This window comes from Ctenocephalides felis, unplaced genomic scaffold (assembly GCF_003426905.1).
Source record: "Ctenocephalides felis isolate EL2017-DRISC unplaced genomic scaffold, ASM342690v1 CF-g0.4_SCAFFOLD_01604, whole genome shotgun sequence".
NCBI classification, from domain to species: domain Eukaryota; kingdom Metazoa; phylum Arthropoda; class Insecta; order Siphonaptera; family Pulicidae; genus Ctenocephalides; species Ctenocephalides felis.
The window spans coordinates 7,729,270-7,868,881 of NW_020537758.1; the positions used below are offsets into that span (position 1 = coordinate 7,729,270).

Genomic DNA, 139,612 nt, shown 5'->3' on the forward strand with positions numbered 1-139,612 from the left:
CTACCAGGCGAATTTTTCACAACTAAAGAACTGTCATCCGATCCACAAGCATTTCTGGACTACCACAGAAGAATAATGCGGGATATTAAACCTACAGCCACAGCTCATCATAATAAAGCCAATATGTTTGTGCTTAAGGACATAAATACATGCACTCATGTATTTGTAAGATCTGATCATATTAGAAAACCACTTGAGCCTCCATATAGTGGACCATATGAAATTATAGAAAGAATTTCAGACAAAGTGTTCAAAATTTCTATGGATGGTACTGATAAGAACATATCGGTTGACAGACTAAAACCAGCATACACAGTTAAAATAGATAACAGTCAACCAAGCTCATCTCAAGAATTTAAATCACATAACTTGGAGTTATCGATTGACCCTCCAAAAAAGATGAAGCCTAAAAAAGTCTCCTTCAAATTTTAATAATCAAATTCATTTATTTTTACCGGATACCTCTTTTTCTTTTGAAGGGGAGTTATATGGCGGAATGAACACCATATGAAGTTGAAGGACGTCAATTGATGACAATGGCGGAATGAACACCATATGACAGATGTCAGTTGAATAACGTCAATTGATGACAAAACTAAATTATATTGGGCTACGTTGATTCGGATCTGGCATCAAGCAAGCTATAACGATCTGATTGTTTTTATACGATCGAATATTATTGTCGCGCTTTTTAAAACGATCGAAAATATTGTATCGAGTTTTTTGCCAACGAGCGTTTTCTCGTGATCGAAATTTAGATTTGATTTAATGTAATATCAACATCTTTATCAATTGAGACATTAATAAACAGTCATTATCGAGTTGAAATAAAATTATTGCGATTTCATTCAAGAATTAATTAATTAATAATATATGGCCCACTAGCGCCATATATATATATATATATATATATATATATATATTATGAAGATGAGTTCTATAAAATTTAATTAAACAATATTATATGAACATTTTATGAATCTTTTTTATTACGGATTTAATTAAAATGTTCTTTGTCTAAAAATCCATTAAGTTTAAAAAGAAATAAAATATATTTCGTACCGAATACCCTAGAAAACTTTAAACGTTTTTAATATTAAATTAATAAAGAATACATGATTATTATTGAAGAAGTAATCATTAAGTTTGCAATTTAAATAGATAGTTGCACCATTGCCAAATAATTCATATAGATGGTAAATTTTCAGTGGCTTATATAAATATATATATATAAATATTTATATGTATTTATATGTATATATATTTATATACACATGCGTATGAATAATATATTAAAATTCCTACCTTGAAATCCTGGTTAAAATTTATTTATATTTGAAAAAGGATATGGATTAGTAATGAGTTTCAAACACCAACTTCTAGGCCTCGAATCTTGTGTAAGATATCTAAAAAAAATTAAAAATATAATTTATATATTTATATATATATATATATATATATATAGATATATATATATATATATATATATATAGATATATATATATATAGTAGTCTACAGTAATTTACAGTAGACATAATTGTTTCAGAGAGTAAAAATTTTATTTTATATGAAAAGTTTCAAAATTATTCTGTACAGAAACTGCAAGCAAAATTTATATTAAAATTTATACTGTTTATATTTAATTTCATTTACACTAATTATTTTTTCAAGCTATTAATTATGTGTTCAATATTGTAATAAAATTACTATTATTTCTAAAAAACATCAAATTTGTAAATAATCAATATTATTCAAATTAATGTGGAATATATATCAAATAATTATCCCATTCATAAAATTATTATTTATAATGTTAATTAATATTTATATAAAAAATTAGGTTTTGTGCAAATATCATTTTTATATTAATAATTTATACTAATTGTTTTTTTTTAATATTTGTAATAAAATTTATAAAAATAAATGAAACATCTTCGAATCAAATATGTATATGATAATTATACTAGTTAATTTGATATATAATATAATATTTTGAATTACTTCTACAATTTGATTCTAACAATCCAAATTTGAAGTTTGAGGATTATTAGAATCAATAAAATATCCTCATTAGAAAAAATAAAATTTTGATTTGATTTTTCCATATTATAATTTTAGGAATATTTATGTATAATTTTTATTAATATTCTAATCAATTTTTTATGTATTTACAAGTTTTTATTATATATATATATATATATATATATATAATATTTAAAATTGTGTAAACTAAAAAGATGGAACATATTGTTTACACCAATTGAAAATAAAGGTAAAATAAAATAACGATGAAAAATTTAAATGAAAAAATAAATACAGTAACTATAATTCTTATATGCTGTCATGTATGTCATGATATTTGATATATAATATTTATTTTATAAATAAGTAATATTTGGAAGATTTACAATTTTTTAAAATATTGCCATTTATTTTTAATTTTGGAACATAATAAATAATGTCATCATAATGAAATCAAATTTAAATTCTCTGCTAAATATAATTATTTTTATAGTTTGCAGAATAAAAATAAAATAAAAAAAAATAAAATCAAATGTACTATAAAACTATTATTTTCAAACAATTATCAAGCAATGAAAAAATTATTTATTAATTTAATAATTTATATTTATAATTATACATAAATGTAATAATAAAAACATACAAATTTAAGTAATTTAAAATGTAATTTATCTAATGAGCCATAACTTTTATTCAATATTAGAATATTTATACATTTTTTAGAAACTGCTTACTTAATTTAAAAAAAAAATTAGAAATGAATAAATATTGAAAAAAAAACGTTTGTTTTAAATGCTCCTGAAGAAGTAGATATCCCATTTCACCGAAACGTAGAAAAATAATTGTAAATAAAAATTTTTTGAGCAAAAAGAGAATTTTATGACAGAAAATTAAAATTGTTCTAAATATGAATCTTGGTAAATAGATTAAAAATATTAAATTTGATTTCAAATTATGTATTATTATGTATATATTATATATATATATATATATATTATATATATATATATATAAAATTTTACCTCAGGGCGACAGGTGCAAATCCCGGATACGGCAAATCCAGGGAACCTTCGGAAGAAGTTCCGGTGGAGGAACCCTCGGAGCTTCCTCCAGAGCCGTCAGAGGAGCCACTGACGGAGGTTCCGTACCTGGAACCATCCTCAGAACCCATCGGCGAATCCGGAGCACGATATTGGCAGGCTGAGGACATAGTTGGCCTGGGAAAAAAATAATAAAAAAAAATTTATTTGGTATAAATAATTTATATTATTAATTATTTTTCAGTTATTCTACACTTAAATTTAATTTTCTGTTAAATTCGCCTATTTTACTTATGTCCTGTAACTTTAACTTAATTAATAATGAAATAGATATTCACAACACTTCACTTAATCAAATAATCTCCATCTGCACAAGTTAACCTTTTTATTTTCCTTACAAATATCTCATTATTTTATCTTATTCTGTTTATAAATAATATTGTTACATTCTGCATTATATGTAACTTTATGTAAGCATTTTATGTTAATAACTATATATTGTAATTTTGTATATATTTTAATTGTTATTCATTATGTAAAATACTGTATTTTTGAGTCCTCTTGGAGTAATCTGTGGGCTATATATTTAAATAAATAAATAAATAAATATTAAAAATTGTTGTAATTGTATAAGCAAATTTTTATTCCAAGTATCTATTCCCTAATATTTCTTTACCCTATAAAATTTAAAAATTCAAAAGCCCATATATATATTTTATTCCGACAGAGGAAACGCAGCTCGGATATGGTAAAAAAATAAAGGATCCGCCACATTTTCGCTTTCATATCGTTCTATTTTGAATATTTCTGTGTATTTTATATATTCGGGATGGAAGGCAGGAAGCAGGATTTTAAAAACAAACAGAAAAGCTTTTTGAAATTATGCAAATCAAATAAATCGCCGCCATGTAGGTAGGTATAGGTGTACCGGAGGATTCCGGAAAAGGACATGTTAATTGGAAAGGTTTTTCGTAAAAACCGAAGGAAAAGGTGAATGAAATGTATTAATAAAAATTAATATTATCTATTATATTAGTAAAAAATTACACGATTTGAAAATGAATGTTTTTCGTATATATAGCTTTCAAAAGTTGAAATAATCTGGCATTTAAATGTACAAAAATATAATTATTCAGAAATATTCATATGAATTTCAAAAAAGCCAGATTTTAAATTAAACAAATTTTAAATTGTTTCGATTATAAATATGTAGTTTAAATTTTAAATATGTAACTAAAATTTTTATTAATTTAGATTTTAACTTATTTTATTATTTTATACAAAACTTGAAGGACTCAATTTATATGTCTAGGAATTTAAATGTCCAATATTTTGAACATCCTGAAATTCAAATATCCCTAATTTTAAATTTACAAAATTGCAATTGTCCAGGATTCTAATTGACTAGAAATATAAAAATCCAAATTATTAAATGTCTAAAAAAAATTTTATAATAATTACAATATCCAAAAATAAAGAGAACCAAGGATTGTAATATTATTATTAAGCATTTAAATGTCCAGAAATTTAATTATAATTTGAATATTTAAAAATGCTATTATCCACATTTCAAACTAAACAGATATTCAATTAGTCATATATTAAATTATCCAAAAATTAAACAATCAGATTAATTAAAAATTATTAAAATATCTAAAAATTTAAATACCCTAAAATTTTAAATATCCAGAAATTTAAGTACCCAGAACATTCAAATATTATTTTTAAATGTCAACAGTTTTTAATTATTCAGGAATTTAAATGCCTAGAATTTTTAAATATCCAGAGTTTAGATAATTGATTTGCATGAATTTAAATGTCCATATTTCAATAATCCAAAATTAATAATATCTCAATTTTTAAATTTCTTCAAATATTGCAAATGTCCATAATTTCAAATGACCAAAAATGTAAAAGTCCAAATTATTAAATGTCTAAAAATTTTAATAAAAATTAGAATATTGAAAAATTAAGAGATTCAAAAATTGAGCATTTAAATGTCCAAAAAATTAAATATTATTTAAATTTCTAAAACTACTATTATTTAGATTTTACTTGGCTACAAATTAAATTATGAAGAAATATATTAAAGAAATTATTTAAAACCCAAAATTTTAAATGTCTACAAATTTACAAATGAATCTAGAAAGTTGAGTTTATATAACAATGAACAAATAATTATTTAAATAATAAGCAATATAAAAATTACTTATTATTTGAATATTTTAAAATACTATTATTCAGATACTATTATTTACTTGGCTACATATTAAATTATAAAAAAATTAAATAAAGAAATTATTTAAAAAACCAGAAATTTAAATGTCAACAAGTTTCCAAATGATTATCTAGAAATTTGAATAATCAGATTATTTAATACAACCAGAAATTAATTCTATTTATTTTTAATTTGTTTTGAAAGCCAAGAACTTTAAATATGTAGGATTTTAAATATCCAGAAATTTCAATGTCTAGAAAATTAAAGGTCCAGACATATAAAAGTCTAGAAATTTAAATGACTAAAAATTTAAATGTCTAGAAATGTAAATATCTATAATTTTAAATACCCGGAAATTTAAATGCCTAGAAATTTAAATGTCCAGATATTTAAAAGTCTAAAAATTTAAATGTCCAGAAATTTAAATGTTCAGAAATTTAAATATCTAGAATTTTAAATAATCTAATATTCAAAAGTATATAGATTTACTTATTCACATATTTAAGATAAAAATCCAAATATCCAAAGATATTAAATAATCTAGAATTTAAATCGTCGGTTTTTCATATCATATTTAGATTATAAATTCTCCATATTTAAAATTTTCTAGAAATCAAATTATAGAAAAATTTACGCAAACAAAAATTTTGCATATAGAAATTTAAATATTTAGCAATTCAAATTTTAAGCAGAATTAAAATATTTAGGAATATAATTATTCTAAAATTTGAATATCCAAATATCAAACATCCAAATTATAATTATGTTAAAATTTAAAAATCAGAAGTTCAAAGATGCAAAAATTTAAATATAAATAAATAAATAAAAATTCAGTATTTTTAAATAATTTTTAAATAAAAAATTAAGTATCCAGAAATTTAAAATTCGAAAATCTTAGAATGTGCAATTTTAAGTTACCAGAAAATCAAGATACTAGAAAATAAAAAACCCAGAAAATAAAGATCACAGAAAATGAATAAGTCAAAGAATCAAGAAACAGTAAGGACCAATATCTAGAAAAGCAATAATCTAGAAAATCCAAAGTCTTGAAATTCAAAAAATCGTGAAAAGTCAGTAACTCAGAAAATTGAGATATTAAAAATTAAAAATCAAGATCAAAATTGTTTCCACGAAATAAGAAACTTAAAAAATAAAATCACGAAATCTAAAAAATCTGGATTCCAGCAAATCAGAAATACAAAAAATCAATAATTCGGAAAATCAAGAATTCCAAAAATCATACATCCAAATAATCTAGAACCCAGAAAAACAAGAAACCAAAAATTTAGGAATCCAAAAAATAAACAATCAAAAAATACAACAATTCCAAAAATAATAAATCCTGAAAATTATGACTTCAGGAAATTATGAAAGTGGAAATTCAAAAATGCAAAAATGAACAATCAAAAAATCAAGAATCCCAAACTACAGAACTCTGAAATTCTACAAATTTTATCTGAAATTCTACAGCATTAAATCATATATTGAGAAAATCATAAGACTAGCAATTCAAGAATGCAAAAAATCAGGAATCTGGTAAATCATGTATTCAGAAATTTCAAAAATCGAGAAAATCAAGAATCTTCGAAATCAATATTCCGGAAAATCATGAAACTGAACAATCAGAAATCAAAAAAATCAGGAATCCGGTTAATAAATAATCCAAAAAATACCGAAAGATAAATATTAAAATACAAGATTTTGAGAAAGCATTCGTGAATGTTTCACGAAAAATAATATTCTGAAAAAAAACGATTTGCTGAACTCGTACAAAATTTAAATGTATATTATATATATATATATATATATATATATATATATATATGCAAAAATTGTATATTTTAATATTTCAAGCATTTTTGTGATGTCGTATATATAATTCGCGCTAGAATAATTTCCGTCCCAGGATTTCGCCGGAATTAATTGTTGACGGGATATGTCATGGCTTTTGTGAAATGAAAGGGCGAAATTTTGACAAACGAAAGGTCACTTGTTAATTAAGAAGAATTAACATAAATAAATATTAAATTAAATATATATATATATATATATATATATATATATATATAGTATATAGTGACTTACTTTTGTTTCAAAGTTGATTCCTCAGAGAGTCACCAAACATCCTCAACATATAAAATGAGGCATATTTCCAATAAGAAACCACTTTTGTCAATCTTGCAAATAAACTTCTTCAATACACTTTAACAAAAACAATAATAAAACACTTTTATCAACACTCGAGTTTAATATTAAAAGTTTTTGTTTTGTTTTAGACATTTTATTTATTTCGATGGTTTTAGTAGAATCAGGTCCTGAAAGGAAATGAAAAATGAATAAATTTTTTAGAAAAAATTATGACTTTATCTTTAAACAAATCAATATATTTAAGGGGCACAACTAGTGTAACCGCCTAAAAAAGGTGATTTTTGGGAATTTATATTAAAAAAACTACTTCATGAATCATTTCAAAATTTTAGGTATATATTTATACATGTTTTAAAAATACATAGTAAAATTTTTTAAGAAAAAAATTAAATATTTTTTAAGTTATCGTCGATTTCCAACGGCGCGACAAAAAAAGGCGCTTCACTGCTGCAGTGATTCCGGTCTTCTACGTGGATGAAATTTAAAAAAAAAAATTCTCGTTAAACTAGATAGTATTGTCTGTAAAATGAACTACTATAAAGAAAAAAATCAAAAATTGACAGAATGACGGCGTTTTTCAAAAAAAAAGTCGAATTTTAATCAAAATTTTGGTCGTTTTTGGACTGCCAAAATTCGATTTTTGATCCGATTAAAAAATCGATAGTTTATTTCACGGAGAACTATATATAGAACATATAAAAAAAATTCGATAGTGATCTTATCATTTGTTTTTGAGTTATCACTGCAGCAAATTCGGAAAATGCTGTTTCCAGAAAAACGCGTTTAAAGATTAAATAATCGTTGTACTATATACTATATATATACTCTTTAAATGGCTGTAACTCAAAAACTATTTAAGATATCGATTTAAAATTTTGGTATGTTATTTTTAAAGGTATAACCTATCGAAATATGGAAAAATTGAAAATTCGATTTTTTTAAAATTTCACACTAGTTGTGCCCCTTAACCGTCCGGTCAATAACCAAACTTTCACCGTTCGTTCTATAACCGGGTACCCGGGTACCCACGTATAGTGTGGTAGAATTATAAGTCATTAGTACACTAAATTGCATTTTTTTTATGTGTAAGCTTGCTATGTTGCATATGAAATTGCTATAGTGATACAGTTTATAGCCCTCATAGAAATAATAATAGCAGAACACCTGGTCAAACGATATTTCTGAAAATCTGACAATTGATGAGCAAGGTTATCCATACGGAAATCCAACCAGATTTACTCAGTAAATTCCGTCAAAACCAGCAAAATACGGAATTAAACTATGGTGGATATGTGATTCTGAAAATTCGTATCCACTTACTGGACAGCTTTACACTGGAAGATCAAAAGATGGTCGTGAGAAATACGTTGATGAAAGAGTCGTCAAAGACTTAGTGGCGCCTTATAAAGGATGGGGTAGAAACATCACAATGGATAATTACTTCACTAGTCTTTCACTGGCAAAATTTTTACTATCTTGGGACTTGATAATTGTTGGCACTTTGAAGAAAAATAAAGCTTATATTCCACCAGAAATGGCTGTATCAAAAACGCGAGAAGAATTATCTGCGGCGTTTTCACGAAATAGTTACCCTTTGTAGCTATGTGCCAAAAAAAAACAAAGTGGTCCTTATGCTATTACCAATGCATCATGAAGCAAAAATTAATGATAGTGCAAAGAAAAAAACAGAAATTATTGAGTTTTATAACTGGTCTAAGGCTGGAGTAGACAAGATGGTTAAAATGCTTGGTAGATATACCACAAAAAGATCTACCAAAAGGTGGCCTTTGGCGTTTTTCTACAATATTCTCGACATTGCCTGCCTTGCAACGTATATTTTGAATTATAAGAATAACAAAATGCTTATTAAAAATCGTATGAACTACGATTCTTTTGTAGACTACGTTTCTCTAGTTTACTATAATTGCAATTGTTTATAATTATTGTTTAAATAAAAAGAAATCACAAACTATCTTGTTAAAAATGAAATTATCTAAATACTATAATAAACAGTCTTTCCAATGTGTATAAACATGTTATTTACAGGTATTAATCGCAGTGGGTACCCGGGTACCCGGTTATTGAACGGAGGGGGTATCAAATTGGATAGTTAATAACTTTTATTAAATAATTTATTTGAATTTTTTTTTACGAAAAATAAGTGTTAAATTACTTTAACTTTGGGGATCTGGATGGCCATACAAATTTTTCAAGTAGTAGTTGATATATTTTACCTGCAACTTCAAATGGATACCCGGGTACCCGGTTATTGACCGGACGGTTAATAAAACAATTTTTCATCAAAATTAAAAAATCCCTCGCATATTTCTTTATTTTCCCTAGTTTTTTCCTCAAAAAATCTCGACAGTAAAATATTTCCCTAACATATTATTACTCCGGCGGAATTCTTCGTGTACACGATATTTTTTTTATTCGATCCGGGAATTTTTTATACGACGTTCTTTATTAACTCCGGAATATTTTCCGGGTGCGCTCTTCTAGTACGGTGGAGGAATGAGAGCATCATCTGTTGCACAAAGGCAACTGTTAGGAGCCACTTCTACGAAAAGGCCATTCAACAGATGAAAGATGGAACTAACTTTTGTAAAAGATACATAGACATACACACACACACATATATATATATATATATATATATATATATATATAATATAACCAGTCATACATTTCATATAAAATATATATAGAATAAAATTTGATTTATTTTTAGATTTTGATAATTTTCTCAAATAATTTGTTCAAACGTGTACATATAATAATATATCAATGAAAAGCTAATAAAATTATCTATAAATTTATGTGTAACAAATTAAGTCGTCTAGAACAAAATTATATTTAAATTTTTTTTAAACTTTCATTTTCAATTCAAGCCATGTCATTTTCGTGAACAAATATCACAGGTTATCTTGGTGCATTTTTTAATGGTATGATAATTTTCTCAAATAATTTGTTCAAACGTTTATATATATATATATATATATAATGGTACATCAATAAAATGTCAATGTATTGTCAATTCACTTGAAATTTAAATTTCGCTGAAATAATGAGCCTAGATAATATTAGATTATAATTTACAAGAAAAATTGAAAGTCTACCAGAAATTAAAATAAAATAAGATACAGTCAACAGTATATGTTTGGCAGATGAAATTATATACTTCAGTTCAATAGTAAGATATTAAAAATATAGAACTTTTGAATTGTAGTCGTGGTTACAGGACTACGTCTGCCGGGTCATCCAGTATATATACATATATATATAAATATATATATATATATACGCCGAATATTTCTGAAGGTCGCACATAATTTTACCCAAAAAAATAAGTTCATTTTGTCTTAATTGGATGTATTTTTTATATACGGTTTCTCCCCAAAATAACATCAAGTTAGTTTATCGATTTATACTAAAATAGTACACTAAAAGGTTTATTTAAATTAAAAAAATGGCTCGGCTGATGATCACACAAACTTATGATATCAAAAGAGATTCATATAATTTTTCAAGAAATTTCGTCTAATAATTCACAATGACCGTAAGCATCGAAAAATATAATATTAAATTTCGAGTGATTAATTAATGAAATTAATAATTATAATGTGTTCCCAAAATTTAAAAAAATCTTTGACTTTTTCAACCTGTTTTAATTTCTATGTTAGTCATATCCAATTTTAGAATCAAACAGTATAAATTTTATTGCTACGAGCAATAAACTAGAAATAATGTTTTATTATCGATTTTATTTTTACAATAATAAATTTTATTCGGTCAGGTGCTAGAAATACTTGCGCACTAAAGGTAATAAAATTATAAAAAAAACATATAATATATGTATAAACTGATGTTAAATTTATAAGCTTTTAAATAGTATAATTGTTTGCTTGAAATGAATTTTTAGAGATTTTATTATCAAACTAATTTTTAATGATTATTTAACCTAATAATTTTTAAATATTTAGATATTGATAATTTGAATTATAATAAATTATCGTTGTTATGTTAAATAAATATATATATATATATATATATATATATATATATATATATATATATATATATATGTGTGTGTATATATATATATATATATATATATATTCAACATAACAACGATGCTTTATTATAATTCAAATTATCAATATCTAAATATTCAAAAATTATTAGGTTAAATAATCATTAAAAATTTGTTTGATAGTAAAATCTTTAAAGATTCATTTCAAGCAAACAATTATACTATTTAAAAGCTTATAAATTTAACATCAGTTTTATTTTTGATTTAAGGTTTAGTAGAAATCTAAAAAACGGCTTGATTGATTATTGCGTAAAACTAAACATTTCTAGTCTAAATTTTGTACACACATATAAGCAAAGACTTTTCCCAATTTTGTAGCCAAACGATTCAGATTAACTTGAAACCTAAAGCAATCTCAGGCAAAAACAAAGTTCGAGATGTCAAAGTTCAAAATCATTCAAAATCCCATAAACTAAAAACAATCAGCAATTTTTTCCAACCTTTTTAATTAAAATGATTCAAACTATGCCAAACGATTTATTTATTAAAGACCCAGTTCCATACACTACTAGTTACTTTTATCTAACCCAATTGATATTGAAGATTTTAATAAAATAATTAAAAAATCTACCATATATAGTAATTTAAATATGTATCGTTATTTTTTTTATAAATACAATCTTTAAAAAAATTCAGAATTCACAAATCCGACGGTAGAATTTAATAGAACTTGAAGGTTTCTAAAAGTAACAAATCATATATATATATATATATATATATATGTATATATAATAAAACTATGTATATATATATATATATATATAATATAATAAATATTATATATTTACCAAATTTTATTATTTATTCCACTTGCTTTTGGTGTGAAAAGTACTCGTAATCGTGTCAGAAAATAGACTTTAAATTATATATTAACGATATTAAAATATATTTATTTATCATTTTTGAATTGGTTCTTAACGTCGAATCCATATTTAAATTAACACTTCATCAAAAAGGCCTAAATTTTGTTCAAACTATCGAAAAGTCGCAAAAACATTTTTTTAATTTACGCACATTAGTTTATTAGTTTAATTAGTATTTATTAATTACTAGATATATGTACAAGTTTTTATAATTAGTCACAACACCAATTATTAGACCTCCATTAGATTTTATTCTTAGTTCAAGCACTTTTACTACACAAAAACTGTAATAATTATTTTTAACTGTATCAAATGCATTTTTTATCCAATTTATAATAAATTGAACTAATGTCTTCGATCACTAAGTTATGTAATAAATTTATATAAATTTTAAACTAAAAATACAAAAAAATGAAAATAATATCAAAATAAATATTAGGTTTTTAATTGCAAATCAAACTTGTTAGTCACATTAAAGATAACTTTAACTAAATATTTAATGCAGAAGTATTTCGGGTGTTTCAAAATTTAATTCGTGGATTTTTTAAATTGAAGCACAATTTTTTAATTTTTTGATGAAATTTACCTAAGGAATAATATATTTTGTATACGATTTTCACTTGGCAAAATTCGACTTTACTAAAATTCACTAAAATTTTAACTAAACTCATAATTTTAATGAATTTTGGTATGTTTTGAATTCAATTTAGATACATCGCGTTGGGAAATTTGTTTTGCACTTAGAAACAATATTTAAATTGCTATTTTGAACCTAATCACAAAATTTTATATAAACTAAGTCTATTGTAGGCGTCATCTAAGTTTTATGTTTATCTGATGAAATTTTCACTAAAACCAACGGTTAAAGAAATTTTTCAGAACCAAAATAATTTAATTATTTACTGGTGTCTTTTATAGAAAATAGAAACACAAAATTTCATCCGAAATTCAATAAATGTTCACAAGATTTTTCCATCCAAGAAAAATAGCAGTAGAGTAGGATTAAATTTGAATCAAATTATAAACTTTTGTTATAATTCACAAAAGGTCTAATTCTAGACCTTAGTAAATGTTTGAACACACTGGATTCACTAAAACTTAATTGTTCAAATTATTTGAAATTTGTGTCAAGGGTAGGTCCAAATTAGGCCACTTGGTTTAAACCTGAACTCGAGGTCTATTGAAGGTATAATTTAAGTCTAAAATTCGTTCACTCAAACATTTTTAGAAATTTTGGACAATATTAAAACCAAATTAGACCAAGAGTAACGAAAACACAGTTTATACACATGGATTAAATTTGAGCTCAATCACAAAATTTTATATTATTTACAACAGGTCTAACAATAGAACTTGCCGAATGCAAAATTACTGAAGTCACTAAAACCTGTTTAATCCAATTTTTGCAATTTCTGCTTAATAATGAAATCGTATTAGACTAGGTGGTAACCCAATATTTGTTATAAAATAAGAAATAATCGCAGAAGATTTATTATAGGCTTCACTCATGTTTAAGCACAAAAAATGTGCAAAAAAAATGACCACTAAAACCCGATTATAAAAGTAGAAAACAAAAATTCATATGCAATTCACTAGAAGTCTATCGCAACCTTATTTAGGTCAACGCAAGGTTTAAATTCCAAAATTGCGGAAATCGTTTGTTCACAGAAACATTTATAAATTCTGGACAAAATTAGGATTAAAATAATAGGTTTAATTTACACACTCGAACCAAATCACAAAAATTGATGTTAAAATTTACAAGAGATTTATTCAGACCTAAAAGATGTTATAACACATAATTTCACTAAAAATTTCAGTGGAAACTGCTTTCTAGTTAGCCGTAGGTCCAAACTGGATTAAACTTGAACTACATTAGTTTAGGCTTATTTAGGTCTTCCAAAAGTTCAAACCCAAAAATTAATTGTCGAATTAATTTGTTCACTCAAATATTTATCTAATTGACAAAATTAGGCCAACAGGAGATCGTAACGGAAAAATGTGTTCTTTTCACAAATTTTCACAAATTTTAAGCCTGATCACAAATTTTAAGCAATTATTTACACTAAAAATCTTGTTTATATCACTCAGAGTCCACAAGAGGTCACAATAAGTCAAAACCAAAATTTTCATCCTTTCACAAAATCCACTTTTTTTTCCACTCAGGGGTCTTATAGGGACCTCCGACCGCCAGTCGAGGTCACCAGGTGAAAAAAATCGATCGAATCATTTTTCACCATCCATCTCGCCCCACCACTTAGGTAGTATATGGCATGTTTCTGTTTTTTTTTTTCGCGCGATTATTATTAATTTTCGACAAAGGCAGCCGTTTCGGATGTTGACTGCGCGGCCCGCGCACTAATACTAAAAGGCGACGGGAAAAATTTTGCATCTGGGACGTTACGGCGAGATTTGAACCCGGGCCTGCGCAGACAGGGATAAATGGTAGAGAAGATACATACTAGTATATGAATAAATGTATATATATATATATATATATATATATATATATATATATACAGGGGATAAGAGAAAAGGATAGATAGAGTGGTGCCCCTTGTTCCAGAATGCGTGTTCAACAGGAATGGAACACAAGGTGCAACCGGCATAGACTTTGTTAAGTTCTAGATGGACCATATAAAATTATATATGTATATGTATATGTATATATATATATATATATATAATATAACAATAAACAAAGATCTATTCAGCAATTCAGCAATTTTTATTTAAATTTTTACAGTATCTAAAAGAATTTTTACAAAGTTTAAAAAAAATAATTTAAATATAGATTAAAAGATAAAATGACAAGTAAAAAATTAATATATACCACAGCAGGAAATTTTTTACTTGTCATTTTGTCTTTTAATCTATAATATAATTTAAATTATACTTTTTTGAAAACTTTGTAAAAATTCTTTTATATACTTAAACTATTTGAATTTTATTACATTTTTTTCTTCTAGTTATTGTATTAGATATTACTAATGTTAGGCGTATTATTGTTTAATAGTTGTATTTTACTATACTTAATTCAATTAGGATAATTTATTTTCTGTAATTATTAAATTTATTCCTGTATCCGTAAATAAATATAAATATAAATATAAATTAATGAGTCAAAGGCAGACTGATACGAAATGGTTTTGTAGAAGATGTTAACGTGAAAGTACCAAAAAGTAAGTAATAACTTGTTAGAAAAATATTAAATAAAAAATTTAGTAACTAAATTATATATATTTTATATCATTTGAATTAAATAGTTCTCTAAAATGTATGAATGCATTTATGTATTAACAGAAAAAAATACTGTAGAAATTTCAAAAAAAATTGTTGAACGATGACACACAACCGTGTCGATATGTATAAATAAATAGTTCTTTAATTATTGTTTCTTTTATTTCGACGATAGGCTGCAAATTAACACTCAGTATTGTATATATATATATATATATATATATATATATATACTAGCTGACCTAGCCACAATACATCAAATCATTTTTTTTACTAATTCTTCGGTACAATCAAATTAACCTATTTTTGACCTTTGCTAGGCTTGTCAACCTAAAATAACTATTATTATTCATACGCAAAAGTGCTGAAAGAGGCTTGAAAGTCAAATAAATCATAAATACCAAAAAATTGTGTTTAAACATTTTTTTGGTTTTCATTTGCATATAATAGGCATATTACTGATTATCTGTACCCCTATTTTTTTGGATGTCATTCGAAAATTCGACCCATATTAAGTTAATATTTACTAAAAAAAATAATTTAATATATCATATAATACAAATTTTATAGAACTCACAAATACCGTGTGATAAATACTAATTTTACAATAATGAATGTTGTGATTAGATAATTAAGATAAATCTTTTGAGTTAGATCAAATTTTCAAATGAAATTTTGTCAAAATCCGTCCGTTTATCGCAAACTTAAATTCTATTTCAAATTGTAATTTTTTTACATTAGTAAAAACTAGATAAAATTAACTAAAATCTAATGGAAACAATTACCTACACTCCGTAGTTGAAAGGCGGATTTGATTACATTAGTAAAAACTAGATAAAATTTACTAAAATCTAGTATAAACAAATATTCACACTCCGATATTGGAATCTGTAATAATTCGTAGTTGAAATGCGGATTTGGTATTCTGATTATTTATAATAATATATGGGCAAGGACCATTTTTTTACATTTTTTCAAATAACTTTTAAGTTTCTTTTAGGAGATTACAATTTGAATTGGTAGAAACTAGATAAAATTCAGTAAAATCTAGTAAAAACTCTTATATAAATTTGTGTATTAAAATTTTGACTAATTAATAAGTTGAATGACGAACTTTAGTATTTCCATAATTTGCAATATATGTATCTAGAACATTTCTTACTTATCTTCCAAGAACTTTTTATTGAAGTAAAACTTCTTTAGGCGCGATATGGGTGTAAAAATTTTTAGGCGCTACACGGGTGTAAATCCGTACAAATGCAACGAAAATGCCAACGTGTAGTTGAACACTACGACGCCGTAAGCGCTGATGTCGCGAGTATCCACTCCCGTCATGTCATGCGTAAGTCGAGCGCTAAACCCGCTAAACCCTATATGAACTTGCATTAATTGAATCACGTTTTTTTTACAAAAGAAGAGGTTGCTGTATTATGTCCTCATGGAATAAGACTTTTCTTAGAGAATAAATGTGCCATGGAATATAATAAATTTATATTGAATCTCGTTGAAGACAAAATAATATCTACTGCCACGGATATTTATGTAGGTTGCCATGCGACAGATCAACAATCATACATTCGTCAGCAGTTTCAAAAAATCGGTTATTGATACCGGGGCTTTGCCGTATGAAATAATTTTAGTTCTGAATAAATTTTACATAATAACAACTAATATTGATGTAAGTGATGGCTTAGCTAATGGTTGTGTGGGAAAATTAGTGTACATAGAACGTGGCGATGATGATGAACTTCTACGTTTATGGTTTGAATTTCCCGGTAAGATAGGTAACAAAATTAGGAAGAAAGCTTCACATCATATTCAAACTCTTAATATCAGTAGGACAGCTGTGCCGATGCTCAGGAGATCTTATTATTATTGATGTTATATGATTATTAAAAGATGATTTTTAAAATTCAAATATGTTTTTTTTATTTTTATCAATTGCCTACTCATACAATATTAAAAGTTTTACTTCAATCGCGTGTGATCCTTACGCGCACTCTTTTTTTTTTCAAAATCAATTATTTTGTTAAAACGAGCAGAAAGTTCTTTGAACCATTTAAATCGGACGCTTAGTTCTCTCAAAAACTACCATTTTTTGCACATTTAGCTCTCGATCTTCGAAATGGCTGGGCCTGCCTTTGCCAAAAACTAATAACCACTTCTCCCAATCTTACTAATTGAATGTTTTTTAGATCATTCAAATCGGATGCTCCGTTCTTTCAAAAACTCGATTTGTATTTTCTGCACTCTTTGCTCTTTATCTCTGTACCTGCTGGACTTGCCTGTGCCAAAAACTAATCAGCACATCTCCCTACCAATAGAAATCAAATGTTTTTTGAACCATTCAAGTCGGTTGATCCATGCGGAGGAAAACGTGGACGAAAATTTGCATCCATACATAACACACAAAATATTGAACAAAATATACATACATACACACACAAATTGAAACAAAATATATAAAAATAAAAATACAAAGTTCGTGTTTAAGCTGCATAACTTCCTTCATTGTTTATAATTGTTGGATTAATTATAAGTCCTTATAAATCAATGCAAGTAATGCAATATCTTGAAATTATTAATTAATAATTGACTATTGGAAATTCGAGAGTTTAGCCTTGCAGGTCACATTTTTTTCTTTTCGAACATTATAATTTGTTTACATTGGTAAAAACTAGATAAAATTCACTAAAATCTAGTATAAACTATTATTTGCACTCTCATATTGAAATGTTGAATAATTCTTTGCTGAAAACTGTTATTTACACTTTAATATCAAAATTTGTAGTAAACAATTGTATGAATGGCATCTGGCCTCATGATGTATGTACAAAGCTAAAAAATAGAAAAAAATCAAAATTTTAAATAAAATGATGAGATAAATGAGTCATGAAATTTAGACTGTACTGTACAATTTTCTTGTTAATTTTGTGTTGCCTATAAATTTCCAAATAAACTTTTGAATAATAACGTAAATCCCTTAGCTTTTATTAAAATTAAAACGTTCACGGACGTAAATGCTATAGCAATAATTTTGTGATGCAGAATGACATAAATGCTATAATCAATACGAATTATCATATTTCAATCGGTATATATGATCTGATTACTTTGAATTAAAGTTTTCAGATTATAATTTTATAATTATAATCTTATAAACGGGTTAATAAAATTTTGGATATCTCAATCAATTCTGGACTTTGCTCAAACTTTTACCACACCGAAATGTGTTAACGATGTATAAATTAAATTTAGAAAGGCTTATATTTCCTGCAGCTCAATTTAATAATCCATCAGCAAGAGTTATAAATTTTTAAAATTGATTCAGAATTGTTTGTAAAATCATTGCTAAAAAAATTTCATATTAGGTTGTCAAATATCTCCCTTCCGCTTTTTTGCTCTTGGTTTATAGTACAAAAAGGCGGAAGGGAGATATTTGACAACCTTATATTTCATATCAATCTACACGATTTTCCCCAAAGTCTACACCTCCTCCGGCTGCATAACTCCGGTTACGACTCCGGGGGCGACTAGGACGATGTTCCGGGAAATCGAATTCTTCGTCCTTTTCCGAATAGAAATAATAAGGACGAATTTATACGTCGGAAAGAGACGGGCGAGAGAGAGCTAACAAGTGTTTGGGAAAAGCAACAGGCTACGGTACGGTGGAGAGCGTAGAGAAATCGTAGGCGGAGGACGAAATTGAAATGTATATGTAGATATATATATATATATACTAGCTGACCCGGCAAACGTTGTTTTGCCATCAAAAATATTTTGCCGCTTTGCAGAAGTTTTTATAATATACATGATATATTAATAATAATGTTATATTTTTATTACACAAATTTCTTTACATTTCGATAATTAATTCCATCGTGCCATAGTGTTTTGTTCATTTTAATTTTATTTATATCAAATAGTAAAATATTTTTTTTAATCAATGAATAAATTAGATTTTAGTCGGAATCAACGCAGTACCATTATCTAAATATATAATTTTTTATATAAATATCAGATTTTTTACTTTTGCATTTAATTTAAATATGTCAATTTCATATATCCAATATGCACTAAATTTTTAAATACCAAAATATTTCCTTCTTGGTTGAAATTTAATATAATGTGATATAATTTATATCTATAATTTGATTGGCAATATTGCTTATAACATAATAACTTAATATAATAAAATATTATTAAATATATTATTTATTAATATTTTATTATATCGAGTTATTATGTTAAATAATTAATTTATTTGTTTCTTATTGAAGTCATTAAAAATTCTTTTTTTTTGAACTGTCAAAATTTTGTTTATGATTAATGTTAAATTCAATATGTCGCTTTTTTATTGTGATCTATAATGTTTTAATGTCTTATCATATAAATTTTCGACTATAAATTGATATTCATGCTATCCCTGAAACTCGTGGATAAAGCTGTGAGGAATCCGAGTCCAAATCTATTAAATGTTTAATTTTTGGCACTTTTATTAATTTTTTATCAATTTTCGTACTGTAAAATATTGGATGATTATCAAAATTGTAATATATATATATATATATATATATATATATATATATATATATATCAGGGTGGTCCTTAATATGGACATTTTCGAATTTTCTTGCTCCCAAGGGCTCAAATGGTTCCAAATTGATAAAAAACAATTCTCTGTAAGTTTTAGTTCTTAATATTAACTTATAGATAGAGCGCAATTCAATTTTGTCTCATTCCTGAGACCAAGGAAATTCGAAAATGACCATTTTAAGGACCACCCTAATATATATATATATATATATATATATATAGATTTATTTAAGTTTAACATTTTTCGGCAATTTATTATATATATTTTCTATAGTTTATTCGTTTTATATTTTACGAATGAGTCGATCATATTATAAGCCGAAATTTATGGGCCAATTCTGCCATAAAATAAATCAATATGAAAGGCAAAAGTTTTCATACATAATTATAAAACTGTACAAAGCCGATTGGCGTATAAATAAATAAATAAATAAATAAATAAACTAGTTGGTTTGGTATTTATCCTTGAGGCAAGTTACATGAACTTCCCGATATGTGTAAATAATCGACTTAATCAAAAAAAATGTGTAAATAATATACTTCATCAATCCTGCTTTAAAAAAAAAACGATAATAATTTTAGCAAAGTTTGACGAATTTTCAAAATTAAACTACTTGTCGTAAGGCCGTAATATTACAGTAAGTTCTATAAGACCATGATGTATCTCGCTATGAAAATCGGCTTAAATTTTTTTTCAACAGTTCATTACAAGAAAACGGCTCGGTAGATTTTCACCTAAAATTAATCAGTATCATTCCCAACTAATATCTTTCGAACAGTTTTTGATTTTTTGAAATCGGTTCGGTAGAATGAGCTTAAATGTGCACGAAAAGTTTAACACTTTTTTTCAACAGTTAATTACAAGAAAACGGCTCGGTAGATTTTCATCTAAAACTAATCAGTACCATTCCAAACTAATATCTTTCGAACAGGTTTTGATTTTATAAAATCGGTTCGGTAGGATGAGCTTAAATGTAAACGAAAAGTTTAACACTTTTTTTCAAATTGCAAAGAAACGGCTTGACAGATCGTCGCACAAAACTGACAAACGATAGTCCTCACCGAAATACATCAAATGGCTTTTAAATTTCTAAAATCGGTTCAGGCGTTTTTGAGAAAACGTCGATCAAAAGTCTAATTTTGACAAATGCCAAAAAGACCATACTGATTTTTGCAAACTTTGACGAATTGTTAAAGCTGAACCAGTTGTCGTAGGGCCGTGATATTTCAGTATGATCTAAAAGACTATGGTATCTACCGTCAAAAAAATAATCATAAAAATCGTCAATTTTTTTTTTTTAATTATTACAAGAAAACGGCCCGGCCGATCTCTACCAAAAACTAATCAGCACGATTCCCAACCAATATCTTTCGAACGGTTTTTGAATTTTCAAAATCGATTCAGCAATGCGGGCTAAAACGTAGACGAAAATTTTTTCACTTTTCTGCGATTTATAAAGAAACGGCTTGGCCGATCGTCGCACAAAACTGACAAACTATAGTCCTCGTCGAGGTACATCGAAGGGCTTTTAAATTTTTGAAATCGGTCCACCGGTTTTCGAGAAAACGTCGATTTACGGCAAAAAATCTGTTCACATACACGCACACGCACACACACATACACACACACACACACACACATACTTTTTCCAAATTTGGTCTCATTCGATTCAGAATGGCTTGAAACGTCGAGAAAACATAAAATTAGCAATTCGGATTTTTTTATGAAAACATAAACTTCTCCTTCGGGAAGTTAATAAATAAATAAATAATGCTATTGAATACTGTCAAAATGCCATGTATTTATGTGGAATTAGGCATTTTACACATATTCTGCAAATTCATTTATATGTTATCAAGCCATAACTCAAAGATCCAGTTATAATAACATAGTTTAAGTAAGAATTTTTTTCTAAAACGTCTGACTACAAAGCAGCCACATAGAAGTTTAATAGTTTTTAGTACAACTTTATATGAAAACTTATATAACATTGATCTATTTTACGGCAGAATCGACTCCTTAATATTTTTCCACTTAGTTCTTTCGTGCACTTGTAAATCTCTCGAGATTCTAATATATTTTGGCTTTTTAATAATTTTTACTGTAATATCCAATTATCAACATACGAAATTTTTAATGAAAAAAATTTAAAAAAAATTAAAGAACAAAACAACGATGTTTTGCGTATTCTGATACGATAGCACAATTTTTAAATTTGCAATAACATCGTCAAATTTTGAAAAAACCATAGATTTTATACGGCATGATAATTTTGATAATAAATAATAATTTACTAGGTAGTTATTCTTCATTCCACTGTTTCTAATTATTTTCCCATAACAGTAACTTATCTCTAAATACACTTATTCAGGGTGATCCTTGATAGGAATATTTTCGAATTTTTTTGCTCCCAGGAGCTCAAATGCTTTCAAATTGATTAAGGACAATTCTCTGAAAGTTTTAGTTCTTAATATTAACTTTAAGGGGGTATTCTAGTGTAGAGCGATGAATTTTAGGTAATTTTTAAAGCGTCGTAAAAGAAAGCAATGAATGTTTTTACTATCCATTTTTTGCAACTTGTTCATCAATATTATTAAAATACAAAACAAAAATTAAAAAAGTTGAAAATTGTATAAAGTGGCAGCTGATGAAGTGGGTGGTCTCAAAAAATTGGCACCTCAGTTTTGACATGATTTCAGCCCTCCTAGCCATCGAAAATGCAAAAAATAAAAAAATTATTAATCTACAATGATGTAGCAATCGCCCGAACTAGTGATGAGTAAAAAAAATATTTTTTTACAAATTGGCGACTGTTTGAATAAAAAAGTGTTTTTTTGAATTTCTAGAATTTTTTAAAAATAGTAAAAATTGGAATTTGCGGATAATCCTAGTTCGGGCTAGAGATAGGTCTATAAATAAAACTCTCTGATCATTTCAAGTAAATCGGTCGATTAAAACTCGAGAAATCGTGTCAACAGTACTGAAAAAGTCTGTTCTGAGAAAAACGCATTTAAAGTTTTGCGTGAAGCCAAACCAGTATGGTGACCGAGTCAGTAAAATGCCTATATCTCCGAAAATAATTCAAATTTTCAAAAACTTCCTCGTACCCATATTCTTAGATAGATAAACTTTGAAAATATTAAATAAAAAAAATGTTTTTTTTAATTTCTACACTAGAATACTCCCTTAAGATAGTCCGCAATTCAATCAAATGTTCTTGGTAAGTAAATACTTATTTTATAAAATATATCAAATCTTTGTTGTAAATTTTTAATTCATGATCAAAATAAGCAAATACAATGTTATTTTCAAAATTTTGATTCACTTGTTATGTTATAATATTCTAAAAAAACAAATGCAATGCAAAATGCACTACCTAACGTCAATATTAAGAGCTAAAACTTTCAGAAAATTTTCTTTCATCAATTTGGAAGGATTAGAGCCCCTCAGAGCAAGGAAATTCAAAAACATCCATATTAAGGACCACCCTAACATATATATATATATATATATATATATATATATAATTTGTTTATAATTTAATAAAAGTCTTAAATCTAAATTATTACGTCTATTTGTCGCAATTTCTCAATATTAAAACAATAAATTCGTCATCGGACTGTTCGAAACAAAAGACGTTTATTGCCCTCATTTCATATTGGCCCACGAATGCTAAATTCTGATTGGAATCGTGTGCATGTATATAAAATCATAAAAATCATATATGAAATACAACCGATCAAGGTTGAATCGGTAATAAATTTATTATATATATATATATATATATATATATATATATATATATATATTATATTTGTATACATATGTAAACATCTCCAGAATATCTGTTTTATATGAGCTATCACTTAAGAGGCATTAGTTCATAAAATCTAATTTTAATATTCGTTGGCGAATTGCCAGAATAAGTTTTCAAGAATGAAATGAAACAGCTAAAGTTAAAGGCATTTCGGTGATTCGATTGTTTTGGGAAAAAAGTATTATTCATACGCAAAAATGGACAACTTCTTCCAGCATGTTCTACTAAAATTTCTTTTCTCCCTACCTTGGCAAATTTATTTATTTTCGCCAAGATCGATGATGTGTTTTTACAACCGGCGGAGACTTCGGAATTCCGGTCTGTCGTTCCGTTTTGTCCGGCGATAAACTTCCGGAGGGATTAATACCTTTGTTTGTTTCTAACCGGAGTATTTGGGACGCGGAAAATATAGTAATAACGGCCAAAAAGAAAAAGAAAGGTTTTCCACTTATTGTAGAACACACATGTTATGAAGCTGCGAAATGAATATATATACATGTATATATTAGGGTGGTCCTTAATTTGGACATTTTCGAATTTCCATGCTCCCAGGAGCATGTTTAATTATCAATCAATTATCAATTTTCAAATAGATAAACAACAATTCTCTGAAAGTTTTAGCTCTTCATATTAACTTTTAGATAGTGCACAATTCAATCAAACTTCGTATGGAAAGAGCATGAAAAAAATTTTAAAAATTAAAAAAATGTTTTTAGATATAATTTAGCGAACAAATGAATAGGTTTTATTCAAAATTTGTCGCTAAGTTATACCTAAAAATTTGTTCTTTTAATTTTCAAAAAAATTTCTATGCTATTTCCATACAAAACTTTGATTGAATTGCGCAAAATAAAGTAAAACAACATTATATTTAAATAGGATTTTTACTAAATAGGATAGTAAAATAGGACCCAAATTTTTAAAAAGAAAAAAGAAAATTAGGAAAAAGCAGCCCATGAGTTTGAAAATGAAGAAAAAGAATATTATATTTAAATAGGATTTAAGATCAATTTATTATTATTATTAAATATTTAATATTGTATTTTTCAAAGTCGCACACAAAATCACGAAATCAAGAAATTTGGAAAAAATAGCCCAAGAGTTTGAAAATAAAGAAAAAAAACATTAAATAGGATTAATTTAAGATATCTATTAAACATGATGGCCCAAATTGTTACAAAGAAATCAAAAAAATTGTAAGAGTTTGAAAAAGAAAAGGAACATTTTTAAATAATATTTAATCAATCAATTTATTATTATTGATAAATAATAAATATTATATATTGCTTAAAAATTAAGTATTAAGTTTTGTTTAATTAGTAATTTAGTTGTTAATAAATTAATTTTTTATTGGTAAATTTAAAATTATTGAAAAAAATGAAAACTTATTCTGTAGAAGATAATAGGCAAAAATAAATATGACGCATCTGTTCTTCATTTTAAAATAAAATTTTTATTAAATATTTTAAATGTGCTCAATATTAATTTTTATTTTATTCTCAAGACGTATAAAAAAGATAAATTTAAAAGCATTTAAATGAAATTGCCATAAAAATACAATGTTTTTAGTGGCACAAAAATAGAAAAATAATTAAATGACGAATTTAACCGAGAATCGTTTCTAATATTTTTTAAATTAAATAGTCATTTTAAACTAAAACAAGTCTTTATAAAAAAAATTATAAACTATTTCACTAAATAAAATCCATAAACTTCCACTTACGTTTTTATTTACGTTACCATTTTAAATATATCCTATATAAATGTTATAAACAATATTAACAATTTTAATAAGCTCTTAAACTACCCTTAATATAAACTTGTACATGTTTAATATAAATATTTAAATAAATAAATATATTTAAAATTTTAAACACCAATTTATAGAGACGTAGCAAAAATATAACCATTTTATAATAAACAATTTATAAATTTATAACACATACAAAAATAAATATATATATATATATATATATATATATATATAAATTTATATACGTATTTATATTTGTATCTTAAATTTTGTTTTATATAAAAAATAATGATTTTAATTTTAGTTTATATAAATTTTGAATGGTTTAAAAATATTGAAGCAACGATTTAATTTTTTTGTTAAAAAATATTCGAACTGACGTAATTGTTTAATTAACTAAATAATTTTACCCGAATAGTTTGAAATAAAGTTTGTAGTTTAAAATCAGAAACACATATATGTAATAGAAATGAAAAAAATGTGAAAATAGAAGAAGGAACCGTAGAAAAAAAATAAATATAAATTTATAAATGTATTGAAAATTAATTTTAGATGTATGTAAGATTAATTTTAGTTTCAAAAATAAACTAAAATATAATAATCCATATATAATTTATACCAAACTATATATTCAAATATTTATAAAAAAAATTCAATAACCACTAAAAATAATAATTTGACTCTACAAAATAAATGTTTTGCATGTGTTTCTTATAGAAACAATTATGAAAGACAGGAAAGTCACCCCAGATAGAAAGCCAAAGAGTATTCCACCTGTATCAAAATCAAAAAAAAAATCACTTACGCCATTTTTGCACTTATAAATAAATATTTAACCAATTTTTAATCGATTAAATTAATTTATTCGCCACGGGCATGACTACCGGCTCTTTCTTGCTGCCTTTGTTGACCGTGATCCTAAAAAAATAATAAAAAAATTAAAAATAATTAATAAATACGGGAAATATTTAATAGGAGAAAAATAGAATTTGTGCAAAAGGATTAAATTTTGTTTATAAAATATTTTGTAAAATTTTCTCACATGATCTCGGTCAGTTTCATCAATAAGTTTAGATAAATCTTCAGGTTCTGTGACTGGCAAAGCACAACGTCTACCCCTACACACATAAGCTGCAGATCTCTGTCAAATTAAAAAAAAATACATTAAAAAACATAAACCTATATTAATCTTATTTTCTTGTATTATTTTTACCCCATTGATTGGTTTTATCCTAGAAGTCAAAGGACATTCTTCCTGCGTCGATGTCGAACTGCAAGATTCACTGTCCAAGGCAGGATCTGCTAAAGCAAGTACTCGTCCTGTTAAAAAATAATTTAAAAAAATAAATTAATTTTGTATGATGATTAATCAGATGGTTCGGTGGTTAAGTACCCGGTATTAATTTGGATCTGACTACTTTGAGGAGCGCTTTCGTTCTGGGGTCATCTTTTCGACCAGCTATCAAAATCTGTAAAAAAAAAGAAATTTATTATATGCATATTCATTGGGGTGGTTCTTAATATGGATATTTTAAAATTTTTTCGCTCCCAAGGGTTCAAATTTTAAAAAAATCTAGTGGTGTATGGCGTCGGCGCTTAATGCAAATTGCTCGAACTTCCCGTACCGCAATGAAATATTCGAGAAATTTAAACGTTTTCAAATATAATATTACAAATACTGTAACTTTCATTATTTTTTTGCTATCTTGTTATATCTGAGCACATCAAAAGTAAATCATAAATCAATTTATCTCCAGAACATTAATATTCGTCATTTCATTTCGAAATCAATTTCAAAAAAAATAGTTGCCTAATTTGCACAAAATTGAAAAAGTGCTCCCGTATAGTCACAGTGTAAACGCATTTGCAAATAATTCTGTGCGACATTTTCACTTATACTGTGTTTAGCTTGACGGCATTTCCACATTTTTCAATAGTTTTCACAAAATTGGAAAATCTCTCCAGTACGTGAACAGTCTAAATGCACTTGGGTAAACATTTGTACCAGATTGGCGCTTAGACTGTGCTTAGCCTGGGTAATTTTTTGAATTTCTAATCCAAAATTACAAAAATATTTTATGCAAAATAAAAAGAGGTGTAATAATTTTTTATCCTCAAAAGCAATTGTTTTGTCAATACAAGCACAGAGTTTATCACATCATTCAAATCGGACGTTTAGTTCATTCAAAAACTGCCATCTTTTGTACATTTAGCTCTGTATCTTCGAAATGGCGGGGCCTGCCTTTGCCAAAAACTAATCACCTCTTCTTCCAAATATTACAAATTGAATGTTTTTTAGATCATTACAATTCGATACTCCGTTCTCTCAAAAACTCGATTTGTATTTTCTATACTCTTTGCTCCGTATCTCCGTAACGGCTGGGCCTGCCTTTGCCAAAAACTAATCAGCATATCTCCTTATCAATAGGAATCGAATGTTTTTTGAACCATTCAAATCGGTTGATCCGTGCGCCCGAAAACGTGGACGAAAAAATGCGGACATACAAAACACACACACACACATCCATTTAGTTTCTGAGGTATGCAAAAATGTTCAGAAACCTTCAAAACGTCGAGAAATGCAAAATTTTCATTTTCGATTTTCGGCCCATTACTATAACTACCCTACAGGAAGTTAATAAATATACGAAACTTTGAATTGAAAAATTAAATAAGAAATATCCATATTAAGGACCACCCTAATATACATTGCCATTGGCAATTTACTAAGAGCTTCTTCCGTGTGACATATCAAAAAATATCAAAATTAAAAAAAAACATTTCTTACAAAAATTTGAGAATATTTAGAAATTTTCAAAAACAAACGAAATTTTGAGAAGTTTCAATAAGTATGAAAATTTAAAAAAAAGCGATTTCTTACAAAAATTTGAAAATATTTCGAAATTTTCAAAAAAAAAATCGAATATTTTCGATTTGAAAATAAACGAAATTTTGAGAAAGTTCAGAAAATATTAATATTTAAAAAAAAATTATTTCTTGCAGAAATTTGAAAATATTTCGAAATTTAAAAAAAAAAAACGAAATTTTGAGAAATTTCAAAAATATCTAAATTATCAAAAAAAAAATCAATTTAAAAAAAAAAACAGAACAAATTTCCTATATACATACACAAAGTTGTTTGTATATACGCTCGTTGCCCAATTTAAAAAGCACTTATAACTTTACAGTATGTATTTAAAATAACTAATCTATTTGAAAATATTCAAAACAATTATCGATTATTTTCATTTCTCGAATGTTTAAATAGGGTACGGGAAGTTCCAGCAATTTGCCTTAAGGCACGATTAAATCAAAAAAATCGGCGGAGTGGAAATTTAATAAGGCTCACATATTTATAAATAATTCTGAAATGGAATGTGCGTTTCTAACGAAATATATTTTAGAGAGAGGGTTGCACACCTGATTTTTTATTCTGAGGTAGTAAGTCAATAGAATGAAATAGAGTAGGTAAATATAGGTAAAGTAAATATAAATTTATATAATCAGGTCTTTTATTTTAGAGTTTTTATGTTTTTGTGTTGAGATGTTATGTTTTTATCTGTCTTATTAGTTATTTATTTAAATATTAAATTGAGTAAATAAAATAATATTGTTATGCCATACACCCCACTAGTTATTCAATCATTTCTCCTGTATCCTTTATTACCAATAGAATGTAATAGAGTAGGTAAATATAGGCAAAGTAAATATATATTTATATAATCAGGTCTTTTATTTTAGAGTTTTTATGTTTTTGTGTTGAGATGTTATGTTTTTATCTGTCTTATTAGTTATGTTTTTATCTGTCTTATTATTCAATCATTTCCCATGTTTCCTTTATTTTTATTACCTGAGTGTGTGAATCGTGCGCCAAAGCCAAGGCGCTCGTCATCTCCGGAAGGGCGACAGGCGCCCTTTCCAATCTGTGTGAAAAGGCGGCCAAAATCTTTCTGGCTTTGATGGCCTCCGGTTCCCCGATTGTGACTCTTTTGCCTCCTGAAGAACTGCTCCTGTGTCTCTGTTGGGGCGACAATTGTTCGTGGGAGGCTCCAGAATGTGCCGCCAGACGGGAAAGATTATGGGCCGAAACAGAGTTGCCGGAAGGCTCGGCACCATCTTGATCTGGGGGAAAAAATTGATATATATATATATATATATATATATATATACTAGAACTAGATGACCCTACAGACGTTGTCCTGTACCCACGTCTACAATTCAAAAGTTCCAAATTGTTTAATATCCTATCCTATACTTTTTATTATCCCATTTGATGTCATGCATGATGTGATTCATTTATGGTCTTAGCATAAGCAGTATAAGAAATTCAGAAAAAATAATATAGTGTCTGCGGTAAAAAAACAATATCACACTTGATTTTACAACACATCTTTTCATAGTCACGTAAGATATATTAGTTGCTTTTTGGCAATTATAATCGGTTGTAAAGTACATTTTTCTTATTATTAATTTAATAAACAGAATTGTTCACGTTCAAATTTTCGGTAAATTAATTTGTAAAATCTAGTTCTTCAATCTAAGATCAATTTGCTAAATATTCCATATCCAACGCCAAACAAATCAATTTTTGACACATGAAACGAAATTCTAAATCATTTCAACATCAATAAGCAGAAATATTTTTTGTATTGTTAAATAATTTAGTAAAGTAAACCAAAATGCGACATGCAGAAGTTTAAAAAAATAATGTATATGCAATTTTGAACGTATGGTGTTATTTATTAAACTGAATTATATAATTTCATCTGCCAAACATATACTGTTTGTATATGTATCTTATATTATTTTAATTTCTGGCACACCTCAGCTGCTTTTCTACTGATGTTAATAATCTTGATCTATTTCTCAACACGTGTAATCTTTCTGACAATAGAAATTATTAGAACTTTATTGATGTCCAAAATTTTAATAAATTGTATAGCAATGGTGCACTATATATATAAATCACATATAGGCCACAATGTTTGTCCAGAATAAACTCCTAAACTACTGAACCGATTTTCAATTTTATTTGCTCACTGTATGCATTTATATCCAACTTAGGTTATAGGTAATAATAAAAATCTAACTTCATTTTCGATATTAAAATTTTGGTAAATTCAAAAAATTTTCAATAAAACAAAACTGTGAAATGGCAGTTGTCAATTTTACTGGAAACTTCGAGATAAATTTATTTGTGAATTACATTGGATCGAAAGTTCACATTTATATAAGTTCTATAAATCGAGTATTTTTGCCATAAAAAAATCATATATTCTAATGTTGGATTGGAAAAGATTGAAAATTTTACGAGTTGCGGTTTAAAAATTTGAAAATAAATTTTATACACTTTCTATCTGCTTGAACAGAAGATTCCTATATATATTTCCTATGTAATGTAATTTGAACATACAATATCTTGAACACTCAATATCTATCATACAATTTATATTTAAAATATGAAATTCTTAGTAAAAAATGCCCAATATTTCGAAATATTTTTTGTCTACTTTTTTTCCTAAAAAATGTGCTTAAAAACGATGAAGAAAATTGAACCGACAGATTATTTTGGCATTTTTTAAAAAGTCGATCTATTCATGTGTGTGTGTGTTTGAGTATGTATGTACGTACCATGCATATATGTAGGAAAAATAGGTAATCCGATTTGGATGGTTCAAAAAAATATTAAAAATATTCTATTTGTATTTTTAATGTGTTGTCCGAAAAAAAGCTAACAAATGCCACAAAGTGCCCAAAAACTAATAAGATTCATGCAGAATAAATCAACAGATTTTGTATAAAGCTCTTGAAAGTATGTATACATTTAATTGTGTAAATTTAGGGTCAACAAATATTTCAATCATTTGTTGTAATTATTTTCGAATTTCTGAACAAAAGTAGAATTTAAAAAAAAAAACATTTTTTTTATTTTATAGCTAACTATACACAGTACATTCAGCTATTAAAAAAACAACAGTATAAGTCCAATTTTGACTTCAACTTTTGGGATAACAAAATTAGCAAATCGAATTTTTTGGCCTGAACTTAAACAAAAGTTAAAAATAATAAAAAAACATACACAATTTGCCTTAAAACGCAATTATTCACCCAATCATTTTTTTAATCGAATTAGTTATTTTATAAAAAGCTTTCAAACTATTCTTGATCTTCATCAATTACATTTCAATTGGCTTATCGTGTGCGAGTCCGACTCGTTAACCTTAAATCCTTCTTTCCTGTTTACGTTCCAACTTGTTCATTTGGGGAACACATGGCCTGTTCGATAAATCGATAGATTGCAATTAGACGGGGAGCTGGTGAAAGACTCATAAACCCAAAAAATCAACCATTGGGGTAAGATAATTAAAATAATTCCTAGGCAGGAAAATAAAACATGATTGCTCAAATTGACGTGCCTTAAAATGATGTGTTGTACCATTTCTGGTGGACCTTTTTATGGTTGTTTTGTGAAAATAAGAAAGGGAATTATAATCGTAAGAAACTCGGAAAATTTGATATTTTTGAAATTCTGATTTTTTATTTTTAAGAAAATACAAAAAAGGACTCTACTGACGACCACATTTAAAAAACGACATAAAAAATATAAAAAAGGACTCTATTGACGAGCAAATTAAATAAGGACTTGAAAAATACAAAAAAAGAACTCTATTGACGAGCAAATTAAATACCGACACGAAAAATACAAAAAAGGACTCTATCGACAAGCAAATTAAATAAAGACATGGAAAATATGGAAAAGGACTCTACTGACGAGCAAATTAAATAACGACACAAAAAATATAAAAAGGACTCTACTGACGACCAAATTAAATAACGACATGAAAAATTCACAAGAACTCTATTGACGAGCAAATTAAATAACAACATGAAAAATTCACAAGAACTCTATTGACAAGCAAATTAAATAAAGTCATAGAAATACAAAAAGGACTCTACTGACAGGCAAATTAAATAAATACATGGAAAATATGAAATGCAAATTAAATAACGACATGAAAATTTCACAAAAGAACTATATTGACGAGCAAATTAAATAACGACACGAAAAATATAAAATAGGACTCTACTGACAAGCAAATTAAATAAAGACACGAAAAATATAAAAAGGACTCTACTGACGACCAAATTAAATAAAGACACGAAAAATATAAAAAAGACTCTACTGGCGAGCAAATTAAATAACGACACAAAAAATAAAACAAAAATCTGTCGAGCAAATTAAATAAGGACTTGAAAAATACAAAAAGACTCTATTGACGAGCAAATTAAATAACGACACGAATAAATAAAAAGAACATAAAAAAATATAAAAAATGACTCTACTGACGACCAAATTAAATAACGACACGAAAAATATAAAAAGGACTCTACTGGCGAGGCTCTTGGTCTATATCGATGGAAATCAAAGCCAGACATTCCACGTATCAATAATTTTAGCCCGATTGTATATTTTTAGACTTCTCATTAAAATGTTTCGTTTTATGATCGGAACGGAGAATGGACCGATTGCTACGCAACATCTCAAAAATTGCGAACAAAAAAAATAAAATATACATATATATATATATATATATATATATATATATATATATATATATATACATCTTATATCTTAGGTATTCAAATGTAGGTCGAGTCGAATTGAGTGCAAATGTGCATAGGGCGATGCAGTTCCACAATCGAGTTATCACGTTCATTTGAATAATAGACAAAGTTTGAATACGACACCAACTTCCATATGAGACAAACATTTGACGAATGACAGAATTCACATATATATACAACAAAATAAAAGTTATCAAAAACAAACTTCCAGAAAAACAAACTTTGTTTTTGCTCTGAATTTTTTTACTGTGCTCCAATTTGTATCAAATTTTGGAAGTAGGTTTATTTTACTCTCCTTTGCCACTTTGAGTGGGGATGACATCCATTCAAAATGATGTATTTTTTTTTCAAAATGTTTAATGATGTTTTTCAAAAAAGCAGATACTTTTCGAGTTACTGCCTACTAAAAATTCGTTTCTTTTTGACATGAGTGGACGCGGCAATTTTTTATAATATAGATTTAAAGAGCGTTCCAGTTTTCTAGAAGTTTTTGCAAAAAATTATAAAATATGTTATGGAAGTATACATAGTTTTGAAGTCTATATTAAATAAAAAATTATATGCAACAAGTCAGTAAAATGTTTACAAAATGCAAGTAGGTACTCTTATACTAGACTTGAGAGAAATGATTACAATTTAATTTAGTAACTAGCTGTAAGTGGAATTCTGTCTTAAGGCAATTAGGGCATCGTGCCTTAAGGCAAATTGCTGGAACTTCCAGTACCGCAATTCAAAATTCGAGTAATTAAAAATAACCAATAATAATCAATAAGAGTTTATCAATGATTTGAAACTTTTAATAGAATTTCGAACCATATTAAATCATCTTAAATCATTCTATTTTAAATCATTTATTTTGAAATATTTTGGAAATTCTGAACTTTTTTTCAAAGCAATCGTACTGCTTTAACTGCAAAGCGCGTAAGCGCCGGGTCGCCGTCTAACGCGTAAACATTGGTACGGAACCCATAGGAATGTACACAAAATTTATAATTATTGTTAAAATCTCTACAAAATATCTGATAATTTGATGTGCGTATGTCTAATGTTCATTTTTGATCGCCAGATGGCTCATTTTTTTACTTTTTCCTCCATATCTCCGAAGTCGTTGCACCTGCCTTTCCAAAAATTTGAACAGTTCTTCATTCAGTTAATACAAATAAAATTCTTTTTGAATTATTCAAATCGGACGATCCGTTCTCTCAAAAGCTGAGTTACCGTTTTTGGCACTTTTTGCCCCGTACCTTCGGAACGGCTAGACCTGCCTTCGCCAAAAACTAATCAGCACGTCTCCTTATCAATACGAATCGAATGTTTTTTGAATTATTCAAATTGCTTCATCCGTGTTCCCGAAATCGTCGACGAAAATTTGTATCCGCACATACATACACACACACACATACATCCATTTTTTCTAAGGTATGCCAAAATGTTAGAAGGTTTTGAAACGTAAAGATATATAAAAATTTTCATTTTCGATTTTTTTGCGATTACTATAACTTGCCCTACGGGAAGTTAAAAACTTCGTATTGAAACACTTTATAATAAATTATAAGTTACGCCGTTTTATACTAAAATCTATTAATATTATATCCATATTTTACAATTAAGCTATATCTATCTAAAAAAAATGTTACGTCTACAAAAGCAAAAAAATGTAACCTATACCTCGACGATTGTTGGGATTTGCTACAAACCGCAATACAATTTCTGTTTGAAATAAATATTGGAAATTTTACGAGTTGCGGTATAAAAATTCAAAAAATAAATTTTATTTACAATCTATCTGCTTGAACAGAAAATGCCTATATCGATTTAAAAACAAAGTTGTACTCAAAAAATCGAAAAAAAACGACATAACAACAAAAGTTTATGGTCAAAAAAGTAAACCTAGACGTTTCATCTATGGTGCGTTCTATGGGTAGAATAAATCTAAAACATATATATTTCCATGAGTATGTATTATAACTTTATCCTACAATTATCTCGTTTAAAAACCACACATTTCCATATAATCTGCAATACATCAAAAGCCTCAGGTGTCACTCAGAACGAACGCGCGGCGTCTTTCGTACAATTTCAGACAATTTAGAATTTAGACAACAAACCATCATCTCATACTCTACTTTTCTCTGGAGGGGCACACCACAGTCACTGGTTTAAATGTAAATGGATACATGAGAACATCCCTCCTCCATCCCACAGATGTGATATGAGATTGTGGCCCCCTTTTAAGAAAACACATATAATATAGAAGCAGACTAATTGTCTGAAAGAGAAATATTAGACGGAGTTCGCACGAAGGATAATATTTATATTAAAGGATAATATCTTATATATAAAAATGGAGCTCTCGATCGAATGATTCGGTGAAACTCGAAAACGATTAAACCGATTTGGCCAGTCTTAGTCTTGAAAAATTCGTGCTAATCAGTAGGTTGTCGGAAAGGTGAGATATTATTTCAAAATCGCGTAGAAACTTCACATTTTTAATTGGAAATTTTTGTAGAAGCATAATTTGAATAAAACAATGGACGGTGGCTGATACGTCAAATGTCAAACGTTTTTGACAGATGATGTTCAATTACGTTTAATAGGATCATTTACGTGATTATTTAACTATGATTAAATTGTAGTAAATAGTTTGTTTGTGGTTTCAATTTTACACGAAAACGTTATTAAACAGGCCGCAAGTGTTACTAGAAACTCAAAATATCAACTTTTTTGAAATGTTAATATGAAAATGCACTTTTTGGCATATTTTTTCTCAGACACGGTGCTCTGAAAGATCTCATTTTTATAATTGTATACTCATTGGTATTTATAAAACATTTTCTAGGTTATGTTATTTTATATTTATGTTATTTAAATTCAGAACCTAAATTTGGTATCGATCAAAGAGACATTTTGTCTAATAACATTTTCCCAGTTATAATTTCCCAGAATTTAGCGAAGTAATATATGAAGGTCCGGGGTTGAAAGGGTTTACCACAGATGTGTCAAAAACCAGTAAAGTTAGGCATTGTTTAACAAAAATATTTGAAAGTAGAGAGAAAAAGATGTATAAACAGCTATAACCTTGATTCTTATGATTTCGGGAGATAAACGGTATCGGGAGATAAAAGGTAATCTTTGAAAATTCCTAATAAAAGTATTTTCTTCCGTTGGTAGTTTTTTAGCATTAGTTAAAAATGTAATTATTTTAAAAAATACCTTTAAAATTGAAATAAGACATGAAGCCTATTTACCACCTGGCCGTTCCAATTTATCCCTATATGGAGTAAAAAGGTCTAGATAACAAATTTTTGAAAGACATCAAAAAAGCACATTTCTGCAATAATGAAGTAGCTGGTAGTTTTACAGAACGTAGTCATTAATTGTTCGTTTGAATTGTGTTATTTGTTGTGATATAATTAGTTTGGTTTTCACAATATAGTTTATATTTGCTCAAAGTCAAATTTGATCTTTATGCCTCGCCCTGCCATATATTATATATATATATATACTTTTCATTAAATTCACTTTAATTCATCGAATATTACTTGAAACTTTTCAAGAAGCATGTCAAAGAACAAATGCTTTATTCATTTTCTATCTTTCTTCGCAGAAATTTGAAAAATTTGTATAAGCTCAGTAGTATTATTTACAATTATGCACAAAATTCAAAATCCAAAAAGAATCTGAAAAACCAAAAAAGTCGAAAGACCAGAAAAGACTTGGATTGGATTATACCATGTTTTCTATACAAAGTGTATAAAACTTCCAGTATGTACAAAATATAGACAAACTAATGGGATTTATTGTTTTTATAATACATCATTGTATATAGTATTCCAACAACACATCCTGATACACTTAAAGTATTAATATTTTTGATTCTCTAGAAATTGTTTAGAAAATACCTTATTTAGTAAAACAACGTTTGCCGGGTCAGCTAGTATATATATATATATATATATATATATATATAATTTAAAAAAATGCAATCAGCAGTAATTATACTGTAAAAACCAAAAAAAAAATACATCACAGTACATTTCACACAATCGACTATCGAAATAAGTTCAGAAAATTTCTCAGATATTGCTCAAATATAAAAATATGTCTATTGCTTTTTTCTAAAATTTTTCATCAGTTCGCTTTTACTACAAAGGGAGTATACACACCCAATATCTCATTTTTAATTATAAAGAATTTTCCTAATTATAAGCTGCATCAATTACCCAATGCAAAATACAGAATTTCATAAATAAATATTCATCAGCAGAAATTCAAAAAAGTGGAGGGTATCAACCCGTTATAAACATAAATTGTTGATAATATGTTAAATTATAACTTTAAAAAATCTGATTTGAAATTCAGTAAAAAAGTACCACAAAAAGAATATAATTGCCAGTTAAGGATTCTTAAAATTAGAAAGGTGAAAATTTAGGGTTGCAATGCATCAAACTCGCATTTAAAAAAAAGATAATTGATTCAATACATAAAAAATAAATGTTAGAGTTGGATACGCAGTTGCTTGACGAAATTAAATTATTAATCTAAAATTGATCTTTATCATAATACAAAAAACTGAAAATAAATCACAATTAAAATAAAAATGCGTCGAGTTCTAACTTTTTCGTTAAATTCAACGTAAACGAAGCCAAGGGTAAAAAATGCTGCTCACTAACTTTAGCTCAAAAATCGTTAAACAATAGACAAAATATTTGTAGAATCAAACAATGGAATATTTTTAATATTATCCCAATGTGTGTAGAAGTACCCTTAGCCAAAATCATCTCCTAAAACCACATCAATCTACCTGACATCGCTTGTTTAACTTCACCCATCTACCCAACAACCCACAACCCACAACCCACGCAAGGTCTCTGAGTATGGGAATTCCCCCAATTCTTATTCTTGATACAACTCAACTGATTTTAAGATTTACCCCAGACGATGAAGATGAGATTACGTGGAAAAATATGCTCTCGACGAGGTAATTATAAAAAATGCGGGTTAAGCAGTTAATTCTTCAAACTTGTTGAGAGGGTTCGTTTTTTGTGTGCTGATTGAATGAAATATTAAGAAATCGAGATAATGATTTGAAGCTTTATATAAATATTTGATATTTGATACGGGATCAATATTTATACAATTTTGTATTTTAACTCTAAATCGATATTTTCAGACCACTTCCTATAAAATATTTCAATCCATTTTCAAATTCGCAATATTCGCGCACGTAAAAATTGTTACGTAATACAACTAGCGTTTTTCACAACGTCGTCTATCGAAGAGTTCATGAATGCAAAAAATCAAAAAAGAAACGATAGAAAAATAACAGAAAAACGTAGAACAACCCGAACGGCATTTTTCACAGATTCTAAAATAGTATTTTTATTATGACAATATTATTAACATCCCTTAGGGTCAGTTATTGTAATCGTCCAAAAATCGAAAATGAAAATTTTTGCGTATCTTTAGGTTTCAGAGTAAAAAATGCCAAGAATGGTATTTCAGTTTTTGATAGAACGGGGCCTCCGATTTGAATGATTCAAAAAACATTTTATTTGTATTGAGGGAATGAAAATCTGATGAATAAGTGAGATGTGTTCAAAAATTATCTTTATCTAATTATATTAATTATAATTAAAAAAAAAATAAGAATTGAAAAAAAGTCTATATATTTTCATTTATTCAAAAATTCAAAAATAAAATTTATTTTGTCCTTTCTAAGCTTTTATAATTTTTTTAAGTCTTTAAAAATTATCAAAATTTTCAAGAAAAATTATAATATAAAAAGTCGATATTTTTTCTTTTTTTTAATTAGAAAAAATTAATTTGTCCTTTCTAAGCTTTTAGAAATTTTTTAAGTATTCAAAAATTATAAAAATTTTCAAGAAGATCATAATATAAAAAAAACTAGATAAATTTTCATTTTTTCAAAAATTCAAAAATTTTCAAGAAAATCTTAATTAAAAAGAGTTGATATTTTTTATTTTTTTAAAAAATTCAAAAAAAAAATCTTATTTGTCCTTACTAAGCTTTTAGAAATTCTTTAAGCCTTCAAAAATTATCAAAATTTTCAAGAAAATCATAATATAAAAAGTCGATATTTTTTCATTTGTTTAAGATTTCAAATAAAATCTAATTTGTCAATTTCAAAGCTTTTAAATTTTATTAAGTTTTTTAAAATTATCAAAATTTTCAAGAAAATCTTAATATAAAAAGAGTCGATATTTTTTATTTTTTTAAAAAATTCAAAAAAAAATTGTCCTTACTTAAGTTTTTTAAAATTATAATTAACTTGTCCTTACTAAGCTTCTAGAAAATTTTTAAGTTTTCAAAAATTATAGGAAAATTAAAAAAAATCATAATTTTGTCAAAAATTCAAAAAAAAACTAATTTGTACTTACGAAGTTTTCAAAAATTATCAAAATTTCCATAAAAAAATCATGATTTTGAGAAAAAAGTCGATATTTTTTAATTTTTTTTCAAAATTCGAAATGTTCATAAAGAATCTAATTTTTGCTCTCTAAGCTGGAAAATTTTTAATTACGATTCGGAAAGTTCCAGCAATTTGCCTTAAGGCCCCATACACCATTAGTTGATTTATTTTTGCAATTAATATTGCAAATATTGAGTTTTTTTACTTTTTGCCAAAAGTTATTCTTATTTGTAAAAATATTTGTTAAATTGGAAAATGGGAGGCAAAAATTCAGGAATGTATTTATGTTATAAAAAAACCGTCCAGAAATTAAAGCAAAAACATTAAGGCTGAACAACCCTTACCACTTAGGTGTATGAAAAATAGATAATAGCCGATTCTCAGACCAGAATTTTCAAAACAAAAATAATAATTTATAGAAGAAAGTCGATATTTTTTCAATTTTATCAAGAACTCGAAATTCTAAAAAAAAAATCTATTTTTTTCTCTTTAAGCCTATAGAAATTTTAAATTCGGGAAGTTGCAGTAATTTGCCTTAAGGCTCCATGGGTCACTAGTTTTAAAATATTTTTCACAGAAAAAATGATACATGAAAGTTATTTTGGCAACTGAAAAACTTTTTACCTAAAAAATATCGCCAATTTTCTTTTTAGCGTAATAAACCAGTCAAAATCAGCACAAAAGCACCTAAATTTAAAAATACATATATTTTATATTACAAAAGCATGATATATAATATTAAATTGTTGAGAAGAATCATCAATAACTATATATTTCTATTATTATTTTGAGAATCTTTTTCCCTGTATGTTTGTGATATTAAAAATTCTCTATGTATGCATTGTTCGATGGAGGGTGAATTGACTGACTCCACTTTCCCGACGTTTCGAGAAAAAGTTTGAAAAAAAAGAAACTACAGCTAGAGATCGGAAATAAAATAAGCAGAAAAAAAATCGCTAAATGCTTGTATTTAAAACAGTTTCCGATGCTGATGACTGCGCGATATTTCCTTGATGGCTAATTAAGAGAATATTAGTTGGCACTAATTGGCAGAAAGAAAAAATGAAATATGTATATATTTATATATATATATATATATATATATATGTAAATAACTCCTCCTAAACGATTATTAGGATTTTGATAAATTTTTCTAAAGTTTGTTAAGAGAACTTTTTTATGTATGTGATTTTAAAAATATAAAAAATTGTAGAAACAAATGAAAAAATTTCCAAAAAACGACATGTCATTGTTTGGTATTGAAAATATTTGAGACATTGTTTGGCATTGAAAACAAATGAAAATTGTCATCTACAGAAAATTTCAATTTACTTATGAGCCTAGACAATATTAGAATATATATAATAAATTCATGATTATGAATAAGAAAAATGAAATGTCTACATTATTATTTCCAAAAAGCAGCTGCGATGTGCCAGAAATTAAAATAATATAAGATACAGTATAAGTATGGCAGATTGAATGATACATGTATGAACAGGATTTGACAAATTAATTAACCTAAAATGTGAAATTAGGTAATATCACCTTAAATGGCCTTAGGGAGCGCCAACACAAGAATTGAATGAAATTTTCAAAGTAGTTTTTTTTTTCAATATCATTCAAGAAAAATATAATTATAATATAATTATAATTTCAAGCAGAATATTTTTAAAATACGTTAAAAATTTCACTTTAAAACAACAAATGGTTAAGTAAAGATGACTACATACAATTCGGCCCTTACGATATCAATTAGGAAAAGTTTAAGATGCAAGTTTGAATATCTTAAATAATAAAAAATCAACTTAAAATAATCCAACATAAAGTACCAGTGTTACCTTTAATAATGAGAGGCTAAAATTTGTTGCTCTCTGTGATTTGCTCAATACAATAAATCACATAAAATAGTCAAAATAAATAAATAAAATGTTTCAAAAACTAAATTTAATTAATGAAAATAATTTTAATAATAAACTGTTAAAACAGGTAAAATAATAGGGAAGGGGGGCTAGAAAAAAATTGCATGTGGGCGCTAGGACCCCAGGAGCATCCCTGGTAATAATGTAAATTAAATTATTACTAAGAAAAATGAAATTTAGTTAATATAATTACTAAAATATGATACGAGATTATAAAAATTACAGGCAATTTTATTGAAAATTTTAAGATGCATTGTGAACGCACCCTGGTATATTACAAATGACATCCTACATAAAGACTTAAAAATAAAAACTATTAATGAAATGATAAAAAAGGAGCAAAAAATACCACGAAAAACTGCCAGGTCACCCAAACATATATTTAAAAAAATTAAGCGAGGAATATCCCACTCGAAGATTGAAAAAAAAGTGGCCATACGATCTTAAATAAAATGTCAGAGAAATAAAAAAAAGAGATCACATAGGAAATAATCTCTTAAATGCCTTTACACCCAGCATATTGTCTTTAAAAATGTATATTATTTTAATTGGCAATAAAACTATGCAAATAAAAACTTTATTGAAGGAATTATTTTGGTTGGAAAAATCCAAGGTGATATTGTACTTTTACCGCGGGTACTATATATTAATTTTTTCTGAATTTGTTATACCGTTTAAAAGACTTCAATTACCAATAGTTGTGGGAATTGAGACTCATCATTTTATTTAAAGCAGTTAGAACATTTAACAAAGCTCATATTGGTGTGTATGCATTTAGGTGTAAAGATTAATTTAAAAAACAATTATTATTGTTAGGTAAACGGTAAATATTAATATAGGACCACGTCGGCCAGTCATCTAGTATATATAAATATATATATATATATATATATATATATATATATATATATACATATATATATATATACGTGTATATATATATATATATGTATATATGTATATTTATGTGTATATTACTTCTTACCTTCTTTCAGCCTCATGACAACCGTCGGGTCTCCCAAGGCGCTGGTAAAATATCCGCCTCCTGTTCCTGCCCGTCCATGTTCAGGAGCATCATCGTCCCAAAACAATTCATCCTGAACAGCCTGCAATTCCCTGGCCCATCTCAACCAGGACCGGTCTAAAGTGGCCTCATACAAATCCAGCAAAGCCCGAACCATGAACGCGTAGTCGTCCAGGAAACCATTTATAGGATTAGCACTGCAGGAAAAAGATACATTAAGCATTTCTGGAGTTTTGGAGAAAAATGTCTATTTCTACTTACAGTTGTTCTACGCTCCCATCAGCGTTCCTGGTAGCATAACAAGCCCTTAAAAGTCCACCTTGAGCCCCGTCAGCGCCAGTACGAATATACAAGTACTTCTTGACAAACTCTGCGCACAAAATAGCCTTCAGAAGGAAACCTTCAGCTTCAGTTTCAGCTTTTTTAGATGCTGATTCTTTATTAGGTGATCCCCCATCGTTGTTGGTTGGAGCCATTCCTGAAAGTGCCTCAAAAGCTTTGGCACAAGCCGATATCATCAACGCATTCCACGAACAGACCATTTTTGCATCCAAACTAGGCTTCGGTCGTTGTAGACGTTTTGTACGGAGGATAGACAAACATGTTGATAACAACTACAAAAAAAATAGTAGTATGAAATATATATTACAAACTAGGAACCCTACGAACCCCAGACCTTCATATATTAGGTTGTCAAATATCTCCCTTCCGCTTTTTTGCTCTTGGAATATAATACAAAAAGGCGGAAGGGAGATATTTGACAACCTATTACTATCAATTCTTCGATATATTCTGGGAAATTATAACTGGGAAAATGTTATTCAACCAAATTTCCATTTGATCGATACCAAATTTAGGTTCTAAATTTAAATAACATAAATAAAACAAAATATAACATAGAAAATGTTTTATAAATACCATTGAGTATATAATTATACAAATGAGATATTTCAGAGCACCGTGTTTGAGAAAAATATGCCAAAAAGTGCATTTTCATATTTCATTTCAAAAAAGTTGATATTGTTGAGTTTGTAGTAACACTTGCGGCCCTATTACTTGATTTCACTGAATTGCAAATTTATAGCTGTTTTTGTAAAAAACATGTGTGATTTTATATTTTTATAATTTAGTACACATATTAAGAAATAACATACTAAAATTTTGTAACTCTAGTATAACGTTTTATATTTTCAAATATTTTTCAAAATACTCATCAAACCGTGGACTTGCAACTATTGGAGACTAGATATACAAGAGTGCATTTGTTTAAAAAGTTGCGAATTTATAGCTTTTTTTGTTAGAAACATATGTGATTTTATATTTTTATAATTGAGTACAAATATTAGGTAAAAACATACTAAAAGTTTATAGCTCTAGTATAATATTGTATATTTTTAAAACATTTTTCAAAAGTACTTCTCATATCATATCCAACCGTCGATTCGCAACTAAAAAAAATAGAGTATGCAAGTGTGCATTGCAATTTTTTAGTTTCTTCTGTTAGAAACATATCTGATTTTATATTTTTATAATTCAGTACACATATTACGAAATAACATACTATAATTTCATAATTGTATCACAACGCTTTATATTTTAAAATATATTTTAAGCCGCCAACTTGTCTACGTCGAAACGTTTACTAACGTTTTATATATATAACAAAACTACTTACTACAATTTAATCATAATTAAATAATATTCACGTAAAACATCCTATTAAATGTAATTGAACATCATCTGTCAAAAACCTTTGACATTTGACGTATTAGCAACCGTCCATTGTTTTATTTAAATTACGCTTCTACAAAAAATTCAAATTAAAAATGTAAAGTTTCTACGCGATTTTGAAATAATATCTCACCTCTCCGACAACCTACTGATTAGCACCAATTTTTCAAGACTAAGACTGGCCAAATCGGTTCAGCCGTTTTCGAGTTTTAGCGGATCATTTTATCGAGAGCTCCATTTTTATATATAAGAAGAAGATATGTGTCAATTATCTTACTTTTTCGGTTTCCGTCACGCTCAATGCGAATTTTTCAGCAGTGGCTTCCAAACTTCCATTAACAATGAGTACATTTTTGTCCATGAGTTCGCCATGAGGATCTTGTGCAGGAGCCACGTTTCCAGATTCTCGAACATCGAAATGGTGACAAAATACGTCGAAAAATGGTACGCCACTGGCATGATTGCGGTTCTTGAGCAACTCGAAGATTTCTTTCTTCTCCCACACGCAAAACGCACCTGGAAAAAAATAAGATTTATGTTTCAAATCGCGGTAACAGATGTTTTTGTGTTACAGAGATGCATATACAAATAATTATCGGAAAAGTTTACAGAGTTATATAATAATTTCAATTTATGATTTTAATTAATATACGAGCCTTCTTGTTTGCGTTCAGAATCGTGGTCTGGCAAAGAATCAGCATCTTCGGCAGCATAAAAGCCTCCTTCGGGATGTCCCAAGTCTCGTATACAATATTGCAAAGTTGATTTTGCTACACGGGCGTATTTTTCGTTTCCAGTCGCTACATAGGCCTAAAAAATAAAATATAATTATATATATATATATATATATATATATACAGGAAACCCCCGTATAACACGGTAGATACGTTCCAAAAAAGTAGCGTATTAGGCGAGACAAAAAACTAGTAAAAAGAGGGGTTGCGTTCCAAGAATTCAAAAAAACATGTTACATTTCATGATTTTTTAATAAATACTGTTATATTTATTAATTTTATTAAATACGTAATATACATTACATGAATAATATGATTTAGGTATAATTAACGCAAGATATCCCATTCACTGAGCAGTTTTCTGTAAATATGTATTATTTTTTGCAAAAAAATATAGTTGCGATGTCTCGCTTTTAGCAAAAAGATATTTATATATTTACCACATGCAAAGTTATATTCATTAAAATTTTATGTCCATTTTATTTAAAGGATATTTGTTTAAAACTAATTGACTAATTGCTTGGATAAGCCTAGAATTTTTTTTCGATAGAACGTACGCACTCGAATAATAAATATAAAATTAGTTATGTTTAGCATTAGTTTCAACACATTTATTGAGCTATTGTACGGCGATTTTATTAATTTTATATTAAATAAAGATTAATTTTCATAGGTTTTACAAAATTCTATTTTATTAGGTTTTGCTGAATTCTCAAACCGTGTTAGACCAAAATTTAAAAAATACCGCTTTGAAAGTACCGTGTTATAAGGGAGATTGTCTCAATTCTTAAACTGTGTTAAAGTGCATCCGTGTTTTGCCATAAAAAAATTCTAGTATAAAATGTTCAGTATAAAAATGTAGGAGCGTATCCGTGTTTTGCCATAAAAAAATTCTAGTATAAAATGTTTAGTAGAAAAATAACCAACTGATTGCAAATGTGGTATGAAAGGGGCGTCTAACACAAATTTAATTGATGGTTTTCCCACTGCAAAGCATGCCACATTTAAAAATTATTAAAGCTTTGCGCTTTTTATCAATTCGTTAATTTTTGAATTACGAAGCAAAATCCGATAATTCAATTTTAAATTTCATTGTTATGTGACAAGCCCAGGTTATCAACTGAGATTGAAAAAAATTGAGAGTGGAAAATTTTGCAAATCTCAATTTATAAACTATGTAGGCTGTTTGTGATACGTTCGGAAAATATTTGTACCATGAGAAAATGGAAGAGGTGAACAACCCTTGATAAAAATAAATAGTATTTTGAAAACAAAAATTTTATGTATTTTTCAATACAGCATTTAAAAAAATAAAGATAATTAACCACAAAATTTAAAATTATTCATATTAGGGTTGAACGAACGATAAGATTTAGGCTTTTTCTTTAAAATTTAAACTAAAATTATGTAAAAAACATTCAATGACTGAATACGGAATGAAACAGAATTGAGTTACTAAAATGGCTATAAAAAATAAGGATAGATGATAAAAAAGCAAAAATTTAGGATTGTATGTATTTTCTATTGCGACATTTTAATAAAATAAAAACAGAAAAAAATCGTCCAAAAATTTAAAAAAAAATTAAGGGTAAACAACCCTTACCACTTAGTAGTACAAAAAATAGATAGCCGATTCTCAGACCTACTGAGTACGAATATAAAATTTGGTAAAAATCGGTAAAGCCGTTTTGGAAGAGTACTGAAACATTGTGACATAGAATTTATATATATATATATATATATATATATATATATATATATATGATATAAGTAGTCAAAGTACATACCTGGCAATACGAAATTATAAGTTGAGCTTGGTCGTACAACATTTTCTCAAAATGCGGCACATGCCACCTATCATCAACAGAATACCTACAAATAAAAACAAATTCATTTAATATAAATAATAATTATTATTATTATCTTACTATTTCTATTATTGTTATTTTGTTATATTTTATTATTTTTCTAGTATTATTTCATTATTCAGAAATTTTGTTTATATTATTTATTAATTGTATTTTTATGTGTATTATTTGCTTTTATTTTATATTAAATCATCATACTACGGATATCATTTTAATGTAAATTCTATCCTTGGCATTCTTATTTATTTAAATTTATGTTATTATTTATCATTATTGCTAGATGTTAAATTATTTAACAGTTATAATGAATATTGTAATTAAAAAAATAATAATTTATTACAAATAATCAAATAAATATTATCATTTATTACCTAGCAAAGCCTCCACAGACATGATCATGTATACCGCCATCAGCCATCTTATCCAAAGTCCTCAAAGCCATTTCGAGGCAACTTCGTCCTTCTTCAGAAGTAGGATCTCTGGCATAAGCATGAAATAAAAAATTTAAATTCACCGGTTGAGGAAATTTTGGTGCTGGCCCAAAACCTCCATGGACTGGATCGTGGTTCCGTACAAATTGCTGGACGCAACGATCGAAACATTGGGGGGACGGGATTCGAAGATCCCCTGGTAATAGAAAAAAAATTATATATTATAATTATATATATATATATATATATATGTATAAATTATTATATATATATATAATTATTTTATAAAGGTTTACCATTATCAGTTGCTTCCAGTTTTGTGGCTCTTGTTAGAACTTCTAAGACTTTAGTACCGGTTTCCATTAAATCAGAACTGTTCTTACGCCATTGTTCTCCTGAAAAATTAAGTAAGTAAACTAGTGGTGTATGGCATCGTGCCTTAAGGCAAATTGCTGGAACTTCCCGTACCGTAATGAAATATTCGACAAATTTTAAACGTTTTCATATATATTATTACAAATACTGTAACTTTCATTATTTTTGCTATCTTGTTATATCTGAGCAAATCAAATGTAAATCATAAATCATAAATTAATTTATCTCCAGAACATTAACAATCGTCATTTCATTTCGAGTTCAATTTCAAAAAAAATAGTTGCTCAATTTACACAAAATTGAAAAATTGCTCCCGTATAGTCACAGTCTAAACGCATTTGCAAATAATTCTGTGCGACATTTTCTCTTATACTGTGCTTAGCTTGGCGGCATTTCCACATTTTTCAATATAAACAAACAGTCTAAACGCAATTGGGTAAACATTTATACCAGGGTGGCGCTTAGACTGTGCTTAGCCTGGGTAATTTTTTCATTTTTAATCCAAAATTACAAAAATATTTTATGGAAAATAAAAAAGATGTAATAACTTTTTATCCTCGAAAGCAATTGTTTTGTCAATACAAGCAGAAAGTTTTTTAGATCATTCAAATCGGACGCTTAGTTCACTCAAAAACTGTCATTTTTTGTACATTTAGCTCTGCATCTTCGAAATGGCGGGACATGCCTTTGCCAAAAACTAATCACCTCTTCTCCCAATCAAAACAAGTAAAATGTTTTTTAGATCATTCAAATCGGATACTCCGTTCTCTCAAAAAGTCGATTTCTATTTTCTGCACTCGTTGCTCCGTATCTCCGTAACGGGTGGACCTGTCTTTGCCAAAAAGTAATCAGCACATCTCCCTATCAATAGGAATCGAATGTTTTTTGAACCATTCAAATCGGTTGATGCGTGCGCCCGAAAACGTGGACAAAAAATTGTATCCATACATACATACACACACACACACATTCATTTTTTCTAAGGTATGCCAATATGTTCAGAAACCTCTGAAACGTAAATATATATACAAATTTTCACATTCGATTTTTTTGCGATTACTATAACTTCTCCTTCGGGAAGTTAGAAATAACAAACAAATTAATGTAATACACCTGAGTCTGTTTTTACACGGTAGATTGGTTCCAGAAGAAGCCGTGTAAAAAAAGACATTGATCTTATACAAAAATGGGTGATTTGTTCCTAATCTCTAAAACCTATTAAAATTAGAATTAGAATTAGAAAAATAAGAATTTTCAAGAACAAGAATTAAACTAGTGCTATTCACATTTGCTTTGACCAGTAAAAATTGTTTGTACGCGCTAAAGGGGAATTCACTTAAATCTTTAAGCTAGTGTTCGCAAACTATCGATACTATCGATGGTTTCAGACTTTTTTCTTTCATAAATACTTTTTTGTGATATGAACATACTTCGCAAAAATTAAATTTGACAAAAAAAAATTCAAGTACATAAAATTTCAAAACGTGCTAAATGGAATAAAATCGTGTGAAAAAATTAAAAATATTCAATTTTCAAACCGTGTTATATCAAAACCGTGTACAAAAAGACTGTGTAAAAACAGACTTAGGTGTACTAGTAATACAAAAAATATTTCCACTCCTCACCTAAATTTCTCAGTATCGATTTAAACCCAGGTCGTCCCCATTTATCCTCCGGTGGAAAATAAGTCCCGCCAGTAACAGGATTCAAATCAGGCGTCAAAAACACAGACATCGGCCAACCGCCTCCTCCGGTTGTGGCTTGTATAAAAGTCATATAAATCTTATCAATATCCGGCCTTTCCTCTCTGTCGACTTTAACATTAACAAAATACTCGTTCATTATAGCGGCGACTTCTGGATTTTCAAAACTCTCCTTCTCCATAACGTGACACCAGTGGCAAGTCGAATAACCGACCGAAAGGAATATCAATTTGTTTTCGGCTCTGGCTTTTTCGAAAGCCTCCGGGCCCCAAGGGTACCAGTCTACGGGGTTGTGGGCATGTTGGAGAAGATAGGGTGATTTTTCGAGACTCAAACGATTCATTTGATCTGATTTTGAGCCTGTAACTGGAGATTTTGAGCCCATTTTTCTCAAATTTATTGCATTGGATGATACCACAGCACCAGAATGGTGTTTGGGGAAGAGAGGTGGGGTGGGATTTCTGAAAATAGAAAAAATACAAAAATTGTATATATATATATATATATATATATATATTTATTTATTTATTTATATGAGTGAGTTCTTGAGGGCGATACATCAAACAAAAAAAAGGCAAAGATTTATAAAATAATCTTTAATTCCTAACGTTTCGACATTCAATTTAATGTCATCATCAATGGATATTGAACATGGTATTTTATATCTAGAAATGTGTACACATCACAGAATTTTGCACTAACATTGATACAACTAATGTTTCTGTGATTCTGTGATGTGTACACATTTCTAGATATAAAATACCATGTTCAATATCCACTGATGATGACATTAAATTGAATGTCGAAACGTTTGGAATTAAAGATTATTTTATAAATCTTAGCCTTTTCTTTGTTTGATGTATCGCCCTCAAGAACTCACTCATATATATATATATATATATATATATATATATATATATATGTATATATATATATATATATATATATATATACGAGGTCTGTTCAAAAAGTACCCGGAATTTTCGTTTTTTCAAAAAAATATTTATTTATTCGTCTACATTAATGTGGTCCCCTTCAAAGTAGTCCCCCCCAGATATAATACACTTATGCCAGCGTTTTTTCCAATTTTCGAAGCACCCTTGATATTCACTTTTTGATATGTCCTTGAGCACTCTCAGCGATTCGGCCTTTATTTCTTCAATCGAGGAAAACCGCCGTCCTTTCATGGGTCTCTTCAACTTTGGGAATAGGAAAAAGTCACACGGAGCCATATCTGGTGAATTTTTGCACTTTGCAACACTTTATTTCATTTTTTACGCAAAATTTAATACAAATTCTTTGACTTTTCAATTCTTCCATTGTAAAAATCGCCGAGCTCAGAAAAACACGTCGAACCTTAGCGACTACCACAGACAAAGTAAACAGTGAATATAGCTGAAAATTTCATCATACTTTAGGGGCATGTATGCCAACACAATAAAAAAAAATTTGACAATCAGACACTCCAGACCCGCGAAATTTAATTATTAGTAATTCCGGGTACTTTTTGAACAGACCTCGTATATATATATATATATATATATATATATATATATATATATATCTTGATACTTTTTTCGGCGTTGAAATGACAAACACTCAAAAAAATATTTTTTATAAAAAAATAAACTTGTAACATATTAGCAAAGGACATTTTTTGGAAAAATAATGAATAATTAAAAAATTGTTTGTAAAGTGTTTTTAATTTTTTAGTTATTCATTATTTTTCCATAAAATGTCCTTTGCTAATATGTTACAAGTTTAATTTTTCATAAAAAATATTTTTTTGAGTGTTTGTCCTGCTGGTATGTATAATGTTTCTCCATGTTTATAATTATTTTATAATTGTTATAGTAGTAAAATGTTCAAATTTATTGTAGTTGCTGAATGATGACACGCACCTGGTGTCGAATTGTATAAATAAAAGTTTTTAAATGCTTTTTTACATTTTTATTTCGATGAATGGGCTGCTAGTTACTACTTTGAATTATGTTTCAACGTCGAAAAAACTATATATATATATGTATATATATATATATATATATATATATATATATATGTAGATTTTTTATTCAACGTTGAGACATATTCTTGAAATGTTAATTTGCATCCAAAAGAACAATAAGTAATGTTCTATTTCTTTATACGTTTCGACACGGTATGTGTGTCATCATTCAGCAATTTTTTTAAAATATTTAATAACAGTATCTAAAACAATTTTTATAAAGTGTAAAAAGATTAAATTAAAAAAAATATATTTGAGATTAAAATAAATTAAACAAGTAATTACTTTAAAAAAAATGCTGAATGATGACGCACGTAAATAGATCATTATTGATTTTTCCAGTATTACAATTTTTTTGTAATACGTTTCGACACTCGATGTGTGTCATCAAACGAGGAAAAACACAAAAATTCAACATTCAAACCAAGAAAAACAAAAAAATACAAGAAAATATAAAGCACTAAAGTTTTTCAATGTAAACAAGCATAAATAATAATTAAAACAATATCTATAATCGAGGATATAATTTATAGTATATATTTATTATAAAGAGGACATAATTTAGTGTTTTCATTAAACAATTTAGTGTTTTACATTTTTTTCTGAATTGTTTGTGTTTTTCCTGGTTTGACTGCTGAAATGACGACACACATCAAGTGTCGAAACGTATAATAAGGATTGTTTTTCTATATTAACTTTTTTTAATTAGTCGTATGGGCTGGAAATTATATCAAATATGTTATAAATATATGTATATATGTATATAAATAATTTATATAAGATAAAGATTACTAAGTCCTAAATATTAAAACTAAAAAGAAATTAAAAGAAAAAGAATCGCAAACACAGAAATATGAAAGTAGAAGTGTGAGAAGTAAATTGTGATATACACATATATAAACAGACAAGAGCGAAAAGAGAGTTAATAAAATATAGCCCACATAAATATATTTTTTAAATCATTTTTATATTATTTATTTGTTTAATTACTTATTTTAAGTTGTTTGTTATCATTTAAATGGAATTTTATATACAAAAAGGTTTCAAAGTTATAAACATTTTTCTACAAGAAATTCTACACTGCTTCGGCAAGTGGCAAAATATGTTTCAATGTCAAATATATATATATATATATATATATATATATGTATATATATATATATATGTATATATATATATATATATATATATATATATATATATATATATATACGCTTCATATACAAACTATGCAATATATTTGATTCATCCCATATATAGTTGTTATATAGACGTGCATCGATTGCAATCATTGTTATCAAAAGTTTATCAAAATAACTTATTCTGATCTGATTACTAATTCCATTAGGCCTTCCTAAAAATCCTTTCTGCAAAGTATTAACCCACATACCTACACTATACACACAAGTTTACTTGGTCATAAAACCTAACGATATCATAAAATGTATTAAAACTACTCTACTGAGAAATATATGAAGCAATTATAACTTATTCTTATCTGATTACTCGTTCCATTATGCTTTTATAAAAATCCTGAAAGTATAAACCCACATATCTATGCTCACACAAGTAAATTCGTTTGGTCATAAAACTGTACGACATAAAAAGTATTAAGCCTTTGTACTTAAAAATTTTACATAAAGCCTTCTATTAATCGAAAAGGGAACATGTTTAAATTTCGTTCTAATGATAACATCTCAAATATTGTGATGAACTTATAATATCCTCACGATCCTCACGATATTGTGAGGAATATATAATAATCAATATCAATCGAATAGTGTAAGAGAAGTGAGAAATAAATAATAATCAATATGGAAAGTGCTTCGTTTAATTTAGTGCAAAGGATAAGAGAAACACTAATCGATGCTCCTACTTATATACATATATATATATATATATATATATATATATATATATATATATATATATGAATAATTTATATATAAATGTTGACATAAGGACATGTAAGATAAAATCTCCCAGTGTAGAATTTACAACGCAATTATCAAAACTACACAAACCCATTACAAATAAATTATCCTACTAATAAATAATCAAATTCTAATTACCTAATCAATCCAATTTCTCCTGTTTTATTAAAATTACTATAAAAAACCAAGCAAATGACGTTTGAATTGTAGGTTATGAACGACGATCGAGTGTCTCCAAATGTCAATTTTCTAAATAAATGAAATGCGCGTGCACAATGCATATCAATGCATTGATTTGAATAATTTTCTAGGTATTTCCACTAACAGAAACAACTTTTAGCATCAAGAATAAATTTAATAAAACTTGTTATGGTAAATGATCACTTAATGTTGACATAACATTTGACAGTTTTGACAAAGAGCAATGGCGGACGTTACAGTTTACAGTAACCTAGTTTGGGGCACATGGTCACTTTTTTATGCTGTTTTTTATTGTATTTTCAAGGATTAATTGTGATTGTAAGTGAAAAAAATATTATAAATATGTTAATGTTATGGTAAACTCTGAACTGTTACAGGTTTGTACAAAATAATATAAAATACTCTTAATGCGTATGTAGCGAATTATTAATTTAACAAATTGTCAAAAATTTGATTGTTGAATAAATTAAATAACTTAAATTATTGAAAATCTGAAAAATAACGTTCCATCAGGGAAATTGAAAATAACTATCTGAAAACCTTGCCAAAATATTTTTTGTCGATAAGTAAATACATAACTTATATGTAAATTATAATAATAATATTGAAATATGTTCCCTTAGTACCCATTATTTGAAACTAAGGAATTTTCATAATAGAACAACTCTCTGTAAGCCTATATCTTTTTGGGATGTTTGTTTCAATTCATAATATTTAATATTGAATGTTTGACAAAAAAAAAAGAACTGAATATTCTGAAAAAAAAAAAATCCAATAAAGAAAGAATTGAGTATTTAAAAAGACAGCCTGAAAATAAAGTAAAAGAAAGAACTAATGCGATTTGAGATGTCAACTTCACAAATTTTATTTAAAAATGCATTTACGAGACATAAAATAAGAATCTGAAAATAGAGTTCACTTGACACTAACAAGATACGTATATTTTTTAAACTTATTGCCGAAATAGGTAAATTTACAAATGCCTGTAAGATTTTTTGATAAAGTTTAAAAATATTACAAACATTTTGTGAATTACAAATGCATCTCAAAATAATCACAGTAATTTAACTAAAAATAAAAAGTACACCTGGTGAAAGAAGTATTGCATAAGATTACCATTTGAAATTTGAATAGTAAATTTCAGATTATAGAAACAGAAGTTAAATGTAAACAAAGGCACCCTGAAAAAGTAACAGATTTTTAACGACTCACCCTGGAAAACAAAGCTAAAAAACGATTTGACGATTGTGATTTTATTTAATGTATAAAATATACATTTAAAATGTGTATAGCTTAATCTTCCTCTTCCTCGGCAGCTGCACCACCGCCTGATCCCTTTCTCAAGTTCTTCCTCTTTACACGTCCTAGAAAAAAAGAAAAAAAAACTTCAAACACTTCAAAAATAATTATTAATTAAATATAAAAAAAAACTATAAAGAAATTTAAAAAAGAACTGAATATAAAAAAGAACTATGAAGAAATTTAAAAAAGAACTGAATATAAAAAAGAACTATGAAGAAATTTAAAAAAGAACTGAATATAAAAAAGAAATGTAAAGAAACTTAAACTGAATTTAAAAAAGAAATATAAAGAAATTTAAAAAAGAACTGAATACAAAAAAGAAAGAAATTTAAAAAAGAAATGTAAAGAAATTTAAAAAAGAACTAAATATAAAAAATAAATATAATAAAAATAAATATACAAAATAAATAAAAAAAATTCTTTTAAGTGATAAATTGGATAAAAATTGTACATTTATTAAGATTATTTGAGAATTATCTTATTAATTGTTAGCTTGCATGAATCAACAGAGTTTCTACACAATGTTGGGATTAAGACAAGCTTTTTAATCTCGCCACAATAGATTAAAGACTATACAATAAAATTTAAGTACATCTTTTGCCCAGATATAATGGCTGAAGTATATAAAATAAAGTAAATACAAACCTGGACGTCCACCTCCGAAGGGCGATTTGAGGGAGAAGTCGATGTGTTTTTGTGAATCCAAACGCACAATGAAGGAAGGAATATTAACAACTTGCTTGCGAACACTGGAAAAAAATAGTTAAATAAGCCGACAGGAACATAATTGTATGTTTTTATACAAGGTAGTGTTACGGTTGTAGTAATTTACCTTGCACCTTCTCATAATCATGAGAAATTTCAAGACATTGTCTAATTACAATTAGAACAATTGGTCTTTAAGAACTTGACCTTTACAATCAAGTGAGTCTTACCGAATGTGTCTCTGGCGGATCAAAACACGAGCGTGGTGAATGGATTTGGCTAATCCCAGTTTGAAAACTTGGGTTTGCAGACGACGTTCCAAGAAATCTTCTATTTTCAAACCCAACACGTAATCGAGCTTCATTCTGGATTCATCCAACACTCCAATACGTACCAAACGACGCAATAAAGCATTACCTAGAAGAAAAATACAGTTAACACCGCAAACTTCAATTACAAAACAAACTTATATACTATAATATCGTCAGTATATACGATTCAACAATAACAGTTCTGCCAAGAGGTGTCAGAATATCATAACAATGCTCATCATAGTAAATGATGATAAAACATGAGTCTTTTATTACCTTCGAAGAGACGTTTGCCATCCTTTTCGTCCAACGTGAGCAACTCACGGGCAGCTTTACGGATTTTAGCCAAAGTGTATTTGACACGCCATACTTCCCTCTTGTTACGGAGACCATATTCTCCAATGATTTTTAATTCTTGATCCAAACGAGCCTTTTCATAAGGACGACGAGGGGTTACATATGTCTTCGAAAAGACGGACGGGATGCGTCCGTTCACCATGGTTAAGGATCAAAACCTAGGGGTAAAGGACACATTAATATCATAATTGAGAAATTGTATGGAGCAGCCATTTTGTAAAGTGAGGTTATGTTCTTGACCACGTTAATAAAACATTTTTTTTTGCAAAATTGAATGTTTTCTGCTCATGAATCGGCTCTAACAATATAAATTAGGCCGGGATTATAACAGAATATTAATATCGCCTCGATAGATTAGAGAACACATCTACAAACACGTTGTGACTCTTGCCCAGGTAACGAGGCTTATTAAAAAAGCACAATATTTTACCGAAATTAATATTTACACGTACACTAAACGTTCCTCACTATTTTTAAATGTTTTTTGTATATATTTTAAACTATTTTATCGTATATATATGTATTTTTCACATACCTCTTGTGTCCCAAATGAAATCCGAAGAATAAAGACCGACATGAGGTCTCGTTCGATATATGTAGAAGACGGATGTAGTGTTGCCATGTGCATAAAATGAGAAAAGCGCGTTGGCATTGACAAAAATATGCACTCGTGAGAAATACGTAGTACACATTTTGAAAAATTTGCGTTTTGATATAATTAATATATTTTTTTTATTTATTGAAGTTTGTGATTTAATTTATTTATATATACATATCAATTTATGTATCTTTTCGAATCATTTATTAAAAAAAAATATATATGTATACATTCCCCGACGTTTCGGAACTAGATATGTTTCATCGTCAGGTTTTTTGACAAAAACAATATTGATGGATTATTTGTTGATTACAGAATATTATAAAACTTATAAAAATAAATGGATTTTTATATCATTTCTTCATAAAAATAAAAGAAAAAAAATGTATAAAAAATATTGGTACATAAATCTAAATCATATTTTTATAATAGTAATAATATCACATTAATTTGTTTATTTTACGAGAAATAAAATAAAAAAACTGCTAAAGATTGTAAATGTTTAACTCCAATTTAACTCCTACGACGTTTCGGAACCAGATATGTTTCATCATCAGGTTTTTATGCCTAGAACCATTTTTTTTTAATAAAACCAATATTGATGGATAATTTGTTGATTACAGAGTATTAAAAAAAACTTATAAAAATAAATGGATTTTTATATAAAAATATATATCATAAATAATATAAAATATATATCATTTCTTCATAAAAAGTGTAAAAAAAATGTATAAAGAATTTTAAAGAATCAGGAATTTATTCAGATGTAATATTAAGCCATAAATCTAAATCACAATATTCTTTTTCATAATAATAATATTACATTAATTTGTTAATTTTTCGAGCAATGTCTACATGTGTAATTTCGATTAAATTCCTACGACGTTTCGGAACTAGATATGTTTCATCATCAGGTTTTTCTGCCAAAAACAAGTTTTTTTAACCAAAAACATTGATGGATAATTTAACGATTGCAGAATATTCAAAAATAAAAAAAAAGGAATTGATGTATGTACAATTTTTTTAAAAAGAAAAAAAAATTAAAAATTGTAAAGCAAAACTGTGAATATTTCATTAATTTCATATTATAATATTATTAATTTTAATTTATTTTTATTTTTAATTTACTATAATAATTTAATAATAATTTATACACAATAATAAAAAATATAAACAATTAATAAAAAAAAATAAAAAAAATAAGTTCCTTGTAGATGTTTATCTACGACGTTTCGGAACTAAATGTGTTCCATCATCAGCTTTTTTTCTATATATATTAATTGACTAATAAATTATGCTTCGTTTCCGAGAAATCAATCAACAAAAAATTGATGAATCCTAGATTTTTCAATAAATTGATTTATGACAAAAATTCACCAAAAACTATGTCAACTATAAGTTTTTTTGTAGTTTGTAAATTGCGACGTTTTGGAACTAAATATGCTCCATCATTAGATTTTTTCTCTGTCAAAAACAATTTTATTTAAGATAAGAGCAGTATGATTTTTTTTTAAATTCATGGATTGTGTATTTCTTTTCAATAAATTTATTATTTTCCAGAAATTAAAAAAAAATTAAAAAGTGAAAAACTAAATTGTTTTTGTACAAGTTTGATGATATTTTTGTACATCATACTAAAGTTATAATAGTAATTTTCATATTAATTATTTTGTAAATCAATTTAATTTTGTTTAGGTCTGTTCAAAATATATTAATTGAAAATTGCATTTTTTAGTTTCTTGTGAAAGTAAAAATATATTTTTGAAATAAACAATTATATTTTAAAATTTTTATCTAATTGTAAGGGGTTTGAGAAAGAATCACAAAATATCACTTGCGGGAGGGGGGGTGTATAGTAAAATATCACGTGTATTTATTTTTTACCTGATTTTTTTTTAAAAAAAAAAAACAGACATTTTTAAAAAATAAAAAATAAAAAAATTACGTTTTTTTCTCGTTACTAAAAATACACCTGATGTTTAGAGGGGTGAGGGGGGGTAATTTTGATTATCACCACGTATCACCAAGGGGGCATCTAAAAATCCCTATAAATCGCCCTAAATAGCTAAACTCAATTTTTATTCATGAAGTCAATTATGCACACATATCGGAACGTTCAGGCAACTAGAGTAAAAATACAAAATAAAATACAATATATGTCTTTAAATATTTTATTCGTACAAAAAAACTTAAACTATCCCACTTAAAATTTAAATTAAGTCGTCGTGTTAGATCCATACGTTGGATCCCTGGCCCTCAGCTGCATATTCCTCAACAAACACAAATCCCTGGCCGTAGCACTTCTACCAGCCGGTGTATCAATATCATACAACCTTAGAATCAGAGCAGTCGAAAACATTTCAGGCAAAGCTCTCACTAAAGCCGGCACTAATTGATCAGGCAAAGTCCTCAACAATTCCCTAGATCCTTTGCCCTTCATCGGACTTGTCACCAACTTCCTAAGCAGTTGCATTGCGAAATAAGTCTGTCTGGTTGTGCTGACTTTGTCTGTCGCCAATTTCTCTAGGATTTCGAATAAAGCTTTCAAAGCTGTTATTAAAGGAGATTTTTGAGGCTCTGGGGTTCTTGAACCGTCTCCTAAGGTTTGGGGAAATATTGAGGCATTTAGAGCCAATTCAGCAGCTGTGGTACAAGCACCGTTTACGTTGTCATTTAGGCGTCGACTTTTAGACTCTGATGGAGATTCATCACCAAAAGCATCACTTCTTGAACGTTTCAAGCTGGCTGTGGTTGAATGATCCTGTAATAATAACAAAAACTAGCTGTAAGTGGAATTCTGTCTTAAGGCAATTAAGGCATCGTGCCTTAAGGCAAATTGCTGAAACTTCCCGTACCAAAAATTATTATTTTTTTAAAAACGATTGACATTTAAAAAAAAAAATACTTCAAAAAAATAAGATTTTTGAGAAACTATAAATTAAATAAAAAATTACTTTCTTTAGAATTTTTTTTTTTTTTTTTAAATTTTTTTTGTGAAAAAAAAAATGTTTTCTTTATTTTGACATATTTTGGAAGATCTAAACTTTTTTTCAAAGCAATCGTACTGCTTTAACTGCATAAAGACGAAATATCAAAGCGCGTCAGCGCCGCGTCGCCGTCTAACGCGTAAACATTGGTACGGAACCCATAGGACTGTAAACCAAATTCATATTTATTGTTAAAATCTCTACAAAATATCTGATAATTTGATGTGCATATGTCTAATGATCATTTTTGACCGCCAAATGGCATTTTTTTTTACTTTTTTCATTAGATCTCCGAAACCGTTAGACCTGCCTTCACAAAAATTTGATCAATTCTTCATCTTGTCAATACAAGTAAAATATTGTTTGAATTATTAAAATCGAACGCTCCGTTCTCTTAAAAACTGAGTTACCGTTTTTGGCACTTTTTGCCCCGTATGTTCGGAACGGCTAGACCTGCCTTCGCCAAAAACTAATCAGCACGTCTCCTTATCAATACGAATCGAATGTTTTTTGAATTATTCAAATCGGTTGATCCGTGTTCCCGAAATCGTCGACGAAAATTTGTATCCGCACATACATACATACACACACACACACACACATACATCCATTTTTTCTAAGGTATGTTAAAATGTTCAGAAACCTCTGAAACGTAAAGATATATAAAAATTTTCATTTTCGATTTTTTTGCGATTACTATAACTTGCCCTACGGGAAGTTAAAAAGAGTGCACGTAAGGTTCATACGCGATTGAAGTAAAACTTATTTGCTACTGTTCAAGATGACATTTAAGTAAAAATAAATACATCATGTAACAATTTTAAATAATATTTATTAGCAATATGATAACACTCGTGATGCACACATTTACTAGTGTCGTCAATCATTATACACATTTATATTAGGTTGTCCAATATCTCCCTTCCGCCTTTTTGTATTATAAACCAATAGCAAAAAAGCGGAAGGAAGATATTTGACAACCTAATATAATGATAAATTATAAATTATATATTTATAATAGCATTAAAAATATGTATGATATTTAAAAGCGATAAGGTAATCAAAGTCATACTTCAAATATGACATGATCGGTTTGTCATTGTAATTAGCATTTAGTACTTGAACTTTTATTAGAGAAATAAATTAATTACTATTCATTAAACTCTACAATATTCGTTTTCACAACTTCACTCATCATGTAATAAGTGTGTTTGAAGAACTTCATGTAATTAAAATTAACATACATTCATTGACAGCTTGTAATTTTTTGACTTTTTTCCAGACGATATTGAATTTGCACGTCTTTAAAGTCAAGTCTTTTTTTATATTTACGAATTACAAATTTGGTCATCAGTAAAGTCCGTTTTTAAATATTTTATATTAAAATTTAGTTTGCTTGTCAGTAGAGTTCTTTTTTAGAGACATTTCTTAATCATATTTTGCTCGTTAGTAGAGTCCTTTTCTTTTCCTCTAGGTTGAAGTTAAAATTTGCTTGTCAGTAGAGTTCCTTTTACAAACTTCATGTAATTACAATTAACATACATTCATTGACTGCTTGTAATTTTTTGACTTTTTTCCAGACGATATTGAATTTGCACGTCAGTAGAGTCCTTTTTTTATAACTTTGCTCGTCAGTAGAATCCGCTTTTCAAGTCAATAAATATTAATAATTTTGCTCGACAGTAGAGTCTCTTTATCAAGTAATTTAATGTTAATAATTTTGCTCGTTAGTAGAGTCCCTTTCTTGTCTTTTAGATCAATTTTGTACATCTCTATCAAGTTATTTGATCACTTGTCAGTAGAGTCCCTTTCGTTTTTTTTGTCAATTTTTAGTTTGCTCGAAAGTAAAGTCTTTTTTTATATTTACGAATTTCAAATTTGGTCGTCAGTAAAGTCCGTTTTTAAATATTTTATATTAAAATTTAGTTTGCTTGTCAGTAGAGTTCTTTTTTAGAGACATTTGTTATTCATATTTTGCTCGTTAGTAGAGTCCTTTTCTTTTCCTCTAGACTTGATTAAAGTTAAAATTTGCTTGTCAGTAGAGTCCCTTTTACAAAACATTTTTTGTTAATATTTTTGCTTATCAGTAGAGTCCTTTTTCTTTTACTAAGTTGAAATTAAAGTTTGCTCGTCAGTAGTCCTTTGATCTTTTTTGTCAAATTTTAGTAGTCTTTTTTATATTTGCTAGTTACAAATTTGATCGTCAGTAGAGTCCCTTATGTATTTTCTTATCGATCAAAACTTTGTTGGCTCGTCAGTAGAATCCCTTACCAACTATTAGATAAAATTTATGATCATATTTGAACTATTCGATTTTTTATTTGCTCATCAGTAAAGTCCTTTTTAATCTTTTAGATCAAAACTAAAGTTTCCTCGCCAGTAGAGTCCTTTTTTATATGTTTCCTTTCTATATCTTTTATATCTATACCAGTCAGTTTTCATATTTACTAATTTTAAATTTAGTCATCAGTAGAGTCCCTTTTTATCAACTCGATTGTAATTAAAGTTTGCTTGTCAGTAGAGTCCATTTTTATGTCTGGATTAAAATTATGTTCGCTCGTCAGTAGAGTCCTTTTATATTTTGTGTCGATTGATAATTTTTTGAACAGTTTTAGAATCTGTCTTGTCTATAAAAATATTATCTCTTTTAATATAGAAATAATTTCTAATCAATAAACTTACGTTTAGTACAAATGTATAAATTGTTTCATTATTTTCAAGAAACAGAGTAAAATATTCTTCTGATTCAGGCATTTTTCATTAAATCAAGATTTGTACTACAACAATGTTTATTTATTTATGCCGATTTCCTTGTTGATATCGGTACGCACACGCATACAACGACAGATATCTATTCACATACACAACGACTAATCATAATCGACCCGTATAGAAATGCTATCATCGAAAGCGAATGACTCTCACTTGACCTTGCCGTAACAATTACCGTTGCATTTGTACGGATTTACACCCTAGTTACTTCAAAAATCACATCATGCCTTACAAATATTTATTTACTATCCTTTATTACCTGGGCGCTGAGGCAGGCCAAAACGCATCGAGCTGTAAGGGCTGCTAAAGCTCCAGCTCCTGGTTCGGTTAAAGCTTCTTCAGCCCTTTTCTCGCTGCGTAGGGCTCTGGGTAAGACGTCTTCTAACAAAGCAACTGCACAGGATTCGCTGCTTAGAGAAAATGCTGCAAAAGCTGTGTCTACAGCTCTTATTAAGGAATCGTGGGAACGTTGTTGCTCCAGGACTAACCCGACCAGACTCGTTACGAACCAGGAACTACCTGGTAATAGATATTTGGGTATATGTATATGTGTGTATATATATATATATATATATATATATATATATATATATATATATATATATATGGCGGAATGAATTATGTTTCATGACAAATGTCAGGTGATTGACGCCAATGTGATGACTAAACTACACAGCAAACTTGGAGCTACACTGATGCGTATATATATATATACAAAGTTCCTTCCCGTACTCTTCCGAAAAAGCTCCGATCATGATCAAATTTTATATGCGAATTCACCCTTAAATTTTTTTTGTAATTTTTGGAAGGAATTTTTTGTTTTTATTTTTTCATAAAGTGGCATTAAAAAAAACACACAACCTAAAATTTTTATTTTTTTATCACCAACCCCTATTTTTTTATAGTCATTTTAGTAATTCATTCATTCATTTATTTTTTGATTACGAAATTGACAAAATATATACAACTCTTTTTACTTCAAAATACTATTTATTTTTATCAAGGGTTGTCCACCCCTTACGTTTTTTTTAAATTTTAGTGCCAATTTTTTTATTACGAGTTTACTCATTGAATATTTTTGACAAAATTTTTCTTTAAAATACAATTTGTTGTCCTTAAGGGTTGTCCAATCCTAATACTTTTTTTAATTTTCGTGTCAATTTTTTATATTAAGAAAATGCATACAACTCTTTTTACTTCGAAATACTATTTATTTTTCTTTTAGTTCAAATTTGACCTTTATTTGACATAATTTGAGTTAAGATATTTTTGAGTAAATGAAAATAGTTAAATGTTACGTTTTTTAAAAGAATTTTGTTTTATTAAGGGTTGTCTAATCCTAATATTTTTATTAATTTTGGTGTCAACTTTTTTTATTTCAATGTTTTTAATGCGGAATTAACAAAATATATTTACAACTCTTTTTACTTCAAAATACTACTCTTTACTTCGAAAAACTATTTATTTTTATAAAGGGTTGTACACCCCGATTTTTTAAATTTTGTAAACAATTTTCTTTTAGTTTCAATTTGACCTTTATTTGACATAATTTTAGTTGAAATTTTTTTGAGTATATAAAAATGACTAAATGTTACCTTTTTTCAAAAAAATATGTTTATTAAGGGTTGTCCAACCCTTACACATTTTGTCTTTTTTTTTTATTGTAATTTTTTCAATGCGTAATTAAAAAATACATTTAATTATTTTTACTTCAAAACACTATTTATTTTTCTTATGGGTTGTCACCCCTAACATTTTTTTAAAAATTTTATGACCTATTATAAGTTTATGCAATACATTTGCAATCTGTTATTTTCGTACTAAACATTTTATACTAGTACGATAACGTTTGCCGGGTCAGCTAGTATATATATACTAGCTGACCAGGCAAACGTTGTATATATATATACTAGCTGACCCGGCAAACGTTGTTTTACCATAAAAAATATTTCTAGTATAAAATGTTAAACGTTAAATATATATATATATATATATATATATATATATATCTTGATGATTTTTTGTTCGACGTTGAAACATATTGAAATGAATAAAACAGCCAATGCGTCGAATGTAAACAATTTAATTTATTTTTTATACGTTTCGAGACTAGATGTGTCTCATCATTCAGCTAAAAGAAATTTACAATATAAAGAAAAGGTTTCAAAAAAATGAATTTATACAATGGAAAAATTAATTGAAAAAACAACAAATTATACACACCAGATCAGGAAAAACCCACTTTACTAAAACATTTTACAACACCACAATCACATGACACTACTGTAGGAAAACAAAAATAATTTACGAAAAGACCGAAAAAGGTAGATGTAAAAATGTATAAAATACATAATTATTTGTTTTCAAAGCATAGCAACACGAATGGACTAAGAATGCGTCGAGAGACGTGTAGACGGCTATGCGACCAACACGCGTGCATGTGGGAAGGGATATCAGGGGTGTAGTATGGCGTCAGATTTACAGAAATTAATTATATTTTGATAACTTTCTGAGAGTAAGCTAGAAGAACTGCGTTTGTTAACACAATTAGAATGTAAAAAGATGAAACATGATTCGGAAAATCTTCTAAGGTCTACATTTTTTTCTTTATATAAAATTATAGGATGGTCAGTATTAAACGAATGTTTGAAATTAATAATGTGCTCAGAAAACATTGTTTTAAATTGTCTAGGGTTTTTTGAATTATAAATAATTATGTATTACTTTGTAATAATTATGTATTACAAATAATTATGTATTTTATACATTTTTACATCTACCTTTTTCGGTCTTTTCGTAAATTATTTTTGTTTTCCTACAGTAGTGTCATGTGATTGTGGTGTTGTAAAATGTTTTAGTAAAGTGGGTTTTTCCTGATCTGGTGTGTATAATTTGTTGTTTTTTCAATTAATTTTTCCATTGTATAAATTCATTTTTTTGAAACCTTTTCTTTATATTGTAAATTTCTTTTAGCTGAATGATGAGACACATCTAGTCTCGAAACGTATAAAAAATAAATTAAATTGTTTACATTCGACGCATTGGCTGTTTTATTCATTTCAATATATATATATATATATATATATTTTGTAGAGTTTCGAACAAGAATCCAAAAATAATACAAAATAAAAAACAAGAAAAGTTTTTAAAAAAAAACAATTTCTTTATTTAATTATTTGTTTATTGTCGACGTTTCGGAACTAGGTACGTTCCATCTTCAGGACATCTGTCAAGAAACATGATCTTGATGAGATTTTTGCAAACAATATGTTTAGGAAAAGAAAATAGATTTTTCTTAAATAATGAATTAAATTGTAAAAAATATAATAATGTACAGAAATATGATAATATGTTCAAAATAAAAATGATAAAAATAAATGAGTGGATTATCAAAACAGGATATTAAACATAATAGAAATTTTTTTTGAAAGTTATGGAAATTTTTTAAGAAAAGGTTAATGACAAAGTTGAATTAATTACCTGTATGTTTGAATATTTGTTAGCACTTTTTCACTAAACAAGCTTTTTTAACAAAAATGACTTTGTGAGTTAATTTTCCACCGAATAATTAGATTTTGTAAATCAAAATTACTAAAAAACTTTGTCTTTTTTAAAATTATTATTTGAAAACACAAATAATATTGTTCTCTGGATGTTGTTCGATTGGTTTACGAAAATTAACTAAATGAAACTGGTGTGCCCTTTGTAACACGTGTAAACACTTGAACGAGAGATGTGAGATTGTATGTGTGTGTTTTTATATGTCAGGGTGTGAATACTTAAATTGTTGATCTTAAAAGGAAGTCGATATTAATTGTTTGTCAAAAAGTGTAAAAAATTTAAATATGAATCATGTAATAGGTTGTGATCTGATCTAATGTTGACACTGTTAGAAACGTTTATGAGGATGAGACAACTCTCCGCGAATAACCTTCTAAAGATGCAACTTTCGTGATATAAAATCTTTGGAGTGAAATTAAATGAATGGGCGTTTTCTATAGAGTGTTGTACTAGGGTACTTTTGAAATTTTTTTGTTTATGGTGGACCACACTTAGTTCATGTTGTCTCATTCTCTTGTGTACATATTGGGAGGTTTGTCCAATATATTGAAAAGCACAGTCATTACAAGAAACAGAATATATATATATATATAAATATGTTGTATATTTCTTACCTCCGGTGTTTAAGAGACTTTCTAGTGTCAGGGTAGCTTCGACATTTAACCATCCGCGATTTTGAACATCAGCCCACACTGTTTGCAATTGTTCATAAATTGGTTTCGGAGATACTATGCTATGTGATACATTAAGTACCTAAAAGTAGAACCAATTGATCAATGCACCAATTTATTAAATTGAGAATTATGATCTGTTTCATTCTCTTACCTTAGACTTGGATAAAGTCGTCGGATGCACATCATACTGCATCTTCCTAACAATCTGAAACATAAGTCCAGATCGTTCCTTAAAATGCTCTCCTCCACTTTGCAGGATGCTGCTCGATCCACCATTCGATTCGTCACCGCTTGCTGATGAATTTGCAGCATCTGTTCCCGGGTTGACTGCAACCGGGTTCAGCAACTGTTGAACCATGTTCATTGGTTTGAGGAGGGCGTCCTGGTGGGCTACCCTCATATGGGCGCAGAGCCAAGCCGCAGCACAAGCTGCCAAAGAACAAGCCTTCGATCGGAGGGCGTCTAGGATTCTTTTAACGTCTGCAGGGGATAGAGAACCTTGCTCCCAGGCCCTTAACACCTTGGGGAAAAATAAAACATGGACGGGGTGAAATGAGATAATGGTCAAAGATATATGGTGGTTATAAATATAATAGTATTAGATCAAATATCGTGCTGGACGCGAATGGAGAAGACTAAGTGGTCAGAAAAGATTACAAATTAAGGAGTGCAGGAAATAAAAGGAAAGGAAATTGGATCAGGCCCATACTACAAAAAGGGCGCACAGGGTAAATTAGAAGTACTGAAAGGGCTGGGAATAAAAATGCGGATGGGGCAACTGACACGAGAGGAGAAAATACAGAGAAGTAACAAACTGAAGGAGCAGATGGCACGGAGGCAGATGTTTGGAAATGTAAGTAATAACAATATTTATAAACTAGTGGTGTATGGCTTTGTCCCTTAAGGCAAATTGCTGGAACTTCCCGTACCGTAATGAAATATTCGAGAAATTTTAAACGTTTTCATATATATATTATTACAATTACTGCAACTTTTATTATCTTTGCTATCTTGTTATATATGAGCAAATCAAATGTAAATCATAAATAAATCAATTTATCTCCAGAACATTAACAATCGTCATTTCATTTCGAATTCAATAACAAAAAAAATAGTTGCCTAATTTACAAAAAAATTAAAAAATGCTCCCGAATAGTCACAGTCTAAACGCATTTGCAAATAATTCTGTGCGACATTTTCACATTTTTCAATAGTTCTCACAAAATTGGAAAAGTGCTCACACATAAACAGTCTAAACGCACTCGGGTAAACAATTGTACCAGAGTGGCGCTTAGACTGTGCTTAGCCTGGGTAACTTTTTGAATTTTTAATCCAAAAAATTACAAAAATATTTTATGAAAAATAATGAAAAATGTAATAAATTTTTAACCTCAAAAGCAATTGTTTTGTCAATACAAGCAAAAAGTTTTCTAGATCATTCAAATCGGACGCATAGTTCACTCAAAAACTACCATTTTTTGCACATTTAGCTCTGTATCTTCGAAATGGCAGGACCTGTCTTTGCCAAAAACTAATCACCGCTTTTCCCAAACATTACAAATTGAATGTTTCTTAGATCATTCATATTCGATACTCCGTTCTCTCAAAAACTCGATTTCTATTTTCTGCACTTTTTACTCCGTATCACCGTAACGGCTGGACCTGCCTTTGCCAAAAACTAATCAGCACATCTCCCTATCAACAGGAATCGAATGTTTTTTGAATCATTCAAATCGGTTGATCCGTGCGCCCGAAAACGTGGACGAAAAAATGCGGACATACAAAACACTCGCACGCACATCTATTTTTTCTGAGGTATGCCAGTAAAATGTTCAGAAACCTTCAAAACGTCGAGAAATGCAAAAATTTTCATTTTCGATTTTCGTCCCATACGGGAAGTTAACTAATTATTGCATAAGTGTCTAATTGAATTCAAATTAAATGTTTCTTAGATCATTCAAATCGGATACTCCGTTTTCTCAAAAACTCGATTTCTATTTTCTGCACTCTTTGCTCCGTATCACCGTAACGGCTGGACCTGCCTTTGCCAAAAACTAATCAGCACATCTCCCTATCAATAGGAATCGAATAAGAATTGAATCATTCAAATCGGTTGATCCGTGCGCCCGGAAACGTGGACGAAAAAATGCGGACATACACACACACACAAACATCTGTGTTTGTGAGGTATGCCAAAATGTTCAGAAACCTTTAAAACGTCGAGAAATGCAAAAATTTTCATTTTCGATTTTCGACTAATTATTGCATAAGTTTCTATTATCCTTACCTCCTGCACAACTGCTCCAATATGCATACAGGCTTTCGACCAACTGATTTGTGAATTTTTAAAATCGCTCTCGCCTGAATTGAACTGCACCAGTAAAGTCTCTACGGTTGCATGATCGCAACGTGCAACCATTCTATCAGGAGATTTCGGTTTAAACCTGTCAATATACCATAATTTAATAAACAATTGTATAAAAAAATTGTTTATCTTTTACCTTTCCACCATGCAAGTTCTGACCCACTCTTCAAAAAACGAGTCACCGTTGATGTCCAGAACGTTTTCAGAACCGTATGTCTGCACAATGGAGCACAACATGAGAAATGAGACATCGAATAAAAGCATTTTGGTTTGGGCATTCTTTCCGACTTCATCGCATAATTCTTTGGAGCTTTCGTTACATTTTATAAGCTCTGATACGAATTGTTTTAAAGTTCCTTGTACCGTAGCGACTGCCAGGATAAGCTCAAAGCTTTTACCAGTCAAAACCTACAAAAAAATTAAAGTGATTGTGTTACAAATCTTATATATAAAAATGGATCGCAAAATGTGTTGGTATGCGCATAACTCAACAACGCCTGAACAAATTTGGCCAATTTTTTTTAAAATGTTCGTTGAAGTCCAAGGATGGTTACGGCGAGAGAAAATTGAATAATTTACAAACCCTAAAAACAGATCTTTTTTTTCACATACAAACGTATTTTCACTAAATTGTAAAATCAATTTGAGCTTTATTGCTATTATACAAAGTTCATATTAAATTACAAGAACTTTCTGTATACTCCTTCTAAACGATTATTCGGATTTTGATAAATCTTTCTGAAGTTTGTTAAGGAAATTTTCTGGGATGTATGTGATTATAAAGTACTGGGATGTATGTGCAATATTGTAGAAATAAAAGGAAAAAGTTGTAAAAAACAACATGTTATTGTTTGCATTGAAAACAAATGAAAACTATCATCTGCCAAAAATTTCAATTTACTTATGAACCTAGACAATATTAGAATATGTATAATAAATTTATGATTATGAATAAGAAAAATGAAATGTCTACATTATTATTGTCGAAAGGCAGCTGAGATGTGCCTGAAATTAAAATAATATAAGATACAGTATATGTATGGCAGACTGAATGATACACATATGAACAGGATATGACAAATTAATTCACTTGAAATATGAAATTAAATATTAATCAAAAAATTAATCAAAAATACGAGCGCACGCCTTAGGGGGCGCCAACACAAGTTTCGGATATTAAATTTTCAATATAGTTTTTTTTCAATATATACTTTCTTTGCATCTTTTACTAATCTTTCCACAATATTTTTAAAATTCGTAAAAAATTTACTTTATAACAACAAATAAGAAAGTAAAGATAAATACATACAATTCGACCCTCACGATATCGATTAGGAAAAGTTTAAGATGCAATTTTGGATATTTTAAATAATATAAAATTAAATTAATTTAATCCAACATGAAGTACCAGTGTTATGTAATGGTTATGGTTATGTTATAACGTTTAAAAGACTTCAATTTCCAATATAGTGTGGGAATTGAGACTCATCATTTTATTTAAAGCAGTTCTACATTTAACATAATTCATATTATAAATATTTATGCATTTTTGCGTGAAGAGTAATTTAAAAAACAATAATTATTATTTTTAGGTAAACGGCAAATATTAGTATACTATATTAAAAAATTGTAGACATGGGTACAGGACAACACGTCTGTTGGGTCATCTAGTTATTATATAAATGTGTCAACCTATATATTTACCTGACAAAGCATGCACAAAAGAGCATCCGCCAAAGTATCACAACCAACACTCAAAGTCTTCAAAATCCCTGCAAGCGTTGGTTCAGCTCTGGTGATCATTGTAGGTATCGACAAAGTTTTGGAAGTATCTAACTTGATTAAAATCTCAGACCTGGGTGCTCTCATAGCCGCAAAAGTCTTCACATGACTCTCGTTTACTAATCTATGCTTCAACATACCACCGAGTACGTACTCAATAATATTGCACGATGATTTTGTGTCCATTAAATCTAGTAAAGACGTGTATTGTAGGAGTAACTCGAAAGCACTAACCACGTCTTGGGAGTAGTCTTTTTTGTCTTTGTATGGATTGTTTAGGCGTTCTATTATTTCAGGGACTTTTAGGAATGTAAAAGCACCCCACATGGATTCTCTAGCTGCATCGTTTACATCATGAAGTGATATCAAACAAGCCCGTATTAGTTCACAGTATAATCGAGGATTGCTGTAGCCTTTGAAACTTTGTATCATTAATAATTGGTTTACATAAGTTTGTGTGTCGGCACAAGGGTTCACAACAACGTCTACAGTTAGCAAGGCTTGTATACAATACGTAACAGGTTCATCAGGCTCGATTAATTTACTTACAGCATCCAAGTTGCAAAGTTTTTGCAAAGAGTCTTGTATACTTCGATCTAATTCAGCTAAAGTGATCATTGAGTTGATTTCATTGCATTTTTTAATGATTTTTAAATGCAAGTCTTCATCATCGTGTTTTGCTAAGTACATTAAAGCCATTATAAAGTCGCATGATACAAAAGCTTCTAGGATTTTTGTGGGTTTATCCAAAAGTTCAGGAAACTCAATTTTGGTTTGTGTACTGTCTTGGGACGTTGGTATAACAAACGAACACAGCGTGTAATGATATATTTGTAACAACCAGTGCACAATTGATAAAATAGCTGAAGCCAACAAATCCTCTTCAGCTTTGTTTCTACATGTTATACCTGGTTGTATAGTTTCTAAGAACTCTAACAAACTAATCAAGCAATGAGGCTTTTCAAACTCATCGAACTTTGATATCTTTATCAAAACAGCAGCGTATGACACCATTTGGCAACTTAAAGTGTGGTGCAAGTATGATAGCACCAATTGGTTAGCACCTGCCCCGATAACAGCATGTTGTAACATACAATCAGCCAAATTGTAAACGTCTCCACTTACACCTCGAGGAAGTATTGTTTTTATATTTATGCCCCATTGTAGATCAGTCCAACGATCTTTCCAAGCTCGAAGTAAAAGAGCTTTTAGGGAACTAGTTTTGCTTGTGGTTTTAGAGTTCTCCAAAGTCATAATAAATAGTTAATAAAACTAACCTATAAAATAATTATTTACCAGTAGTAGAATGTATCCAGCTTGTACATTTATTAGTATTTCGTCGCTGCCACCATTATTTTAATGAATATAAATAGAAACTTTTATTATTGCACTCAATTGTTCATTTAGATTTAATTTATTATCAATATTTTCACTTAGTTGTTTGACATTTAGATTTTTAGGTTAAGTTGTGTTTACAGTTCAGTGGTGTAGCCGAGGACTAAATAGTAATTCAAATTAGAAAAAAAGAACTAAAAAAAAAAATATTATAAATATATATAATAATTTTAAAGTTTATTTATTATAATAATGAATAAAAATGTATAATATCTTATAATAATATAAATATAAATGCAAGAATAAACAAATTGCAAATGATAAGTGAAGTTGTATACAGATGTATATTCAAATTTGAATTTGAATTATTGTTAAAAGTGAATTTAATTATTATAATGATTTTAACAAAATAGGGTTTGTGATAAGAAGGTATAAATTTAGGGTAATATGTGTGTTTCAATAACGTAATATAAAAAAATAAAATAAAAATAATTTGGCCAAAATTTAAAAAAAATCTTAGATGTGACAAATTTTTATTACTTGATTTTAATAAAAATTTGATACAATAAATTTAAAACTCTAGTATAATTTACTATTAATTAGATATAATCTTATTGTAAGAATAGATTTTATTACTATAATGATTTGATTTGATTATTGATTATTAAAATTGATATTGTCAGTAAAAAACACGTGGTTAAATGTCAAACATTTGGTGTTTGACAGTTAGAGGTCAGATGACTTTGACAGCTGTCAAAATTTGATAAAAATAATAAAATTTAAAAATAACCGCTGAAAAATATTTTATATAAATATAATTATTATATGATTAATTATTAATATTTTTAATATAACAAAAAACAAACAGTATATAACCAATATACTGTTATACTAATTTTAAATATATTAGAGCTTTAGATAAATTAAGAAACTGTTATCATTTTTTTCTTTTATCAAATAATTTATTTACTTCATTACTTGTGCATGATTTTTATGTATTTCTTTAAATTGATATTATCAATAAAAAACACGTGGATGTTAAATGTCAAAGCTGTGAAAATTTGACAAATTTGATAAAATTTAAAAATAACCGTTAATGAGGCAAAGAGAATTATCAAAAATATATTATATAAATATAGTTATTAATTTTATTTTTTATATATACAGTTTGTAAGATATTTTTAATATAACAAAAACGTCCCAAGTATTAATTTTTGTAAATAATAATAATTCTTTTAGATTTGGTTTTTGCGATTCATAATAATATTGTATAGTTTTATACATTAACTTAAAATATTACTAAGTCATAAGTGATATTTGTATCTTAAAATAAATATAAGGGACATTTGCTGTTTATTTATATCTATTTATTTTTAAATCATAAATATTTTTTTAATTATAATTTCATACTCATTTATATTTATACAACATTTTGTAGATTATATTACTATTTTATTTGAGTTATTCAAATCAAGGTCCTAAATTTGAAACTTACAGAATTGAACATTTTGCCTAATAACTTATTTTGACTTATAACAAATCATCTTGCAGTTTGATTGTATTAGTAAAATATGGTCAAAAAATATAATTAATGTAAACTATATTATAATTAACAAAAGAGGTTTAAGATTTTATTAACTTTCCGTAGGTTAAGTTATTTTAATCGTCCAAAAATTGAAATTGATTTTTTTTGCATTTTTTTACGTTTTGAAGGTGTTTGAATATTTTGGCATTCTTCAGAAAAAATTGATGTGTCTGTGTGTGTATGTATGTATGGATACATTTTTTTATATCACTTATATAACACCTACTTGCACACTTACAATAAATTAGAAAATTTCTGGATTCTCTAGAAATTGTTTACAAATACATTATATGATAAAAGAACGTTGGCCGGGTCAGCTAGTATAAAATAGTAACCATAGAGAAAAAAGGTGTAAAAATTTGAAAAACCATTTTATTGTTTGACATTCTACAATGATTTTTACAAAATTGGAGTTTGTGGTAAAAGTGTGAATATTTAGGGTATCTTTTACCAATTTTTTATATTTTTTTATCAAGATTGCACCCCTGGACCTCCATTTCCATTTTGTTTGCAGCCTCGTACTAGTTTCAAGCACGACACAGTCATATGTTCAGGGCTTGCGTCAAGTCGTGTATTTATGTGTGCGTTGTTTCAGTAGCTTTTGCTATCTTATTTAAATAGTTAAATAAAAATTTTATATTACAATTTGCTTGTTACATTGTTAGCTAAAATTGTTGGAAAACCAAAAATCAAATCTCCACTCGTGAATCGAAATAAACGGATTTTTGTAAAGGATTGTCCTGAGTGTATAAACAAAGACTGAGTACAAAAGTTGTAAAATATTTGTTAAAAACTTTTAAGTGTTTTTTTTTGGAGTTTTATAAATTGAGTTGTATTTTTGTAAAGTACTGCCCGACGATGTGTGGGGCAGTTTTTTAGCATTTGCTAACGGATTTCATATTTTTGGTAAGTCCCAAAATTTATTCATTTAACAATTTCTTTATATAAACTTTTATATAAATTTCTTTCACAACTTTTGTATACCATAGTGTTTTATTTTTATACATTATTAATTTCTGTATCATGTGCGCATGTAAAGGGAATGCGGACAGAAATTTTGACATATGCTAAAATCGATTTTCTTGTTTCTATGCGGAATTGTAAAAGATTTTAGGAAATTTTGTCCCCGCATTGTTGATAAATACAATAATACTCCAAGCGCGTATTACTCTGTTTGTTTTATTAATTAGTTTATATTTATACATATGTTTTTAGACAGAAGAGTTCAAGGACTTTTATACCTGTTTATAATAATTTATTCCTGTATAATTTTATCATTTTTACGTATTTGTTTATATAGAATTTGTTATTAATTCCCACGTGGTGGAAAATGTTAAAAATTTGGTTTGACAGTTGACGGACAGCTGATTTTGACAGCTGTCAAAATTTGATACTGAAAATTTGGTAACGGAAATATAATTATTAATTTATTGCAAAACGTTTTTAATTAAAACAATGACTGTATTAATTAATTTTATAATTTATTTGTATTTGTTTAAATCGATATTGTTAATAAAATTAGAAAATGTTAATAATTGTTAGTAAACGTCAAAAATTTGGTGTTTGACAGTTGACGGTCAGCTGATTTTGACAGCTGTCAAAATTTAATGGATTTGATAAAATTTAAGAAAAACCGTTAATAAGACAATATAATTATTAATTTGATGAAATAAAAATAAAAATATATTTCACAACATAATTATTGTTTTTAAATTTTTTTTGCATATATTTTCAATAACCAGTATATGCAACCCTGAGTTTCCACTAATTTTATTCAAAATTTTAATATGCAAGTGTATATAACTAGTTGTTCTATAATTTAGTAAATTTTATCTAGTTTTTAGTAACGGAAATAAATTAAAATGCATAGAACAAATTTTTTTACTAATTTGAAAAAATCTAGAAAAAACCCCGCGTTCAGGCTAATTTTATGTAAAATTTTATTATGCAAGTATATTCAACTAAATGTACTATATTTAAGTAAATTTTATCTAGTTTTTGGTATATAAATAAAAGTGCATAGAACAAAATGTTTAAGTAATTTGAAAAAATCCAGAAAAATGTCGCCAATCTATATATGGTACTTCCAATCAGAATCTTATATGACCTTGAGTTTCGACTAATTTTATTCAAAATTTCAATATGCAAGTATATTTAACTAGTCGTACTACGTTTTAATAAATTTCATCTAGCTTTTAATAAATAAAAATGGCTAGAAAAAAGTTTTCTAGTAATTTAAAAAAATCTAGAAAAATGTACCGAATTCATGTATTTCCAATCAGAATTTTATATAATCCCTAGTTCCGACGAATTTTATTAAAAATTTTAATATGCAAGTGTATATAACTAGTTGTACTATATTTTAGTAAATTTTATCTAGTTTAGTAATGCATATACACTGAAATATCTAGAACAAAAAAATGTCGCAAATCCATATATTTCCAATCAGAATCTTATATAACCCTGCGTTCCGACTAATTTTATTGAAAATTTCAATATGCAAGTATACATAACAATTTATGTTAAATTCAAGAAAATTTTATCTAGTTTTCAATAAGTTTTCAATAAAGTAAAACGTCTGAAATTATTTCAAAAATTCCAAAAGAATGTCCCAAATCCATGTATTTTCAATCAGCAGTATATACAACATCCGCGTTTCCACTTATTTCATTAAAAATTTTAATATGCAAGTATATACAACTAGTTGTACCATATTTAAGTAAATTTTATCTAGTTTTTACTGATGTAAATAAATTAAAACGCCTAATTTTTTACTTATTTGAAAAAATCCAGGAAAATGTCCCAAATCCATATCAGCAGAATAAACAACATCCGTGTTGCGACTGATTTTATTCAAAATATCAATATGCAGTATATACAACTAGTTTTACTATATTTAAGTAAATTTTATCTAGTTTTTATTGATGCAAATAAATTAAAATACCTAAAACAAAATTTTTTTCTCATTTGAAAAAATCCAGAAAAATCCATTAAAGTATTGAATGTGAACCCAAGAAATAAAACAATAAAGCCACAAAGTGATAAAAGGCGAAAAGCGACAGACTGAATCATTTAATCACAATCAAGAGTGATAAGGAAATAATTCTTATCATTTCTATTATTAAAATGTATTAAATGATATCTTGAAGTTTGGTCGTAAAGAGACACGTGCTATCATAATGTATAAGAATGCAAATATAAAGCTCTGATATAAATAATACATGTACGAAAACAACATATGAAAATCGAGATAGGAATTAATCATATGAGACAAGGATGAGTAATTTAATGAAACGTCATTCTGTCTGGTTTAGAAACTTCTGAGCAACTTGATATTAAGCAGTACTTATACCTGAAATATACATAACAATAGGTGTCTAATTATTCCTGATTTTTCATATCAAATATCATAAATTTATTTACCCATTATTCTATTATAAGTTCGTTGCCCTATTCAAGAGTATTATATAACACAAAGCCAGCTTCAAATATTTACTTTTCAACTATTCTCATTTTTATAAACAATTAATTCTTATCATTCAAACAATGTGAATAATAAATAAAAATAATTCTCTGCTCTATCTGCTGTCAATAGAAGATTGCATGTCAAAACAATACGTATTGTAAAATATATATTGTATATATATATATATATATATATATATATATATATATATATAAATGTGTGTTATAAATAAATAAAAATTAAAAGTACTTCGAACTTTGAATAAGCAAAGTACAGTATTGATAAACGCACAGAAATAGTGTTGCATTTTGATAAATTGTTTTAAATTACTAGTATTGATATTATAAAGATACTTTGTTTGCATTAGTAAAAACTAGATGAAATTTACTGAAATTTATTGCAATTAGTTATATATGCTTGCGTATTGAAATTTTGAATTAAATTAGTCGAAACTCGGAGTTACATATTGTGCTGATTGAAAATATGTGGATTCGGGACATTTTTCTGGATTTTTTGAAATAACCAGATAATTTTTTTCTAGGGACTTTGATATATTTGTATTAGTAAAAACTTACAAAAATCTGGTATAATTAGTTATATATACTTGCATATTGAAATGTTGAATAAAATTTGTCTGAACGCAAATGTTGTATATTCTGCTTATTGAAAATATATGGATTTGGGACATTTTTCTGGATTTTTTTTCTTATAACTCGAAAATTTTGTTCTAGGAACTTTGATATATTTACATTACTGAAAACTAGATAAAATTTACTAAAATGTAGTAGAATTAGTTGAATATACTTGCATATTGAAAGTTTGAATAAAATTTGTCAGAACGCCGGATTGCATAAGGCTGATTGGAAATATTAGGTTGTCAAATATCTCCCTTCCGCTTTTTATATATATATATATATATATATATATATATATATACGTATATATATAAAAGCGGAAGGGAGATATTTGACAACCTAATATATAGATTTGGGACATTTTTCTGGATTTTTTCAAATAACTTGATAAAATTTATTAAATTATAATATATTTTGTTATATATACTTGCATATTGAAATTTTTAATAAAATTAGTCGAAACATGGAGTTATATATTTTCCTAATTGGAAATATATGGATTCGGGACATTTTTCTAGCATTTTTGCAAACAACTAGAAATTTTTTTTCTGTGCAATATAATTTAATTACATCTATTAAATCTAGATGATATTTACTAAAATATACTATTATTAGTTATATATATATACTTGCATATTAAAATTTTGCATAAAATTCACCAGAACGCGGAGTTATGATTTTAATGAAAAATATATGGTCCTAAGGCATTTTTCTAGGCTTTTTCAATAAATAACTGGAATATTTTGTTCTAGACACTTTAATTTAATTACATAACTGACAACTAGATAAAATTGATTAACATATAATATAACTAGTTGAATATACTTGCATATTAAAATTTTAAATAAAATTCATCAGAACGCAAAGGTTGTATATTCTGCTTATTGGAAAAATATATGAATTCGGGACATTTTTCCAGATTTTTTTTCAAATAATTAGCAAATTTTGTTCTAAACACTTTAATTTATTTACTTCACTAAAAACTAAATGAAATTTAGTAAAATATAATACCACTAGTTATATATACTTGCATATTAAAATTTTGAATAAATTTAGTCGAAACTCGAGGTTGCATATTCTACTGCCTAGAAAAATATGGATTCAGGGCGTAAAAATATTTTTAGGAATTTTAGCCGGCAACATTAGGCTCTTTAATATACTTTACTATATATATATATATATATATATATATATATATATATATATATATATATAATCGTGTCTGGTTTTGGCACAAGTCCAGCATTCCGCCGCCCTTGACCTACGTCACGTAAACTTCAAAGCAGCCCCCCCTTAAAGGGATGGGTTAGTCACTGATACAGAAGGGTGCTAGACAAAGTCAGGGTGCTTTTGTGGATCGATATCACCCCCAAATGAGCACCTAGATGCCGCCGATTCTATTAGAACAAACAAACACGTGGCTTAGAGAAAATCCGGGCCTAGAACAAAATTAATAATGATGATAATGGTATCATTTTGGTATTTTTTTTACGAGTATAAATTGAATATTTTGTGATATTTTAAGATGGGATACGATGGTGAATTTATGCTAGTTTTGATTCGTAAACAAACATTTTTAAATAATTTTGATTTGAAAAAGTTATTTTAAAAAAAACTGCAGAAAGTCCAGAAATTTTTATTCACCTAATGTTTATACTATTTGATTTCCCTCGTTGATTTTTAGTTTACATAAAAGTGATTCCTGCGACTTGCCAAAAGGCTCTAGTAATTTTTTTCGACTAATCTATATCAATAGCTATTTGTAGAATTAATGTACGGTCTCTTTCTATTTCGTAAATAATCTCTAAAGGCAAAGATTACACTTTTAATCAGAACATGTTTTCGGTTTAGTACGTCCGAAGCACTCGAAGAGTGCAGATCGAATTTTGTAAAATTAAAATTTAAATAAAAAAATTAATTTATAAAGTTTATATTAATTTTAAATAATATTTAAGACTGTTTAGTAAATTTTAAAAATATTGTGAGAATTTTACAAAATTTTTCCAAGTGCTTTTGAGACAAAATTAATGTGCAAGTGCAGAAAGTGTTGGTTAATTTTTTAAATGTATAAAACATGTTTAAATTTATGTTTATATATTTTTAATATTTAAAAGTATTATAAATGTAGTTATATTTAAATTTTAAATAAATGTTGTTGAATAAAATATTAGTGAAAAAAAATAGTTTGCATAATGCATGTGCATTTAGTGCCTTTTAGTGAAAATTTTGTTTTGTACTATTAATTGAATAAGAGTTTTATTTTATTTTAAATTTAAAATGCATAAAAGTGATTAAATTGTTCCGAAACGAGTATTTTATGTATAAAGAAGAAACTCATTTTGAAAAATCAATTTTAGATGCAAGTTGTATTAAAAATGTATCTTTAACCTAAAAAAACATTAAATTTGTTCAAAAAAATAATTGCTAAATCCCATTCTGTTTGTGATTTAAAAATTTAAACGTTGGTTAACAAATTTTTACAAAAAGATAGCAATTTCTTAAACAAATTCCTATGTGAATAATGGAACTAAATATTAATTGTAATTATTTCTAGTGTTGTGAAATTTTGATTATATTCTTATTGAATATAGTTATATAACAATGTTGATACAAATTCTACTAACGATTGTGTTAAATTTTGAGGTGTTTAAAAGTGATATGAAACGATGGAATTAATAACAAATTTGTTGAATTTAAAGTTGAAACAGTGATAAAAATTATTTGGGGAAAGGATATTTAAGGAATGTTTCGAGGTATTTAGATAAGAATTTTGTATATATATATATATATATATATATATATATATATATATATATATATATATATTAGATTAAGTTACTAAATTTTATTAATTCTATTTAAATTCATCGTCAGTAAAATGTTTTATTATTAATAATTATTGAGCAATATAAATTGTTTATCATCCAGACGTTCAGAGTAACTAAATTAGGTTTATTGAAATTTAGTTATAACAAAATTTTAACCTTTTTTTAACAAAAGCCTGAAATATGATTTATGAATAAACATGTAAAATAATAAGAATATTTAAATTAGATAATAAATGACTAGAATTAAAAATATTGCCTGAATGTAATATATTATTCAAAATAAATCTGGTCATATGTGATTTTTGGTATATATATATATATATATATATATATATATATATATATATATATATATATTCAATAGATAAGTCCTGGATTTTTTCAATATATTGATTGTTTCTTTTCCGAACAGTAAATCCAATAATAAAAAACAATTTGTTTTTTGAAGATGTTTAATAACGACGTTTCGGAACTAGGTACGTTCCATCATCAGGTTTATTCTGTCAAATATAATGTTTTTTAAAAATATTGATTAACTTTAATTAATGATGGTCAATACAGATTAATTAGAAAAAAATGTTTATAAAGGAATGGATTATGTACCGGGGCAAAGAGTAATAAGAACTAACTAAAAAAGGTTTTATATAAAATTGAGAAGCAAAAATTATTTACCTGTAATATATATATATATATATATATATATATATATATATATATATATATATATATATGAAATTAAGAAAACATTTTTTTAAATGTATATTTACATAATGTGTGTGTATGTTTGTGCGTCAGACCTTAATATAATTTTGCTAATTACTTAAACAAACTCGTACAATTTCGAGATTGTAATAATAAATCACATTTCATGGCATTTCGCAAATTTTTTAAAAAAAAATCGCGCCTTCATGTGTTCAATAATTGGGAAAAAATAATATTTAGAAATACTAAAATTACAATTTGCTTTTGTCGTTATAATATTAAAATTTTTACTTTGTTACTTCTATGAGATGTTTTGAAAATTCGTTCTATTATTATCATCCCAAATGCAGAGTGTGCTTATATCGATTAATAAAATATATGAGATATGTTGTTTTGGAATATATTATATTTTTACTATATTAAATTTAATTTTTCGTATTTTGTTATCAGTAAAGGTACTGATTTTCGGTGTAGGCAACGTCAACTTTAGTACGTTGACTCTTGACACTGAGAGTCAAGGTTTCGCGTGCGATCTTTCATTCACAATCGACGATTTCATATTTAAAAACGAATAAAAAATTATTTAATAATTTTATTGATATGATAATTGAATTATATAGTAGCGAATATATGCTCAAATAAAAATGTAAACGAGTTAATAAATTAGTGAATAAGCGAGGATATGAATGAATGCGATGGCTAACTGACTAATGAATGACACGAATGAGACAGATTTAAAAATGAGACGAAAAACAGATTAATGAATGAGACGAATGACTGATTGATGAATGAAGCGATAAAAAAATTAATGAATGAGATGAAAGTCAGACTAATGAATCAGATGAATGATCCGATTGGCAGACAAAAAAATCACGAATCAATTGAAAAATAGAAAGAAATCCTTCAAAATTTGAATTTTATAGTATTTGAAATGTATTTGAATTTGGGATTTGAAAAATGAATGAGGGATCTGGCTAACGAATGATAGATATGACTAATGAACAAGAATTTTGACTAACGAATGCAAATTTTGACTAACGAATTCTCAGAAGTCTAAAAAACGAATGAGGGATCTCAAAAACGAACAATCGAGATGGCAAATGAATGAGGGATTTGACTAACGATAACAGATATGACTTACGAACGAAAATTTTGACTAAAGATTGCAAATTTGGACTAACAAATGAGGACTGAAGAACGAATGAGAAATCTGAAAAACAAAAGAACGAGGTGACAAATGAATGAGGGAACTTATTAACGATTGATAGATATGACTAACGAATGAAAAATATGACTAACGATTGAGAATTTTGACTAACGAATGAGAGGTCTGAAAAATGAATGAGGAATCTCAAATGCGAGATGGCAAATGAATGAGAGAATTTAGTAACGAATGATAGATATGTCTAAAGATTGATAGATATGACTAACGACTAACGAATGATAGTTAAGACTAACGATTGAGAATTTTGACTAATAAATGAGAAGTCTGGAACACGAATGAGGAATCTGACTAAGCGAGATGACTGATAGTTGTGACTAACGAATGATATATATGACTAACGAATGATAGATATGACTTACGAACGAGAATTTTGACTAAAGAATGGGAATTTTGACTAACAAATGGGAATTTTGACTAACGAATGAGAGGTCTAAAAAACGAATGAGGGATCTCGAAAACGAAGGATCGAGATGGCAAATGAATGAGGGATCAGAATAATGAATGATAGATATGACTAACGAATGATAGATATGATTAACGAACAAAAATTTTGATTAACAAATGGGAATTTTGACTAATGAATGGGAGATCTGAAAAACGAATGAGGGATCTCAAAAACGAAGGATCGAGATGGCAAATGAATGAGGAAACTTACTAACGAATGATAGATATGACTTACGAATGAGAATTTTATTTAACGAATGCGAATTTTGATTAAAGAATGTGCATTTTGACTAATGAATGAGAGGTCTGAAAACTGAACGAGGAATTTTAAAAACGAGATGGCAAATGAATGAGGGATTTGACTGATGAATCTATCATCATGACTTACGAAGGACAATTTTGACTAAGGAATGAAAATTTTGACTAACAAATTATATTTTCGACTAACAAATGAGATCTGAAAAACGAATGAGGAGTCTGTAAAACGAGATGACAAATATATGAGGGAGTTTATTAACGAATGATAGATATGACTAACGAATGAAAAATATGACTAACGATTGAGAATTTTGACTAACGAATGAGAGGTCTGAAAAATGAATGAGGAATCTCAAAAACGAGATGGCAAATGAATGAGAGAATTTAGTAACGAATGATAGATATGACTAACGAATGATAGTTAAGACTAACGATTGAGAATTTTGACTAATGAATGAGAAGTCTGGAACACGAATGAGGAATCTGACTAAGCAAGATAACAATTGAATGAGTGATATGACTAATGAATAATAGATTTGACTTACGAATGACAGATCTGACTGACGAATGAAAATTTTGGCTAATGAATGAAAGGCCTGGAAAACCAATGAGGGATCTGAAAAATGAATGAGCGAAATGGCAAATGACTAACGATTGATAGATATGACTAACGAATGGTAAATCTAAATATATCTTACTTACAAATGACTAACGAATAAGATATCTGACTAATGAATGAGGAATCTGACGAAGGATTGAGAATTTTGACTAACGAATGAGACATTTGACTAACGAATAAAATATTTGACTAACAAATAAGATATCTTACCAATGAGAGGTCTGACTAATGAATGAAGATTTGAATAGCAGATGAGAATTTTGACTGACGAACAAGAAGTCCCAAAAACGAATGGTGGGTCCCAAAAACGAATGGTGGGTCCCAAAAACGAATGAGGGGTTACAAAAACGAATGAGGGATCTGAAAAACGAATGAGGGGTTCCAAAAACGAATGAGGGGTCCCAAAAGCGAATGAGGGGTCCCAAAAACGAATGAGGGGTCCCAAAAACGAATGAGGGGTCCCAAAAGCGAATGAGGGGTCCCAAAAGCGAATGAGGGATCCCAAAAGCGAATGAGGGGTCCCAAAAACGAATGAGGGATCTGAAAAACGAATGAGGGGTTCCAAAAACGAATGAGGGGTCCCAAAAACGAATGAGAGGTCTGACTGAAAAATGAACGAGATGACTAATGAATATTATATATGACTAATGAATATATATATATGACTTGCGATTGACACATTTGACAGATTTGACTTTTGAATGAGAAATCGGACTAACGAATGAGAATTCTGAAAAACAGAGACATGATTTATGAATAATAAGTGTGACTTACGTATGAGAAATATGATTAAAAAATTAGTAATCGGTCAAAGTAACTAATGAATGAATGAGGGAGAAATGAATGAATGAATGAATCAATAAACGAATGAGCTGCCATATAAATGAATGAATAAGCAAACAAATTAATGATTGTTCGGACGGATGAATGAGCAAATAAGAAAATGAACTTATAGCGAATAAGTTAGAAATAAGCCAATAGATTTGAAATTATATCATCAATTTAATGAATTAATTACATATTGATAAAATGCAAAAAAAATGAATATTATGAAAATTGAAAGTAAATTAAAATAACTATTTTTACAAATGCATAGAAACATAAATAAACCAATAATTCATACAGAAAAATTGACAATATCAGTCACACCAATAATGAATATGTGAATAATAAATTTATGAGTCATTAGAAAATTGATGAAGCAGTTGCAAAACAAAGTTTCTTAGCAGTATTTAATTAACTAATTAATTAATTTTAATTAAAAATCGAATTTTTGCGATTAAGTTACTACTGACCTGACCCTGCAACAAATAAACCATTATAAGTTATCTTTTATATTAGCACGCACCACTTTTTTTTTTACTTTATTCGAATATATATATATATATATATATATATATATATATATAATTCTATATCTGTGAAATATTTTCAGTTAAATTTAGCATTCGAAGTGTGGTGTGATACATACATCGTCTTCTTACGTCAGAATTTCGTTCTCAATTGGAAAGTATCCATGCACGTAAAATTAAATTATTTAACAACAACGAAAATTAATCATTAGACACCATGAAAATACATTGAAACAATAGCTATATAGAAGTATATTTAAGAGCTGTAATTAAAAAGTAGTTTAATTATTTGAGCGCAAAGATTATCAAAAAGCATTGGACAATACGAAAGAAATCATTATAAAATTTTATTAAATTTATTATTAGGTACCAAAAAATATATTCAAACTAGGAGTAAGAATATAAAAAAAAACATACACTGCTGCTTTAGTGTTACTTCAATTTTAATTGTTTCCCTACTTCATAGAGGCGCCACTATGTCTAGCACGTAAATCCACCACCAGGTTCATTTCTAGATTACATTTATATAAATATATAATATAGACATGAGTAAATATAATTAAAGAATGGTATTTTGAGAGATTTTTTTATATATGGTGGTTGTATAATAATAGGATTGTTTAATATTAATTTCTCAATCAGAAAACTGGATTTTAGTAAAAAGACGTCAAGTTCTGATGTCGACATTGGTACTTTCGACTTCTCTCGCATTTATTGATAATGCGTTTGAATTGACCTAATTATGGTTCAAATGGAATTATATATATATATATATATATATATATATATATGTGTATGTATGTATGTATATATATATTTGTATAAGGCTAGACTTTGAAACTGAAAACGATAGTGAAATTTAAACTTTGTGATCAAGAAAAGTAAAAATTATAACTGGATTTGCTTACTAAAATCTGCTTTAATGTTATATATAATTTTTCTATTTTATTTTCTTTTTTTTCTCAACCTTTGTCCACTAACATGTGTCGTTGTAAATTAGAAATTTATCTGCAGTAAATATTTTTTGCATCATATGTTTTTTGTTGTTTTTAGAATGTTTTTGGCTTTAATTTTGGTCGACATTCTCGAAATAGAAGACATATGGCGAACTTGAGGCATTTTGCCAATGTTTACTAAAACATCCAATAAATATATAGGTACACAAAACACTGACACAGACACATATTTAAGCTAATTAATCGAAAAAGTAAATTTTAAATACCTTTTGTATTTGAAAAGTAAATCTGCATAATTTTCTACATTTTCAAAGGAAAATAGGAACATGTGTTCGGAAACGTTCATTAAATGTTTAAATTAATAGAAATTTATTTGATTTTGATAAAAAACAGAATTATTTAATATTGTCATTTAATTTTTTTTTTCAGAATTTTGCTTAATTTTTTACCTTTAATTTTATATTTTTTTATCCGAAAAGCAAAAAATGTATTTGAAAACGTTTAATAAGAACTCTAAATAATTGAATCTTATTAAATTTGCAGTTACTAATTTTTTTTGTTTTAAATTTAATGTTGGTTTTAGATTTGTAATTCATGCAAAATAATATTAATTTAATGAAGAATTTTATTTCACTTGTAAATAATATCTACGTGAACTCCTTCTTGCAATTTTGATTTAGAAAAATATTGTAATAATAATATAGTAATCGAAAATATTTAAAACTTTAATTAAAATCTGTTAAAAAATCTTATTAAAATTCTGTTTTATTTAAAGCATATGTATTAAAAAATAAAAAAATTATGATGTGATTTTCGACAATCAAGTTTAACCAAAAAAAATACATATTTTTGTAAACTGTACGTGAAATTTAAGCATTATTTAACTATTTGGGTAAAAAATTTGAAAATTGTTAACAAAATTACAAACTATAATAGTAGGATGTGAAAATTTATAATTCGAACCCATTCATGTATTTGCATAAAGTACTTTAAAACTTATATATTTTTTAACAAATTTGGCTAAAAAAATCCAAATTTCCAAACCAGTTCGTGAAAAGTTCTTTCATGAAACAGAATTTATTTTGTTACGTTTATTTTATTTTGAATGACTTAAATTGATTTTTCATAATGACGACGAAATTATTTTTAACTTCATAACAATGTTGTTAAAAATATTATTAACCGTTGATTTAAATGCCCAAATATTAATTTTAAAATTCTAATTTGTATGAAAGATTTTCAAAAAATATTCTCTAAAAATGCAGCAAAATTTAATTATTGAGGCTTAAAGTATCTCTAGAAATATTCTTAATTTAGAAATGCAGTTTGCAAATGCAATTAACATACATTGCGATAAGAATTAACTTAAATAACTCAAACACGACTACAAATTACATTTATATAACTTCGATAACGCACTACAAATCCTTATAATAATATAAATATTTAAAACTTATATGTTCCTCCTCTATCAACTATTAGTAACGAAGCTAGTAGAAAATTTGTTATCCATGAAGATAACTTATATGGAAAATTTCTTCGAGATAAACTATTACAATGGTTTCATTACGATTTTGACTAGACTTGTATGATAAGGAAAATATTATCAGCTACAACTAATCGGTTGTCAAATATATTATCAATTAAATAATTTAATTATCACCGAAAATGTTTGTATTCAATCTTGAAACATTTTGTCTGGGGATAAGGTTTAATCTATGAGAAATTGTTAGAGGTATTGAGATTAATAAATGAAAACAAATATAGATTATATATATATATATATATATATATATATATATATACTGTATTTCAAAAAAGTTTATATTTTGAGTTTTTAATATACTACTAATAATACTACTTACTACAGTCAAATAATATTCGTCGAAAACATCCTATCAAATTTAACTTACCATAATCTGTCGAAAACATTTGACATTTGACGTATGAGCCGCCGGTCATTGTTTTATTTATATTACGCCTTTACAAAAATTTTCAAATTGAAAATGTGAAGTTTTTACGCGGTTTTGAAATAATATCTCATCTTTTCCACAACCCCTGGATTAGCACGAATTTTTGAAGACTGAAAGTGGCCAAATCGGTTCAGTTGTTTTAGAGCCTTATCGTAGTAGAAATTCAGTATTTATTGAGAATTTTCTAACATGATTGTAATGAAAAAAATTATACAACACTAAATTTTCTTCCCTCTGTAACATACCTTCTAGTAATTTGAATTTTTATAATATTTATTATATGTTTTAATTTAAAACATTTTCCATTTCGTTAAAAAAAAACTGATCAATAATCATATTTTTTGTTTAGAAGTTTATTTGCGAATAAAATTTTCCTGAGATTTATGACAAACTAAAATTTTTATATAAAATACAATTTTTTGTTATACTCAGATTATTAAATATTTTGATAGTTTAACGAGCATAAAGTATTTATTTTCTCTATATATTTTTGAGTTTTAATCAAAATTTGTGAAACCATTTAGCAAATTCATTAATTTTTATAAAAATTGCAATTCGCAATTATTGCAAAAAATATCATTCGTTTATTTAGATATATTAAAAATTATATAGAAAAGCATAAATTGGTGAAATAAATCAGTATAGTTATATTCTTATTTATTACTTATTTCTTGAAATATTATTATTCATTGTTTATTTAATTATTTCCTATTTTATAAAAAAAAATTTGTAATAAATTACTCATTATTTGTGTAAAATATTTAAAATAGTAGTCAGCAAAAATATTTTATTAACAGAACAATATTATTATTAACACATTTTTCAATTATAATTAATTTTTAATATTTTATAAGATTTTTAGATTTGAAATCTTGATTCCAAAAGATTTCTTATCAGTATATCACTAATTATTTTATTTAAATTGTAAGTATTTCTTATCAGATTGCTGATAAGATTTTTATTTTATACTAATTATCTAGATTTTAAAGTCTTCTTGGTTTCTTATCAGAATTTTCATAATCTTATTTAAATCTCTTATAGTTATCAGAAAGTAGTATTATAGAAATTAAACTAAAACTCTAATTATATTTATTTTGTATTTATTGAGTAAAATTTATCAATTATAATTAATTTTTAATATTTTATAAGATTATTTGATTAGAATTTTTGATTCCAAAATTTTCTTACCAGTATTTCACTAATTATTTCATTTAAATTGTAAATAATTCTTATCAGATTGTGCAATTTTGCAATTTGTAAATTTTTATTTTGTATTAATTATCTAGATTTTAAAGACTTCTTGGTTTCTTATCAGAATTTTCATAATCTTATTTAAATCTCATATAGTTATCAGAAAGTAGTATTATAGAAAATTAAACTGAAACTCTAATTATATTTATTTTGGATTTTTTGAGTAAAATTTATCAATTATAAATAATTTTTAATATTCTATAAAAAAATTGATTTGAAGTCTTGATTCCAAAAGATTTCATATCAGTATTTCACTAATTATTTCATTTAAATTGTAAGTATTTCTTATCAGATTGCTGATAAGATTTTTATTTTATACTAATTATCTAGATTTTAAAGTCTTCTTGGTTTCTTATCAGAATTTTCTAAATCTTATTTAAATCTCATATAGTTATCAGAAAGTAGTATTATAGAAAATTAAACTAGAATTCTCATTTGATTTTCATTATATTCATCTTGGATTTGTTGAGTAAAATTTTACATCTTTAATTACAGATTTTACATCTGTTAATTTTTCAATAAAAGGAATTGATTTTTATAAACATCTTCTTGCTTTTTAGCATCGTATAAATTTCTGTGTAATTTTTTGAAAATTCTAACGTAAGATTTTTAATCTTAATTCCATTGATTTCACTAATTATTTATATTGTATTTCAATTGTAAGCATTTCTTATCAGATTGCTATTTCGTAAATAGAAATTTTTTATTTTGTACTAATTTAATTTATCTAGATTTTAATTTTATTTAATTTATCTAGATTTCAAAGACTTCTTAGTTTCTTATCAGAATTTTTATAATCTTATATAAATCTCATATAGTTCTTATCAGAAATTAGTATTATAGGAAATTAAACTAGAATTCTCATTTGATTTTCATTATATTCATCTTGGATTTATGGAGTAAAATTTTATATTTGTTAATTTTTTTAATAAAAAGAATTGATTTTTATAAACAACTTCTTGCTTTTTAGCTTTGTATAACATTCTATGTAATTTTTTGTAAATTCTAACTTGAGATTTGAAATCTTAATTCCAAAGATTTCTTATCAGTATATCACTAATTATTTTATTTAAATTGTAAGTATTTCTTATCAGATTGCTGATAAGATTTTTATTTTATACTAAATATCTAGATTTTGAACACTTTTTGGTTTCTTATCAGAATTTTCATAATCTTATTTAAATCTTATGTAGTTCTTATCAGAAAATAGTATTATAGAAAATTAAACTAGAATTCTGATTTGATCTTCATTATATTCAACTTGAATTTATGGAGTCAAATTTTATATTTGTTAATTTTTTAATAATAATATAGGAATTGATTTTTTATAAACAACTTCTTGCTTTTTAGCTTTGTATAACATTCTATGTAATTTTCTGAAAATTCTAACTTAAGATTTGAAATCTGAATTCCAAAGATTTCTTATCAGTGTATCACTAATATCACTAATATCACTTATTTAAATTGTAAGTATTTCTTATCAGATTGTTGATAAGATTTTTATTTTATACTAATTATCTAGATTTTAAACACTTTTTGGTTTCTTATCAGAATTTTCATAATCTTATTTAAATCTTATATAGTTCTTATCAGAAGATAGTATTATAGGAAATTAAACTAGAATTCTCATTTGATTTTCATTATATTCATCTTGGATTTATGGAGTAAAGTTTTATATTTTTTAATTTTTCAATAAAAGGAATTGATTTCTATAAATAAATTCTGTGTAATTTTTTGAAAATTTCAACCCTAATAAATAATATTGCTCTTAATATACATATTTCATAATATTTTGAATGTATATTTCTTATACTAAATGCTGTAAAAATGATTTTCTCTAAAATATTAATTAATAAAACAATAAACTTTCTATGGAATGAAATTTAAATTTGTTTCTTACCATATTTTAACATTTTTTTATCTATTTTTAATTAAAATATTTATAAAATATACAAAAATTTCTTAACCCGAGCAACTTGACCGATTATGATATTATGTTTGGAGGACGTTTGTTTTTATTAAATTTTGATCCAATTTTTTTTATAAATATATATTTTTTAATATCAGTCTAGTTGTCTATTATCAATTGGTATAATTCGTGTGCGCTAAATTTTTATTTATAATTTTTAGGAAGTTAGATAATGATTTTCGTGTTGATCTATGACGAACGATTTGAACTTTTAGATAAGAACAAGCCAGCTCGTGTAACATTTTATATATATATATATATATATATATATATATATATATATACTAGATTGTATAGTCCTTTCTTAATCGACTTCAAAGAAATAATTGATTCTATTAATTAGTCGCTAATTGGCAAAACGTCTTCTTACATTAGAACAAGTAAATTGTTTAACGAGTTGTAACAAGAGTTTTTTGAACCATTTTAAAAATTCTAAATACGTAAATGTCTGTAAACAATAGTAAAAAATTATTCTTAATGGATGTTAATTTAACGAAAAATTAAAATACATTTATACTTGAAAAATATTTATCGAAAATACTTGCGACATTTTTAGTTTTATTCATTTCTTTAACTAAATATTATAAGAGGAAGTTTATCCGAGAATTTTCACCTGTAGATTTTTATCTCGTCCAAGAGTTGCATTAGTGTTTTGTGTATATAGATGTATGTTTGTGCAATTTCGATGCCAAAAATGCATTATTCGATCTAATTTTAGTTACTGCGCCTTTTGTTCTGTTAATTGGATTAGTTCGAAGAAAACATTAAGTTCTGGCTTTGGTTTTAAATTAACATTGCAATTCCTTATAGATTAGATTATGTAATATTTGTGACATGAAATTGTTTTCGTTGATCAAATATATGTATATATATGTATATATATATATATATATAAATATAGATATATATATATATATATATATATATATATATATATATATATATATCCTCTTTCAAAGACTAATAATGAAATTCGGAAATAAAATTTAATTCGTAAGATCCTGTAAGCCATATAACAAGTACATCTTTAAATAAATCAATTCATCAATTCACATCCCATTAACTGGTTTCTTTATGTAGAACCGGAAAATAAATTTAACAACTCCTGGCAACGAACTCTGTGTAGAATTCTCACGATATAATTCAATTTATTTGTAAATAATTATTTGCAATAAATGTACATGACTTAATTTATTTAGTTCTAGTTTTTGGCAGAAAATCCGATTTAGTAATTTTATGTCATACTGAATCGTCTGAGACCAAAATTTCGAAAAGTATGAGTATGAGGTGAAAATAGTTCAATATACAAGTTTTTTTTTCAAAAAATTGTTAATTGATTTCAATCTACCAAACTGTTTTTATTATTTATTATAAATAGAGCAATACTGCAATATTTTGTAAATATGGATACACATATATGGATTGGGGACATTTTTCTGGATTTTTTTAAATAACTATAAAATTTTGTTCAAGGCGTTTACTAAACTTTACTAAATTATAATATTACTTGTTATTTATACTTGCATATTTGAGATAAAATTAGTCGGAACGCATGGTTGTATATTTTGCTGATTGGAAATACATGGTTTTAGGACATTTTTCTTGATTTTGTCAAATAACTATAAAATGCTGTTCTAGACATTTCAATTTAATTACATCAGTAAAAACTATCAGAATAATTTATTCTGTGCTTTTCCCAATTTGTCATGTGCTCTTCCTAATTTGTTATTTTCCCTCCTTAATTTGTTCTGTGCTCTTCTTAAGTTTTTCTGTGCTTTTCCTAATTTTTTCTGTGTTCTTTCTAATTTTTATAGTTCTTTCTAATTTTTATGTGTTCTTTCTAATTTTTCTGTGTTTTTTTTTCTAATTTATTTGTGCTCTTTCTAATTTTTCTGTGCTCTTTCTAATTTTTTCTATGCTCTTTTTAATTTTCTCTGCTCCTTTTAATTTTTCTGTGCTCTTCCTAATCTTTTCTGTGCTTTTACTATTTTTTTCTGTGCTCCTCCTAATTTTTTCTGTATCATTACTAATTTTTTCTGTGACCTTCTTAATTTTTCCTGTCTTTTCTAGTTTTTTTTCTGTGCTCTTCTTATTTTTTTCTGTGCTTTTCTTATTTTTTTCTGTTCTTTTTCTAATGTTTTCTTTGTTCTTCCTAATTTTTTCTGTGCTACTCCTAATTTTTTTTATTCTTTTCCTAATTTTTTCTGTGCTCTTTCTAATTTTTCTGTACTCTTCATAATTTTTTCTGTGCTCTTCATATTTTTTTCTGTGCTTTTTCTAATTTTTTCTATGCTCTTCCTCATTTTTTGTATGCTCTTCCTCATGTTTCCTATGCTCTTTCTAATTTATTCTATGCTCTTTCTAATTTATTCTATGCTCTTTCTAATTTATTCTATGCTCTTTCTAATTTATTCTGTTCGTTTCCTAAGTTTTTGTGAGCTTTTACTAATTTTTTCTGTGTCTTTCATAATTTTTACGTGTCTTTTAAAATTTTGACGAGTTTTTCCTAATTTTTCCCGTGCTCTTCCTGCTTTTTACGTGTCTTTTATAATTTATACGTGTCCTTTATAATTTTCTCTGCGCTCTTTTTAATTTAATCTGTGTTTCTCCTCATTTTTTCAGTGAATTTCCATACTTTTTCAGTGCACTTCCACACCTTTTCAGTGTTTCTTGCTCTTCCTAATTTTTTGTTGCTTTACTAATTTATTATATGTCTTTCTTCATTTTTTCTATGCTCTTCTGATTTTTTATTAGATTTATATTTGTTTCTGTGTCCTTCCTATTTGTTTCTGAGCCCTTCCTCATTTTTTCTGTGCACTTCTTAATTTTTTTATGCTCTTCTTAATTTTTTCTATGCTTTTCCTCATTTATTGAATGCTTTTCCTTTTTTTCTACGTTCTGTCTTTTTATGTATATTTCATATTTTTTTCTGTGCTCCTTTCTAATTTTTCTTCTATGTCCTTTTCCCAGTATCGGCAAGTATCGGCCCTCACGGGTGAAACGCATGGCCGCCCGTCCGCGCTTCAGATCAACCCATCGCCGCTGTCGTTCGTCGCCAGATTCGCCGAAGTCGCCTGCGATCGCAGCCGTCGCCAAGGTCACCGATAAGGCCATCAGGGCATCGAGGGACACCAAAAAGAGGCGACATCTCATCTCCTCAGGGCAATTCTGCTCGAGGCGCAGGAGGCGCATGAAGCAGGATAAAAGACACAGAATCATCAGAGACGGGGAAGGTTTCAAACTCGATCCCGAATTCAAGGGAGGGGTAATAGGAATAGACACAAATAGTACTGTGATAGAGATAGACGAATTGAAAGGTGGTAGGTTTAGTATAGTGCAATGGAAGGAATTGTTTACGGAAGTCTTCCTACGGGACTTGTCGTTACTTCGACATCACCAGCAAGGCATAGGTGTGCTACATCCATCACCGCCAGTTGTGATGCAACGAATGTGTGTGATGACCCAGAGACTAAAGGCGGTTTTATAAAAAGTGATACATTTAATAACAAAAGTGATTTTAACCTTAGGCAAAATCCCCATAATGGTAGTCCATTACCTTCTGACCTTGATAAAATTTTCGGTACTTCACCTGAAAAAATGATTGTCAGTCCCGATGTTTTTGATGATTTTACTGCGTTTGCTAGTGATGGTGAAGTGCAAAAACCAGTGTCATTGTCTTCGACAAACGATGACGTTCCTGGTAATAGTGATTTTACCATTAGCCACAACCCCCAGAAGTTACCTAATAGTAATGGTAGTCCATTACCCTTTGATAAAATTTTTGGTACCTCTCCCGAAAAAATGGTTGTCAGTCCCGATGTTTTTGATGATTTTACTGCGTTTCCTAGTGATGGTGAAGTGCAAAAAACAGTGTCATCGTCTTCGACAAACGATGACGTTCCTGGTGACAAAGATGAAGGAACCAAAAGTTTACACGTACAGTTTTTGAATGGACAACGTGATACCACAGGAGAGACTTTGGCATCTGATGGAAAATCTATAGGTAGGATAAATGATATTTCAAAGATCACCCTTATCACTAAAACAAACACATTTTTTAATTTTACTATTTTAAAGTAGAGGGCAAAAGATGTAAAACCGTCAGTCATATATTTATCTAGGTTAGAGCTGGGCTTAAATGTCCACCAGCATCACTATTTCTAAATCTATTTTATATACTATACTATACTATTTTAAAGTAGGGGGCAAAAGATAAGTAAGTCAAATTTTTATCGAAAGTAGTTTTTTTTCGTTGTTGGTTTGGACAACGTAATACTACAGGAGAGACTTTGCTATCTGATGGAAAATCTATAGGTATGGTAAATGATATTTTAAAGATGACTCTTATCTCTAAAACAAATACATTTTTTTAATTTTACTATTTTAAAGTAGAGGGCAAAAGATATGAAACCAGCCAGAAGATTTTAATTTACTATCTCTAAAACTACTTTATATACTATACTATACCATTTTAAAGTAGGGAGCAAAAGATAAGTAACCAACGAGTTAAACACCACATTGTCAATTTTTTATCAAAAGTAGTTTTTTTCGTTGTTAGTTTGGACAACGTAATACTACAGTAGAGACTTTGCTATCTGATGAAAAATCTATAGGTATGGTAAATGATATTTTAAAAATCATCCGTATGTCCAAAACAAACTGACAGTGGAATTTTTTATCGTTACTATTTTAAAGTTGAGGGCAAAAATATGAAACCAACCTGAAAATTTAAATTTTTCAAATCATTCAATCATAGATTTATCTAGAATTGAATTGTTCCTAATTATCCACCAGCATTTCTTTCTAAAAAACAAGTAAACTATGGTATTTTTTACTATAATATTTTAAAGTAGAGGGCAAAAAGTGTGAAACCAGCCCATAGATTTTAAATTTTGAAATCAATCAATTGTATATTTATCTAGAGTACAATTGTTCTTAATTATCCGCCAGCATTACTATACGTTTTTTATTTATTCTATAAAGTGTATTGCTATTTTTCAGTTAGATTCAACAGTTTTTTTTATTTCAAAAATGAATAAAATGTGTTATTTTTAACGATGCTATTTTAAAGTAGAGGGCAGATGATGTATAATCTGCCATAGTCTTAAATCGAGTCACATGGCTACACATGGCTATCATGAGATAAATGTCTAAATCGTAGTTTTTTAACCAAAGTATTTATTTGTGTTGAGCACTGTTATTTAGTTTCCGATACCTGGGTAAAATTTTTAGTATACACTTTTTATTTGTTGTAAAATTCACACATATCAACCAACCAGAGCTTTAAATTCAGTGCTATTTTACTATCTCGAAAAAAAATCAAAATAAAATTTTTAACGAAAGTAGTTTTGTTAGTTGCTAGATTTTTTTGGTTTTGAGCACTGTTGTTTAGTTGACGATACCTGGCTTTTCATATTTTGGATTTTTAGAACCAATCAATTTTTTTATTTAGACTTAGAGCTTCTCAGGTAAAAATGACCACCACCATCATTATTTCAAAAACAAATAAACTGCGATATTTATATTTTTAGCGATGCTATTTTAAAGTAGAGGGCAAACCATGGGTAACCAGCCATAGTCTTGAAAAGGCCACATAGCTATCACGAGATAAACGGCAACATTGTAAAATTTTTAACGAAAGTATTTTTTTATTTTCCTGTAGTTGTTAGTTTTTTTTGTGTTGAGCACTGTTATTTAGTTTACGTAATGAAAATTTAATTTTTATTTATATCTTAGTTATAAAATGTGTTATTTTAATGCTAGATCTAGCAGTTTTTCTTTAATTCAAAAATAAATAAACTGTGGTATTTTTAACGATGCTATTTTAAAGTAGAGGGCAAAATATCTGTAACCAGCCATCATTTTAAATTGGGCGACAATCCCCAATGGCAAAAGCCATTACGAGATCAACTGTCACATTGTAATTTTTTCAACAATAGTGTTTTTCTTGTGGATCATGTTTTTTGTATTGTGCACTGTTGTTTAGTTTACGATACCTCAGTAAAATTTTTAAGTATACTTTGTTTAATTAATTTATATCGTGTATAGTTATTTTAAATTAGATTCAGCAGTTTGTTCCATTATCTTCAAAACAACTAAACTGTGGTGTTATTAAGGATGCTAATTTAAAGTAGAGGGCAAAAGATATGTAACCAGCCATCATTTTAAATTGGGCGACAATTCTATTACGAGATAAACTGCCACATTGTAAATTTTTCAACAATAGTATTTTTCTCGGTGATAGTGTTTTTCGCATTGAGCTCTGTTGTTTAGTTTATGTTACCTCAGTAAAAGTTTTAAGTATAGGGTATGCCATCTAACATTTTTTATTTTCATTTTTTTCAACGGTTAGCCGAGGCTTTTTTTCATTTTTGAATGAAATTATAATAATCATTATTAACTGAATTAATTTCAATCATTAACTGAAAGGATTGTACTTTCAAATAAAAAAAGAAATTTAAGAAAATACACATTAGTTTTCCAAAAAAAAATTATTTGGCGAACCCTATATATCTGGTTTAATTCATTCATATCGTCTATAGTTATTTTTAGGTTAGTTTCAACAGTTTTCACCATTATCTTTAAAACTGTGGTGTTTTAAGGATGTTATTTTAAAGTAGAGGGCAAAACATTTTAGTTCCCACAGAATAGTTACAAAAATCAAATTGAAACTTTATGCCCTGACCTAACATCCAAAATATTTTTCCCAGGATCTCCTATAACTCCGCTAAACTCATCAAACGCAACTTCGGCCTCATCATCCTCGACATCATCATCATCATCATCCGATGAAGATGAAAGCAGCAGCAGCACACTATCATCAGAATATACCCATGCTGGAATTTCCACCAAACGTCCTCAACCTCCAGATGGTGGTTGGGGATGGGTTGTGGTAGCAGCTGCTTTTTGCGTCAATTTGATAGCAGACGGTATATCCTTCAGTTTTGGAGTTATGTTTGTAGATTTCTTAGAATATTTTGGGGATAACAAATCTACTACTGCTTGGATTGGAAGCTTATTCATGGGGATGCCGCTTTTGAGTGGACCTGTGGCTAGTTTTTTAACGGACAGGTAAGAAACTAGTTGGTATTGGTATTTTGCCTTTGAGGCAAGTTATATGAACTTCCCTGTATGTGTAGATAATCGACATAGTCAATAAAATATAAATTAATTTATGAGTGATTAAAAGTGTTCCCAGTGGATTTATTACACATGTTTGAAAACGGCGGAAGACGTTAACTCGGAGTATATTCTAAAAGCAAATTTTCAAAAATCAATAATTTTTATAATTGAACCAGTTTTTCTAGGTTATTATTGGTTTAGTATGTTCATTAAGACCAAGTACTCTATCGTTATACCAAGTAAATCATCTAATTTTAATTTTAACAAACGACAAAAAAACTACTCATTTTCTCAAACTTTGATGAATTTTTTAAATTAAATTACTTGTCGTAAAGCCGTAATATTTCAGTAAGTTCTATAAGACCATGATATATATAAAAAATGTATTTATATTTCTTTAATTAACTTGAAAATTTTGTTCCGTACACCCTTGTTTAATTAAAGTAGCAAAAACTAGATAAAGTTTACTAAATTTGTACATAAGCTGTTATATAATCTTTGGTACAAAATTTTTGAGAAAATGAATCAAGTTTGAACCCACTCTTATGTATTTCAAAATTTGCACCATTTAAATTTAAGACACTTACTGCAATTGATTAAATATCTTGAAAATTTTGTTTCGGGCAGACTTTTTAATTTAGCTTAGCAGAAACTAGATAAAATTTCTTGAATTTGCATATACACAGCTTCTTACACTTTGGTACAAGAAATTTGAGAAACAAAATCATAGTATGAACTTGCTTTATGAATTTTAATAATTTGAGGTACATTTTCAAATTTTGTCAAATAACTCGAGAATTTTGTTCTTTTTTAGTTAGCTCAGCATAAACTAGATAAAATTTACTACGATTACATATACATAGCTTTACGAGATAAAATTTAATTTTCGTATTCGTATACACTACTATACAAAAATTTTTGAAAAAAAAACAGTTGCACTTAGGTATTGTGTTAATTTCAAAGAAAGTTCCATAAAAATCGGCATCATTTTTTTTTCAACAGTTAATTACAAGAAACCGGCTCGGTATATTTTTACCTAAAACTAATCTGTATCATTCCCAACTGATCTTTCAAACAGTTTTTGATTTTTTTAAATCGTTTCGGTAGTTAGAGGTTAAATGTGGACGAAACGTTCTTTTTTCAAATTACAAAGAAACGGTTTGGCAGATTGTCACACTAAACTGGAAAGCTTTAGTCCTCATTGAGATACATCGAATGGCTTTTAAATTTCTGAAATTGGTTCAGGCGTTTTTGAGAAAACGTCGATCAAAGGTCTTATTTTGACAAATGCCAACAGAACGATACTAATTTTTGCAAACTTTGAAGAATTTTCAAAACCAAACGGCTTGTCGAAGGGCCGTCATATTTTAGTATGATCTAGAAGACTATGGTATCTACCGTAAAAAAAATCATAAAAATCATCGATTTTTTTTTAACTTTATTACAAGAAAACGGCCCGGCCGATCCTTCGTACAAAACTCAGAAACGCTAGGCCTCATCGAGATACATCGAATGGCTTTTAAATTTTTGAAATTGGTCCATCTGTTTTCGAGAAAACGTCGATTTACGGTAAAAAATCTTACACATACTTTTTCCAAATTTGGTTTCATTCGATTCAGAATGGCTTGAAACGTCCAGGAAAAAAAAATTAGCGAGTCGGGATTTTGGATGAAAACATAAACTTCTCCTTCGGGAAGTTAAAAATCAATAACTGTTCGGAAGATATTAGTTGGGAATGGTACTGATTAGTTTTAGGTGAAAATCTACCGAGCAGTTTTCTTGTTATTAACTGTTGAAAAAAAAATTTAAGCCGATATATATTATGGTCTTATAGAACTTACTGCAATATTGCGGCCTTACGATAAGTAGTTTAATTTTAAAAATTCATCAAAAGTTTGAGAAAATAAGTAGTTTTTTTGACGTTAGCTAAAAATTAGACGATTTACTTGGTATAACAATATAGTACTTGGTCTTAATAAACATACTAAACCATTAAACTCTCACTGGTTCAATTATAAAAATTGTTGATTTTTGAAAAGTTGCTTTTTGAAAATACTCCGAGTTAACGTGTTCGTTCGTTTTCAATTATGTATAATAAACTGAGTACTTAATAACGTTGTCAATATTAATAGAAGTCAATGTTATAAAAATCTCGTATAACATTTTAATAAATGACTATTATTACATCGATGAACAGTGTGTGGGCAGAATGGTATTAAAAATTACCATATATATAATGTTCACACCAATGAAAAAGGAACAAATATCAAAATATATTTATCATTCGAAATATATTAGGTTGTCAAATATCTCCCTTCCGCTTTTTTGCTCATGGTTTATAATACAAAAAGGCGGAAGGGAGATATTTGACAACCTTGTATGGAGCTATATTGCCTAGGAAAAAAATTTAAGAGAATATTTCATAGGCAGAGCATACCATTGGTTTTGATATACTAGGTGTAAGTATAGTAAATTTTATTCATAATTAAATAAATTATTAAGATAGATGCAAGTCAACTAGTTCAATGATTAAAATAATGTTTTTTAACCAAATAGGTCTGAAAGAATGCAACTATATGTTCCAAGAAGGTATAAAAGATTGGGCACGGTTGTGCTACATTCCACTCATAAATTAATTTATTTTTTATTGATTAAGTCGATTTTTTACACATATCGGGAAGTTCATGTAACTTGCCTCAAGGCTAAATATAGTTGAAACTTTAATCATTGTCATGTTCTAGATATGGTTGTAGGAGAGTGACGATTGTCGGAGCAATTTTAGCAGCTGCAGGATTTGCTCTGAGTTCCCAAGCCAACAGCATTATGGCACTTTTGTTCACCTTCGGCATTCTGGCAGGTTTTGGCCTAAGTTTATGCTACGTAGCTGCAGTCGTCATCGTTGCTTACTACTTTGATAAGAAACGATCCTTTGCAACTGGTAAAAATATTCCTGTATTGTATGCAAAATTCTTCTATTCCCTATACAATATTATTTTATCCAGGTCTGTCAGTTTGTGGCAGTGGTATAGGTACTTTCCTGTTCGCACCTTTAACCCAAGCTCTTTTGGACGAGTATGGTTGGAGAGGTACGACTTTGATCCTGTCAGGATTATTTCTTAACATGGCTGTTTGTGGTGCCTTGATGAGGGATTTACCATGGACTGCAGATTTGGCACGTGCTAAAGCCAGAGATAGAAAACGAGCAAGGTAAAGAATTTTTTTGTGCAACAACCCCAAGTCATTACGTTTATCCTGTTTAGGGTTTATACAAAAACCGACATTTCAGAAAACCGGTTTTCTAATTTTAATTTCACTAAAAAACCGGTTTTAATTGGTTTTCGAATTTTATATAGAAAGTAAAATTTTTGCTCGAATATTCTGTAATTTATTCGCAAATTTAGTGTAATTTTGAGCAGTATTTGACTGAATTTATTTATTGTTCAATAGTAAACAAAATTATTTTAATTTTATTTAGTAGAACTAAAAAATAATAGTTTATCTTGATTAAATAACTTTGAAAATAAATAATAAATAACTTTGAAAATAATTATTCGTCATTCAAGCATCAGTTTCACTTAGGGTTAAATAAGGTTGTCAAATATCTCCCTTCCGCCTTTTTGTATTATAAACCAACAGCAAAAAAGCGGAAGGGAGATATTTGACAACCTAATATAAGAATGAAAATATTTTTATGATAGTGAAAGGAAAGTTTTCGAATAAATAAAGATAATACATTTTTAAATAAGAAAAAATTCATTAAATAAAAAAATAAAGAAATATTAGATACATGTTGATACATACTTGTTAATATCAATTTTAGTTTTAAAAATAATCAAGCTAAAACTTTTATTTCTGTTCCGAGCAATTTTAACCCTTTCGACTCGGATGCCGCAAACTAAACATACAACGTGTGATTTTTTTCATACTTATGAAGGTAATTCACTATTAAGTTCATTTACTGATTAATTTATAATTATTTTCAAAAATATATATGGTCAAAATAATTTAATTGCTCATAAACACCATTATTTTTTAGATATAATTGTTACCAAAGATTTCATTTTATATATTATTTATATATATATATATATATATATATATATATATATATATATGTATACAATGTAATGTATTATACATATGCATAATATACATACATACACATACACACGTATATATTAGGTTGTCAAATATCTCCCTTCCGCCTTTTTGTATTATAAACCAGGAGCAAAAAAGCGGAAGAGAGATATTTGACAACCTAATATATATTATTTATATTGGGGTATTATTGGGGTTGTTTTTAATACAGGCACGTAAACCGTATCTACCTCCAAGAATATAGTTTTTCAATTATTTTTTTTATTTAGTTTATATTCAGAATATATTTGATATAATTTTTATTAATTAATTTTTATAAACATCTGTGTAAAAACGATTTTCTAAACAATAACATGGTTTGTATCATTTTTTTAAATTTTTTTTCAAATTTTCTGTTTTATTATCATACTAACGATATTTAAAAGCAATATTACCACATTATAAAAAAATCCGATACAAAAAAAAATCCGAGTTGAGATATATATATAGCACTATAATAGAGTGGAAAGTGTTAATTAATTAATTTCAAACATTCTAATTATTTTTTGTTTAATAAAGTATGATTTAAAATAACCGAGAACGTATATTGAAAAGCTACTTAGACATGTCCTTTGTTTACTCACAAAATTTCCTGAAATAGAAAATACTCTCATACTTGCGACCAAATAATGCTTAATTGATATAATAATTCCAAGTTTTTTTTTCTTTAATTTGTGGCTTCTAGAGTTTAAAACTCTTTTTTTAAGTTTGAGTAGAGGAAGTTACTTCTTCAAGAAGAAGTCACACTGATTTAAATTAATATATACACCGGTATAAAAATCTAAATTAATATATACAAAACCATTGCAGACTGATAAGATATCAAATGCTACTGAACCGACATGATTTCAAGAATCAAAACGCTTTCATCTATCTTTTATATTTGGCTAAATTTGTGATTTTCCATTTATACAGTGAAAATCGACTTTTTTCACTGAGAAAACGGTTTTCGAATTCCATAATTTTTGCCCAAAAACCGGTTTTTGAAAACCGAAAAACCCTAATCCTGGTGTGTATTTTAGGCGTCGTTTGCGAGCCATTGGTGTCAAACAGCGTAAAAACAAAAAGAAAATTAAAGGTGGAAGTTCTGCCGAATCGTTTACAGCCAGCAATAGCACTAATACTTATAGCCAACTGCAATCATTGGCTATAAATAATGGCCTGGTAACTACCATTGGTGAAGAAGATGAAACTGAGGACAGGTAAATCAATTTATAGCATGACACCCCAACTAAGAGGCATGTACATGATTTTTTTCTCATCAGGGAAGATCACAAGGGTGATTTGATGTCTAAATCAGCACCTGTACGTCCTTTGTTCAGTTCCTTGGTCAACTTACCCACGTATGTGTTGAATAATACCGGGAATATCTCTAATGGTGATTTGGATCATCAGGCTGCTCTGGATATTATTTTGGCCAGGAACAAGGATTTCTACTTAGTTTCCCAACAAGGTAAGAAGAACTAAATATAGATCATACTTGTGTTTTTGCTAAGTATTTGCAATTTTTAACTTTCTTTAGGGTAGTTATAGTAATGGGCCGAAAATCGAAAATGAAATTTTTTGCATTTCTCGACGTTTTGAAAGTTTCTGAACATTTTGGCATACCTCAGAAACTAAATGGAAGTGTGTGTGTATGTGCTTGTGTGTGTGTGTGATGTATGCATGGATACAATTTTTCGTCCACGTTTTCGGGCGCACAGATCGACCAATTTGAATGGTTTAAAAAACATTCAATCCCTATTATTAGGGAGATGTGTAGATTAGGTTTTAGCAAAGGCAGATCCAGCCGTTACGGAGATACGGAGCAAAGAGTGCAGAAAATACAAATCGAGTTTTTGAGAGAACGGAGTATCGGCTTTGAATGATCTAGAAAACATTCAATTTGTAATGATTGAGAGAAGAGGTGATTAGTTTTAGGCAAAGGCAGGTCCCGCCATTTTGAAGATACAGAGCTAAATGTGCAAAAAATGCCAGTTCCGATTTGAATGATCTAAAAAACTTTCTGCTTGTATTGACAAAACAATTGCTTACAAAATTATTACATATTTTTTTATTTTCCATAAAATGTTTGTAATTTTGGATTAAAAATTCAAAAAATCACCCAGACTAAGCACAGTCTAAGCCAGAGGTGGGGAACCTTTTTGCCATTAGAGGCCACACTTAAATTAGGCAGCAATGAAAGAGGCCGCATAAACTGATTGACCTAACAAAGTGACTTTTGTGAAATTATTTTAGTTTTTTATAGTTTTAACAATTTATTGCATTATATAGAAAAAAGTAAATAAAATACTTCAAAATTTTAAATATAATATAATATATAATAATAACACTAAGTTAGTGACTTATTTGGCTTTGTTTTTTGCTTGCTAGTTTTTCGCTTGGCAACTGAGCAATTTATGACAAAATGACCAGTAAATGTCGAGATGTAAAATTTGTGGGTATCGAAGGAAATCGAATAAAATTTCATTCATTTTTCTTGAAGATTGAAAAAAAAAGTTGGTATGTTTCGAACGTATGTAATGAGATAAAATCGACTTCGTTTCGATAAAATCGAATTTTAGTTCGTTTTAATTTCATTTTTTATATAAATGATAGATTTTTATTTTGCAAACTAAGGTGTTACCGATTAATTTAGGGAATTTCGGGCTTCGGAAAAACCAGATTAAATTCATTTGTGAACTTTCGGTATGAATATTTCTGCTTGTTGTCATTCATGACAATAGTTATCATAACAAAAAAAGGTTTAATGCATTAAACGCAACGTTATTTCTTTCCTTGATTCCATTTGACAAACATTTAAGAATATAATCTAAAAAATATTAATAAATGATGTACCTACTCCATTTAGAGAATAATAATGTTTACCCATGAAAATAAGCGTAATATTTGATAATGTATAAACTAACAATAATGAACGTGAAAGAAATATTTTAATCAAAATATGTATTTATTATGCACAAAATGTATTGTTAATTTATATTTTGCATTTGAGTTGTTCTCATTTCAATATGTTCTCTGTATTTATATTGCAAGATTTAAATATAAATAAATTCTATATATTAAGTGTAAATAAATACGGACACATATTTTGCCTACAGCAATTCTTAAAAATATATTTTTGTATTTTATGAAAAAAAAGTATAGTTTTGTGTCATTTTATAACTATAGTCTCATAAAATTGCCAATATATCTTGGTAAAATCTGGTTGCTCCGATCTCCGCCAAAGCTGCGGATTTGCTTTTGATTGCGAGAAGTATAAATTTTTATCATTTTACTACGGATACGCATAAAAATCTTCAACCTGGGTGCTAACGATTCTTTTGCACTGTTAATTTTTTTATAATACTTTTTGAATCATATAATAGGCGATGTTTTGCGAAATCGAAAGTATTACTTATATTAAATAATATGAATATAATATATTACATCTCAATTTTGTATCTGCCTAAGAGTTTGTGTTTCAGGCTAGTAATCTGATGTCATGTTACAATATGACTGTTTTTGGTGAGATTTTTGTACAATAGTTCTTTGAAAGTAACTTTGCTATTTTGTACTAGACGGCAAGGGGCCGCACAAGAACCTTCCGGAGGCCGCATGCGGCCTCGAGGCCGCAGGTTCCCCACCTATGGTCTAAGCGCTACTCTGGTACAAATGTTCACCCAAGTGCGTTCAGACTGTATATGTACCGGACCACTTTACCAAAAACTATTAAAAAAATGTAAAAATGCCGCCAAGCTGAGCACAGTATAAGTAAAAATGTCGCACAGAATTATTTGCAAACGCGTTTAGACTGTGACTATACGGAAGCACTGTATCAATTTTGTGTAAATTAGCCAACTATTTTTTTCTAAATTGAATTCGAAATGAAATGACGATTGTTAATGTTGTGGAGATAAATTGATTTGTGATTTACATTTGATTTGCTCAGATATAACAATTAAGATAGCAAAAATAATGAAAGTTACAGTATTTGTAATAATTAATTTGAAAAAGTTTAACATTTCTCGAATATTTCATCACGGTACGAAAAGTTCCAGCAATTTGCCTTAAGGCACGATGCCATACACCACTAGGTTGCAGTTAATTTTGATCTGTTTGTATTATTTTTATCATTTACCAGGTGACAAAGGTGTAAAAGATTTGGAAGATATTTTTGCTGCTCGGAGCAAAGATGCTGCTGTTCTGGATTTATTGCTGCAACGAAACGAACAACTGGCTCCTTCCAAAAGTTTTAGTGATAGTGGACGTCTGGACAACATTGGACGTTCTGAAGACATCAAAAAAGATATCAATGACTTAGAATCGGTAAGTACTTTTTGGTACTATTTATTTTTGATTCCGGAGTAATATTATCTATTATCTTATTATTATTTATTATCTATTACAGCCTCCTCCTGCTGCTGCTGCAAATGCCAAAACCGCGAATGGTAGACTATTCAGGAAAAACCAAAACGGTTTGATTCCAAACCAAGGTGCAACAAATCCTGTTTTGGACAACTCTGCTAATAAAAGACTTCAGGTTGGTACACCAAGTGGTTTGCAAATTGTTTTCAATATATTTAGTTTATGGTTGGTTTTCTAGGCTTCGTACTTAAAAGATCTACGTGTACACAGGCACTCGCTGACTTACCGTGGTGCCATGTTGAACATCAACAGGTACAGATTAAGAGCTTCATCTTGTCCAGATATTTACAGAAATTCCATGACAACTATTGCCAAGGAACAGTACGACAATTGGCCATGGGATGGTGAGTCTATACAACCAATATGCATACTAGGGTGGCCCTTAATATGGACATTTTTGAATTTCCTTGCTTCCAAGGGCTCAAATGGTTCCAAATTGATAAAAAACAATTCTCAGAAAGTTTTAGCTCTTAATATTAACTTTTAGATAGTGCGCAATTCAATCAAACTTTGTATGGAAATAGAATGGACATACATCATAAACTAATATTTAGATAATTTAATTTATGAATTTTTTTATAGCTAAAAGTAAAAACAGAAGTAAAATTTTTCCTAAGATTTTGCGCGTGCACGTTAACCTAAAACAAAGGGTCGATCCAGGTTGCGTGCACTTTTAGGCTAAAACAAGCCCCTAACTGCATTTATTGAGAAAACAATATACAATATGAAGTCAAATAATAAAATATGACTTATAATACTATTATAAATATTTTTTAATTAAATTGAGTACAACCCTATATTTATATTACGTTTATTACAAATTGCAAACTTGGACATATTGTAGAGAGTTTAAAACTAATTTATTTAAATTTTTTGTAAAGGAGTGTTTGCTATAGATTATAGGAATATGTAGTAAATTTTATTTAGTTTCTGCTAAGCTAACTAAAAAAGAGTGTGCAGAATGAAGTTTTTGAGTTATTCAAAGAAATATAGAAAAATGTCCCGAATTTTCTATTGCGTTTATCAAAAATCCATTTTCAAAGTCATTTCATTCAAAACTTTTATATTGGATTGTATATAACTGTTTACACGGATTTGTAGTGAATTTCATTTAATTTCTGCCAAGCTAACTGTAAAAGAATGCCAGGTACAAAGTTTTTGAGTTATTCAAAGAAATGATTTGAAAAAAAATCCTTAATCAAATTATACGAATTTACATAAACAAACATATTTTTCATGTTAGATAAAATTACAATTTACAATACCAGACATTTCATAATTATTGCAACAACCGTGTGATTATGTATAAAATTTATTAAATGTTATAAATAATTATGAAATAAAAAAAACTAAGATAAATGTATACGTCTTTATTAATACTCAATATTCAATACTCAATACAAATGTTAAATATTCAATTTTTGCATATTTTTTAAATTACATAATAAATAATACATCATAAACTGATATTTAGATAATTTAATTTATAAAAAAAATTATAGCTAAGAGTAAAAACAGAAGTGGAAGTTTTCCCAAGATTTTGCGCGTGACGTTAACCTGGAACGAAGCGTCGATCCAGGTTGCGTGCACTTTTAGGCAAAAACAAGCCCCTCACTGTATTTATTAGGAAAACAGTATACAATATGAAGTCAAATAATAAAAAATGACTTATAATACTATTATAAATATTTTCTAATTAAATTGAGTATAACAATAAAAGTTAATATTAAGAGCTAAAACTTTCAGAGAATTGTTTATCAATTTGAGCCCTTGGGAGCAAGGAAATTCAAAAATGACCATATTAAGGACCACCATAATGCATACATATTTCTTTTACTACCTAAATTTTTTTACCCAGGTTTGTGGGAGTTTTGGGATCTTCTCCGAGATATGTTGGATTTATCGCATTTTGCAGATGCCCGGTACGTTTCTTTTGCCCTGTCAAACTTTCTTTTATACACTTGGTACGATGTGATGTACATCTACTTGGCTGATAATGCCATCGGGATGGGAGTTAGCCAAACTGATGCTTCAGTACTTCTTAGTGTTATTGGGATATTGAACATGGTCGGAGAGGTAAGAAGATTTTCAACTTTCCGTAGAGTAAGTTATAGTAGTCAAAAAATCGAATATGATAATTTTTATTTATCTTTACGTTTCAAAGGTTTTATATATATAAGGTGGAATAAATGGATGTATTGTGTGTGTACAAATTTTCATCGGCGATTTCAGGAACACCGGTCCACCCATTTGAATAATTCTAAAAACGATTCGTATTGATAAGGAGACGTGTTGATTAGTTTTTGGCAAAGGCAGGTCTAACCGTTTCGAAGATACGGGGCAAAAAGTGCCAAAAATGATTCAAATAATTCAAAAAACATTTTACTTGTATTGACAAGATGAAGAATTTATCAAATTTTCATGAAGGTTTCGGAGATCTAATGAAAAAAGTAAAAAATAATGCCATTTTCGGTCAAAAATGATCATTAGACATACGTACATATTGTATTATCAGATATTTTATAGAGATTTTATTAATGTGTACACATTTTGTGTCATTTTTTGGGTTCCGTACCAAGATTTTTAATTTTAAAAATTACTTCTATGATTCAAATAAATGTCCTCGACTTTTTCGACAGTATGGAATACCCGATTTGAATGATTGAGAAAACAATCGGTTTGTTCTCGATCGCGAGGCGTTTTTGCAAAAGGCATGTCTATCCGTTTCGGAGGTATGGAGCGCAAAGTGTGTAAAATGGTTATGCATTTTTCTAGAGAACGGATCATCTGATTCTATTAACTAAAAAAATATTGTGCTTGTATAGCGCCGTGCAAAAAACGCTTTTACAGAAAATTTTGTAATTTTGAAAATTTTCAAAAAAATCAAAGTTTCAAAAAAGTCAAATTTTTGAAATTTTCAATAAAAAATCTAAATTTTGAAAAATTTCAAAAAATATCAAATTAAAAAAAAACAGTTCTTACAAAAAATTTTCTAATATTTCAAAATTTTCAAAAAAAATCGAATATTTTCAGAAATTTCTAATTACTTAAAAAAATTAAAAAGTCGAAGTTTTTAAAAATCTTCAAAATTTTGAAAAAAAATAAAATTTAAAAAAAAAAATAATTCTTGTTCAAGTTCAAGTAAGTTCAAAATTTTTAAAATAAATTAAAGTTTAAAAAAAATTCAAATTCCCGAAATTTTCAATAAAAAATCTAAATTTTGAAAAAATTCAAAAAAATATCAAATTTAAAAAAAATCGAGATCTTACAATTTTTGTTTCAAATAATATTTCAAAATTTTCAAAAAAAATTGAGTATTTTCAGAAATTTCCAATTTTAAAAAAATTAAAAAACGAACTTTATAAAAAAATCAAAATTTTGAAAAAAATGAAAATACTCTTAAGTTCAAAATTTTCAAAAACAATTAAATTTTCAATAAAATCAAATTTTTGAAATTTTCAATAAAAAAAGATCTAAATTTTGACAAACTTAAAAAAATATAAGAATTAAAAAAAAATCGAGATCTGACTAAAATTTTTAAAATATTTCGAAATTTTCAAAAAAAAATCGACTATTTTCAAGAATTTTCTAAAAAATCAAAATTTTAAAAAATTGAGAAGTACCAGAAATATCAAACTTTTGAAAAAATTGAACAAATTTCTTGTGAACAAACACCTAAGTTATAAGCACTTATAAATTTAAGGTATTTATAATAAATAATCTATTGGAAACTATATAAAACAATTGTAATTAATTATTGAAAAATATTATTGATTGATTATTTTCATTCCTCGAATGTTCAATTACTGTACTGGAGAAATTTGTCTACGATGCCATGCATTACTAGTTTTTTCTAAATTGTTATATATATATATATATATATATATATATATATTTATATGATGTTTTTTTTTTTGTTTTTAGATAATTTTAGGCTGGGCTGGTGATTTGCAGTGCCTAAATGCAGGTCTTGTCTACGCTTTGTGTATGGGATTGTGTGGAGCTGCTACTGCCATGGTTCCTTTGATGAATAGTTATTTGGTATGAAATATATTTTCCCAAAATTATCCATCCTATTTATACAAATGTTGGCTCATCTTCCATCTATTTTTGTTACAATTTCAGGGCCTGTGCATCGCCTCAGGAGCTTTCGGTCTCTTCATAGCCGCCAATTATGCACTGACTAGTATTATTTTAGTGGAATTAATAACTTTAGAAAGATTTACAAATGCCTATGGACTTCTACTCTTGGTGCAAGGAGTCGCCAATCTCATTGGACCACCTTTGGCTGGTAAATTCAAAAAAAAAAATCTATTCCCTAACTAATTGCTCACCAAATTTTTCTTTACCAGGTTGGATCGGAGACATCACAGGTACTTACGACTTGTCATTTTATCTGGCAGGTTTGTTCATTGCGATTTCAGGAGCAGTTCTCGTGGTAATACCGATGGTTACCGCTTTTAAGACTTGCAAAAACAGAAATAAGAAAAATCATTCGACGATTGTCGATGTCGAAAGTGCTGATAAAACTGAAGATCTTTTGTACGCGCCTAAAAAACCCGGAGGCGAATTGGTCATCAGTTGTTTTGATTCCAAGGAAAATAAAGGAAATATTGATAGAGTGTAAAACGGTAAAGTTAAATTTGGTGTTATGATGGCCTTATAAATGTACGGATTATAAAAATCTCCAAGTATCAAGTCAGAATTTTGGATAACTTGGTTGTTTGTCGTAATTTTTAACACTAAACCTGGAAATACCGATTTGGCGTAATAAATACCGTTTTCGAGACAAAACAAACCGATTCAGGGTCACAATACCGTTTTTTTGGTCCAAAATACCGATTTTGGGACAAGAATACAGTTTCTGGGACATAACAAACCGATTTACAATTAGTGCTTAAACCGATTTCGGGGCCTAAGTTCCGATTTTTGGTCAGAAATACCGTTTTCGAGACAAAACAAACTGATTTAGTGTCACAATACCGGTTTTTGGTCCAAAATACCGATTTCGGGACAAAAATACAGTTTTTGGGACAAAACAAACCGATTTAAAATTAATGCTTAAACCGATTTCGGGGCTTAAGTACCGATTTTTGGTCAGAAATACCGTTTTCGAGGCAAAACAAACCGATTTAGTGTCACAATACCGGTTTTTGGTCCAAAATACCGATTTTGGGACAAAAATACAGTTTCTGGGACAAAACAAACCGATTTACATTTAATGCTTAAACCGATTTCGGGGCTTAAGTACCGATTTTTGGTCAGAAATACCGTTTTCGAGGCAAAACAAACTGATTTAGTGTCACAATACCGGTTTTTGGTCCAAAATACCGATTTTGGGACAAAAATACAGTTTCTGGGACAAAACAAACCGATTTACATTTAATGCTTAAACCGATTTCGGGGCTTAAGTACCGATTTTTGGTCAGAAATACCGATTTCGAGACAAAACAAATCAGTTCAAAATATATTTTTTGCAACTTTTGATAAAATTGAACAATTTTTTTAAGTATAATTTTATTAAACGGATTTTTTTAATTTAAAAGTTAATAGTTTATATTGGTTGATTGAATAGTATTATTTTCACTTACATATATAAAGTTTTTTTATATAAGTTTTTTTAAGAAAAGTGTTATTTTTTATATTTTTTTATAATAGATAAACTATATCTTAATATTTTTTTATGGTTCAATTAGAAACAAATGTTTACAAAAATTCGTCGAACTAAAATTGGTTTTATTTTCTTTATTTCGAACGTTTCGACACTTTATACGAGTCATCAATCAGTAAATCTCAATTGCAAAAAATATTAGAACATCTTTTTAAGATTTTTCCATATTGAAACATATTTTCCGAGATTTTTTCCTTCAAATTATCTAAATAAAAAACGACAAATATTTAAATTATTTATTATGTACGTTTCGACACTGTTCGTGTGTCATCGTTCAACGTAGTTCTAAAAAATTTTAAAAATCTACAAAACATTTTACAGAAAAAAAAAATATTGTAAAAAATTATTTATTTTATTTATTTGCAATATTCAGTAAAAATTTTATATGATTTTTTTTGTAGTAATAATTTTGTACGTTTCTACACCGCTTGTGTGTCATCATTTGAAAAACTGTACATTTTACAAAAAAATGTTATACTTAATGTTAAACAATTCATTTTTTTCACAATGTTTAGTAGTAATTTTTGTAAAATGTTTAAATATTCGAATTTTTAAAATTTGCATAAATAAATAAATAAGGTAATTTATTTTTTTACATAGTAATTATTTTTCAAAATTATTAAATTAAAATTGTTTTTAAAATTCTGTAATTCCATAGAGTTTTATAAAAATTTTCCCTAAAAATGATGACACGCATACACCGTCGAAACGTTCAAAATAGAAAATTCTAATATTCTTCGCGCATTTTGTAAATTGTAGAATGGTAAAAATATAATTGTTTTATTGATTTTTTACCAATTTTTGGCAATTTTTTATAAATTTGCAGAACGATGGCACACATGCGGTGTCGAAACGTACAACATCAATAATTCAAGTATTTGCCATCTATTTTTTATTTTTATTTTAACATTTATTTTCAGCCAAATTTTTGAAATAACAGAAGACAAATATTTTGAATTATTTTTATTTTTGAATTATTCAATATTTATTTTGTACGTTTTGACACTGCATGTGTGTCATTATTTGGCAAGTTCTAAAAACTTGTACAATTTACATAATATAAAGTTAATAATTTTTTTTTTAAATTCAATAAAATCAACTATTAAAAGACATTCTGTAAAATTTGAAATTTTGAAATACGTTTTGAAATTTTACTGTAAATTTTTTGTTTTGGAATTTAGATTTACTGAATGATGACACATATCAGGTGTCGAAACGTTTAAATTAAAAAAATATATATAAATGTATATATATATAAATATATATATATATATATATATATATATATAATGTCCAGATAATAAAAAAAATTAAATTGTATTGAAAATTTCTTAATAGACTTTCATACGTTTCGAGTCCCAATTAGACTCTTCTTTAGTGATTAAAACTACAAATAATAATATAGTAGTATCTGCTAAATAATAATTTTTTATAATGAAAATTATCGACAAATTATCATAAATGCTAATTTTTTATACAAAATATAAACAAAATAAAACGAATTAAAATATATAAAATTTGTCACAATATTACATTTGATGAAAAAGAATTATAAGAAATATTTTTGTTGACAATGTTTATTATAAAAAATGATATTTAGTACATTAGCCGGTATTTTATGTCATTTGTAGTTTTGTGAAGTGCCAAATTGGGACTCGAAACGTGTATAAAAGTCTATTATTTTTTTAAAGTCATTTCTGTAAATTCTCGGTTTAGTGTTAAAAATAAATGTGGAATATAAAAGCAAATGCAAAATGCGAAAATGTATTTGCAATTTAAAAAAAATTCAATCAAATTTAGTAGAAAACTTTTTCAATCTTAGAAAAAAATCGACTTAAATTAAATACGTATGTAGATTCTGGACTTGAAATGATTTTTTTTTGAAAAAAGTCAGATGGATGGCTTGTTGTAACAAACTTCTACATTTTATGTCCACAAATCGAACTACAAATAATAAATAAATCTACTAAATCATTTACAATGTGATTTTCACAATCACAGTCAATTATTCTACTACTCATCAATTGTTCGCTTTTAAAACACATTAGGAATTTCCTTAACCTTTCAAATAAAAATAAAATAAATAAATGAATTTATTAATTAATTACTAAAAGCACACTCGTAGTAGGATTATAATATTTCATTAATTTGAATTCGAAATTGAACAAATGAAATAATGATTAGTGAAATATTGTTGTTATGTCAAGGTAATTCGAATCTCAGGTCTCATTTAGCAAGTAGGATGATATATTATATTGATTATTGATGATGATACATTTTTATATACATATATAAAACTTATATATTTGCATTCATCGAGAGATTTTATTGCCATTTGAGGGGAATTGTATCTCTGGGTAAAACTAGTTTTTTGTGGATGTTTTTGTACTAATTTTGCGTGACGTTTTTTCTGCAAGAATTTAACTTTTGATAGTATTTTCTTTTTTGTATGATATAATTATTACTGAATTTTACACAATTTATAATAGGTTGTCAAATATCTCCCTTCCGCCTTTTTGTATTATAAACCAAGAGCAAAAAAGCGGAAGGGAGATATTTGACAACCTAATATATATATATTTTTAATGCATCGGGTCAATCGTGAAGATTTATAGTTTTGTATTAATATTTTGTTCATCTTTATTTCAAATCCAAACCAAGACCAAAATTTTTTAGTAAAGAGTGTTTGTATTAAATAACTAAATATAATTTACTTTTACTTTGCTTAATTTTTTTCTAAAAATACTATTCAAATTTCTGTTAAAAATTAGTTTATATCAAAAAAGTCAGATTTTGATGAACAGAATTATTTATAATTGATGTGTAAACCGATTTTGAAGCATAAATACCGGTTTTGGGTTAAAAATACCTACTTAGGGTCAAAACAAACAGGTTTCGAGTCAAGACAAACTGATTTCGGGTCAAAACTAACGATTTCAGAAGAAAATAAACCGATTTCGGCTCAAAATACCAGATTTTAAACAAAACAAACCAATATAGCGTCAAAATATCGATTTTGAGACTAAACAGATTTTTGGTCAGAGATACCGATTTTGGGATAAAACAGATTTTTGGTCGAAAATACCGATTTTGGGACAAAACAAACCGATTTCGAGGCAAAACAAACCGGGTTTAGCGTCAAAATAATGGTATTTTAGCACAAAATAACGGTTTTGGGGCAAAACAAACCGATTTTGGGATAAAACAAACCGGTTTTCGGTCAAAAATACCGATTTTGGGACAAAACAAACCAGTAGCGGGTCAAAAATACTGATTTTGGGACAAAACAAACCGATATCGGGCCCAAGAAAACTGATTTAAATATAAGACCTGATTCCGAGATAAAAGGATTTCATTCCAGGATAAAAAACTTTATTCCGGGAGTATAGGTTCTAATTTTGGGACTTTAAAACTGATTCCGTTAAATACAAAATTAATTCCGGAACTCAAAATGTGAATTTCGGGCTCAAAATGCAATTCCGGGCTCAAATTGCAATTCCGGGACTCAAAATGCAATTCCGGGACTCAAAATGCAATTCCGGGACTCAAAATGCAATTCCGGGACTCAAAATGCGATTCCGGGACTCAAAATGCGATTCCGGGACTCAAAATGCGATTCCGGGACTCAAAATGCGATTCCGGGACTCAAAATGCGATTCCGGGACTCAAAATGCGATTTCGGGATTCAAAATGCAATTCCGGGACTCAAAATGCAATTCCGGGACTCAAAATGCAATTCCGGGACTAAAAATGTAGTTCCCTGACAACAAACGGGATTCAGGGATAATTTTTTTTATTCCAGATAAGAAACTTGATTCCGGGATGACAAACTAGATTCCGGGACTAATAACTTTATTGCAAAATTGAAAAATTTTCTGGGGCTAGAAACTTGACTCTGGGGCTAGAAACTTGACTCTGGGGCTAAAAACTTGACTCTGGGGCTAGAAACTTGACTCTGGGGCTAAAAACTTGACTCCGGGGCTAGAAACTTGATTCCGGGGCTCGAAACTTGATTCCGGGGCTTACAAGTTGATTCCGGAACTCAAAATTAATTCCGGGGATCAAAATTTGATACCGGGGCTAGAAACTTGATTCCGATTTTCAAAACTGGATTCCAGGGCTTGAAATTAATTCCGGAGCTCTAAACTTGATTCCGGGGCTTGCAAGTTGATTCCGGAACTCAAAATTAATTCCGGGGATCAGAATTTGATACCGGGGCTAGAAACTTGATTCCGATTTTCAAAACTGGATTCCAGGGCTTAAAATTAATTCCGGGGCTCTAAACTTGATTCCGGGGCTCTAAACTTGATTCCGGGGCCCTAAACTTGATTCCGGGGCTCTAAACTTGACTGCGTGGCTAGAAACTTGATTCCGGGGCTCTAAACTTGATTCCGGGGTGTAAAACTTGATTCCGAAGCTTAATACTTGAGTCCGGAACAAAAATCTGATTCCAGAACAAAAAAACTATATTTCAAATTACTAACTATATTTAAACCTTACTTCGAAAAAAATCTGGTTCGAAATATTTATACAAAACTAAAAATTTAGACAAAAAATTTAAAAAGTATTTGCAAATTTAATTTAATTCATGCTCGTCCAGAACGAATTTAAAAAAAGTTGTCGATGCAAAATTTTTAGTAAATATCTCCAGTAAAAATGTATTAAAACTAAAATTATTTTTACCCAGAGATATAATTTTTCTCCATATATTTATATTTAAGTACTTACCATAGTTATTAAATATTAGTTCCCTTCTCACCAATTCATTCAACTATTTTATTAAAAATTCTAAATATATAATAATTAGTATAAATCTGTCGAATGAGAATTTTATCGACTATTAATATTAATCCTCGACAAAATATTTTAGCAGTATTTCTTAGTCGATAGTCGGAATTAGTATAAAATTAGTATAAATAGTATAGTAGTTGGTAGTCATTTATTATTAATAATGAAATTATTGAGTTCAATGATTCTGGTATGGATAACTATATATTTTTTAAAAATGACATCAGAATTGTTGTATTTGGAATAAAAAATGTGTTATTTTCAGTTATTTTGAGTTTTTTTAATTGTTTTGATGTACTTGATGTTGATGTTGTGATGGTTTTGGATAAGAGTGGAAAAGGATAATTAATCGAAATTTTGTAATCTGGTGTAAAAGACTTCATTGATACGTTATGACAAAAATTTAGTAACTAAAAAAACCTATTTTTTACTTTAAATTTTGAATCGCTCCAAGAAAAATTTGAATGGCTTCTTCTCGAAATCTGTTGGAGCTAGAAAAATACTTTCTTAGAAAATTTTCTAGATAATTTTATTAGCTATAAATATGCTTAATATACTTTTATCAAAAATTTGTAAATTTTTGAGATATTTACAAAAAACCGTGTAAATTACAACTTAATTATGGGTACTTTTAGCGAATTTAAATTAAGTTGGCATTTGAATGTATAATTCATTGAAATTTGTTACAGCTAGAAGAAAACTTTCTCAGAAAATTATCTGTATAATTTTCTTAGCTAAGTAAGTGCTTAATACACTTTTACCAAAATTTTGAAAATTTTTGAGATATTCAAGAAAAACCGTCAAAGTAACAACTTAGTTATAAATATATGTAAGAAATTTAAATTAAGTTGTCATTTGCAAAATTTTTTCTCAATTATCTAGATAATTTTCCTAGCTAAAAATATGCTAAATATACTTTTGCCAAAAATTTGAAAATTTACGAGATATTTAGGAAAACCCGCCAAACAAACAACATAAATATGGATTTAAGAAATTTAAATTAAGTTTTGTTTGATTTTTTTTTCAAAATCTGTTGGAGCTAGAAAAAAGTTATTTTAGAAAATTATCTAGATAATTTTATTACCTGAATATATGCTTAATATACTTCTAACAAAATATTTAAACTTTGTGAGATATTCGGAAAAAACCGTCAAAAAAACAACTCTATTATGGATATGTGTAAGAAATTTATATTAAGTTGTTGTTTTATGGGGTTTTTTCTCGGAATTTGTTGGAGCTAGAAAAAAACTTTTTGAGAAAATTATGTACAAAATTTTATTAGCTAAAAATATGCCAAATATACTTTTGACAAAAATTTAAAAATTTCGAGATATTTACGAAAAATCATCAATATTAGTTATGAACGTCATATGTATCAATGAGTACAATTATTTGTCATTATATATGAATATTCATATATATATATATATATATATATATATATATATATATATATAATATATAATATATTATCCTTTATCTCATCCAAAATCAATTTAAGCCTTAAACAATAAAAATCTGGACGTTTTTCCAGACTTTGTGATTCCTTAAAGTAGCTTAAATTCTGATCCTGGTTAAAAAAGATCAGAAAAAAACGCTGTTGTAACCAATTTTTTGGTAATTTGGTAACTTTTTCGTAAATTTAAGAAATTCAAATTAGTGTTGAATTGATTTTTGTAGTTGTAGCAACGCACATAGTATAAAAAAATTAAATAAACAAAAATTTTTACTAGAAATCACCGAAGAAATAGACTTATAAGAAATCGGAATGTGAGAAATGAGAGGAAGTATGTATTTGTTTATATTATTATTTTTTAAAAATTTATTTAGTGCTTATTTGTTTTTTTTTATTAACAGCTTCGAACTACATACTTTGAGGATTAAATTGGGCTTTGATTTGTTAAAATCTGGATTTTGCACGAATTTTAAAAAATTATTCGGCGATGCATCAGTAAGTCAATTTTTTTTTAATATTTTTTTATACTTTTGACTAATTGTTATTAATTGTTAAAAAGTAATATATTCTAAATTTTAGTGGCCTAAATCGTCGTACATTTTTTAATTATATATATAAATATATATATTGTTTATTTACAAATATCTGTAACAAAATATTTGTTTAAACGATATGAAAAATATACTTTTTTACTTTTAATAGCAATTGGTTGTAAAGTATTTTAAATTGAAAAATTTTCAGCACAAAACTTGCTATTTTTTTTAAATTTTTGGTGAAATTTATTAAATGATCTTTTTTACATTTATTGCCAAATTTAATGTGTTTTCGAAGTACTTAAGTAGAATTTTGAAAAAGTTATCACAATTATTTTTAAAAATATTAAAACCGAACAGAAACTTTCTAATATATTGTTTCATATATAAGACAAACATTCTGTTGTTTTTTTGAAGGCTTGTAATTTTCTTGGGTTGGTTATTTTTAAAAAAATTCATTCGCAAAAGTTTTCGTAAGTTTAATCTATTTTACGCTCGTTCAAACCAAATTTAGATAAACTTGTCGTGGAAAAAGTTATAATAAAAACACGTTTGGAACATTTTTATTTCTAGTTAAATATACTCATTGTATTCTAAATAAATAAATTTATTTCAAATATATAATAAAAAGTTTAAGCACATTTTTTATGATAAAGATATTAAAATATTACCTAGATTTAATAAATTATTCAATTTGACCATAAATTACATGATAACGATAAATTTTACATAGTTTTTCAATCGAAATTAAAGTAACAATTCATCAAAAATTACAACTTATACACTATTTTCATCTTTCTATTTTCTAATTTTTAATTTAATTTAACACTTTTACAAACGTTTTATAATTTTTTTTTATTTGCGTTTTTATATTTTTTATTTTTTTATTTTTGTATGAGATGTGTCCTATGAAATGTTTGATAATATTTACTAACGATTAGCAATAAATATAAACTTGTAGTTAGTCCAAATCAAATTAATAAACAATCAAAATAAATTAATGAAATTCAAATGTTTCATTTATAATTATAATTTCATATAATTTAATTAAGTGTGTGAATAAAAATTCTAAAAAAATCATTTTTAAATAAATTAAATTAACTTAGAAAATATTTTTTATTTAAATTAAATTTGGGCAAGAAATGTTTTTTTTAAAAATTTTTTGGAACAAAATAATTTAATATAAATCAAGTGGATAGAAAACTGGTGGAGTTTTCAGAAAAAAGTTCTAGAAAAATAGTTTCTAAATAAATTAAATTTATCTAAATTTCATTATCTAAAATATTTATATATGAATTAAATTAATGAATTATGAATAAATTATTTTTAATTAATTTTTAGAATAAAATATTTATAAAGTAAATTATGCGGATAAAATATTAAAAGTTCAGAAAAATAGAAACAAATTAAAATAAAAAATACAAATGTTTCAAAGATTTTTAATAGATAAAATAAGCCTGTAAATTATAAACGGATTCAAATGTTAAATTATTTCTAAATCTTCTAAAAATTTCTAAATATAAATTGTTAATGATTTTTTAATATTAATTAAGTGTTCACAAATTGTGTTTAATTTAGTGAATAAAAAATTGAGTGGATAAAAAACGTTCAGAAAAAAATAATCAAAAACATTTTTTTTAGATAAATTAAAATAAAAAACTAAAAATATTACAATGATTATTTTTAAATTACTTAATTGTTCACAAATTGTGGTTAAAAAAATAGTAAAAAATCTAATTTAAATTAACATAAAAAAACTAGAAACCTTTTGATGATTTTTTAATTTTAATTGAATGTTTACTTTAGTATAAATCAAGTGAGTAAAAATTTAGTGGATAGAAAACTGTGCAGTGTTCAGAAAATATATATATATATATATATATATATATATATATATATATATATATATATATATATATATATATATATAAAACTGCAAATGTTTTAACGATTTTTTTATATTAATAAATTGTTCACAAATTGTTGATGATTTTCTATAAATTGAGTTCAATAAAAATTAAGAAATTATGGAGCGTTCAGAACAAATTAGTGTTAAATTATTTCTAAATTTCCATATTAATTAATAATAATTTTTTAATATTAATTGTCTAAAAATGGTGGAAAGAAAATGGTGGAGGCGGATTAGAAAAAAATAATTTAAATATAAGTTAAAATATATTCTTTTTAAATTACTATATTTGTTACAACTGCTAAATAATTAACATTTAGTAACAGTAATAAACAATTATATAAATTTAATAAAAAGAGCACAGAATAGAGAATAAAGTTTTCAATAAAATGATATCCACAGTAAGTTGATTTAATATAAAATAAAAGCACATAATAATAATAATAAAATTAACTAGTGGGGTGGGTGGCATCGTGCCTTAAGGCAAATTGCTGGAACTACCCGTACCGTAACGAAATGTTCGAGGAATACTGAATGTTTTCAAATAGATTATTATAAATATTGTAACATTGTCTAATATTTATAAGAATTATATAAACCGAATTGCAGAGTTGAAATTAGTTGTAAAGTATATTAGAACTATAGTCAGAATTAAAAATAAAATCTGAAATATTTTCGATATACAAAACACTAAAAAAAAAAAAAAATTGGATCAAAATTTTTTTTTCCGAAATCAATTATTTTGTTAAGACAAGCAGAAAGTTCTTTGAATCATTTAAATCGGACGCTTAGTTCTCTCAAAAACTGCCATTTTTTACATTTTTAGCTCCGTATCTTCAAAATGGCTGGGCCTGCCTTTGCCAAAAACCAATAAACACTTCTCCCAATCATTACTAATTGAATGTTTTTTAGATCATTCAAATCGGATACTCCGTTCTCTCAAAAATACGATTTCTATTTTCTGCACTCTTTGCTCCGTATCTCCGAAACGGCTGGACCTGCCTTTGCCAAAAACTAATCAGCTCTTTTCCCTATCAATAGGAATCGAATGTTTTTTGAACCATTCAAATCGATTGATCCGTGCGCCCTAAAACGTGACTGGAAATTTGTATCCACACATACATACATACATACATACATACACACACACATCCATTTTTACTGAGGTATGCCAAAACGTTCAGAAACCTTCAAAACGTCGAGAAATGTAAAAATTTTCAATTCCGATTTTCGGCCATTACAATAACTTACCCTACGGGAAGTTAATAAGTAAAATAAAAAAAAAATTCTGAATAATAAAAATAATACTAGAAAAACAATAAAGTAGAATAAAAACAATAAGTGAAAAGCTAAAAAATTAAGCTTTTAATATACTGTGAATAATAAATTATAAATTAAGTGGATAGAAAATGGTGGAGCGTTCAGAATAAAATAGTCGGATTAGAAAAAAAAATTTAATGCAAATTAAAATAATGAACTACAAATGTTTTATTTACAATGAGTTGGTTAATTTAATATAAATTAAGTGGATAAAAAAATGTGTAGTGTGCAGGACAACATAGTCAGATGATCGGATGATTTTAGTTTTTTTTTTTTTTTAAGTATCCATCGTTATTATTTTTTTCAAGCTCCATATGACGGTATGACGTACGGTCTTCGTCCACACAACATGACATTCTTCGTGCACAAAAGCAGAAGTATAAATACAGAACAAAAAATTACATGTCCACCGCATATCAAAAATGTCAAATGCCAACTTCCCGTAACATCTGTTATGAAACCTGAAAAAAAAACAACACCAGGTTTGGTATTTAGCCTTGAGGCAAGTTACATGAACTTCCCGATATGTTTAAATAATCGACTTAATCAATAAAAACTAAATTAATTTACGAGTCATTAAAAGTATTCCGAGTGGATTTATTACATATAATTGAAAACGAACGAACACTTTGACTCGGAGTATTTTCTAAAAGCAAATTTTCAAAAATCAATGATTTTTATAATTGAACCAGTTCCAGGACTTTTGATGGTTTATTATGTTCAAGACCAAGTACTCTATCATTATACCAAGTAAATAGTCTAATTTCAATTTTAACAAATGTCAAAAGAACTACTCATTTTCTCAAACTTTGATGAATTTTTAAAATCAAACTATTTGTCGTAAAGCCGTAATATTTCAGTAAGTTCTATAAGACCATGGTATATATCGCTAAAAAAAATCCATAAAAATCGACTTAATTTTTTTTTTCAACAGTTAATTACAAGAAAACGGCTCAGTAGATTTTCACCTAAAACAAATCAGTATTATTCCCAACTAATATCTTTCGAACAGTTTTTGATTTTTTAAAATCGGTTCGGTAGGATGAGCTTAAATGTGGACGAAAAGTTTAACACTTTTTTTCAAATTGCAAAGAAACAGCTTGGCAGATCGTCACACAACGATAGTCCTCACCGAAATACATCATATGGTTTTTAAATTTCTAAAATCGGTTCAGGCGTTTTTGAGAAAACGTCGATCAAAAGTCTAATTTTGACAAATGCCAAAAAAACGATACCAATTTTTGCAAATTTTGACGAATTTTTAAAGCTGAACCAGATGTCGTAGGGCCGTAATATTTTAGTATGATCTAGAAGACTATGGTATCTACCGTCAAAAAAATAATCATCAAAATCGTCGAAAAAAAATTTTAACACTTTATTACAAGAAAACGGCCCGGCCGATCTCTACCAACAACTCATCAGCACGATTACCAATCAATATCTTTCGAACGGTTTTTGAATTTTCAAAATCGATTCAGAATTGCGGGCTAAAACGTGGACGAAAAACTTTTCACTTCTCTGCTATTTACAAAGAAACGGCTTGGCCGATGATCGCACAAAACTGACAAACAATAGTCCTCATCGAGATGCATCGAATGGCGTTTAAATTTTTGAAATCGGCCTAGCCGTTTTTGGAGAAAACGGCGATTTACAGCAAAAAATCTGTTGGTGCACACACACATACTTTTTCCAAATTTGGTCTCATTCGATTCAGAATGTCTTGAAACGTCCAGGAGAAAACATAAAATTAGCGAATCGGATTTTTTGATGAAAACATAAACTTCTCCTTCGGGAAGTTAAAAAATACCATCAATCCTTTATCCCTACCTGCAAGTGAAGGGCCAGCCAAGTTCCCGAATCCTTCGCAAAGTAAGACCAGACCCCAGGCCTGGTTGTACCTTTCCATGGGAACCATTTCGACCAGGATGACCGGAATGTAGGCGTAGGCTGATCCGAAGAAGAACCCGAAACCGGCTGCAAGGGCCATGGTGATCATAAAGTTGTCGATGCAGAAGGGCATGGCCAGGATGAACAGGCCACTTATGGTCAAACTCAAAGGGTAGACTTTTGTACGATTGAGCCACTTGTAGTCGCCGATGTAACCGAAAAATAACTAGAGGGGTAAAGGACACGGTGAAATAAAGGATTTGCTAAGTGCTAGGGAATGCAATACCGGTATACCGGTATACCGAATTACCGGTAAACCGCCCGATTTTTTGGCCGTATTTTTACCGGTATTTATCTGAAAAATACCGGTATTTTCGGTATTTTTACATAAGCGCTATTTGATACATTATACATTAAAGTTTAAAGCTCTCGGAACAAATTTATCTTTAAATGCCATAATCGCATAAACAGCTATATCTTCAAGTGATTCTATAAGATAAACAAATGTCAAATATTATCTTAACTCGTCATTAAACTGAATATTTACTGCTTTATTATCGCTTCATATCGTGTTACAATAAATAGATTTCGACTGATAGATTCTGTTTGTTTCATCTTTTGTAAAAATGTAACGGTTTTTTAAGTGATATTTGCGCCAAAATATTTTATATCATACAGATTACCCCGCGCAATCTTTATTTTTTTCTAACTTTATACATAATAATTATGATAATTACTAAATGTTTTTGCTTCTTAAATTATATATTTGTAAAAAAATTATTAACTTCCAGTAGGGCAAGTTATAGTAATCGCAAAAAAATCGAAAATGAAAATTTTTGCATTTCTCGACGTTTCAAAGGTTTCTGAATATTTTGGCATACCTTAGAAAAAATGGATGTATGTGTGTGTGTGTGTGTGTGTATGTATGTATGTGCGGATACAAATTTTCGTCGACGATTTCGGGAACACCGATCAACCGATTTGAATAATTCAAAAAACATTCGATTCGTATTGATAAGGAGACGTGCTGATTAGTTTTTGGCGAAAGCAGGTCTAGCCGTTCTGAAGATACGGGGCAAAAAGCGCCGAAAACGGTAACTCAGTTTTTAAGAGAACGGAGCGTCCAATTTTAATAATTCAAAAAACATTTTACTTGTATTGACAAGGTAAAGAACCGATCAAATTTTCATAAAGGCAGGTCTAGCGGTTTCGGAGATCTAATGAAAAAAGTAAAAAAAAATGCCATTTGGCGGTCAAAAATGATCATTAGACATATGCACATCAAATTATCAGATATTTTATAGAGATTTTAACAATAAGTATGAATTAGGTTTACAGTCCTATGGGTTCCGTACCAATGTTTACGCGTTAGACGTCGACGCGGCGCTTACGAAAAAAGTTTAGATCTTTCAAAATATGTCAAAATAAAGAAAACATTTTTTTTTCAAAAAAAAAAATTAAAAAAAAAACATTAAAAAATTTTTTTTTCAAGAAAAAATAATTTTTGTCCAATTTATAGTTTCTCAAAAAATCTTATTTTTTCGAAGTAAATTTTTTTCAAAAATGTTAATCGTTTTTAAAAAAATAATAATTTTTGGTACGGGAAGTTCCAGCAATTTGCCTTAAGGCACGATGCCTTAATTGCCTTAAGACAGAATTCCACTTACAGCTAGTTTTTTTTAATATTGGAGATTATGCTAATTTAACACATTAGTTACAGACAATACAGTTTATTATAATAATGTAATATGATCTTTTATGAGTTTTTGGTCTTTCTTACTCATAAGTTTGTTTTTGGTGAAAAGGACTCAATATACTCGATAGTGATAATGAATTAATTAAATTAGATATACTTTTGTTAAATTATTGTTTAAAAAATAAACTTATTGTTTTATTTTATTGTTTTTATTGTTTAGTTGAATATAGTTGTAGTTGTATATAATTTTTTTTATATTCGTACTAGTAACTTTCAATTTTATTTATGTTTGTTTAAGGGGGTCTTCCTATGTAATGGGTTGAAAAAATCGATTTTTTTTCATAAATTGCTCCCTTAACATGTCTAGAATACGGTAGTAAAGCGATTTTAGAAAATTCGAAGTTGTTTTAAAGATACAGCAAGTAAAAGAAGGAGCGGTTCGAATAGTTTTTAACGGACTTGAAACTTCAAACGCGTTTTTCTCAAAACTGTGTTTTTCAAACTTTCCTCCATTGTATCTCAGAAACGGCTGGACCGAATTACTTGAAATTTACAGAGCACACTCAATATGTTTAAACGCATGGAATGAACTATTATCAATCGAAAATTTTCAAAACTTCGATTTTTTTATAGCAAAAAACAAAAAAACGCCTAATTTGCAACTTTTATTTCAAATGTCTATCAAAAATCCAATTTTTTCATATTCATTTGATTATAGGTCATTTCGTGCTTTTAAGCCTACAAATTAAAACGCCGTTTATTTTTTTTTTTCGGATAAGCCGATCAGCCGGAATCGTGGAGGAAGTGGGAGCCCTTTTTTTCGAGGCGGGGGTGTTCAGAGCGCTGTAATTCTAGTTTGACTGAATATTTTTAGCTGAAATTTTATATTTATACTGTCCAAATATGTGTTAACAAATGATAAAAAACTTGAAGCTCTAAATATTTACTGGTCGTAGAAAAAAACTCCTAAAATATCCCTAAAAAACAGGCCGTCACATAGGAAGACCCCCTTAAGATAATAAAAATACCTGTAATTTACCGGTATTCCGGTTTTAAAATGGAAAATTACCGAAATACCGGTATTGAAATTTTCCATCGGTATTGCATTCCCTAGTAAGTGCTGATTTTTTACTCACCAGTCCCAAAGAATTACTCACTCCAATTGCAGAAACTGCAAATGCGGTCTGATCCTCAGAAAATCCGCTTTCTGTCAAGAAGTCTTGCAAATAAAAAAATGGCACCACGAACCATGTGAACAGGATCACGATGTGGCAAGCCATCAAGAAGAAATGCAGTTCGAGAAATAGAGAAAAGTCCATCATTGTTTTGAACATTTTTTTCATCTCCGAGTCGGCAGTTGGCTGAAATAAAAATATCATGAAACCAAACAAGCAACACATATCAAACAAACAAGTATTTGACTATGTTCAGTAAAACTTGTCTTGGCATTGTCGAAATGAGTTTTTTTTCTGCTGTATAATTTGTCACCTGGTACTAGCCCATAGACGGAGTAAAAAGTCACAAAATCGATTTTGGATGTTTATCTCACAATTTTATGAATACTAATAATTTTGAACCAATAAAAATGTAGAAGCTAACTTATTCTGGTTGGTAGTATAAACAACTTGATATTGTGATAATAATTATTAATTTTTACTAATGAATGTGGATGCCTGAGAATTAATTTATTTCGTTCTTAATAATTGTCATTAAATGCTATATATTTATTCATATTTTCTATCCTTAAACCACTTGTGTGATTATTTTTATATTTGCAATACTAAGAATGGTAAATTAATTTGAAAATTTTTTTGATACAAAAATTGAATATCACCTATAAAGTTACAAGAAAAGATGAAAATCCGTCGATTATACATAAATTATATTACATAATTTATTTTTAATATAGAAGTGTATTTTCATAATAGTTGTGATGGCATTTTGTTAAAATATAATGATCACTTTATATATATTGTTGTTTGAGTGAGATTTATTTTATAGATTAAAATAAGAACTCGATCGCGAAATCATTGAATTAAAGTTAGCTATTATTTTAATATAAATTTATTTTAAATCTTTCAAATTGCCTCTAAGAATAATTTTAAACAAAACTATCGTGTTTATGAATGAGTAAAAAGGGACAGCCAGGGTGCAAATAGGTCCAAAGTTTTATTTCTAATTTTAAAGGAATTTCACAAAATTTACTACGAATCCTACGAACAGTTATAAACACTCCGATATAAAAGTTTGGAATAAAATGACTTTGAATTCGATCTTTTATTTTCCTTAGCATTTAATTGAAAATTCGGGACATTTTCTTGGTTTTTGTCAAATAAATCACAAATATCATATAAAAGCACCCCTTTTCAGTTAGATAGGGAGAAACTAGATAAAATTTACTACGATTCCGTGCCAACAGTTATAAACACTCCGATATAAAAGTTTTGAATAAAACGACTATGAATTTGATCTTTCTTTATTCTTTAGAAATAAATAGAAAATTTGGGACATTTTCTTGGTTTTTGTCAAATAACTCACAAATATCAGGGTAAAGCACCCCTTCTCAATTAAATATGGAGAAACTAGATAAAATTTACTACGATTCCATGCGAACAGTTATATACACTCCGATATAAAAGTTTTGAATAAAACGACTTTGAATTCGATCTTTCATTATTCTTTGTGAATAAATAGAAAATTCCGTTTCTCCGCAAAAATTTTCATTCTTGATTTTTGACCCATTACTATAACTCACCCTAGGGGAAGTTAAAAATTATATTCAGGTACCGTAAACTAAACAACAGTGCTCAAAACGAAAAAAAAACAAACGAAAAAATATTTTTTCGGAAATTTTGTAATGTTATTGTTTATCTCGTAAAAGCGACTTTCCATCTACTTTAAAATAGCATCACTAATTATATATATATATATATATATATATATATATATATATTAAATATAATAAAAATATAATAATAAAAAGGAAATATTTTGGCATTTAAAAATTTAGTGCATATTGGATATATGAAATTGACATTCAATATTTTTAAATTAAATGCAAAAGTAAAAAATCTGATATTTATATAAAAATTATATATTTAGATAATGGTACTGCGATGATTCAGACTAAAATGTAATTTATTCATTGATTAAAAATATTTCACTATTTGACATAAATAAAATTAAAATAAACAAAGCACTATGATGCGTTCGAATTAATTATCAAAATGTAAAGAAATTTGTGTAATAAAAATGTAACATTATTATTAATATATCATGTTATAAGAACTTCTGCAATGCGGCAAAATATTTTTGATGGCAAAACAGCGTTTGCCGGGTCAGCTAGTATATATATATATATATATATATATATATATATATATATATCCTTACATAAGACTCCTTCATCTGTTCGGTGAAAGTCGCCTGGGATATCCTATTCGAGTACTTCTGTCTCTGGTTGTGCAGGGCCGCAGCAGGGTACACCATCGGGCCCACGAAGGGCCTGACGTCATCTGTTAGGCCGAAGGTTGTAAAAGTTTTAGATTCGCCTCGTTTTGTTCTTCTGCCGGAGGAGGAGGCCGAACCAGGATCTAACATTATAAATTGATAAATGTAATAGATACTGTCAAAGCAGTATACAGAAGTGTGCAGGTGCGTCATTTGTAAAATCGTAGTACCATAAAATTTTCGTTTGCGTTATTATTATTGACTGATTTTAAATTTTATGGCGTTGAGTTCTGGGACATCCTGTATATTTGCTTAACTCATCGTAAAGGTTTTCGCGTAGATTTGCCTATACGATGACCATGGGACACTTTTTTTTACATTTTTAACTATAACTTGAAAACTAATTATGCGATTTATTTGCAACGTTCGGCAAACTTTTAGCTTATTGAATTATCTTTAACTTGTTCTCACAACAAAAAGTTGTACCTTTATTCCTACTTCATAAAAAGTGCAATCAAAATGCAAATTTGAAATATTTGGTAATGTTTTGTAATGTTTTGTTCATATGATGAGCATCAGAATCACAGGACACTTTACTTTTTTAACTATATCTGGAAAACTAATTATGCGATTCATTTGCAATATTCGGCAAACTTTAGGCTAATAAAATTATGTATAACTTGTTCTCACAACAAAAAGTTGTATCCTTATTTTTACTATATAAAAATTGGAACCAAAATGCAAATTTGTAGTCTTTAGCTTTGCCTATACGATAACCATCACAATCCAAGGACACGTTTTTACTTTTTTAACCATAACTTGAAAATTAATCATGAGATTTATTTACAACTTGTGACAAACTTTTAGCTAATACAATTATCTACAAATTGTTCTTATAACAAAAACTTTTTTTAACTATATAAAAACTGCAATCAAAATGCAAATTTGTAATCCTTAGCTTTGCCTTTACGGTAATAATCACAATCCAGGGACACTTGTTTTCTTTTTTAACCAAAACTTAAAAACTAATTATGCGATTTTTTTGCAACATTCGGCAAATTTTTAGCTAATAAAATTATCTACAACTTGTTTTTACAATAAACAAGTATTGTTAAAATACTTAATAATTAGTTAACTAAAAACTTATAATTTAAAACACTTAAAATTTTTTTATAACAAACAAAATTTTAATTTTTTATATGACTGTTATTGTTAAAATACTGAATAATTAGTTAACCAAAAACTTTTATTTTAAAAACACTTAAAAAATTGTGAAAAAAAAAATACTTCCTTCATCAAAATACCTAAAAATTTGTAAAAGAAAAAAACTCATATTGTAAAAATACTTATCAATAATAATAAAAATGATAATGATAATAATAATAATAATAATATAAGATGCTTAAATTTGTTAAAATATCATAATATAAGGTTGTCAAATATCTCCCTTCCGCCTTTTTGTATTATAAACCAAGAGCAAAAAAGCGGAAGGGAGATATTTGACAACCTAAAATATAACCTAAAATTTGTTAAATAAAATAATTATATTGTTAAAGTATTGTAAAGCTTATTGAAATATTTATTAAATTTTTAAAAAATACTTGCAACAAACGAACTAGTTATATTTATAAATAATTGAAATTAGCCAAATATAAATAAGTTTATAGTAAATAAATTAAAGAATAAATAAATAAGTAATAAAATAGCTAATAATTAATTATATTAAACCTATAAAATATTGAGTTAAGCCTTATTATAATATTATTATACTGACGGCTTTTAAAATTAATAAATAGTAAATAAATAAATAAATAAATAAAAAGTTGTATCTTTATTCCAACTATATAAAAATTGCAAGCAAAATGCAACTTTGTATATACTTAACTTTTTAAGGGACACTTTTCAACTTTTTTAAACATAACTTGAAAACTTTTAGCTAACAAAATTATCTACAAATTGTTCTTACAACAAAAATTTGTATATTTATTGCTACTGCATAAAAATTGCAATCAAAATGCAAATTTGTAATAATTAGCTTTGCCTATATGCTAACAATCACAATCCAGGGACACTTTATAACTTTTTTAACCATAACTTAAAAACTAATTATGCGATTTATTTGCAACATTCGGCAAACTTTTAGCTAATACAATTATCTACAACTTGTTCTTACAACAAAAAAATGTACTTTAAGTTTTACTTGACTAACTTATAATTTCTTACCGGCTCTCGGGGCTCTAGCAGCTCTGGCCTCTCTGGCTTCACGTTTTTTCCTCTCGCGAATCTCCTTGGCAATCCTTTGTTGTTCTTGAATGGCCTGAAAAACATCATGCATAAGAACATAATATTAATATTACCTAGTCCAATACAAACCTTTCTTTTTTCCTTCTTCATCTTAATCCACCAAGGCGGTTCCATGATGAGACAACCGCAGACGCACAAATTCAGCATCACCGTTCCTACGAGGAATAGTCCGCCCCTGGATCCGTACATGTCCATTAAAAAGTAGGTTAGAGGGGCGTATATGAAGGCCCCAATTCCAGACCCTGGGGGGAAAATAAATATAGATTCCCGTGTCACAAAAGATAGAGACCAATTTTTGTGGCTTTATATTTATCATTTATCTTTACCTGCAGCTGCAAGGCCGTTAGCCAAATTGAGCCTTTTTTCGAACCAATAAGCCACAGATATTACAGGAGCTGCTGTGAAGACACCAAGGCCTGTTCCAGCGATAAATCCAAAAGTAACAATAGCCCACTCCAAATTTGGCACGAATGCGGTTACTGCTATGCCGAAGGAGGCGACCACTCCACCTGGAAAAAAAAAGTTGTAAAAATATGTAACCGAAAAGTATTTGACAAAAACCAGAATTTTCTATTTATTTCCAAAGAATAATGAAAGATCGAATTCAAAGTCATTTTGTTACAAATTTTTATATCATGGTGTATATAACTGTTGGCATGGAATCGTAGTAAATTTTATCTAGTTTTTCCCTGTGTAACTGAAAAGGGGTGCTTTTGCTTGATATTTGTTAGTTATTTGATAAAAACCAAAACTAGCTGTAAGTGGAATCCTGTCTTGAGGCAATTATGGCATCGTGCCTTAAGGCAAATTGCTGGAACTTCCCGTACCGTAACGAAATGTTCGAAGAATACTGAATGTTTTCAAATAGATTATTATAAATATTGTAACATTGTCTAATATTTATAAGAATTATATAAACTGAATTGCAGAGTTGAAATTTTTTGTAAAGTACATTAGAACTATAGTCAAAATTAAAAATGAAATCTGAAATATTTTCGTTATACAAAACACTAAAAAAAAAAATTGGAACATTTTTTTTTCAAAATCAATTATTTTGTTAAGACAAGCAGAAAGTTCTTTGAATCATTTAAATCGGACGCTTAGTTCTCTCAAAAACTGCCATTTTTTACATATTTAGCTCCGTATCTTCGAAATGGCTGGGTCTGCCTTTGCCAAAAACCAATAAACACTTCTCCCAATCATTACTAATTGAATGCTTTTTAGATCATTCAAATCGGATAATCCGTTCTCACAAAAATTCGATTTCTATTTTCTGCACTCTTTGCTCCGTATCTCCGAAATGGTTGGACCTGCCTTCGCCAAAAACTAATCAGCTCTTTTCCCTATCAATAGGAATCGAATGTTTTTTGAACCATTCAAATCGGTTAATCCGTGCGCCCTAAAACGTGACTGGAAATTTGTATCCATTGAAGAGATATTAATTATGGGTTCTCTTCTTGACATGTAAAAACAAACACTTTTTAAGATTTATAGATTTTATTTTAAATTGTAACTTACATTATTGAGTGTTGATATTTTTAATCTGTACTTGTTGGCGGTTCGAACATAACTAACTCCCGCTCCCTAATAATCAGTTTTTACCTGATTCGACCCTTATTGCCGGATAAGGGTCGATTTATAAAAGTTTTATATAAATGGTACCAACATACGAGATTTAATTACAAACATATTTTAATGAACATGTGTTAAACATAAAATATTATAATAAATACATAATAGTTCTTAACACCTTACACACACACACACACATCCATTTTTTCTGAGGTATGCCAAAACGTTCAGAAACCTTCAAAACGTCGAGAAATGTAAAAATTTTCAATTCCGATTTTCGGCCATTACAATAACTTACCCTACGGGAAGTTAAAAATATCTCGAGTTTTCTATTCATTCCCAAAGAATAATGAAAGATCGAATTCAAAGTCGTTTTATTCCAAATTTTTATATCGGAGTGTATATAACTGTTGGCATGGAATCGTAGTAAATTTTATCTAGTTTCTCCCCATGTAACTGAAAAAGAGTGCTTTACCCTGATATTTGTGAGTTATTTGACAAAAACCAAAAAAATGTACCGAGTTTTCTATTTATTTCAAAATGGGTGCTTTCATTTCGAATAGCAAAAACGCGTATGAAGGAAGCGCGAATAAGGAACTTCTACTGTACATTGTTTTTTTAATCTTACGCAATATAAATATAACATATGCAAATATACAATGAAATTATTGAAAACTTTTCTTACCACAAAGTGTAGTTACTCTGCATCCATATCTGTCTATCAGTGCACTCATAATGGGTCCTGTTAAAAGTGGCATTGCCATGAAAACACCACCTAAAAATGAAAAAAAAAATTCAAGTTTATTTAAAAAAAAATTAACCATACTATTTGAAAGTAGAGGGCGAAAAGTGTATAACCAGCCATCGCATTGATTTTTACGACGTTACTAACGCTAATATTTGAAAATACACAACAAAAGTATTTTCTTCCATCGTTAGTTTTTTTGGTCGTGAGCGCTGTTGTTTAGTTTACGAGACCTCAATATAATTTTTAAGCACACGTTATTTAATTATTTCATAAGATGTATTATTAATTTCAAGTTAGATTCAACAGTTATTTTTATATAACCTATATAAGGGCTTGCACCTGGGTGAAGTAAAAAGAACCAACTGAACCTTTACTCTGACAAAAATAAAAAATAGTAAATTGTGTTAAGGGGCACAACTAGTGTGAAATTTTCAAAAAATCGAATTTTAAATTTCTCCATATTTCGATAGGTTATACCTTTAAAAATAACATACCAAAATTGTAAATCGATATCTTAAATAGTTTTTGAGTCACACCCATTTAAAGAGTGTATATATAGTGTATATTATAACGATCATTTAATCTTTAAACGCGTTTTTCTCGAAACAGCATTTTCTGAATTTGCTGCAGTGATAACTCAAAAACAAATTATCCGATCACTATCGATTTTTTTTTTACATGTTTTATATATAGTTCTCCGTAAAATGAACTATCGATTTTTTGATCGGATCAAAAATCGAATTTTGGCAGTCCAAAAACGACCAAAATTTTGGGTAAATTTCGACTTTTTTTTGAAAAACGCCGCCATTTTGTCAATTTTTAATTTTTTTTATCGTAGTTCATTTTACAGTCAATATTATCTAGTTTAACAAAAAAATTTTTTTTTTAATTTCATCCACGTAGAAGGCCGGAATCACTGCAGCAGTTAAGGGCCTTTTTTTTGTCGCGCCGTTGGAGATCGACGATAACTTAAAAAATATTTAATTTTTTTCTTCAAGAATTTTACTATGTATTCGTAAAACATGTATAAATATATTCCTAAAATTTTGAAATGATTGATAAAGTAGTTTTTTTAATATAAATTCCCAAAAATCACCTTTTATTTAGGCGGTTACACTAGTTGTGCTCCTTAAAAAAGCAATTTTACAAGACATAAATTAAATAAGTAGTTATTCCAAATCTGTTGGTGAATAGTTTTGACAAAATACTAGATCAAGGTTATATACAGTGTTATCTATATAAGAAATGTGCCCCTGAAATTTATATTTTGCATTGGTTGAATAATGTAGCTATTATTTAGTAAAATTCCCTTAAAATTAAAAATAAGACATTGGACCTGTGTTCGTCGAATTTTATCCTTCTATGGGGTAAAAAAGAACCAAGTGACAAATTTTTGAAAAACAGCAAAAAAACCCATTTATACAATCATGAATTAGCTGGAAGCTTTACTGAACATAGTGAGATAGTTGTTTGTCTGATATGTGTTATTTGTTGTGGTGAATATAATCATCTATTTTCCTCTACCTGTCCAGCTGGTTACAGCCTTGTTCGTCTTGAATTCCTTTTGCAACTCCGGAAAAATGACACTATACGAATAGGAAACTCCATCTGAGATGGTAAAAATGCCAAATGCTCCTATAACCACCATCCAGCCCCAACCTCCGTCTGGTGGTCCATCAGTGGATTTTTTGGCGACGGCTTTGGAGGAACCAGAAGGTTCCTCCTTGTCAGGTTTTGGACCCATTTGGGAATTTAAAACTATGGAAAAATATAATAATAACAATTATCAAAAGAGAAGTTTAGTTTTAGCCAGAAAATCTGGTTTTGCTAGTTTTAGATCCGGTCATTCTGATACCTTTGACACCAACTTTGGTACATGTATGGGACAAAATTTGTTCTTTTCTTGAAGTTTTCTCTAAAACGGCTGTACGGATTTCAAAAATTTAAAAGCCATTTGATGTAATTTGATAAGGACTAGCGTTTGTCAATTTTGTGCAACGATCGGCCAAGCCGTTTCTTTGGAATTGGCCATAAAATGCTAAAATTTTCGTCAACATTTTCGTACATAATAAATGAGCTAGTGATGAAACTAATGTTATGGACAAGCCATGCATTTTAATATCAAGTTTAAACGATTTTTTTTTAAATTATTTTGTTCCAAACGTTATAAATTGTTATACACAGATTTATAGATAATTTTATCAGCTTTCATTTGGTGTATAATAATATATATTAATAATATAAAATTATTTAACTACAAGGATAAATATACAAGTGCGTCATTACACCAATGGCTAATTACTTGATACTAAATTTTCTTATTGAATTTCACACATTTTTGTTATTGAATTTTGTTCGAAAAGTTATTAAACGTTTTATACAGATTTAAAGATGATTTTGTCACGTTTTCAACAATATATAACATTATTATTAAATTTTTAAATGTTTATAACAAAATAAACGTTGAAGCAGAAAACCAAGACCGATGAAACTAATGTTATGGACACCCCATGCATTTTAATACCAAGTATAGAATAATATTTTAAAAATAATTTTGTTCCAAACGTTATAAATTGCTATACCCATATTTATAGATAAATTTGAGCTTTCATTCGGTATATAATAATATATATTATTTCAAAGAATTATCTAAACTACACAAACAAAAATGAAAATGTGTCCTAAGTATTTGTTGTATTCTCATCAAATAAGGTATCAAAAAAATTTAAACTTTTTTGACGTTTTTATCGAAACTTTGCACAGTGATAGAGTCCATTGTCTAAATGAACATACTAAAATATTACAGGCCTACGGAAAGTGGTTTAATTTGAAAAAAAATTAAAATAGGAAATAATCAACTTTATTTCTGCAACTAAACAGTTGAATATTTTATAAATATTTCTAAAAGCTCTTGCAACTTTTCCTAGAGCAAAATGCTACTTACACCTATTTACTACTAGTATACAGCATAAAATGACATTATTAGATAAAAATATTTTTTACAATTAAAAATGATAAAATTTACCTTAAAATTGTTGACTCCAATCGTCTTGTTAAAAACTACACATGCTTAAAAAGATTTTAAATTCTAAATACAAAAAATAATAAATGTAACAAAATATATTTTCAAAAATACTACAAAATAATCAAAATTGTTTGAAAAATATTTGACGTTTAAAATAAATGACATAAATAAATTTTCACTTCAAAAATATTATTTTAAAATTCATCAAATGACAAAATGTTGAAAATTAAATTTAGAAAAATACGTTCAAAATATATATGTATATTCAAATAAAACAAATTTTACCATTTAGATAAAAATATTTATTTACACCATTTTATCCATAATTTTTTTCCTAAAATCTAAATTAATACTGATTTGAAATTTTCAGAACCGAATTATTTAACAACACCTTATCAGTCTTGTGACAGGCAATTTGAAGGCAATTATAATTATAATTAATAATATAATTATCTAATATTAATTACTAATAATCTAAATAATTATGAAATTATCTAAATCTACTGCAGCAAATTTATAAATCTAACTTTTTGCTGATGAAATATTCTAATGTTAAAAATACTTAAAAAATGATTAAATGATAATTTAGTCCAGAATTGTTTACAAAAAGTACATTTTGTATTATTCTCTTAAAATTAGAATCTTTATAAATAATTCTAGTATTCGGTTTGCTCATAATAAATTTTGTTTGCTAATTTAGAATAATTTTCAAAAATTTTCATCACAATTTTTTGTGATGCAAAGCGCCTGTGTAAAATATTTTTATTTAAAACTAATAGCTTAAATTTACTTTAAAATTAAAATTTAATAATTTTTTATGTACCTAAACTACTTTTTTTAAAACTACAAGAGTGCACGATTATATTGCTTGTCGCAATTAATTTTGTATATTCTAAAAGTTTAAGTAAATAAATAATTTTGAAGAACCGAATTACAATATAAGTACTTATTGTTATTTTTATTTTAGGTACTAATAATCCTTACTAACTAAAAAAAAATTATACATAAATCAGAAATTTATAAAAGCTTTTGTACTCGTCAGTAACTCTGTTTAAATTTTTTTTAAGATTTTCAAATTAAGTGTACAACTTTGCTTCCGCCGTTTTTTAACCTAATATTTGGGAAAAAACCGGCGGAAGCAAAGTTGTACGCCGAAAAATATTCCTGAACGACAAATTTAAAAATTTCTGTAAATTTCGTTTCATTATGCATAAACAAATTCGTACTAGTCAGTAATTCCGATTAAATTTTAAATTTCCTTTAAGAAAAAACTTTTAAGATTATCATCTCAATTGTACAACTTTGCTTCCGCCGTTTTTTGACCTGAAATTTGGGAAAAATGCGGCGGATGCAAAGTTGTACACCAGAAAATACTCTTAAATAACATCTTTGATGACTAATTTAAAAATTTCTGTAAATTTTGTTTTATTATGCATAAACAAATTCATTTTAGTCAGTAATTCCGATTAAATTTTAAATTTCCTTTAAGAAAAAACTTTTAAGATTATCATCTCGATTGTACAACTTTGCTTCCGCCGTTTTTTGACCTAGAATTTGGGAAAAATGCGGCGGATGCAAAGTTGTACACCAGAAAATACTCTTAAATAACATCTTTGACGAATAATTTAAAAATTTCTGTAAATTTCGTTTCATTATGCATAAACAAATTCGTACTAGTCAGTAATTCCGATTAAATTTTAAATTTCCTTTAAGAAAAAACTTTTAAGATTATCATCTCAATTGTACAACTTTGCTTCCGCCGTTTTTTGACCTGGAATTTGGGAAAAATGCGGCGG

At 27.6% G+C, this 139,612-nt stretch overlaps 5 protein-coding genes across 6 annotated transcripts; 1 reads left to right on the top strand and 4 right to left on the bottom strand.

Annotated features, from left to right (window-relative positions):
- Window positions 1-1,318: 1,318 nt before the first annotated feature.
- On the bottom strand, window positions 1,319-7,412 carry LOC113373307 (voltage-dependent T-type calcium channel subunit alpha-1G-like). The gene is made up of 3 exons (XM_026613618.1): window positions 7,367-7,412; window positions 3,046-3,240; window positions 1,319-1,406 (listed from the first exon to the last, which is right to left on the bottom strand). Exons 2-3 carry the CDS (start codon window positions 3,231-3,233, stop codon window positions 1,319-1,321), a joined length of 276 nt encoding a protein of 91 aa, XP_026469403.1. The 5' UTR covers window positions 3,234-3,240; window positions 7,367-7,412.
- Window positions 7,413-26,456: 19,044 nt separating this feature from the next.
- Window positions 26,457-53,965, bottom strand: LOC113372427 (spermatogenesis-associated protein 20). Its single transcript, XM_026612756.1, has 14 exons — window positions 53,717-53,965; window positions 49,562-50,100; window positions 47,858-47,956; window positions 47,502-47,757; window positions 47,050-47,134; window positions 45,185-45,338; window positions 44,806-45,044; window positions 43,059-43,411; window positions 42,759-42,994; window positions 29,643-29,914; window positions 27,186-27,261; window positions 27,006-27,112; window positions 26,835-26,933; window positions 26,457-26,710 (listed from the first exon to the last, which is right to left on the bottom strand). The coding sequence occupies exons 1-14, from the start codon at window positions 53,857-53,859 to the stop codon at window positions 26,654-26,656; spliced, it is 2,715 nt and encodes a 904-aa protein (XP_026468541.1). The 5' UTR covers window positions 53,860-53,965; the 3' UTR covers window positions 26,457-26,653.
- A 1,051-nt stretch (window positions 53,966-55,016) lies between these two features.
- On the bottom strand, window positions 55,017-57,046 carry LOC113372224 (40S ribosomal protein S9). The gene is made up of 5 exons (XM_026612547.1): window positions 56,990-57,046; window positions 56,374-56,612; window positions 56,017-56,203; window positions 55,727-55,830; window positions 55,017-55,143 (listed from the first exon to the last, which is right to left on the bottom strand). Exons 2-5 carry the CDS (start codon window positions 56,594-56,596, stop codon window positions 55,073-55,075), a joined length of 585 nt encoding a protein of 194 aa, XP_026468332.1. The 5' UTR covers window positions 56,597-56,612; window positions 56,990-57,046; the 3' UTR covers window positions 55,017-55,072.
- A 2,208-nt stretch (window positions 57,047-59,254) lies between these two features.
- On the bottom strand, window positions 59,255-72,588 carry LOC113372477 (mediator of RNA polymerase II transcription subunit 24-like). The gene is made up of 7 exons (XM_026612810.1): window positions 71,116-72,588; window positions 69,548-69,819; window positions 69,334-69,490; window positions 67,198-67,566; window positions 66,987-67,125; window positions 63,071-63,330; window positions 59,255-59,813 (listed from the first exon to the last, which is right to left on the bottom strand). Exons 1-7 carry the CDS (start codon window positions 72,445-72,447, stop codon window positions 59,268-59,270), a joined length of 3,075 nt encoding a protein of 1,024 aa, XP_026468595.1. The 5' UTR covers window positions 72,448-72,588; the 3' UTR covers window positions 59,255-59,267.
- Window positions 72,589-74,916: 2,328 nt separating this feature from the next.
- Window positions 74,917-119,828, top strand: LOC113372402. 2 transcript variants are annotated; one of them, XM_026612724.1, is made up of 16 exons: window positions 74,917-75,019; window positions 94,762-95,794; window positions 98,502-98,862; window positions 101,655-101,851; window positions 101,916-102,120; window positions 104,073-104,252; window positions 104,316-104,503; window positions 107,174-107,358; window positions 107,441-107,572; window positions 107,636-107,801; window positions 109,316-109,533; window positions 111,382-111,498; window positions 111,583-111,748; window positions 111,810-111,830; window positions 119,650-119,703; window positions 119,774-119,828. In XM_026612724.1, exons 2-15 carry the CDS (start codon window positions 95,131-95,133, stop codon window positions 119,673-119,675), a joined length of 2,826 nt encoding a protein of 941 aa, XP_026468509.1. In that variant the 5' UTR covers window positions 74,917-75,019; window positions 94,762-95,130; the 3' UTR covers window positions 119,676-119,703; window positions 119,774-119,828. The 2 variants fall into 2 exon arrangements, with proteins under 2 accessions (XP_026468509.1, XP_026468508.1); XM_026612723.1 differs by lacking the exons at window positions 119,650-119,703; window positions 119,774-119,828 and having other exon boundaries at window positions 111,810-112,858.
- Window positions 119,829-139,612: the final 19,784 nt, after the last annotated feature.

Coding starts and splice junctions, on each gene's coding strand:
- LOC113372477 (XM_026612810.1), bottom strand. CDS start 72,447: ATGACTTTGGAGAACTCTAAAACCACAAGCAAAACTAGTTCCCTAAAA. Junction 69,820..71,115: donor TTTTGTGCATGCTTTGTCAG/GTAAATATATAG, acceptor ATTTTTTTGTAG/GTTTTGACTGGTAAAAGCTT. Junction 67,126..67,197: donor CGACTTTATCCAAGTCTAAG/GTAAGAGAATGA, acceptor TTCTACTTTTAG/GTACTTAATGTATCACATAG.
- LOC113372427 (XM_026612756.1), bottom strand. CDS start 53,859: ATGCATTGTGCACGCGCATTTCATTTATTTAGAAAATTGACATTTGGA. Junction 47,957..49,561: donor ATCGATACTGAGAAATTTAG/GTGAGGAGTGGA, acceptor TTAATTTTTCAG/GAGAACAATGGCGTAAGAAC. Junction 27,113..27,185: donor CAGATCCAAATTAATACCGG/GTACTTAACCAC, acceptor ATTTTTTAACAG/GACGAGTACTTGCTTTAGCA.
- LOC113372402 (XM_026612723.1), top strand. CDS start 95,131: ATGGAAGGAATTGTTTACGGAAGTCTTCCTACGGGACTTGTCGTTACT. Junction 107,802..109,315: donor CGACAATTGGCCATGGGATG/GTGAGTCTATAC, acceptor TTTTTTACCCAG/GTTTGTGGGAGTTTTGGGAT. Junction 109,534..111,381: donor TATTGAACATGGTCGGAGAG/GTAAGAAGATTT, acceptor TTTTGTTTTTAG/ATAATTTTAGGCTGGGCTGG.
- LOC113372224 (XM_026612547.1), bottom strand. CDS start 56,596: ATGGTGAACGGACGCATCCCGTCCGTCTTTTCGAAGACATATGTAACC. Junction 55,831..56,016: donor ATCCGCCAGAGACACATTCG/GTAAGACTCACT, acceptor ATTTTTTTCCAG/TGTTCGCAAGCAAGTTGTTA. Junction 55,144..55,726: donor CTTCGGAGGTGGACGTCCAG/GTTTGTATTTAC, acceptor CTTTTTTTCTAG/GACGTGTAAAGAGGAAGAAC.
- LOC113373307 (XM_026613618.1), bottom strand. CDS start 3,233: ATGTCCTCAGCCTGCCAATATCGTGCTCCGGATTCGCCGATGGGTTCT. Junction 1,407..3,045: donor TTTGCACCTGTCGCCCTGAG/GTAAAATTTTAT, acceptor AATTTTTTTTAG/ATATCTTACACAAGATTCGA.